The sequence below is a fragment of the Polyodon spathula genome, chromosome 16 (assembly GCF_017654505.1).
Source record: "Polyodon spathula isolate WHYD16114869_AA chromosome 16, ASM1765450v1, whole genome shotgun sequence".
Taxonomy (NCBI): domain Eukaryota; kingdom Metazoa; phylum Chordata; class Actinopteri; order Acipenseriformes; family Polyodontidae; genus Polyodon; species Polyodon spathula.
In genome coordinates this window covers 32172764-32293120 of record NC_054549.1, presented here as the reverse complement: position 1 = coordinate 32293120, position 120357 = coordinate 32172764, and the positions used below count along the sequence as shown (strand labels likewise).

The 120357-nt window shown below is 35.2% G+C and overlaps 1 protein-coding gene across 1 annotated transcript; it reads right to left on the bottom strand.

Annotated features, from left to right (window-relative positions):
* Positions 1-31944: 31944 nt before the first annotated feature.
* Positions 31945-113719, bottom strand: LOC121329082 (succinate--CoA ligase [GDP-forming] subunit beta, mitochondrial-like). The gene is made up of 11 exons (XM_041274400.1): positions 113601-113719; positions 98357-98498; positions 79992-80091; positions 78035-78125; positions 75783-75935; positions 74833-74922; positions 74310-74406; positions 70894-71055; positions 69695-69837; positions 39840-39960; positions 31945-33171 (listed from the first exon to the last, which is right to left on the bottom strand). The coding sequence occupies exons 1-11, from the start codon at positions 113679-113681 to the stop codon at positions 33056-33058; spliced, it is 1296 nt and encodes a 431-aa protein (XP_041130334.1). The 5' UTR covers positions 113682-113719; the 3' UTR covers positions 31945-33055.
* Between the last annotated feature and the right edge of the window lie 6638 nt (positions 113720-120357).

Genomic DNA, 120357 nt, shown 5'->3' with positions numbered 1-120357 from the left:
ATCTGGCATACCGGCAAAGGAATAAGACATGTGCAAGTTAATCAGGGTTCTGCTCATAATGCTGTGCTATTGAGATCAAAGATTACTGACCTGTAGCTCCATACAAACTGGGAATTAATTACTATGGCTTTAATGTAGTACTGTAAGTGCCTTCATACAGAGTGGCCCAAAAGTATTGATACTATCCTGTCTTTTAATGCAAAATGCTCTAATTCATGTTGATTTTATTACAGCTTAGGAAATGTGAACTTTTACAGAATGTTCTTTATCTGAAAATCTATTTTTCAATTTAATTCCAAAGAATGCCAATATTAACACTAATAACTTGTACAACGCGCAAGCACCTTTTTCGAGTGAGAGGTATATACGGCAGAGACGGGTGGCTTTTTGATAGAAGCAGCTTCATTTATTTGAAGCCTTCCCACTAATGGGAATGAGAATATAGAAATGTGAGCCCACCTAACAAGGTTTAAGTTTTTGCAGGTATCAGGCTTTTAAAGACTGTCATCCACACCTGTGGTGGTTTTGACAGACTCACTGAGAGCAGAAACTGACCCAAGACTGTCACAGTTACTGGAAGCAAGCTGATTTGTAGGATACAAACTGAACATTTGTGAAACTGTAACAATTTAAATTAAGAAAACTGAACAAATGTTAATGTTAGAAAAAAAAAACAGAACTGCACACAATATTCAAGATGAGGTCTTACTAGCGCATTGTACAGTTTTAACATTACTTCCCTTGATTTAAATTCAACACTTTTCACAATGTATCCGAGCGTCTTGTTAGCCTTTTTTATAGCTTCCCCACATTGTCTAGATGAAGACATTTCTGAGTCAACAAAAACTCCTAGGTCTTTTTCATAGATTCCTTCTCCAATTTCAGTATCTCCCATATGATATTTATAATGTACATTTTTATTTCCTGCATGCAGTACCTTACACTTTTCTCTATTAAATGTCATTTGCCATGTGTCTGCCCAGTTCTGAATCTTGTCTAGATCATTTTGAATGACCTTTGCTGCTGCAACAGTGTTTGCCACTCCTCCTACTTTTGTGTCGTCTGCAAATTTAACAAGTTTGCTTACTATACCAGAATCTAAATCATTAATGTAGATTAGGAATAGCAGAGGACCTAATACTGATCCCTGTGGTACACCACTGGTTACCACACTCCATTCTGAGGTTTTTCCTCTAATCAGTACTTTCTGTTTTCTACATGTTAACCACTCCCTAATCCATGTACGTGCGTTTCCTTGAATCCCAACTGCGTTCAGTTTGAGAATTAATCTTTTGTGCGGGACTTTGTCAAAAGCTTTCTGGAAATCTAAATAAACCATGTCATATGCTTTGCAATTATCCATTATCCTCAAAAAAATCAAGCAAGTTAGTTAGACACGATCTCCCTTTCCTAAAACCATGTTGACTGTCTCCCAGGACCCTGTTACCATATAGGTAATTTTCCATTTTGGATCTTATTATAGTTTCCATAAGTTTGCATATAATAGAAGTCAGGCTTACTGGTCTGTAGTTACCTGGTTCAGTTTTGTTTCCCTTTTTGTGGATCGGTATTACGTTTGCAATTTTCCAGTCTGTCGGTACCACCCCTGTGTCAAGAGACTGCTGCATGATCTTGGTTAGCGGTTTGTAAATTACTTCTTTCATTTCTTTGAGTACTACTGGGAGGATCTCATCCGGCCCAGGGGATTTGTTTATTTTAAGAGCTCCTAGTCCCTTTAACACTTCTGCCTCAGTTATGCTAAAGTTATTTAAAACTGGATAGGAACTGGATGACATGTGGGGCATGTTGTCAATATCTTCCTTTGTAAAAACTTGTGAAAAGTAATCATTTAATATATTTGCTATTTTTTTTTTCTTCATCTACGATTTTGCCATTTGTATCTCTTAAACATTTAATCTCCTCTTTGAATGTTCTCTTGCTGTTGTAATATTGGAAAAACATTTTGGAATTGGTTTTAGCTCCCTTAGCAATGTTCATTTCTATTTCTCTCTTGGCCTTTCTAACTTCCTTTTTGACTTGCGTTTGCAGTTCCGTGTACTCTTTCTGCGTACTTTCTTTTTGGTCCTTTTTTAATGCTCTGTAAAGTGCCTTTTTTGGCTGAATTTTTTTTTAAATTGATCTATTAAACCATTATGGCAATTTAGTTTTAAATTTAGATTTGTCTACTTTAGGGATGTAATTGTTTTGTGCCTCTAGTACTACATTTTTGAAGAACAACCATCCTTCTTCTGTGGGTGTTTTCTCTATTTTACTCCAGTCTACTTCTGTTAGTCTCTGTTTCATACCTTCATAGTTTGCTTTTCTAAAATTGTAAACCTTAGCTTTAGTCATTACTTTTGGGGTTTTAAAGAACACTTCAAATGAGACCATGTTGTGGTCTGAGTTTGCTAGTGGTTCTCTGACCTCTGTTTTAGTTGTTCTATCTTCGTTATTTGAAAAGACTAAATCAAATCAAGTCCTGTCTTCCCTATACAGTGTACACCCACAAATATTATATTCGTCCCCATCACTCTCAGACAACCAAGTTTCTGTAACACCTATCACATCATAGTTACCTGTTACTGCAGTAGCTTCAAGTTCTAGAATTTAGAATTTAGAATTTTATTTCTGATACTTCTAGCATTTAGATAAATACATTTAATGGTTGTCTTACCTGAGTTGTTGTTCTTGTTTTGATGCGGTCTCCCTTCTGTTTTTTTGTTGATTTCTTCCCCCTTCCTTTCTAGTTTAAATGCTTCTGAACCTGCTCGAGGATCTTTTCTCCAAGTAGACTGGTTCCCTTGTTATTTAAGTGCAGTGATCAATGATCAAGATAGGTGAAGCCTTCCCGTGTGCACCACATCTTCAGCCATGCGTTTTGATTAATTATTTCCAGCTGTCCATATGGTCCTTTGAAAGGTGCTGGTAGTATACCAGAAAATACCACAGTTTTGGTTTTCTCTTTTAATTTCCTTCCTAGCTCTCTGAATTTGTTTTGCAGGGATTTTGGTCTGTCTCTTCCAATGTTGTTTGTACCGATGTGGACGACTACTACCGGGCCGTCTCCTGTTCGTTCTAGGAGCCTGTCCACGTTCTCAGTGATGTGCTTGACCGAGGCTCCCGGAAGGCAGCCTCGGTCTGCTATTGTCTGGATACATTGCAAGCCCATCGCACAAACAGTCCACTACAGGAGTTCAAAACATCTGTGTCCTCCTAAAAACATCTCCCCTGAAGAGTGTGCTCAGAGCAATGAAAGAAGTACGTGCGAAATCTGACACTGTTGTGTGAAATATCTGGATTTGAATAAAGTGAAATATGAATGTCAAAAAAATAAGTTAAATAATATGTTACTTTTGAAACAAAACATTTCTTTATTTTATCGCTGATTTGTATGTTTAGAACTTCAAAACCTTAATTGTAAGGTGAAAAGAAGATTGATATCTTCATTGTTTCACATACATATTTTGATTCATAATTTAATATTCAATGTTTTACACAATAATTCTTTACGTACTTGAAAACTACCAGTGTTGAGAAGATTTTTTTGTTTATAGTAAATAGACATGCACATGTAATAATGGCAATATGAATATATGTATTTTTTATTTTATTTTTAGCTCAGGTATTATGATGTTACAGATATAATTAGTCTACTCTGCAGCTGATGATTGCAAATGTTGCTCTAAGAATTACACAACCTTTACTAATTACAAACCTCATTACTAATTGTTTCAACTCCTTTAAACTGTCTAGGTTGAAATCTGTAGTGGCATCAACTGTTAAAACACATTTCGTTAACCAAAAATGCCACATGTGCATGTGTTAACTAGAGTTTAGCATTGAGTTTTGAAGACATATTTGGCAAAAAGTTACCTGTGAAAAGCTGGGATTTTTGACATTCCCTTAAGGACCTACGATGATAACAAACAGAATGTGACATATACAAAATGAACAGCATATACAGAATAATGTGTTTATTAGTAGACAGAGCACTCTGATTTTTTCCTTACCACTTTGTTCCCAGTTGGTGGCATTGTGTAGTTGTGCATGTTTTGGAAAACCCAAATGCCATGATTATAATGATATGTTCTCAATTAAGCCGAGGTAGATTTTCTGTAGTATGTTGAACACTGTATCTCAGGAAAGGTAGTAAATACAATGTGTGCAGCTACAATGCTTGATATCCATATGTTCTGGATATGATTCAACCTCTGTGTCATCTTGCACAAATTCTATGATCACCTTGCATCTTATTCACAAGCACCACTTGAGTGCTATTTTCACAGTTCAAATGCAAACAACACAAACCCTTACCATTGACACTAATGGATATTTTCAATTTGAGCAAGGCTTACTTTAAGAATATTGAACTTTCTTCTTTTGTTTTCTATTGAGGCTGGAGCTCTTCCTCTTCTCTCTAGGGATCAGAAGGAATGGAAACCAATATCAGGATATAGATGAAGACATCCGGCATACAGTAGTATTGAGTTGTATTGAAAGAGCTTTCAATTTTTGTTGCCACAAACCTCCATTTGCGCTAGGCTTAACCACTTTATATACAAATATAGAGCTGTCTGGAGGTCATTTCAAGGCTCATTTTCATCCAGAGCCTTTTTATATGCAAGACTGTTCATTTGCCAATATTGGCACTACTATTGGCAGCTGCCTGAACCTTTAATATATTTTATTTATTTATTTTTTTTTATTTCAGGAGATTCAGATGTGGTTTAATGGTCTCGTCTAACTGTTTTTTTTTTTTTTTTGATTTGCATATTGATATAATAAGTACCTTAGCAATTGTAGTTGAATGGAATATTAAATATCTCCTGTATTGAAGCAGTAGCCATAATTATAACATACGCCCTGTAACATGCATGAGTGAAAACCTTATTTCAAATCCCTTGTATAACTCTCTTGTACGCTAACCTTACAAAAATAGCATAGCATTCTATATTGAATACTATAACCATGTACTGTACATTTATATTATATATGTACAAATTGTCCGGAACATGTATTATAATAAAAAATAAATACAATAGTGTAGTTGCAAGTAATTACATTACTATTTGGATAAATGTATATTATAATTCCAATTTTCAAGATTAAAACACATATTACTTATCTTGCAGATGGTAACCCTGTGTCCATAGTTATTGAATGAGTGCAACAACAAAAAATAATAAAACATACATCTGTGCATCTTCAAATTAACAGAAAAAATAAATAAATTGACGGTTTAATATTTTGTGTAATTTATTTATTTATGATTTATTGAATTTGCTTTTTTGGTTTTCACCTTATTTGTAAAAGTAACCTAAAAATAACCAGTGGTCTTTAATCAATTCTATAAGAAATTAATAAAATAGAGCAGATGGCTTCAGAACTAGTGATGAGAAACAATAATCATAAAATAATTAAAAACAACCCATTGGATTAATTTGTATGATGCTCAGAGTTAGAATGAAAAAACACCATGATTTTTTATAAGATTGCAACCCCCACCCCCATCCCCTCCTCACGCCTGAAGTCAATTCATCTCTTCCACCATGAGTTTCATAAGGTGATTATTTCCACAGAACTGGTTCCGTCCCAAGATAGTCAGTCATGCATTTCACATAGACCATATGATTCTTATGGTTGTTGCCTACAGGCTTTTTTATTTTAATCCCTTGCTCTTCCAAGTATGATATCAAAGTTTTTTTACACATACAATACGAATCATTGTATTTAGTTGGGCATTGACATCATACGTTATTTTCAGTGAAGTCGTACCATTAAAATGACTTTTAGACTGAGTTTTTTCTTATAAAAATTGGCACTTGAAATGCATAAACCTGACCTAGTTTCCCTGTCATATTTTTTGTATTTAATAATGTTAATAACTGGGTCAAGAATTACATCATTGAGAAAATACATCAGCAGGATTTATATTGACATTATACAGTTCCTGGTAAGATTATTAAAACTATTTCAAGGTTTTAAGCGGCATGAAACTATTTTCTTAAAAATTTGGTGGTTACTCTGGATTTCTCTTGCTTTGTAAATATAGCAAATCTTGTTATCCATCTTACATTTATACATATCCTCTTTTTGAACTTCATTTAAGACAGAAAATCATTTGCCTTCACTTGGATTTCAAATCATGTGGTCATCTCCTGCAAGAGTGAACCTCCTTTATTGATCTCGCAGTGAGATAATGTTAATATGATCAATAACACCCCTGATGAGTATGTATCAAGGAAGTGGAATTCGTCATTTATCTTCAGTCAAGTGCAGCAGGAAGTGTAGACATGATGAGATACTATCTTTATCTTATCAAACTCAGTTTGTTTTAGCTAGAAAAAAGGTCTCTGCTTCTCTGAAAGCATCCTAACATATTTATACTTTTTTGGCAGTTACAGTTGCCCACATTATGTTTCAAGAGGTTAATATACTGTATCATATATTTTGTTATTATTTTAACAAGAAATAAATGTATAATGTAATGTAATTAACACTAGCTGCTATAAATTAAACGTCATCCTTGCTATCTGAAAAAGCTGGAAGCCGAAATATTGTAGCTAATTGCTAAAATAGTGACTTACCGGTTTATCAATTACTCTTCTTTCTACTGATTGATGAGTATCCTGTTTGATCCCAATTCTCTTTCTATACAGTGCTGTTTTTGAATGATCTCTTGTTTAATTTTTTTTTTTTTTGCTTGAAGTATGAAATGTGGGGGTAGAAAAACCAAGAAAGGACAAGGAGGATGGGTCAGGGAAGGGCAGCACTGGTGAAGTAATAATTTAAAAGAACATGCTGCACAGTTGAGGGTGCCTGACAGATCACTGCATTCTTATCCATAAAGAGACAGCTTGCGTGCCAAGGAGGTTGTTTTGGGATGCTGACAAAGTTCCTTTGGGAAAAGCACAATCAAAGGCATGATTAAAAAGGAGCTCACAGGGTCAAACTGGAGTGCAGTCTTCTTTAAAGAAAAGTGTTTCTTCCACTTTATAAAGGCACTTTCGTTACAGACCAGGCATGACTGGTAAAAAAAAAAAACAACAAAAAAAAAACATTACTTTGTAAAAGTAGTCATATAAAATGATTTGATTGTCATACTGAACACCTAGATTGCTTCCCCCCATTTGTAATATAATTATGCAAGTACAAAAATTCTCTTCCTACCAACAAACAAAATTTAAAAACCCTTTATTCTGTACTGATGTGTACATAAAACAGTGTGAAAGTACATATTCACTTTTTTGTTGCTTATATTTATAACAGTATGGAATGAAACAATTGTGTCTAATATGTTTATGCATAACATAAATATGTATTTATGTATTGCTGTACGAACAAATGAAAGAATGAATGAATTTGTAATAGTGCTTTTGCAAATTCTGACCCCTGCTGTTGAGGAGTCTATAGCTGCTTGTGCAAACTAACCTGGCTCTTTTGTGGAATGTTTAAGATGCTTGACAGTATATTTTGCCCCTTATAATGTGCACATATGTTACATTTGTTATTTGAAAAATAATTGAAAAGTGCCCCAAGTGTTGTACATCTTTTCTGAAACTATGAAGTTGATTCTATCACCACCTGGAGGCACAACCTACCATAGGGTGGGGCAGCTCTGCAGTCAGCGAATAGAAATGGACGATGGTGATGATGATGATGATGATGATGATGATGAAGTCCTGCTCACTGAGGGTGGGCCCTGGCTGTGTGATGAAGCAGCAGCTCTGACAGATGGAGGAAAGACTCTGCCAGCTGCCCGGAGCACTCCCAGACAAAGGTGTGGGCTGAAAATACATGAAATACAGAAGCAAGTGTCTAACAGGAGTGTCAGGTTCAGGTAGACCAAGTAAAATATGACTGCTGTCAGTATGGGAAGTCCCTGCTGAACCACCTTTCAAGAACAGAAGCAGATACAGTATGAACCAGGAATAGATTTGTCCCATTATTTAAGGATTATAATTCTTCTGTGAAGCATCAGTGCAGTATGTGTCAAGTCATATCCTGTACAACTTGTTATTCCACTGCATAAGAACAAAGTTATATTTGTTCTAGTTCAGGTTTGATTAATTAAGATAGTGACAGGAGGGATCCAAAGTCTAAGACCACTTATAGATGATTCAGATCTGTAGAAATCTGTATCCCTTGGGAAGCATCACTGTGACAGAAATACAATGATTCTTGGTTGTAAATCTCCTTCCAAAATGTGAGGACACTTAGCAGCGAGAACAGAGTTCTTTGGACGGGCTGGTCTGAAGGTTCTTTCCCAGGGTTCAAGGGAAGTCGGCCAGTCTGGAAGAAGGCGGGACTCTATTGCAAGAATGTATTGACACGGAAGGGAAACGACGTGGCAGCCGTAGTTGCACTCTTTTACCAAGGGGTCATGTGTGACAGCATAAAAGGGGACGGAGAATCGTAATCTATTCCTTCACTTTGGTTTATGCCTATGAACTGAGAAGGATAGTGAGAGACCCCCCTTGTACGTGAAAGCTGTATCGTGAGTGTTTTTTGTTTGTTTGTCTGTGTGTAATCATCTTGTTTGTCACACCACATTAGCTGTCGCCGAGGACCAGCACTAAAGCCAGAATAGCACCACTACTGTCACAGCTTTAACCTGTATCACACACCACGAGCACTACTGCACTCACCCAGGACTGGTGACCATGTGTGTTTAATTGCAGGGTGGATAGATTGTTGGGTTATTATTATTGTTTCGGCCTGCAAACCCACTATTGTTTATTACTGTTATCAGTCACAGGATCTGGATACAAAAACATAACAATAAAAAACATATTTTTCTAACCCGATTAAACCTCTCTGTCTGTTTCATTACTGCACTGCATCACCCCTGCACCACCCGCATCCACTCAGCCACTTTGTCACAATCAGAAACAGACTCAAACCAGCTTGACTGTGTATGCCCAGCTTTCAAAATTACAGTTGACATCATTCTAGCTTGAACTTGAGATGTACTTATCATGTAAAAAAAAGACATACAATATCCAATTTCTGAAATGCTTGGTTGATCTTTGTTCTTTAGCTTTCAATTGTTATAAATTTGGGCATTGCAAACTGGACTAAAGCTCCCTTTAGTCTTACCTGGTTGGAAACTGCACTTAACAACAAGACTATTAACAGGAAGACATTAGCACTGCATGAAAGGCCAAGAAGTGACCTTGATATATTTTTGAACAAGGCTAGAAAATGCAACTCTGACCAACAGGAGTGTGGCCTTTCTAACTAGAGAAAGTGCTGTAAGACTGGGCCCCTACTCGGATTTAAAAGGCTCATTGGTGCTGCAGTGAGCAAATTAAATATTGTGAGAGAGCATGTGCCAGCGAATCAGAGAGACTGGAAGTGGACTGACTATACAGTCTACTATCTTAAACCCTCACCCAAGATCTGTAGCTCTCCAGTGATTGCCTGCTAGCTAAAAGGCTTCCACTTGAGCTGCTCAGATCATGTAAGTTTGTTTAAGATGCATAATTCATGAAGGCTACATAACACCACCCTTGAATAGCTTTTCACTCACAGCCTGCTTGATGGGAGGAGAAGTGACAGCAGAGTGCGACCTCGGAAACCTGACATTATCGCATCGCGTGACCTGCGGAAAGGACACAATTACATTGATCTTCCAACCCTCTGATTTTATTGATCTTTTATGTTCTCACAGAAGTGATCAAAGCCAAATTCCTTTTCTTAAATACACAATTCCAAGTGTACATAGTGTATGTATAATGTTACCACATACACCAAAAATACAACAGCATTCTACTCAAATGTCAATGTTTAGGTAAACTTGTAGGAAACTAAGTCAAGTAAACAAACGTTTTGGCAAGTGCCCTCTTCATTGTCGAGACTTTGTTTGAGCCCTGTGTGCTCAGTAAGCCTGCACTGAGAATGTTTTACTAACCAGCTCAGTACAGAGGCTGGGGTGTCCTCACATGAAGGGGGCTGGGGGGGGGTGAACTTAAGAATAATTACTCATTGGCAGTGATTTTCAAAACCATAATTTAGATTGTGATAATACAGCTTTGTAGCATTTGGCCAACTTGGCGTGCTGGTATGTGGACTTTTTGTCAACAGGTGCCAAGCTAATACTTAATGAATTCAAGTAAGAGGTTTTACATGAACTATTATGCAATATCCATCATTCTTAAAGTGCAACACTAACAATTTCTTCAGCTATTACTAAAGTAAAGTTCTCTCCTTAATGTGCAAGATGGGATACCAGACTTTTCAGGAAATGTGTTGCTATGTAGTTTTGATTTAGGAACATAAATCACCTGTACCAATGCAGAGTATTCAATTCACAGTAATTTAGGGGAGGGGATATGTAAATGCCTGTGTCTGCTTACTAAGTAGGAAAAGAACGACTCTGAATATTGAGAGGAGAGCTTCATGGGTTGCCATGAAAATAAAAGCATTTAACAAGAGAAATTAATTCCTGTGTTGTCGCACACATTCGAATTACGTCGCGTATGAGCTACTTGTTTGTCTGGTTACCACCTTTTTACTATATATATATATATATATATATATATATATATATATATATATATATATATATATATATATATATATATATATACACACACACCTGTTGTTATCTCTATTGGACCTGGCAGCCATCAATTCCTTCATTTTGTACATGGTAGGAGAAATTTAATCTTGAAGCTAGCCACAGCGCTTAAGCAGAAACATTTCAATCAAAAATCTGCAAAGCTGCAGTAGCTCAACCTCGATTCTGTGCTGCAAATGACATACACACAAGACAAATCATATTTACTTTCATTTTAGATTAAAAACTACTTTTGTTTTTATAGTTTTGTATGTGCATATATCTGTTTACACACTTGTTTCTTTTGAAATGTTTATTTTATTATAGTTTTGCATTTTTTAGTTTTCAACGATAGTTTGCAACTACTATCATTATAATAAAAGAAGAACCATTACATTTTAATAGGAGAACTATTCAAATACTGTTCAACCGCAGGATTCAACTCAAGGCTTTACATATTAGGGTACACAGAGAATTCTGCTTGTGGCTGATATTTCAGTGATTTTATCAACGACAGTCTGGACATGAGTATTTCTCAACTAGAGATGGTATTTGTAATGTATATTTATGAAAAATATATGGTATAAACAGATTCCCCTGTTTTGAGATTATTAAGAGAAATCTTGTGAAATCTGTAATCCTTTCCCTGGCTGGCACTCTATTCTATAAATCTTTATTTGGTTACTTCAGTGGATGTCCTATGAAGTTTAGCAGAGAGAGCAGATAATTGGGCTGCTACTACTTCCTTGGGTTGGGTTTTATGCATCTTTTGAGATTATATATATATATATATATATATATATATATATATATATATATATATATATATATATATATATATATATATATATATATATACACACACACACACACACACACACACACACACACACACACGTGTGTGTGTGGCAGGACAATGAGCCCTGCGCACGTAAGATGTATGTTTGTGGCAGGGAAAGGGTTAAAATCTCCTAGCCAAAATAAATTGTTAATTATTCTATTGTTTAATTATCACCTGCACCTGACTGTTATTGTAAATTAGAGCCAGGTGCAGGGTATTAAAGGAAAGTAGTCAGTCTGCTCAGGGCTGCTGCTGTGTGGAGAGCCCCTTTGATAAGTGTGCTCAATCGTATCAAAGGTACTGTGTGTAGTTTTTGTTGTTTGTTTCAAAACTATGTGGGGATGTCTGCCAGTAAATAGCTTAACTATCCGGTGTATAGTCAGGGTGATCTTGAATGTTAGTCAGTGCTCGAAAAGAGCTAGGTGTTTGTTTTGTTTTTGTTTAGTTTTTTGTAAATAAAAGTGCACAACTGTGCTAAAACTGCAAGTTCCTGTGTCGGGTCAGTGGTTTTTAAAGGGGCAAAGAACCCCAGAGCTGCAGATCGGGTTCACAATATTGTATTCATCTCATCAAATGGATTAGACAAATATTTGTCATACGATTAGCATCCTTTGACAGGCTAAGAGCACCGGGTCTCATTTTTGTGCTTTAAATTGGGACCAAACAGCATGTTATTAAATGAAACTAGCTGCATGGAAGTCAGCCAAACATGAAGGCATGGCGGTGGCAAGTATCCCAGCATCAAACTCATCATAGGCAAATAAAATATTCTATTACATTATTCTCCAATTTTTGCAGCATCTTCTGTTGGACCCTGGGGTGGCATATTTTCCAAAGGTTCAGAAACATTTTCCCTATTACCATCTGCCTTGATAGCTGGACATATTGGAAATCAAAGCTAGGACAAAACAACAGTGGCCCAAGGGCAGATTTTGCCACCAGACCAGGTGCAAAGGCAGGCCTCTGGGAGTAATGGCATTAATACAGACAGATACCTAGGGCTCGGAATTTAAAACATACCAGTCATTTACCCTATCTATTCACCTCCACTGGGATATTGATTTTGTGTTAATGAATTGTCAAGTAAAGGACATTTGAAAATGCACAAATGGTATGGACCATCACATATAAATAATCATTTAGTTTAGTGGTATAATGCAATTTGTGTTCCGCTTCACGCATTAAGATGTGTTGTAAACCGTGGATATTGCACAGGGCAAAGCAACCATTAAGAGAAGAAGGGGAGGCTACAGCAAAAAAGCAACAAATCAGTTGCATTTTCTTAAAAATCAGCAAGGCATGTTAGATGTTGAAAACAAAGACGAATGCCAATTTGAAATAAAGACAGGATGTTCACAGTGTCGAGATGTATTTGCGTCAAACTTAAAGAAGTTCAGTTTGAATGAATCTCATATTTCTACATGCGGTGAATGAAGGCGCAATCCTGGACCCAAAAAGTCATGCATTTATCATTCATTTATTTCATTTCTACACAGGGCCATCTTTGATCTGACAACAAGACTATGCTATGGAAATGAAACACTGTAGTGCAATAATACAATATTATTTCTGCATATATGGAACTGGAAGCATGATGAGAACTTGACAAACCACAATTTAACAGATAGCATTCAACTTGCCTAGTCTAAATATCCTACATAATTCTTGCACACACTATATCTTTATTCAATGTACCACAAATACCTATGCACAGCAGACAAAGTTACAGTTTAATAGTTCATTTTTCAGTTTTTATTTCAGACATTAAACTACCTGTACAGGTGCATCACAGAGTGCAAATTAAATCAAACAAGAAGTGACAAATGGTTAATTTTTTGATGCTGTGCCATTCAACCTTGTTAGTTACATGCCCTTGGCTTTACTAACATCAGACTAAACAAAGCAAATGATGTTCAGTGGCTTGACTTACAGGATATTTTTTTGGTACCAACTCACTAAGGACAAATATACTTTATAATGTGATTAATGAGCATACAGAAAGGGATAAATGACACTATTAAAGCAAAGCATGTGTTTTGTGGCATTACATATCCCAACAGCAATGTTTATTATCAATTAATATAATTAAATTCAGACCCACATTTCACTGTATACGTCTGAAAATGTAATGTGTTTAGGATTTAAATGTCATTGTGGAAGGGTAGAGTTGCGGTCAAGGCTAGCGGTAGGAACAGCAGAGGTCAGAGACAGGAGAGTGCAGTTCAGTGCTTCTTGCGTACTTTTATTTAACAAGTCCAAACAAAAGCTATCTCGGTGCAGGCCAGAGACAACCTGCTGCTCTCAGCTCTTTCTCTAAACAAACTCTCCCTACAGCTGTCTCCCAGCTCCTCTTGTACAGCATGTGCCCCAGTGAAACTGATCATCGATTCAAATCAATTAGCACCTGGCCACATTCACACTGTAGCTTCTTCCTCAGCAACATACACAGAATTCACCCCTTCCTCACTAACTACTCCACACAGCTCCTAATTCAGGCCCTGGTCCCGCCTTGACTACTGCAACTCCCTCCTGGCCATCCATCCACTCCAGCTCATCTAAAACTGCTTCTCATCTTGTCTTTTCCCTTCCTCGTTTCTCCCATGATACACTGCTGCTCTGCTGTCTGCACTGGCTCCCTATTGCTGCTCATCTCCTATTCAAAGCTCTTGTACTCACCTATCACTGTCTTGACCTTTTTGTTCACTCTTACCTCCGGACTATTATTTCTCCCTACACCCCTCTCCTGCCCCCTCCACTCCTCCACCACCAGCAGATGATATTTTGTAATGTGATACTTTGTACTGTGATTTTGTAACAATTGTAAGTCGCCCTGGATAAGGGCGACTGCTAAGAAATAAACAAAAACAAACAAACAAATAAATAAATAAATAAATAATAATAATATTATTAATAATATTAATAATAATAATAATAATAATAATAATAATAATAATTCCACACATGTTTTAGCAGGGAGGGGATTCCAACCCCAGTGCTGCCATATTAAATACACTTTTCAAACATGTGCATAACCCCTGCCCTTCCACAGTCATAAAGACCTGTATCACATATTATTGTAACTGGCTTATATTGGTTATCACATTGAAGTCATGATCTTGTTTGACAAAGACCTCAATTGGAGGGGCAAGATTTGTAACTGTCTTCCGACTGCTTTTGCCCACATTCACTCAGTAACACGTTGCCATGAACAATAATCTCTGCACAAACTCTTCAGCTTTAACATGCAAAGGACACACTTGTCATGTTGCTCCTTTCTATTATGCAATTATTTCAATGCACACTTTGAAATGACGGACACTAATTGCCTGTAACTGTAAATAGCTTCATGATGATGGCTGGATGAGGGTCTGGGAGTACACACTACTGAACATCCAACACACTGAACAGCTGTCAGACATGCAGACCTGGACATCCTCCGTGCAAACTCAGAAATCTCTCAGACAGAACTGAAATGCTAGAAGTCAGCTTTGGCACAAATAGCATAGCTCTCCAACAGCCTGAGATGTGACATTATTCAAAGTTAGACAACCAGTCCAGTAGCTCAACTTAAATCAAGCTCAAGAAAAATACATCTATAAATAAATGGAAAAGAAAACTTTTTTTTTTTTTTTTTTTTTTTTTTATGCATGCCTCCATCTGGTACCATCCTTCCCTTGGTACACATGTTTAAGGTCATTCTCTATAGCTGAGGGTCATCCAGGCCATTCACTTTAGGAATCCAACCAAGTTGCCTCAGGTGCATGATTAAATTGCCCTGCACTGCTGTAGTAAATGAGATAGCCTGCCATGGGAATGAGTTTTAAACAGAAGGGAATGAACTGGCACTGGCAAGACTGAATTGGAACATGATGAGTTCTCTTGACATGAAACCTTACAGTTATAATTAAAGCAACATTTACCCACTTTCACTCAATGTGATGGATATTTACAATAAAAGAGACAACAATAAAACATCTTAATACCTTAGCTGACAAACCTTGTGCTGTACTTAGTATAACACTTTACAGTGTTTCTGATTACTGTGTATTTACATAGTAGTTACTTAGTAAATTCATGTGTACAAACACGTAATTACAATATTAGTATGCGTAGTTAATATCATTCTGTAAATGTTTTTACATGACATAACCCTAATCCTAAATCTTTTCTGTTACAATTGTGTACTTACATATATCGTGGCAAAACATTTGGACATTAAGTACATTGTAACTATACATAGTAACATTGTAATTGTGTACGTACATTTGTATTTAATAAGTAACTCCTATATAAATAGACAGTAATTAGAGAAAATGAATGTCAAGTGTTACCGTCTAGCCTTTGTTAATATATAAAAAACAAAGTCAGACACACAATGCCTTAATTCATCCTAATTTATAATTGAGTGGTGAAGACTCTGTGATTAACATGATGTATTTTTCATTCCCTCAATTATAGTATTGTTCATAAGGTCCGATTCAAAGACTCAACCACAGGGGGATTAATTAATTGATGAAAAGATCTGTCTCAAATCCATATTTCCATAACATTCAATATTATACATGTTATTATAGCCCAATAATGAATATATACAAAAATAAAATGTTGTAGTTAGTAAAAAGGATTACAGCACAAACTGTTTTGTTGTAATTAATTAATAAGATTCGGGGAGGTATACCCAAACAAAGGGAGATTTAAAAAAGAAAACTTTTTGCCCAGATAATAGTCAAGGATTGGCAAGATGGCCTGTCAAACAACTTTTCTTGAATCTCAATTTACATAAGATTTGATCTATGAAAATTATAACATTGTAGCAGGATTAGCATCATTTTACCTCTTAGTTGTTAATGTCAGAGTAATTGGTCATACTGCAAAGAAATACTACCCATTTAGTCATAGGAAAACTCCAATAATGATTGATTTAGGACGCAGTAAAAAAACATTTTTTAAAAAGGTCATAAAACATATTGCGGGATCTACCACCAGTTTTTATCTTGCCTTAATGTTCTCTTTACACATGGCAGCAGGTCATCTCATTAGAGGGAATGCAGCCTGTTATAGAGGCAGATAACTGCATCACATTTCACTTCAGTGTCACTAAGTGGTTCATTCTTAAAATAAATAAAACCAACTAATGACAGCCTTAGACTACAGTCCTCATGTTGCCAAGTATTCTACTCACATATATTGTTAACCATTTTCTGTCATGAATGGGAAAATAAACTAGATTTTTGATTCACCTACCAACACCTATAACAAACACTGGGGCATTCTAAATATGTTTATTGCAAATATTTTACAAGATGTGTATCCCATTTCAGCTTCCCAGAGAGTTCTGGCTTGATCATTGATGCTCTCTGAGACACCAAGGATGGATTTCAAACTGAGTAGAACATATACAGCTATCAGATGCAAATTGCTTATTATTCGTGGCTTTTACATATTAGTGCCTCTGAACATTTTGGTTATTTGTTGTTTATGAGGAAATTAGAGACATAGCTTAAAGGTCACTTGAAAGACATGACATCAGTGCTGCAAGTTGTAATAAGCACTATAACTTACTGCAGTCAGTGCACATAGATTTTAGGTTACTTGGCACATAACAACCATGTCCAGATAATAACCTTTTAATAAGTAAGAACATTTATAATGATGTCGTAGATAGATATATGCCAGCTAGGGGCAGACGAGAAGTTGAAGACACACGCTCATGTATAGTTTAAATATTCAGGATACTGGGTTGGCATGATGCTTTCTTGTTTTGTATTTTTTGTCTTATACGTAATGATAATGTAGATAATATACATAACGTAGAAGATTTATAAGATTTCAGCTTGTTACATGTTGCTTTCAAATCCGGTCATTGACCTAATCCAGTAGAAGTGCTGATGTGACATTAAAAATAATCAGAAAGGATAATGTGACCGATAGATAAGTGAACTACATTGGCGAAAGGACATGGGTAACTCTTGTTGTAATCCCACAATACCACATAATGCAATACCTTAAAACCCCATCAATATTCAGCTGGCACCAATACACACAGCTGTTGTGATGATCTACTATTAGCAGAACGCTTTTAGTAGTTTCTAGTGCATTAGAATACATAAAAAGAAAACCTGAGTCAAGATGTTTGACTACAGTACTTGACACAGGGACTGATATACAAAAATGTTATTTTTGACCTTTGTTGAATTGTAGACTTCAACAGGAGTATACTACAGTCCAACCCTAGAAATGGTTTTATTTATCAATATAGCAACTTATCAAAAAGTACAAATACAACAAAGGAAACTAAAACTGGGAGAAAATAAACACTTTCTGAGCTTAATGTGATTTTTAAAATCTAATACAGTATCATAAGGTAAATGCAACATTTCTATTTCTAAAGAAAATGTCTATTTCTTACTATTGTTTCTCTATAGGGTTAAGAAAATAAAAGCTTAAAGAATGGCTTGAATTTAAACTGAAACAACTTTATGACCAACTCCGTAAAGGTATCAGATCAATAGGAAGGCTAAACTCTCATGGATTATAATTTGCGTAATTAACTCCTATGCTCTCCACTCTCTGAAAATTGATGAATTAATACACAACTACAACAATTTTTTCATATTTCTCCCTATAGGCCAGTATGCTATGCAGAGATGACATTTAGAGGAGGGGAGGTCTAATAGAAATGCACTCAGCCTTCACATTCAACACAGTCGTGAGATAGTTCAAAGGCAGGGCAAACCTGGAAGAGCTCTGGAAGCCATCTGACTGAAGATGATTAATGTGACTAATGTACAGTGCAATGTTCCCTGCACATCCTTCCACAGGGACTGGGTTAGATTCACTCTACGGATCGGGTACTACAGAAAAGGTCTAGGATTAGGCTGCCCCCGTGCCTCTCCTGTGGTTACAGAAAGCAGTTTCTTATTTAAAAAACAAAAAAAACAAAACAAAAAAAATCCTGCATGAGCATGAAATTATGTCTCCTCTTGTTAATATGTATGAGGCGGGAATAGTATTTTGCATTCAATGCACACAAGGATTGTTGTTTTTAAAGATTTTAATTCATTACTGCTTTCCACCTAGTGAAATAAGTATGGTAAAGATGCAGAATCAGTGTCAGAGCATAATTAAAACTGACACATGAAGAGGGCTAAAAACATCATTATATTTCCATACTAAAATTGCAAAAAAAAGTACTGTAATGGGGAACCCCCCCCCCCCCACCACACACACACACACACACAATCAACAATGGCTGATATGTAAATGATTAAATGCTGTTTGTACCTTAAGAAATGAGTAACTGATGGAAACTAGGGGCTTCCTCAGCATATTTAGTTGTACTTAGTCCAGCAGTCAAGGTTATAATTTGCTTGGTGTTGATTCAGACAGGTCTTTTTTTTTCTACAGATTATAAACTTTGAGAGTCTATAGATCACCTTGTAACCAGAGGCTTGATTTGATGGCCAGGATCTGCAGTCTCCATTCTTTTGACTCTACATAATTCGACAATATAATATGACCCTTGTGATCTGTCTGCTTCCAGCTTGCTGGACAGGTTAAATGGTTTGAGAGATAAGGCCCAGTTTGGTTTAGAGGCACATTATCAGTTCACAGACTTGAATGGGAATGCATGTTTCAGAGTTTTACTTTTACATCCTGTGTTTCTGGTGATTCAAGGCCAGGACATGTACTATTGAAAGATCACATTGATTTAAGGTATAATTATCTCCTTTTTTTCAAATTTTAAGAGAAAAGTGCCAGAGCATTATATGCAGGCTGTGTGTTATATAGTCGATTAGGTACACAGTTTACAAAGGTTACAGTAATCTATATAATAGAAATGAACAGGGCCTGATTTACATGAACATGGATACTGAATTATTTACAGTAGGCATTACATAACCACTAGTGGTACAGGAATTACTATTATTAACATATTATTAGTAGCAGTAATAGTAGAAAAAGTAGCAGTCTTAAAACCTCACTATTACAGTGAAATTATACATGTAGTTACATAGCAATTACATTGTAAATTTACAATGTCATGTGTTAATATAGTATACATTGTCTATAGAGTTTAACTTTACAATACATATGAAATCCTACTGCTTTTTGTCAGATACAAAAGACAAAATACATGACAGCTGATACGTTTAGTTAGAAACACCACTAGCAATATAATCCCTGCCAACATCAGTAATTACTATCAAACAAGGGATTTGGAAGATAATTCGATTTTTAGGTTTTGACAGTGTTGCTTATGGTAGAAATAATATATCAGCATATTTAACTCCAGATGTGTACACCTATTGTAATAGTTAGCAGCAAATTAGGTGCTTAATGTTGCATATATAAACTTAATTAATTGAAAAATAATGGATATTCTGAATAAGGCAAAAATTGTGAATACCCTCGAGTTTATCTATGCATACAGTGTGTAGTTATTTCCTACTATCGAAAGTATAGGCAACTGTATACAGATTTATAAAATGTGATACAATTACTATTTAATATATACTTTATTTACCCTGCAGGTATCAGGGTCTTAAATGGTCAGCTTTGTTGTGTAGATTCAGCAGACTTGCACACTGACACACTATTTTTAAAATGTTTAAAAGCAAAGATTAAAATAAAAAGGACCATTAACTATCAGTAACTATATATAGGGTTAGTTTGAGAAGTTTAATTGGTGTATTAGATCACAAAGGATTATTGCTTCCAATGGTATGTGCCAAACATCAAAAAGCGACCTTACAGGATATATGATTTAACGATTTAGTCAAAAAAACAGAACAATTGACAATCAATTATTTTTAATAATAATAATAATAATAATAATAATAATAATAATAATGCATTATTCGTCAATGTAGACATGTGACTTTCTTGCAGTCAGAAAGTGGTATTAATGAAGAGCTGGAGTTTACTGCAATTACTGTAGGTAGAACAGGATATACTAACACACAATTTCCTTTTGAATTCCTATTGATGTCACATGAACTGTTTCTTACTTCCATTTTATCATGGGCACCACCCCTATCATTGTGCCTCATATTGTACAGTATAAATGTACCAGGATTGGTATTTTGGCTATTATAAGTGGAACACAAAACAATTGTCTTGATACCATGCAGACTAAGCTTAAAATAAAACCATGAATCATTCAGTAAGATTAAAAACGTATTACATTCTGGCACTAACTAAGGAGCGCTGAGATTGTTTTTGTAAATATTTAATGATGTGTCGTTTGCCTTCCAGAAGTGCAGTTACTCCGAACATGCAATCAATGTTCAGCAGCTGCAGAACGATACACACTGGGCTAATTATGCAAAGATTTTACAAAGTTAGAGCCGAATGCAGTTCAATCTGACTGGGCATGTCAAGGGCTATGAAATCAGGTTAAACGTAAAAAAAATATCGAAGGCTGATTGATATTTTTATTGTTGTCATTATTTTCACAGGAGGGGATGCATTATTCAGTTTACTGTTATTAGGAAGGCTGTATTGAGCACCCTTTCCTCGTTTTGATTGAGAGGAAGCCGGTTTGAGAAAATCATTTAGTGAAATTAGTATGCACCTCAGCCTGTTAAAACAGTATGTAATGGCTTTTTAGAAACTGGAATTATTGTATAATACAGACAAATGACAATGTAATTCAGTTTAATCCAGTTAACTGTAATTGTTATCCATTTTAATGTCTCCACCGAGAAACATGGAAGCAATACAGGTGAACTCACAACAGTTTGATTCCGATATTAAGTTTACAGTCACTAGACTTCTTTATTACCAAGCTTCATTAGGTTTGTCTAATTTCAGATCTCTTTGCGTAGGTGGCAAGAGATTTGTACCTCATAAGCTGTATAACTTTTGACTTCGTTTCAGGGTTTAGAAGTTTCTTCTACTGCAATTCTGAGCACAAGATATGGCATGGCTAAACCTACTTAGACAATTCTATTCAATCTGGTGAAACATGTCAACCAAAATGTTTTCTAATATACATTTATGTACAACAGGGTACATTTAAAGTGCCTCTGAATTATTTTAAATAAATAATGTATTTGGGTTTTCAAACGTAATTGATTACAATGTATTACTGTACTTCAGCATATCTGACTATATCTGTCCCATCTAGGCTACACGTGCATACCACACATTGATTTCTTTCCAGTCATCTTGTGCAATGCCTACCTAGGTACAAAGTATGTTTGTGCATTCCCGTTAATTAATTCTTCTCATATTTATCAGAGAAATGTAAAAGGGGTAATAAAGGGGCTTTCAATTGTCGTGAAGCTCCTGGCAGCAGCAGTACTTTCAAGACAGGGTTGAAACCTTTCCTTAAAAAAAAAAATAAAGATAACATGTTTGCATATTGAATTCATGCATGTCCAGTTTCTTGGAGAATGGGGACAGCTGCATGCATTCACATCCGAATGCATTCAGTTTCCTTTTAGATTTCTATTTTCGTTGAGTCTGTGTTTGAGCAAAGCATAAAAGTCATGACGTTTGGTTACACTATGCTATGTACAATTCATAAGCACATTGGCTTCATTGCATGTAACGGGTGATAGCCACTTTGGTTGAAGGCAAGTGTTTCCAAGTTCACAACTCACTGGTGAACCGAGAGCCATATGGTCACCCTAACTGATTTGTTTGATTTTAACAAGTCAACCGAACAAATTCTTGATTATTAGTCATTTTCAGAATTTCAGTTTGTGTTAACCTAAACAGTTTTACTTTCAAGTCTCCAACAGCAGAATTTTGCTAATTGCCATCAAGTTTTACGATGTTTGCATGGTTCTATGAGATTTTTTTCTTATATATAAATAACGTAGGTTAGAGTGAAAATACTTTACAAAACTCCTGGGAGCCTGGTAAACAGTGGTTCAAGTTTGTCTTCCTTAGGTTATGAATGTTAAAGATGTTTTCATACAGTTCACATGTCTTTTTACCTGGCTGGAATTAGACTCTCCTGTTATCTTTTCAAACTATTAATTTACAGTCAAGCGCCAGATACATTTCTTTTGGAAATCAAAGTGACAATCTCTTAATAGCTGTATTATTCACTGTTGATTTGAAGATTTGTATTTTATCAGAAGTGTGAGCTAATGCCATTAACATACCTATCAGTGTTCAATACCCTGTGGAAGTGCAGTTGCAGTATAAGGAATGATACATGAAGACAGTTTATGTGTTAATTGGTGTTTAAACAGTTGTCAAAAGAATACATGCAGCTTTTGTCTAGAGTGAGAAATTGGTTAAAAAGCTATAATTTCAGACCTCTGGGTGACATAGTGTCTCCAATTTGTTTCTTCAGGACACAATCTACATTGTTTCTTTGAAGCTAATGAGTTGTTTATCAGTTTTGTAAATAGGGTATATTTTTCCCCTTAGTGAAAAGAAGAGCATACATTTTTCACTGGGGCAAAAGAGCATACAGGCCTGTGGAATCAGGAAGGTTTATTCTCTATAAATGTATACATTAGCTTGACCAAGAAAACCACTTTAGATGTGGCACCTTATATTCTGTTGTTTGAAATATATGATATAGGTATTTAAGAAGAATTACAATGCCAGAAACCTACTTCTAAATATCAACACAAAATATAACATAAATTAGTTATAGTTTACTTATTACAGTAATAGTTTTTCTTACCGGCGCATGAATTCAGAATGTCATGTGGTCCATTTACTGTGATAAAGTTGCATTTCAGTTACAGCCACTGTCAAAAATTAAAGTAACATTGGTTGTATAGTTCAGTAGTGGGCATCAGTGAATATTCACTCTTAAACTCATTACTTACACCTAAATATGCATTAGTGTACATTGAGAACAAAGGGTTTGCATCCTAAATGCTAGCGAATATCCTATCCTGGCTTATTTAACTTGTATAGTTTGACAAGGGAGGCTACTCCAGGTGAAATACCTCCAGCTATAAAATTCAAGTACATATTTGCTAAAGTAAGTGTTTCCTTTAAACTTGAGAATGCAAGACCATCGTACTCTACTTTACACAGCCTTTGTGACTAAGGTACATGATTTAAGTAGGTCACCAAAGTAAAATACATTTGCCTGAAGCAATTGATAATATTTACTTTAAATAGTTTATTTCAACTGTGTATGATTTGTTTAGCTTTCAGTCCTTGGCAGATTAAAAACATGGTGGATGATCCAGCTACCTAGGTTTATCTTTGACCTTTGCTGATTACTTGAGACAACTTCAGATTGGAATTTTTAGCAGTTCTTTTTTTGTTGTTAATGGCATATTGCTGAAGGATATACAGATAACCAAGTCACAGTCTGTTTTCTCAGTAGTTGTTTGATGTCTACAGTGTAACTCAACAACAGTCACAGTATGTTGGCATAGAAAAGCACATGTATAGACAACAATGATAACTTACAAGAGAACCATTAAATAGTCATTGTATATAGTGTTTATATGCAAGTGTCAGTCACAGTTTATTTGCAGGGTATTGTTTTGTATATTACTGGTTACACAACATAACTGAAAAATTGTTATCTAAGTGACGGAGAAAGGCATTGAGAAAGACTGCATGTCAAATAACAAGTCTAAATGTTTTATTACCTTTCTTTTTGGTATTACTTTTTAAGCAGCTGTATCACACTATTACAAAATCATGCTGCCCTGACATACGATTGAAATTGAAATAACCGATTCCTATGCAATTTGGAGTTCAGATTTGAACACAGAAAGGGTAGTTAGTTGGTGTCTGATTGCAATTTGCTTCACCTTTTCCTCTGAAAGAAACACCCATCAAAAGAGTTTTAATCTTGTATGAAACTGAAATATGAATCTGTCAGTTTTGCAATGAGCCTCCATAACAGTCTAGCTGACAAAGACAGGGCTGTAAGGCCCACTTCCAATGAGATATATGCCAGGATTGAATTTCTCTTTATAATGCATGTAATTAGAGAGTAGAACAAAATGCTCTCTTCACATTCACGACATGCACAACAAATAAAGTAGAGGATGAGCCTCTAAGCTTTTTCATGCAAATAAATAGCTTCAATAAAAGGAAATATTTCAGAGAAATTAGTTTTTAATCTTGGAAACGTGATGAGATTTTGATCCGAGCTGTTTGGAATCTGATCTACAAGGATATATGAACAAATAAAAGGTGAATTTCCTGCCAGAGACAGACAGTGCCATTTCATTAATCTCAGAATGTCTCGTAGTCAATATGAGCAGAAAATTGTTCCTTTAGAAACCGCACGTTGTGTGAATTTGCTTTATGAAATACAATCACAAGTGTGACAGGTATTTCATCAGGAATGTATTCTTTCTTAAATCTACTCTTTCAATAGGTTAGACACACTGATTTGGCACTTGATTGCCCTTGCCAGACCTGTGTAATACAGAAACAACTGTAGGCACATAGAAATTATAGCAGTAGGATTGCCCTTTACAGCATAACACTTGAACTTGCCCTTTAGATGACAATGAACCAAAAGGACTCTCATACAGTAATATACAGTTATCATCGTCACAGTATCAAGTACGTATTGCCATGATTTCCATTGCTTAAAATATGGTACAGTAAGTAAAGCCTATTAACTTTGAAAGACATATTTTACCACCATCCTCAAATAAACACAGTAATAACATATACAATAATGGAGCGGGCAGGATGACGACTCTTGAGATTTAAAAATAATGTCTTTTTTCTCTTTATTGGATTTTTATTCTAACGAATTAAGTTCTCTAAAAAGGTATAGAATTCGAGACGTGACTGACGAATTATAAGGCCGGCAGAATTTGTGTCAGTGCAGTTTATATATATATATATATATATAATTATATGATATTATAGATATATATATATTAATATATATAAATATATATATATTTATAGATTTTATAAATTATTTAAAAAGCATATATAATATATATATATATATATATAGTATAATATAGATTGATCGTTGTTTCGACTTATATAAAAATGAAATTGTGTGTCTATTTGTATGAACTTAATTAGATAAAGAAATAGATAAACAAGTGTATATATTTATTCTTTATACCCTACTGTAATTATCATGCAAGTTCATGTTTAGATTTAAGCCGCTAGTTGACTAGTTGGGAGCTGGATTCCTGGGTTTCATAGTCTCATTATAACTGGCCTTTATCACATTGAAAAAATCATCTGTGACAAGTCACTTTAATGGGTGAGGAGCTCAAAGATGCTGAGAGGCTTGGTGCTTGATGAAAGGTATTTGATGCCAATAGCATTTGTCATGTGCAGGTTTCATACGTTTGCTGCTTCTAAGTGATGCCAAAATAATGCAGCTTGTGAGAATACAGACAGAAAAAAGGGCACTCATTCACACAATTGCCACTAGCTCTGCAAGGTCACCTTCATTTCCACACAAACTGCCTTTTTAGCTAACCTAGAAAAAGGTAGACAGGTTAGAATGTAATTTGCAAAACAGCACAGCACATGCATTTATATTGTAAACATTTCAGAAGATGATTCCTCCTCAAATGGAAAGCACAAATTAATACTAACATTTCCACTGTAAGACAATACAAAATCCAATCTAATCGTTCTTCTTGAGGTTAAGACTAGTCTTAAAATGTATTTAATTAACCTAAATTATACTACACATTCCATCTTTTAAGAGCACAGGGTTTTTTTTTTTTTTTTTTTTTTTTTTTTTTTTTTTGAGAAAGCTAAACTTTTCTGTCCGTCCGTATGCCAGTGTAAACTTCATTTTAGTAGTTCGAAATTGCTTGGTAAGTTTTAAAGAAACAAAAAACAATGTATCACAACTGCAGTTGAAAGGTTTTATAATCATAATTCAAAAGGCTCTTTAACCCCCTCCTGACCATATTACTACAGTATATTAATATACTGTAGCAATATACAGGCACCATTTTCTCCTTGCTGCGGTAAAATACTCCTCCATTTTTGGAAGGCTGCAGTGGTTTCAGGGCCAGTGCTTGTCTATTTACACCTCATCTCCTGGTTATGATACAAGACAGGGACTGTGAAAGGCTCAGGCATAACTGGACCTCTTGGCTTCTCTCATGATGCTGCCTGACAGACAATGAACCTCTTTATGATCAATCATGAGCTCAATGTTTCCCTGTCATTCTCCCTTCTTTGACCTCCCTTAAATTCTTAAATAAGCTGTAACAATGACTCGGTCCATGTGATATACAGGAAAGATTATAGGTTGTGATTCAAGACTCACACACACAAAACAGAAGCCTGTACACACTGTTGACTATGTGTTTTACAACTCATTCCAAAATGAAACTATCATCACAACCAGCTAATAGATCTAATTCTGTCCCAACAAATTTGTTATTATACACTGTCAATTTGTTTGGAGAGGTGGTGCAGTGTACATTCTAAGTGGTCTATTGAATCACTATTACTCATGATGGTGTTCAGTTTGATATCCCAGTTACCTTCAGGGTCATAAGTATTCCCATAAAGAGTACTTGTAAAAGTATCTCTAGATTTGGTATAATAACCCATATGAAAAAACTACTGACTTATATTCACACAATTTTTATGAAATGCCTTATTCTGTATACATCTTGTTTAAAACTGTTATTTACAACTTTTGTAGCATTATTGAGCTCATATTATCAGGAAGCTATATTCTATTCTCTTTGTTTTATTTTGTATTTTAAATTAATACACCAAGGTCATCAAAAATACATAATGCAAATGTATTATATTAATGAAAGAACAGAGTTCATGTTTAATTAAACAATAACATTTTCCTTTTCAAAATCATTTTCAGTACTAGATTAGTCAATGTATGCATAAGCCCTTTCAATAAATGTTTTTGTGATCAACTGATTGTGCCATTCTCTAAATTAAGGTGAATTTTGTGGCATTGTTGGTGGCAAGTTCTTTCTTCAGAGCTTGCACTTCAGTTTAATGATTCATTATTAACTACTGATAAACTATTACAGCTGTTGGTTATTTTCATGTAGTGTTTTAAATTAATCTGTATTACTACACCATATAGTGTAGCCCAAATACAACATAAACGTGGAGTGCTGTGTTTATTTCACCATAAAAACCCACTCACCTCCCCTTGAACAATCACGTAGTACCCTCTCTTTGTAACATAATTCATATCACCCTCTAAATGGTGTTCATCACACCCTTTATACCACTTTAATAGGTGTATTATTAAATATGTATAAATCAACAACTTAAAGTCTGTATGCTTTCACCAACGTAGTGTTCTATAAATCTAGCACATGGAAATGAACATCATTAGCATACCGTAACGAGCCACTAATTCTGCCGCGAGTGCAAGTTTTGCATTCTCCATCATCTTGTGTGGCTCTCAAATAGAGGCATCTATCGAGGAACGGAATAAAGAACCTCGACGGGAGATACATTTTTTTTTTTCAATGAAATGAATGAAAGCTTTGTTTTAAGAAAGAAAATACAGGGGCAGCATTACTCTAAAAAAATGATGCTCCATTTAATTTGCAAAGCAAAATGTAAGCAACAGTGTATATATGTGTTCACTATAAATCATATTGATTTATGTAATAAAAAAAAACACTTTAAAACCTGCAGTATATATTGATATATCATTAAATGCATTTTTTCTATTATATGGCATTGCATTAGTGCGCAAATATTCAATTCCATTAGAGCAGCATGTATGTTTGTTTTGTTGCTATACATTAAAGAAAAATGAATTTTAGATAGATAGTACCGAGCAGTTTTGACTACATTTTCTTTTTACACATTATTACAGCTACTTCACCACTTTTCTTGTCCCGAGGGGATTTGGCAGATTCTTTTCATGCATTAATTTCACTTTATATTACAGGCAGAATATAGATTAATTCAGATACAGTTCGACGGCTCGCTTAACTGCTTCTTTAAAGATGCACTACACTGTATAACGAGCGAGGAATAACAACATTTTGAATTGCAAAAAAAATAGCCAATCTGGAAAAAAGCTGGCCAATAAGAGAAAAACTGCAAGGCAATGTAAAATACATTGACAAAGCCTTCTCACCGAAATGCATTTGTACATTGCATCTTTTATGTATTAATATTATTCAACTATGTTTCTCTTTTCCACAAATTCACCAAGCTTCCTGAGGTTTCAAATTTGTATTAATGTATTCATAATAAATGCTGAATCAAAACAGATGATGGGGTGAGCTTTGTATCCAACCTCCAATTAATTTTTAAGCTAAAAGTCAGACTATGAATACAAAAGAAAGGCAGAATCATATTTAAAACATTAAGCCACTGTTGGAACACACCATAATTAATTAACAACTATTTTAAGTTGCCTTGGGTTTCCATTTTCACTTGTTTAAATGTACAGACTTCTCTGTAGCCTTTCAAATGAATTTTTCACGCATTAGACAGACAGTGATACACCTTGCAAGTTATATTTTTCACTAGGTGGCATCATCTAATTATCAGCCAACTTTAAACACATTAATGTTTGCTTCTGTTTTTTTTTTTATTTTAATTAGAAAGACTGAAAGGTCACAAGCAACTTTTAATTAGTGTGTCAATCATCAATATGAATGTGTTCTTCTGATCCTTTATACTTCCTCTTTTTATAATTAATTTCTTCAAGAGGCATTTAAACATTACTCGGCAAATGCTAAATTATTAGTGGTAGCTGTTGTAAAATATAACAAATCCATCTTTACAAGTTAACTACATAAATAACATTAATATATTGTAGATCATATCTGAGAGAACATAGCATTGTCTTCCAATTGAAAGGAGGCTTATAGCATACTGCTCTACTGCTTGGTTATTAATTGTCTGATGGACATCTGTAGTCAATCAATGTGTGCTGAATTCCTACCAGTTCACAATTCCTAGTTTAAGGATCTTGGTGTTGTCTATTGAAATGTCCGATTTTATTTTATTTGTTCAGATACAGAGCCAAGTGTCTCTCTGTAAGAGTTTGCAAACTTTGGTAAGATACATCACTAAGGTATCTCCGACCGTGTCTCAGTTCCTTATCTGATTTCTTTTGTCATATAAAATGTTACACAATAGTCTCTTGAAAGACGATCGATGAATAAAAGGAGTAATTGGCTAAAACGTGTGTTCCTAAAATAAGTTTCTTCTTCAAACATCAATTCCAACCAAATTTAAAGAAGAAGAAATCGTTTTTCACATATGTTGTTTTGACAAAAAGTACAGACTGCTGTATTCCCAAACATGTGTCTGTATTTTAAAACTAGACGTGATATAATAGGTTACGTGCTGCAACATTGTTTTGAGACACTTGTTGGGATTACTATTGATTAACAAAGGTTTCTTTTATTACTAACATGGAGCAGCACAAAAAACCTAAAATGTAAGTATGGCGTTGGGTGAACAAATACATTAGCCAAGGAAGCATGTTTAGCGAAGTGTCTACCTTTTCAATTATTAAACGAGTTTCAAGCCAATACTTCTTGGTTCAATTTCTTCTTAAGGATGCATTTAAATAGATTTTTAAGTCTTTCAATGGCAAGCAATCCATTAAAGTAATTAGTAAATGGTTCCAGACCTTGAAATTATATTGAATTTTTACTTCAGTGAAAATGTACAAGCACTTAACCACATCCATGTGTTAAACAGGATTGTAAGAACAGTGAAAACTAGCTCAGTAAATAGTTAATTTACACATAAATAATTTCACTTCAAGCCACTGTGTTTTTACTTCAGTGTGGTTCTACATTTTCTACAATAGACATTGCTGTATTTTACAGCATACCTCATCCTTGGAAACAAATACAATAATACTTCTTAAAATTCAGGTTCAAATGGTCATTTCATGTTTGCATATAGAATATACTGCTGCTCACAGACCATGAAATATCCAATTATCTGGTCATTTGTCTTATTTAAATGGTTATTATGCCGCCAGAGACTGATATAAATATTTATCTGATGTTCTGGTATAAATATCTGATAATGGCTGTGGCTGTGTGTGTGTGTGGTAGATTGTACACTTCATTTGCCTTTTGTTATTTTTGTGTAGAAAAAAGTTGCTTCTGTCAATTTATTAAGGCACTTGTAACAGTAGTTGTAATAACGACCTCATCTCTCAGATACTGTAACACATATTTTATCAAAATGTTAGCTTTCTGACAACAGTCTATTTTTGCATGCAAACTGGCAAAATTCAGGTTGGTTAATGTGTTTTTGAGGGATTGCAGTTCTCCACTGTACACATCTGTGACAGAGTTCCCCGCCCTGTATATGACGTGTGCTATATTGTCTGTATTATTATTGTCAACAAACACATCTACTTTTTATTGTTACTCACAATCCTGGTCAGTCTTTATTCCACCCATCATAAGCAAAACAATTTTAAACATAGACAAAACTAAAGTCCAATACTAAAAGGATTCAAACCTTTTTATTTCCTCACACTGTCGATCCCACAACAAATCCAGATAGTCCCAGAAACTCGAAAGCAGCTGTCAGCGTGCTACCGGCTTCTGCAGGACAAAGGACAGCCCTTTAGTTGTCCGCCTGAACTCACTAGGTTGGCTCTGCTGTTGTTCAATGAGTAGAAACAGTCCCTCACAGTTTTGCCTCCCTAACCTGCAGGAACACCAGAGCCAATGTGATGCCAAGTCCCTGACAAAGACCTGCAACTTTGCACAGCCAGGACGCGAACTTGTGCTCTATGACTTACGCAACAGTGCTTTTACCAGGTCAGCCACGCAATTAAAACTTTTTCAAGTAAATCATTGAGAATCAGCCTTGGGTTGAATTACCATGTGGCAATTATTTTATGATTGCACTCTGCTTTTTTCTGTTAATTGAAATTGATTTACAACATTTTTTTTTGGTTTCCTTTTTTATCTCGCCAGACTGCTATAGCTCAACTCTGCATAACAAATCAATCCTTCAATCAACCCTATACAGAGAAGAGAGTATGGATTTACAAAAAAATAAATCGTGACAGCAAGGTGAAACAACAATGAAAGGAAAACAAATCCAAATTAAATCTGTGACAATAATGGAAAGGTGTGAAATAAGGAAATAATCTGAACACTGCCATCTCTGAAAATAACAGATGGCATTCTTCCATGTATGGGAATTCCCCTGCCCCACACAAGCAAAAATGTACAGGAAGTGACATCACTTACTGTATTTAGTTTACTACAGGTATTGAAGGATCTACACCTAGCCCAAATGGAGACCAAGAATGTCAAATTATTCAAGGTGTTGCACTTTACCCATTTCAAGGGACACTTTCCATCTCTTAAAGAACAGCAGCAGAGCTGACAAAAAAAACAAAACAAAATGTTGAAGTGCAAACTGCTGTTTTTTTTCTTTTTTTTTCCTGAACTGCTCTGACGGATGGCCAGTACACAAGAAACCGATAAATGTCCCTCCTTGAAACAAGCAGACAAATGCATCAAAATGGTTTACCTTCTGATTGACTTGCTAGGAACAGCATGCGGCCTGAGATAAATGTAAAACCAGCCAAGAAAGACCAGTGAAGCATCATTCACGCTACAAATAACAGAACTGGTTTTCATTTAGTTTTCAAAACAGGTTCCTGAAATATTCATTCCTTTATTTTTCTCTTTGAAATATAACAGAAAATAATTAGCTTTTTTACTTAAGTGAAAATTCATGATTAATACAGACAAAGTTGACACCATGGATTAAACGGTTATCGTGGAAAATAAACCCCCCAAAAACATTGTGTAAATACAAATCAAGAATACATACTCCAATGACAATAAAGATGAGACCAGATTAAAATTGGCACCACATCATACATACTTATACAGCATCTGAATAGGAATCTAAATGGAACTTTCTTTTCAATTCTATAGTGTTTTCTTTAATAATAAAAAGGTTGAACTACAGACTGTCAACTGTTTATAATATTAGCTTTGTATTCATAATCAGAGATTTTTTTTCTTCATATACCGTACAAAAAATATGTTTCTTTCTTTTTAAAAATAGTTGGATAAAGGATTGCATTATCCATTTAAGGCAAGAGCATCTTGTTACTTCTATTATTGTTGACCATTTGAAAATAACAGGAAAATTACTTACAAAAGATAAACTTTATATTATAACGTGAAAGGATTTGGATTCAACTTGGCAAAAAATGAATTAGGTCTTGATATAACTGTTCTTCCAATGCAATCATCTATAAGCCCATCAATGAAAATATCAGGCAGATTAGTCACACCGACAAAAAAGAAACATTTATATTAAAACAATAGTTAAAAATTAGGAAAAACAAAACAATAAAAATGTGTATGTATTATTCAGCTCTAACTGCGCTAAATTTACTTCGCCTCACGTGCCCAACAAAGTCATATGTCATTTGACCGATACAGAGTAAGTACAAATATTTGACTAGTAGTATAGTGCGGCATGTGAAATCCTGGTCTGGTTGGTTAAAATATTACAGTACCTTCGGTAAGGAAGTGGTGGTTTAGCTTTTGGGAATTCTTTAATGTTTGCCCTTTTGGTAAAAACAAACCAAAATTAAGGATGCATTAAGCATTAAATGTGCACACTTCTTCTATTAAGTAATATTTGTAGACAAAAAAATAGGGAAGGGGCTATATGATTAGAACTATGATGCTAGTGGGAATTTCCATTTGAGGTACTGAGGGTATCACAGGAAATGTTCTTCTGCACAGCTACTTCCTGGTAAGACTGGCCACTGCCTTCTGTGCAGCATCGTCTAGGTCACTAGCAGCAGTGATCGGCAGTCCACTCTCATTCAAAATGCGCTTGGCTTCCTGGACGTTCGTTCCTACAGAGAAAAAAAAAAAAAAAAATACTGATACTCTAACAAAGGAAATATTAACAATGAATGGAACACAAATCGCAAGATTTATCTTTTTACTCCAGTTTGGCAAAACATAAATTACTCTGTAAGGCAATGTACCCTGCATGACATATTGTAGCTGTATGTATGTATTCCATTATGTGGGTTTGAAGCTGAAATAGTTTGTATTTCTGTCACACAACAATTACCTGTTTAGCAAAACATGTTCTATTTCCAGCAGTAGGCTTCCTAAATTTGGTCAAAAAGGACTTTGCGATCACAAGGATGACTGTAAATCATAAGAGACGTGGCAGAGAGTAAAGAGTTTCACACCATCACACTGATGAGAGGTTCTCATAAAGGAGAAACACACAATAAAATGAGGATAGATTAATTGAAAGAGATGGCCAATTGTCAAATACATTCCCAACCCATCAGTTTGATAGCACTGTAATGAGACAGGTTCACCAAAATGTAATTTTATATTTGTAACCTATAACATACAACGTCAACACGAAACTACAGAACAATACACAGGTATGTAAATAGCGGTTTAACTCCTGTTTCAGGTTGACCCATCCCTCCAACAAAACATCAAAATTATTAATGCCGCTATATACATATTTAAATGACAGATTACAATCAAACAGTTTAGACAGATTAACCCCTTAAAGTACACAAATAATTGATCAGTTGCTCAAATGTTTTTTTCTTAAAATCTATTTGAGTGACTCGAGCATCACAAGGAACCTGTCACTAAACTTTAAACCTGCTTTTTGCACCTCATTGCAAAAGTAAGAAAGTTAGCATCTTTTTTTTTTTTTATTTGTAGGACACATATGACCTTCTATGTACCTTAAAGGGTTAAAAGAATAAGGGGTAGATGTACTAAGAGGGGCCAGTCGCAGCACAAACATACCGCAATTTGCATTTTCGTTGCGACAATTCGCAAAGTATACATTTTGTCGTATGTACTAAGAGTAAATATGTTAATGAAGAGAGCCGCAATATACTAATTTAAATATCTGTTGTGTCTTCTTAGCGAGATCTCTATCATTATACACTGCGAGAGTGCTGCAACATTTTTCATATAAACAGAGGGAGTTGAGTTGTGGTTTGCTGCAGCAGAAGGTACTTGTAGGATAACGTCTATACATGCAAGTGTGCAAGAATCAAAATAACATGGTTAAATGTAAACGTCATCTGTACAATGCATTCTGTTCCGTCTTCATTTCCCCACAAGCGTTTCATAATCATATAGCCCCTCGCTAAACCGGACATGTTTGTCAGACATAAGGACGTGTTGGGTTTAAAAACAATACAGTACAATACAATTGTACACATATAAAGTACATTTAAAATGCTTAATGCATTTTAATTATTTAATTAATTATTGCACTGAAATAACAGTAAAATGTTTTGGGTAGGGTACACATTACATTATGTAAAAATACAAATTTGTACAGTATAAAATCAAATTTCTTTTTACTTTAGCCTACCGGTAACACAAAAGAAATCATGCTACTGCACTGTACACATCGGTTTAGTACATCTACCCCTAAGGGTTTTAATTATTTTCTGAATACAGTCATACATTTTCTTATATACAACTCATTACTGCCAACAAGAGGGTTCAGAAAATAAAACCACATGTGTTTCCCGACTGTACATCAAACAAGTGTTTTCTTTATTATTATTACACACAATTATAATCATTAATGAAGGTTAATGCGGCAACAACAATATATTCATTGTTCTACTATAACCTTTAACTAATACATTGTTGTACATAGTTTTCATTGCAAACACAGCATAATCTATTGAGTTTTAAATAATTAATCTCTCTACTTATGAAACAATGAATAACCACCAGGGCTTTTATTTAATTATCTATGCAGATGAACAATTCTGGAATTATTACTATTATTTTTTTTTTTTTCTTTTCTTTATTCATTCAGTCTCAAGAGCCGGCAGTATTCTCAACACAGGTGAAAGCTATATTTTTGTCTGGCTGTCATCAGGGTGTAATTAACTATGTGAACAATATTTAAACTCTCAAGAGCCCTGGTTCGTTAATCAATAACAGTATTAAATGGGATCAGACTAATGCCAGCACTGAAGGACTGCTAATATATCATATTTTGTTATGCAAGTGGAAAGTAAGGGGGCACTTTAAAACACAATTCTGACATGTGACAGAAACAATAAATTGCCAGTACTTCTTTTTATGATCTACCACGACCATTTATAGAAACTCATCTGAGATCTCAAAATAAAAAAAAAAAATGTCTATACTTTTCTGCCACCTTCGTCAAGATGTTAATTACGTGGCTGGTTCGCCAGCTGTCAGATTTGTACGTTGCCCACTATATACAGTGCTGGTAATGGTAATTACTGTTTTTGCAGACTGGGTGGTGTCCACCCTTGAATGACACAAGTTATAATGCTAAATGCATGATTTATTTCTACAAAGAGGATTACTTTTTATTTAATTTTGCAGAAATCAAAACTATGCTGCCATTCTTTGTTAACAAACAATATATCTGCAACCGTCATGTTCTGTAAGCATAAGCTCTGAATTAATATCATTTGGCACACACCAAATGATTGAAATGAAGCCTTTATGCGATACATACAGTACAAGAAAGAAAAAAAAAAAGATTGACATTCTCGTCAAAATGTCATTTTACATAATTTTAATAAGCAAAGCCTTCCACAAAATGACAACATTAAAAAGCAGATTTTTGAAGCAGGCTGAATTTCCAGGACAAAGATCACAATTTACATGTTAAATGCAGCCTCGGCATAGCAATTTTGCACATTTCAATCGTCAAGGCTTAAGTTAATATATTAGAATTTATTTCAAGCACTGGAGTTCCAAGAGAACATGCAAATTCTGCAGCAATAGACCATTAACCTCCTACCACTGGGTGGTGGCAAATACCTACAGAATATACTGAATACTGTTCTTAAGGATTTGAATGGTTACTTTCAGTTTCAGGATTCAGACCTACCTTATGTACAGGCTGTGTATTTGCCTTCTTTATAAATAGATAGCGTAACTCTACTATTGCTTAAAAAAGGCCAAAATATTACAAATTAACAAATGCTTATGAAGACTTTAAAGGTTTTGACCAACATTTTGTTAACTGCCAAAACTTCAATTGAATAACCAGCAGACGAACAGACCTAGGCAATTCAACCTATCAATTCATAATACATAACTATGTAAATACTGTATAAGCAATATGTGCGTCTCTGGAGCACTTCATCAATAACTGGTTAGAAGTTAAGTAGATTTGAACTTCCTGCTATCACTTACTTGTTTTTACCTTTACAAATCAAAACCAGAATTCTACAGTAGAATACGATTTTAGATTCATCTTTTGGATAAAACGGAAATGTATTCCGTGCAAAGACTTCTCTGACAAAGGGAATCTCTCTACCTGCAAAAGTTTTTCAACTTTCAGCAGCTCGAAGCCCACAGGCAACGTGCCATCACCTTCCCTTTCCCTTGATGTATGGCTTGCAGTTTTAGCCTGAATGAACACCCTCTGTGCTCTTGCCCACAGATAACTCAATTACACCGACAATGATTTAGTCAGCGGGCTGGAAGTCATCATGGATTGACCTCAAGAGTGACACAATTTTAACCATGTTTAAAAACATTGATATCCGGAAAATTTCTCTAGACAAATCACAGAAACTTGAAAAGACAGCACTCCAGCACATGAGTTAATAATTACAAACCAGATGGAAAGCCCATCCTTTAAAATAAAACAAAGTCTCATTTCCATATCCAAGCACTCATCCCTCTTGCAATTTTGCTGACACAGAGCACATAATTTGCAAAGTCTTAAAAGCACACTTCTTATACAATCAGACGTATACATTGACTTGCGTAATGTATTATTTGAATTGCTGGATAAGTCTTTTCCATAAAGATGAGGTATCCCACAATCTTACTCATTTTTATAGTAAAATATGGTTACTTGGCATCTGCTGACATTCTCCACACTCATTGGTTGACTGTCTCTTTTGCTAACATTCAAGAAAGGTACCTTCAGCTGCAGGGACACAAGTTTACTCTGCCCCCCCCCCCCCAAAAAAAAAAAACTTTCTTTCCATGACAGTAGTCGTGCATATAACCATCACACATGTTTTACACTCCATCTGACTTTTTTGTTACAATCAGTAACTACAGTACTGAACAGTGTAAGTTGCCTACTGATATTTTTTCATTTGTTAAGAAACTGAATAAAGTTAAAGGTTTCAGAATTGTATCATTGCTGATACTGCATTTGATAAAGTAAAACATAAAAACATGTACTAGGCACAGTACTGCAGCTATCTTAAGTGGATTTGTTCTTCATATAGTAAGTGTAATACAATCTGTTTTTTATATATATATATATTTTAATTACGGTAGGTTTTAGTGTTGCAAACTGTAGGTTGGCTGTTTTTCACTGCTTACAATGCCATCAAAATACAGCACAACGTAGAACTGGCGTTTTCCAGTATGTCATTCTGTCAGCAAAAAAAAAAAACCCTTCCAGGTTAATACTAGCATTAGCAGATTTTTAATGTTCTGCTAGAACCTAATGGCCAAAATTCTCAAACTATTTACTGAACTTGTTGCTTGCCCAATTGTTTTCAGACTTTTCATTTAGTAGCTTGACTGTAGTGTTACAATTAGTTTTTATTTCACTGATTTGCCTCAAATATTTTGTAATTATTCTTAAAATCGTAAGGGGGCACCTTATCTTAGGGAACAAACGTGACCAGTATAACTGATTTTGTTTTAACTCGGGAGTTTAGGTTTGGGCGTTAATGCTTTGGATACTTGGAAAAAGGGCCGCTCCAAAATTAGTTATTTGTATGAAATTACCATATAACACGAGTTGAATGACATGCTGCAAGGCTAAAATGATTCAAAGCATTCCTAAATAATTTTGCCACAGTAATCTGATTCTTACTAGTGAGGACAAATGAACCAAGTGTCGGTTTGCAATTAATAACAGACAATTTTCACACAGCAGGGTAATCCCTGCTTTATCCTCTTGCAGAACAGCTTGCAATTATTACATCAACTGAACACAGAGACTTGTCTGGAAATCCTTCTTAGGGCCAGGCAGATCTGATTGATTCACAGTGATTTCTGATTCACAAACAGCACACATAATGACTGGGACAAGACCTGTTCCAAATACTGTAGTTGAGGACTGATGAAGTTTGTAACAGACTAAACTCTTCTCACTTGCTGTAATCCCATAAGGCATTGCACTTGTGAAACCTGAAAAGTATTTACAGCATCAGTAAACTCTGATTTTGGCATTACATTTCAGTTTTTATTCACTGTACAGGATGTGTATGGCTATCCTGCCAGTAAAGCCTTCCACCTTGATAAAATCCTCAGCGCTTACGAGCTGCCATTTTGCAGACAGGTTCATGTACCAATCAATATGTAGTGAAGACATTAAACACTTCCAGATGAATAACCTGATAGCCAATATTGCTGTTGTGATTCAGTTGCAAGTGAGGAAAAAAAAATACTTTATTGATTAGCCTCACATATTAACCTTTAAATGTAATACTTTAAGATTGGTAACGGCTTGCAGTTTGCAAATGCTGTTTTTTTTTTTTTTTTAATTCTTTTGGAAAACAAGCCTGTCTTAACAACTGCTTGAAAACCACACAACCTACTTAAAACAAAGACATTTATTAACATCCACACAGCCACTTCCTTCTTCAGACTCCTCCCACTTTTGGACTCCCTGATAGACAGAACAGGATTGTCATTTTAAATTGTTAGTAATCTGGCTCCAGTATACAAGTTTAGTATCTCAGTACCCTAATTTGTAAAGTATACATGGGGCACTTATCTTGGGAATCAAAAGTTTGCTTAAAAAAAAAATAAATAAACTATACAAACACATTTGACTGTTTTAAAGATTAGAAAGTAGTCTGTGCCAATTGCTGAGAAATTATTTGTCCACAAATTAAATGGACATTTATAATGCCAGGTTTCGTATTGACATTTAGGTCAAATCTTTGAAAGTAATTTGTTTTTTTACTATCAAGGAAACATTGTTCATCCGGAAGAGAGATGCTTTGGTGATTAGTACAGTGCTGGAAGGAGCAATTGTTCCAGACAATAGGAAACAGATGCACAGTATAGTATTGTATTAGTATTGACTATATAATGTGCCTGTACTCCTCTATATCTTTGCCAAGCTTTGGCTTTTAAAAGCTCTAGCTCATGACTCATTTGCAGGCAATTTGTCTCTGTATGCCCTCTCATTTGAAATGATATAGGTTTCTATGCTTTAGCAATCGTGAAAGCATGCAGAACCCTTTTCAGATACCGCAAATACAGTTGTAACACCTATCATAACTGGACTTCATCTCTAGATCTGCACTGCAATTTGTGCAAGAAATACTCTTCAATTATAGAGGTAAACGCATATGAATATTTTAAGCTCTGTACATACATAACAAATAAAAAAACTTGGGTAGATGTTTTCAACAGTATCCACATGACAAAGTCTCATCCAAAAACTACAAATAGTTCACCATAATCTACAGGGCCATTAGCCAGAAAACACAAGTTTCATCAACTGCTGGTGAGTGAAAGAGCAGATTCTTGTACTTACCTTCAAGTCTGACAACTAATGGCACCTTCAACCCAAGTTCCCTGCATGCCTTGGTGATACCATTTGCAATGATCGCACAGTTTACTATTCCTCCGAAAATGTTCACAAGGATTGCCTCAACCTAAGAAAAGACAAAGCCGGGTGATTAATTCCACAAGATACGCCAACATGACGAATCACCATGAAGAATCTACCAAGTAAACTTAGTAGGATGTTGGAGGCAATTGGCAGTTAACATTTAAGATGAATCTTCCAGAATAAAGTGATCATGATGAATTAAATATTAGTAAATTAGATTCTGCTTTGGTTTTCCAGATTTATGTGATCAGTGCTTCTGTGTCATTTTCCCAGAGCACTTAGGCATTGCTTTTAACAATTCCTGCAGGGTCAGACACAGATATTACTGTATGTCATATTTCTCGATTCAGAAAATTCCATTTTCAAAATGTTCCTAATAGGAAAGTATATATTTTTTAGATAAGCTTTATTACATAAAGCGTCTGTACAGTTTTAACTACGCAAGAAGTGCAGGGGAATGAGTGCTTGGGAAAGTTCAATTAATTTAGACCATTAATAACACCTGATATTTTCGGGCAAACTGCTATCAGCTTTATTCATACTGCTAATGTAGTGCATAATGTGACCATTCACTTCATGTTTAGTTTTAGAGCTTTTAATTTGCTCTCTTCTGCAGGTGTCAAGAGAGGTATTCTGCACCAATAACACTGCACTGTGCAATCAGGTTTTTATATTCTTAGTTCTTCTAAACTTTGTAAGTATGTCAGCGGATGAAGACAGGAAACTTTGCCCACTGTCCTTGATAGAATGAGAGCAGAACTTTTGGCAGCATATGAAAAGCAGACCCATGTAGGGTAAGCATTCAGCACACATGCAGATTGTGTATCAGGGGAGTGTTGAAGAGCAGTACAAATAAAGTCAAAATCCTCCATGAAGAACTGCAAGACCAGATAAACCGAAAACTTGTATTCTGCTCATATAATCATTCCCTAACCAATATAAAACCGTGACGGCAACAAATACCCAGAGAAACCTTGCACCATTAAATGCTAAAAACAAACAAACAAAATTTATACAAAGAAAAACATATCTTTCCAATGCAGCTAACCGTTCAAATAGCTAACTGTATATTGTAAAATTAGTAAGTTTATGAATTAGCATGTGGTGGAAAAAAAAAAAAAAAAAGTTGATTCCTTAGAGCAGTCCAAATATATTGATGACTGCAGCTGCATTCTCCTCCACCGACATGTCTTCACTCTTGCATGTAACACTGAACAGATGGATAATTAAGTACCGTCAGACTAATTATTGGAAGTGTTAGAACTGCAGAGGCTTATCTGTGGTTAAGCACCTTTAACTTCTGTAATTGTCCATTTCCTATACCTTCATTATATCCCCTGCATTAAGGATCGGTTGTTTCTATAATGCACACTGGTCTCTTCAAAACCACAATAACAAATGCATGCCGTCATTCACCTGTATATAATGTAGAGTGTTAAAGTTCAGGAGGCTATGGGGTCAACAACACACGATGGGGTTCTGGATCCTTTCAGCAGGGGTTAGTATGTATTGCATAGTCTAGGAATCAAAGCTAGCAGGCATCCTTTCGAAGTGGTGTGAGGTGTTCTGGCAGAAGTGGCCAGCTGTCAGGGTTCGGGTGGGGTTAATAGGTATAGTAGGTGTGCAGGTTAAGGATTGGGTTTCTTTACAGTCATGCCCACATTGAAAGTTGAAACAGAGCAGTGACAAACTTTGTCTCGTTCTTGTCTTATACGAATTCACATACCGAAGTGTGGTAGGCTGCTGTTTCTTCCACCTACTACCTTAACATTTGGCATTTAAATGAAGAGTTTGAAAACTGACAGGGGAGAAGAGGATTCTGGACTCCAGGCAAAAAGAAAAGAAAAACTCATCTGTAGTCATGGTATGGCACAAGCTATGCTGCAATACATATATCAAAAGCAACTAGACTGTCTACTGTACAAAAACACTGAATTCTGTTAAAGGTTTAAAACCTAAATATTTTTGTAGTATTGGTGCATTCCTTTACATGCATTTACTCAGTATTGCCAGACTGCACCAAAGAATGGAGATGCGTATTCCAATTTTCCTGGCATTTGGAAGGGATCTTAAGTAATATGTATGAATGCATATCATTTCAAATAATGCTCACGTATTGGTATCACGTCTACATCTCACAAGGCATCTTCAATCGAGTCAATGGCTGTGTTGCAAAATCCTAATATGCTACTATACCTCTGCTTGCTATTTAAAATATACAGCATATTGGCAGTGTCTATAGTTTTGATCCCTGCATTACATTCCCATGTTGAATCCTGCATACTTTACAATGTAAACGCAGTGTATTTAATTTAGTGTTATCAATTTGACATGAAGATATAAAAATAGCTGAGCCACCACGTCCTTTGGCATTTTTTGGACACAAATTATTCTAGGTTGCTGTTCACATCACAGGCCTGTCCATCACATACTGTAACTACTGAGTGCAGTTGTCTACACAGCAAAGATTAATTTCCTATGTTTTTATAATCTCTGATAATCCGGCAGACGCACTACACATGGCCGGACATTTACACATATGCCAGACATTTACCAGTAATTATGTTTACATTCTTAAGGATAAGAGCGTGGATTTTAAGAAAAGCATATGGACATCTTAATTTATTCTCCATATCAATGAAATAGACCATTTCTATTTATCTTTTCAAAGCTACTGTATGCTGTAATATTGAATCAAATCTATTCCTGGCTACTTGGGGAGGAAAAAAAAAAAAAAAAGCACGAGGAAAGTTAAATGTTATGCAGCCAAGTTACTGAGTGTGTAATCTTTAAACTGTAAAGTTTTGTGTGTGACAGAATGGGCTTAAAAATCTGGAGTGCTTCGCCTCACCGCGCTACAGTGCCCCTACTGGCCAGGCACCTGGTGAACTTGAGGGGACACCTACAGGGCTGGTCTTTGTCTCACAGGGGCTGGTAGCTCGCCAACATCTGCTGTTGAGCTCCCAGGTGTAAAGAGCTGAATGACTTGGAGCAGGAATTGGAGGACAACCACTGACCTTCAATTCTCCTGAGCTGATGTGCAGAGTTGCAGCGGTGTGGGAACATACACATCTGAGTTTAAATACTTGAACAATTTAAAAATCCAAAAAAGACAAACTACTTAGGTACAATACCTTGCATTATATTACCAGGTAGTTATTGATATAATTTACTGTCTCATCATTGCTCTTATGCTGTATTCAATGAAGTTTCACAGGGCTCACTATCCATTTATAAAATCGATAAACCAGACGTCAAGCTGTCTACAATCCATATAGAGTGAACTATTGAGTTCTCCCGGGGTGGAAAATACAGAACAAATGCTACTACTTTGAGAAACGTCTACAAAACTTTGATCCGTCTGCACAAGAATCATTCAATTTATAATATACATTACACTGTCCATTTACTATTGTACACAGGATTTATTCAACAAAAAGGTAGAAAAATAGTGCTACTTTTAAATGGCCGAACAATCTTTTATTAATATCATGATTCGAGAGAATATTAAAGGATACAGAAGGACTTTTTTATTTGATTATGTTACAGTTGCTACAACTGTTTACATAAGGTGTGTGTATTGTTTTATTATTATTTATTTATTTATTTTTTTTTTTTTTTACATTTTGACCACTTTTGTTAACTTTTAAATTGCATTCCCTGCCTCAAGATGTACGCCCATGGACCTCTCAGAGCTACATTTCCTCCTGCTCACATATGTAATGGAGATGGATTTGCCAGTGAGCAGGAGGAAGATGGGAAATGTAGTTCTGAGCAGTCCATACAGGTAAGTGGGAAGCCATCTTGAGGCAAAGAATGCAATTTAAAAGTTTGAAAAAGTGGTCCAAAAATAAAAAAAAATAACCCCCCTTACGTAAACAGTTGTAGCAACACATGGGAACATGTAACACAATAAAATAAAAAGGTCCTTATGTACCCTTTAAAGTAACCTGTAAAAGCAAAAAACTAAAAAAACAAACAAAAAAAAAGATTGTGTTGCTACAGTATTCTGGATGAATTTTTTTTTAATTTTTCTGCCCTTTATACAGGACTGGTGCTCAAGAACAAAGTTTGTAGGTTACTTTTTAAACAGCCATGTATTAATCCATTTCATCTGTCAGAACTCAAGACAAATGATAAAGGTTTAAAGAAAGAATCATCTTCATCACTGTCATGAATATCAGCTGCTTTACCTCAGCGACATGTCACAAGTTATATTTACAAGAATCTTTATACAATTAAACAATACTTGCATCCTGTTGTTCATCTTGACCTCACATTTTCAAATATGTCTTTCAGAATATTTATATATATATAATTTTTTTGTTTATCTGTATTTATCACACTCTCCTCTTGTTCTTTACACAAAAGCGTTGACTGTCTTTCTGTTGATTCTTATCTGGAAAGGTACAGTAAAATAATTCAACAAGGTTCAAAATCGTTGTACCTACTGGCTTCTGTCGACTGTTCTATTCCTTTTGTTGTCACTGATTGAGATGAGCACAAGCTTTGATAGATCCTCGTTTAATGATAGTAAAGATTACTTCTGATCTTTATAAAGACACCATCACAATAAGGTTTCTTGGTCCACTATGTTTTATCAATCTTAATGCAAAAAAAATGTGCAGACAAAGCTGTAAAAATGTATTGAATATATATTGATGTTTTTGACAAATTAATTTTTTTTTCAGAACTAAAGAGGCAATGTCACAGTGAACTCTTCACATATCAGTGACTTCACTTTCCTTTTACTGTATTATTTTAACTACTTGCATAAGCATTTGAGCTAGTGAGTGGTTTCAAATTATTTCAGTGACATCAGTACATATTCCACCAAAGACTAAAAACATGAAATATACACTGTTATACATTAGAACCAATGCTATATAACAGTACATAATGAATTCAATTCCATGCATGAAAGGCTTAAAACTGCAAATGTATTTTCAGCTCAAAGCATATGCTTCAGCACATGACAGACGGTAACAGAATCACTTGTTTTAAGAGTCTGACAATCGAAGCTTTTACTAACCCGACTGTAACTAAAAACTTCAAATCCAGCCCAAATTAACATGATCTTATCTCATGGGCAATGGAGAAAGCAATCTGAGGGATTCATGTTCAGGCTGCAATCAGAGTCCCGCAATGGACCATGTTCTTAAAATCACGGATATCAGTGGCTGACCCTGATGTAATCCGCTGCTCCGAGGCCTGATCCATTTATTTTCCAGAAACAAACTCCTCAGTAAACGCTTACAGTGATTAAGATCTGACAAAACCATTACCACAAAGTACCAGAGTGGATTGATTGACCTCATTTTTATAGGAAAGGAAACCTACTTTTGCCATTTCAATCATGTTCAAATTAAAGTGTTGTGCTTTGTAGAACAATTTCAGCATCAAATTAGGAGTCGCTTTGCAAAGTATTTCATTGCCACTAAGTACAAAGGTAAGAAAAGGTGACTTTTTATTAGATTATAAAGTAGAAGGTGCAGATTTTTCTTGGTATATACTGTAATAAACCCTTGACTTAATGGGACTACAATGACAGATCATGTATACGCTTTAGAAATTATATTAAATATTATATTGATAATTCTGTTTAGCTTTAACCTCGGTCAACAATATTCATTTATATCCTCATAACAGGAAAAATAAAACATGGCTTTGCTTTTTCTTACACATTTAAAAATTATACTTAGGATGTAAGTCTTATAGTAATGGTAACCAAAACAAAACACGCTTAATTCACTCCAAAAATAAAACAAAACAAAGAAACAGATTATCAGATATTTGCCCTTAGAAACAAATAATTTTATTGTGTAATTGTTTTAGAATAAGCAGCTTTCATACCGGCTGAAGTTTTTATTTAGCTCCCATACATATCCACTAGAGGGCAGAACAGATCAATATGCTGGAGCGGTGACCAAAGATCCATATTTAAGGGAAACTGTCAACCCTAAATGTCTACTTCTTCAGTCACAAATTTTATTGATTTATATTTTCAGCTTTTACTTTTTTCTGTTTCACAGACCTCGATTACCACCAATCTTGGACAAACTTATCTAAAGTAAAATTAGGTATGAGATGAATGCTAATTGTGGTCTGCGTAACTAGCTGTCAGTATAAGTAATTATGGTTCATTTAATTTGTGATGGTGTGTTTTGTGCAAATATTTGTTGTTTCCAGTTTTACATTCATAAAACTAGAGGGGATATAGTAGGGAATACAAAGGTCATCTATGACAATGTTTTTAAACATCTTTAAATATCCACTAACACTGCAAGCGATTTATGTTCCTGAATATGAAATGTTAGGGGGAAACATATTGATATCCAACATTTAAATTAACTTAACGGAAACTTCAACTGTAATTACAAAGATACAGTGTTATGCACACAATTAATGGGATTGATTTGAAGGAAAAGAATATTGAAATTCCCTAAAATAATTATCAACAACACTCTGTTTAAACTATAATGAAGCATGATCAATGGTAATTACAGAAAACACGGCATGGAGAAATCATTTGTACTTTACCATAAACTTCAGACTAACATATACCTTGTAAATACATCACCCTATCTATAAACAGACCTCTTGACAGGGTAGCCTAAAGTAAAATACTAAAATTGTGCATGTTACACGTATACAAAATAAAGTACAGAATAATTGTTTTGCATCTAGAATGTGTAATTCCTAGTAATTGGTACATTTACTGTAAAAACAGATGACAAAAAAGTTTCAATATTTGAAAGCCTACATCAGATGCAAAGCATGTCCCTGCAGATAACAGTGATTTACCATCCATCCATTATCATTAACCACTTAATCCTTTACAGGGTCACAGTGAGCCTGAGCCTAACCCGGCAGACGCAGGGCGCAAGGCGGGACTACACCCTGGATGGAACGCAAACACAAACACTCACACAGAAGGCAATTTAGAATGACCAATCAACCTAAACAGCATGTCTTTGGACTGTGGGAGGAAACCGGAGTACCCAGAGAAAGCCCATGCAGACTCCACACAGACATACCCCTAGGCTGGAATCGAACCCAGGACCCTGACGCTGTGAGGCAGCCGCGATAACCACCATGCCACCGTGCCGCCCACAGTGATTCACCATCAATCACAAATGCACCTCTACTGTGTATTCTTACTCTTGCTCACATGGTAAAATAACTACATTTAAGTTAACTCTCTCCTCCCCTCCCCACATGTAAGACTACCCGTGAATCAAGTTTTCCCATAAGTAGCATTATTTGTTGCAGATTACCTCAGGAGGAATGATGCCCCACTAAAACAACAGACATTCACCTGTCACCCTGTAAACAGTCTTGGGAGTCCTTCGCTTTTTAATGTGTGAAAACTGACAAGAACTCCCAAGTGCTTCTAAAACAACAATTCTTGTAAAGTCCTGGCTAGATTACTATTTTGTGCCACAGTGTCACTTTTCTGGGTCATACAGACCTGCTGTCAAAAAACAAACAAAAAAACCCCCAAAAAACCTGAAGTGAAGCACCAGAATTATAAACACAAACACAAATAAGGTGAAGGTTACTTTAACATTTGAGCAGATTGAACCCTCCCCCCCCATATCAAGACAAAAACAAAAATAAAAAAAACACTTCTGTATACAATATTCAAATTGTCCTTCAGAAAGAATTGGCTTAACGCTTCTATAAATCACTTTTACAATGGCCAAATTCAAAACTCAGTCATTCCCATTGTCTTATGTATTCCATGTTATTAACCAGTTTCAGGTATTGATATTTGAAATAATGTATGTCTGTTCAGACAGAGAACAATGGCACCAGAAAATACCAGCACAAGCAAATCTGGTATGCAGCTAAGGTTAACCATGGATTTACGAATGTGATGCTTCAGCTGGAAAACCTGTACGCAAATGCCTCTAGTGTGATGAGCATTTTGACAGTGAATATCACAACAGCAATTACACAGCTGCAACCACAAAGTTATTCATACATTCCGACAGTTTCACTGTTATTGGAGACCTGCTTTTAATCTCCAGTAGAAACACTTTAAATCTAAACTGCCTTTGAAATGCGGAGGAACACAACTACAAATCTAACAAGAGAGCTGTTTGGAAAGGGAAGATATTTAGTCTTTAAGGATTTATACTGAAGCAATGTGTGTTTAGAAAAGGACAAAGTTGGAGGTCTGGAATTCAAGTGTTTAAAAATGCAAACACCAAAGGCAACTCAGATTGCAGCATTCATACAATTAAACAATTATAATCTACTACACTGTATAGAAGAAAGCACAATCTGCATAACAATGTGAGTAATGTAATGCAATACATTTTCTTCGTTCAAGAAAAAACAGAGAAGGTTTTAATAGTCAGTAATTTCCAAGCAACCATTCTCAGCACTAAACATGTTTACTGAGAACTTGCCGTGGAACAGCACAGCAATGTAATTAATCATCTCCCTAACTAGTCAAAACAATAGGAAATAAAAATGTGTCTTATTTTACAGTGATGCCAATGAATGACTATCTGAATTATCGTCTAAGTACACATTTAATGCTGCCATTCACTCTTAACAATACCATACCCCTGACGCATGTTTGTAATCTGTCTCTCAAAATGCATGTATCCTTTGTAAGGACTAACACAACTTGCTAAGGCATTAAATGCACACGTTTCATGGCCTATTAAAAGCATTGTTCAAGTTTATCTATTAACTGCAGGCTTCAGTTGAAGTATTCACTTTCTAGAATGCTAATCCTGTATTTACAAGAAATGATTAGAAGAAAGTGATACAGGTCAAGGGTTAAGTTCAGCTCTTAGAAAAAGCAGATGCATGTTTATCACACTCAATTTTATTTTAATTGGATTTTATTTCTGGTAATAACATTACCATTCCAGTCTAATATCCATGCCTCAAACACAGGTTACGAGATGCCCCATGTCTTTATGTATATGTTGTCTGCATCACAAATGTACAGCTAAGGCCAAAAGTGTTGCATTACCCTATAGAATTAACTAACTTTGCTTCAGAAAGTCGAATGAAACCTGATGACGAATTTTACATTAACATATTGCATTGGGTAACGCTTGGTAGTTTGCCATATATTACACGGAAAACTGATAAAAACTGAAAAATGTGACATTTTGAAATCTAACATGAATTACTGTATTACTATTATGGCTTCCGGTAGACACTTGCAATATCATTTTGCAGTTTCATTGATTAAGTTAAATACAATATCTAAATTATGTTCATATATATTTGAACCATATTTTCATTTTTAATCACTTACTAAAATGCACCTTTAATTCATTAAACTGTATACCTTTATAATTGCGTTCAGTTTATTAAAAAGTTTAAACAAAACTACAACATGTACATAATCATGCTCATTAGATTAATAATGCTCAAGTAGTAACTTTAAAAGGATTTTATTTTTTTAGGAATGTGAAAACCGAGACACATTTTTACTCAATAAAAACAGTTCCTAGCTTGCCCCTTTAAACACCCCCCCCCCAAGAATCTTATCACCTCTCTTATGTTTTTTAGAGATATATTTCAAATTCTAACAGCACACATGCTTTTAAAGTGAGGAAAGGCCCCAGCTTTTTGTTGAAATTTTTGATTTGGCCTGGAAGAGGGGATAAGAGAGAAATAATTATCTAGCCTGTTGAAGCATGACAGCTCCTCCTTGCTGAAAGTAAGAAAGATGAAGCATTATGTCACAAATCAGCTGCAACAGAGAAGCCTCAACACAGCGTGGCCTTACATTTCTGCCAATAAACACACACACACAAACTGCAGGCTGCCTTCCTGTTGATAACAATGGCAAGCAAATATGTTAAATGCAGGTGCATCATTTAAAAAAATGGCAGAACCTATGATGGCTCATCTATTTAACTCACAAAACCTGTGACTAAGAAATAACTTTGGACCCCTAAGCTTGTACTATAAGTAATATTTATTTTCCTGAACAAAAACAATTGCAACACCTACATATAGCAAAGAAAACTGGCATCGGGAGGCAGTAGACAACGACCACCAAGATTCCAGTAATGGTCAAAGTGCCTGTAACTGTTATTCCGTTAAATGCCCACCTTTTGTCTCAAGGTGTGCTTCCACCATCTGCAGTCAATCACAAAATAGGTAAAGTGGGTGAGTGCCTTTGTATAACAGTGCATCTAAATGTAAATACTCATCACCCAATGAAGTGACTTTCATTGTAAACACTTTTCATTGCAGACTCACTTAATTCCATTCAAAAGTACAAGTGGATGGAAATCCAGGTTTTTACCATGAGCTTAATTCTTCACAATGCATTGATAAGAAGCTCAGATGGGTCTAATTTAGTACAAAGTAAGACCTGGAAGGGCTCACACTGGTATATAATGGGAGTCTTTCTGTACAGAAGACATGTATTCAAGGTGGCTTTTGAAGACTGCCATGAAATTGCTTGATTACTATCACGCAAGTGTCTGATTTGATGATATTCATTAAGTTAAACCTCCCTTCAAATGTTCCATTCTGGTTATAACTTGTAAATGCATTTTATTTATAGCTGAAGTAAAGCAATTAATCAACTAGAAGCAAAAGCATCCAAAATTTTAAGAAGATGGAGTGCAAGAGTGCATCACAAAACACACCCAACTCAATGAATGGCACTCAAGTGGTTCATGCTGCATCAAGGTCTCTATGTCTTGTAGGTCACCACAAGGTTATGAACTGTGACAGCTGCCTTTACTTGCCCATCAAGGATGAGTAAGGCTCAATTTTCAGCTGGAGAACTATTCATTTCCAGAAATCATGTCAGCAATACAAGAGAGCGTCACAGATATCTAACGAACTACATTCAAAGTCACTGTTTTATATTGCTTTAGACCGAACTAGCACTTTGTCATCTCCATGCCTACTCCACCTACACACCAAGGAAAAAAAAAAAAAAATTAACTGAAATTGTCTTGCATGTTTTTCTTTACTATAAGAACAATGGTTATCTATGTTAAAATAGCAGGCTATTCAAAGATAAAATTTGTATACCGAGGTCAGTATTGAAAGGGACTCCTGGTATGTTGCAGTTCTTACTGTTTTTTATATCATATCCTCATCCAATTCAAGCAAGGCCTTCTAAGGAGCAACTGACTGACAACTCTGCCCTGTAAATTCTCACCAAGGCTTTGGTGCTCAGTTTAAAATGGTTATTTAATAAGTTACATTATTCATGACATGACACTGCATTACCTTCTTCCTTCTGTACTTGCAGTCTTTAATTTTCCATTCAGTTCAGTTTCCAGGATTATTAAATTAAAATATTCAAAGGTAAATTCAGTCGCTACCTCTCATGTGTGTCTCTGAGGATTTAACATTTTGCATAAGGGTTATCTTTCCTTCTGAACAGTTTTTTAAGTTTTCTTTTTTTTTTTTTTAAGATCAAGATAGGCCACAGCAGGCGTAGTTGTGCCTTTCTTTTTCAGGACAGTAAAAAGAGCAGCTTTCACTTTTGGTAAACATGCTCTACTATTAAACCTCAGATGCAAAGCAGAATCTCTTTGCTATTGACTTCAAGTAGGATTAAAATTCCATATCTCCTATCAGTCTATTAAAATGAACTACACTCAACCAGAAGATCGCTTTTTTTAAATGTGTAACACACTTAAACTATTTACTGAGAATAGCAAAAGGTGTCTTTTTTCAGAGTCATTGCTGAAAGAAGTCAAACATTGCCTTGATGTCTTGTGACTCAAACAAAATGGTAGTACCATCTCATATATATATATATATATATATATATATATATATATATATATATATATATATATATATATAGATAGATATATATATAGATAGATATATACACACACACACACACACACACACACACACACACACACACACACACACACAGTATATCTAGATAGCTATTATTCATTCTCACAAAATGTATAACCAATTCACTAAACTGCTACTCAAATAGCATTCCCAAGCACTCAACACTTTTCAATCACCTCCGGAAACGTGCATTCTAAAAATCTGCATTTCTGTTTCTTTACACAGATTAGTTTATTAGATTGTATGAGGACTTTATAAAACACTGAATGGAATTCATAATCACCTCTGAGACTCAACACAACAAACTACAGTTGAATATAAAACACTCCAATTTTACTTTGTTCATAATGTTACATGGCCAATCAAATTTAATTTATTCTAATTTATTCACACAGAAGGTCAATTATCCAAATGATTTTAATTCAGACAGCACCTGATCTTGGAAGCCAATGAGCCATTTAAAGGGCATCTGTTTTTTTTTTTCTTAGGTATCAAATTTTATATTCCTCCCCTCTCTCCTTTTGCACGAACAGACAAAATAAGTAACTAGTAGTGAAAAGATGATACGCAGAGTGCTAATTACTATAAAGAGCAACTTTTTAAATAGACTGTGTTCCACTTAAAACATGAATCAAACCTTACTGTTTTACATAAACAAGTGACGAACAGTCCCAGCTCAAAGTACATGCTAACTCAGCTGTATTTACTCATGTAATACAAGACTGGTACAATTACTCTCCCTGGATTCATTAAACACGTTTTGTTTTTTGTTAAGACAGACAGACACCTGGATGCAACTGTCACAACTCACTAAGGACCTATAAAATAGCTGGGGCAGAAACCTCTCCAGCCATCTGCAAGCATCAACAAATATTGTACAGGGTTCAGATAAACCAGCAATTGGCATCAAATAAAGCTATGCCCCAGTGTAAATGTTTGCAATAATATCATATTCCCGGAACATCTCACTAGACGCAGCAGTCCTAAGAATTAAGTTTGTCTACAAGAGGAAATAGATGATTTTTAACAGTATTGCTTAGTTCTGGTCCTAGGACTCAAACATGACAGTTGTTTAATGTGCACCTCAATACTGATACTATAGTACCAGATAGGTGTATTAAGTGCTGGCCTGGATTTCTGTTGCAAACCTACCAATCTGATCTAAACATAATTTATCTCAAAGCTATTGAAAAACGAATCATTCTACTTTTTTGAAATAGCAGACCACAATGAAAAAAGAAAAACTGTCTTACGGTCAACACTTTGAATTCAATAATGCAAGAGTTTCACATAGCAAGACAATGTTTAAACAAGTAGATGTGTCACCTTTTTTAAACCTCTTGATTGAGACCAAACAGACTAATTGGGGTAACACAAACTGTAACATGTTTACACGACAGCTTTATTGCAGTGAATGTGTTGCAACTTTGAGCTTGCCATTCAAAATAAATTACACCTTTAGAAGTCTGCTAAAACACAATTAAATGGTTCTCTTTTCCCAGGGTAGAAAGAATGACGAGCTCTGTAGTGCTGTGGAACAATTGTCAATTACAGTTACATATAGCGCTAAAATCATTTGATTCTCAAAACTGTGCTGCCACATTGTGTAATATGGGACATGACTTACTGTAGCAGACAACAGAAGAAAAAACCAGGAACAGTTGACAAAAACTATTTCATTTCATTCTTTGTTATTTATAGTCACAGAGGAAAAATAAATGCATAGAATGACTGAAAAATAAATATAAATTTTAGGAGGAAATGTTACAAACCCCCTTCCTAGTGCTTTCTCAGATGCGATTTGGTAACTTTGGTAAAACGTCATTAAACCCTACAGTATATGCCACAGCCCTCCGAATGTATTCGCTTAATTAAGTCACTTACTAAGAGAATCACAAGGACTCGGTAAAGGGTAAATGGGTTAGTAATTTACTGGACTGGAAGCAGTCAGGCCTACTCTTTCACAGCAAGTTTCAAATCATTTTCTTTCCTGCCATTCAATATTTGTCCAGGTGAAAATTTAACCCTCAAGCTTTTGACAGGATGCATTTGGTGTAAGAACCCTTCTTGAACACAAACCCCTGTGATTACAGTGGGACAGTTTTCTAATTATTCTGTCAAACATCAATCTCTGAATGTTTCAGGTCCTTCAGAGCTGTGACTGACAGTGTAATCACTGATATACTTAAAATGTAAGTATCAGTACTCAGTGGCAAACAGGTGGTGACAGGCATTGAAAAAAATTTAATTGTAAAGGCACTATTAACTGACACTCTGAAACTCTGGGTAAGGTTTACAAACCCACAAACTGTGTAAACATTTCGGTTTTACAAGCGTTGGCTTATTAAATTTGCTCAAAACTCTACTATCTCTTAGGTATAACAATAAGGTTCACAGACTCACACAAAACTGTTTATATGTCACAAAATGACAGAGTATATGGTGTCAACAACAAGCATAAAAATAAATTGACTCAAAACTTGACTTAATTCCTTTAACAGCTGTTATTGTATAGTACACTGTGCAGATGTCACCTGTGATACGTAGCACATAATTCTCTAAATGACCATTTGATACATCAGTGATTCATTTATCCTAACAATATTATGTAGAATATAAGTTGCATCTCTGCTACAAGTCAGCAAATCTAATATACTTGCAAAAGAAAGAATGTAGGAGGCAGTAATCATGCAGGGTGTTCTACATCCTAGACTTCACAAATTACTGAGTAGAACACAGCTGCATATTTCCAATCCCAATATCCAAGAATATATTTGTGGCAGTAGTATAAAGCCAAGCAAAAGTGTCCAAGGAAAGAATACACATTCCCTGACTTGATTTGTTCTGTGCATATGGCATTTATTGTATTATTATTATTATTATTATTTAAACTAAAACAAAGAAAAAACATGGTAACAACATTTGTGTTTATTTCATGTTATTCTTTTTCTTCTCCAAATTAATACATCATTCCCTGTGGCTTCTTTTTTTTTCCTGTTATAAGATAAAGAGGTATATGTACATCTGTGAGGCGAGAGTGTATTAAATGGAATGTCCAGACAGTAATTTATGTGTACTTCCGCCCCTCACCAAGGTGCCCCCCCTCAAAAAGATGACTTTTGCCATGGTCACGAGATCTTGGTAAGGGAAGTCCCGAGTTGGTTTGATGCCATCTACTGTCGGGCGGCTGAATCACAGACCGAAATCCCTTTGACTCATCACAACATCATACAAGCGTTTCAGAGCAAATCAGGTTTAGAAAAGCCAATTACAGTTACAGTAATCTCTATGAACAGCAGCCAGTGGGGTTTAGCATACCACGCACATCACTGAAGAGAAATGCACCCACAAGGATGCAAATTATAGAAGCCTGTGACTTTCTGATCTAAAACGTTTTGGTTCTAACACTGCATGTGCGTATATCACCAAAGTTTCAACACTGGTAGGTTACACTGCAAGTCCGAGTAAAGATTCTGGATAGAATCCTGGATGGAAGAGTGTCATAATTCAGTATTCAGTTGCAGATGTCAGATTTGACTTTATCAGACAGGACATCCAGTACCATATCAATGCGATTATGAAAATTTTATCTCAATCACAACAGGAAAAGTAGAAAACAGTTATGCGGCAGAGCAAAGTTTAATACCAGAGGTGGATGATAATCATTTTCATGTACAAGCATGTACTGCAAACACTTTGTGAACTTTCAAAGACTTTAAAAGTCAACAAAAGACAAATTCTAGAATGCCTGAATCTCATTTCTATATGACAGCAGAAAGGAAGAGTATAATAGTCTCAGTCCAGATCCTAGAGGAATGGGTTATAAAGCATGTCAAACAATCAGGATAACAAGTGGAATTCCTACAAAGTCTGAGTTCACAGAGGGCAAAATGTGATGAAAGGGAATCTTGGGTAGCCTATTGGAACTGAAGACTTGGGAAACATGAACAAATTAGTACAAGTTACTTTGACACTAAGCAGGGTTCTATCATTTGACAAAGACAAGCCATGTTGCTGACATGAAAGCACATTTGAAGAGTGCACTAAAAAACGAAGATATGAACTGATGGAAATGATAAATCAATTCAAGATAATATGTGAACTGGATTCTAGTTTAATGAAATAAAGCAAATTGATGTATGCAAATGATTTCCATTCACACGAAACATCTACAGCTAACTATGAATTTTAAAATGCCTATGCTTTTGATTGGAGCAGACTGAAGTTCACTTTTATGCTGTACCACATGTATCGCTAGGATTAGGAAAATGACCATTTTGGAATATGTTGTGTGTGTGTGTGGGGGGGGGGGGGTTATTTGGTGGTGGTGGTTGGCAGGGATGGGGTTAATTCCTTGCCTTGTCAAACACATGTGGAAATGTCGGTTTTGTGCACAGCCACAGGTTTTAATTGGTTGTATTAATTTAATTAGCAACACCTGCTAGTAATTTAGGCAAGCGTGCATAAGCAGGGCAGCACATTGAGAGGCTGTCTACGTTAAGGCTAAGGCCTGAAGGAAGCATGGGTGGTCACACCTGACAAGGTGTAAGTTTTTGGTACTGGTAAACAGCTTAGCTGTCCGGATATAGAAAAAACTTGAAACGTTTAGTAAGTACTCCTGGGTGGAATTAGGTTTTGTTTACTTTTTGCGTAAATAACTAAATATACAAGCCCCACCCTGTTAAAAAACTACCTGTGATTTGAGTGCTGTTCCTTTTATAAGGAGACAGAGTAAAAAGATCACTGTGGCAAACTTACCCCGGTTTGTCACAGTAGTCATATAGAGATAATCTATTCATGTTCCAGAATGACTTTCATAAATAAAAATAAAAATCTACTTTGTGTTACATTTATTTATTTATTAAAGCCAAATCCTTCACAATCCAGAGAGCACATTCTCAATCACAAGTTGAGGAGAAATACCTCCAGAGAGCACAGGAACTAAACCATTCTGATCAGGCTTCTGTGACTTTGAGGCAAAAGGTAATTTGTTCTTTTATAGTCTTCAATGAAGAGTCATGCTTTGTGGTCCCTTTCAATCGAATGATTTGCTGGATAACCAACTTTAAAGATTCATCACATACCTATTAGATATCAGATTGGTCATGGATTTGTAATCGTATTATTTGTTTATTTTCACTCCTGGAAGCTCCTGTGATGACAAATAAAACAATGCCCCATATAAATAAAAAAGAGAGAGACAGACACATTTTATGCCAGTATGGACCATAAAGATGATTCTGCACATCAAATCTGCAAGTTACTACTCTTTAAGACACAAAAAAAAAAAAAAAAAAAAAATGGGGGGGGGGGTTATTGGGTATCATCAGACGTCCCCCTTTATCTTGTAGCAATGCGAGACCTTCAAGATTTGACCAAACTTGTCTTCAGGACTATTTGCATACAAACAAAACATTAAATTGTTCTTTTACAGTGAGGTGGTCAAGGAACATGCTTGTGGCATTAATTAATTTGAAAGGCTGTAGCAGAATTATGATAAACCTAATGAACCTCCACTGGTCAACACTGGTTTCAAGATCACTGCATTTGTGAACCAATTGGGGGAAGCCAAGATTGGTTCATTAGAACAATGAGAAAGCTTAGCATAGAAGCAATCAAGTTTCTATAAGCATATTAAGCATAATATTTCTGAAAGGAAAAACAAACTTAAATGTTACAAATCTAGCAATAAACTATGTAGGTACACTTAAAATCACCAAATTAACATTCAGATATCATTCTTTACAGTCATGTCAAGTCTCACATACTTAGTGTGAGACTCATTCATGTGCATTTTCTCAGCCTTCCTTATCCCACGCACACCCCCCCCAAAATACATCCACACACCATATGCTTTGTTTTTAGGTACAAGTGAAATGTGTCATACAGTACATATCTTTTTGAAGAATATGAATACAACAGAGTGATAGAGGATAACAAAAAAGGTTACCTGTACATTAGTGTTTGATACAAAATCAAATTTTGGTGAGCTACGTGTTCATTTTTTAAATGTAGTGTTCCCGTAAGCTGTGAAAATGCAGCCACCAAGGGAAAAAGACGTGATGATAAAGTTACCTGCTGTTCAACACGCTGGGCTAGTTTCTCAAAGCCATATACTCCAAATTGTCATAGGTATGAATTTTCAAATAGCAGAAATGCATCCACTAAAGTTACCAACTCAGAAATAGACAACTCTGGCATTTAATGGGGGCTTGTAGTTAGTCTGAAATGGGTTATTAATTGTTTTCTTGTTCTGTCAGATAAACAGCTGCGTTATTGAGGATTTGGGCTAAAACGCTATGGGAATGTAACTCTGTGTAGATCACCACAGTTTACGTTTTTACCAACTGAAAGGCCAATCTAGCTGCGTCCAATTTTTAACAAATCCACCACAAAAAAAAAAAAAAAAATAATTCAAAGATAAGGGAGGGGCATTGCAAGACTCATCGATAGACAGTTCAGTACTATTTTTTGGTGGTTGTAGTACTATTGAATACTGACAGATATGCGTTTGGTTGAATGATACTAAAAGCTCAGTTTAAAACTGTTCATCTGGTCAGTCATTCACTCACTGTGAACTGTGGATTAAATTACACCCTCTTGAAAAAAAAAAAGTCTCACACTTTTAGTGGTACCTGTCTTGCAGTTAAATGGAACATATAGAGTACATCTTAAATGTGCAGTTTTGAAAGAAATATGACATAGAAAACAGGTTTTTTTTTTTTTTTTTTTTTATATATATATATAAAAGAAACAGCTGGTACTATGACAGGTAAAAGAAAGTTCTGAGTTTGCTTTCCTTCCCTTCCAGGAAATATGTTAGACTTGCACAACCTGGGTGCACAGCAATGAATATATACTATAAAAAAAAAAAAAAAGATTTATCACAGGCCATAAAATGTAGCTGTAAACCTACTTGTATCAAAGTAATGTTATAAAGGCATGTCACACCAGTGCAACCAATGAGACAAATAGCTCCTCTGGTAGTGTGAGTTACTTTCCAGCAACGTGGTGCCAGAACTCTTGCTAGTTGTCAAAGAAGTCTGAAAGAGCTAAACTTGAAATACAGAGGAAAATGAGTTTGGTGCCCCTGGGTGCCTCTTTTCACTACAAGGAAATATAAAGCATAAATGACATTCCAGAGGCAGTGTATAAGCAGAAAACAACATAGCTCTGAAGCTTTGCTTCATTTATTTGATGGTGATTCCCAGTGTGTGGAAGAAGTACCAGACTGTCTCAAACTATAATCTTATCCACAGATAATATACATAATGGGCATATTATAGTGTGTGTGTGTGTGTGCCACAATTATCCTTCGAAATGAGTTGGTCAGCAACCTAAATCTTAGATAATACATGCTTCATACAAGAACATAAAGCAGGATTACATGCACTACAAAACTAATTATATGTGTGCCCAATTGAAGCTGTTGAAATCAATACACTTTGCTCAACATCAATCAATTCAGTTCAACTTAACTCCTTTTCAGTCATGGATTTTGTACGAACACTGCAAGCATTTGAGACATTTTGAGTTCATTATTAAAACTGTACATCATAAAAATACATCCCTGGTTAAATTTAAACCAGCACTGGAGAGACCACACTCAAGGGTGGTTAATTCTCTATGTAAAACCATTATTAATGGATGCTATTGAACGAATCAAAAGAACGGAAAATTAAGAGGGATTAAAATGATAAGTAACCTAAAATCTCCAAAATGACGATACGGAGACGGTCTGTTGTGATTCTATAGAAATAGATTCAATAGAAAGTATTTGAATATTTGTACTGCATTTAAACACGTTATATATTGCAGGTAGAAGTCATGGACAGAATACCGTAATCAAAACAGATCACTGCTATCAGCCTGCACATGAGAAACACACAAAGCAAACTAGTCTTAGGTATGCAATCATATACAGGTATACAACTTTTGTTTTAGGGGAAAACTTAACTAACTGTTTTAAAATACTTACTTAGTGCTGAAAAGATTACATTCTTAAAACAGCAATTGAACAGCTGATCTTTATTACACCCTCCAGTGTTAATGTATTAAAGAAAAAAAGTGATATTCTGAACTTTAGTTAATTAAGTCTGTGTGTACCTTGTTTTATTTTAGACATTTGTAATTAAAACATAGAGGACATCGGTTTAACAACCCCAATGTGTGATTAATGATGCTTTAAAAAAAAAAAAAAAAAACTATAAAAGGAGAAGACTTGACTAGTGTCCCTGCTAGAAACTTTATGGCACATGTATTACATTTTGGAAAGGCAGTGGAAACTTGTTAATTCTTATTTAACATTTAAAGCTACTTTGTGGGGTTACTGTAGAGTCTACAAATCCAAGCAAATATTAAGTCCCTGTCTAAAATGGTCTATGAAATGTGCAGTTTTGACAGCATTCGTTTATCTTGTATGTTGTAACTAATAACATCATAGTTTTAAGTGATCATTTAACGTTTTAATATTCATGGTACATAAAGTTAATTTTGTAGTCATGTTGTTCAAGCCCTGTCCTCATTTTCTAATCCACTGCACATATTACACATATTAAGTTATCATTTAAAATTGAAAAGATTTACTGTTCTTCTGTAAAGACGGAAGCAAAGGCAATATTGCGTTACAAAAATAATTAGTTTCAGAAATGCTTTTTAGTCTTCGTCATGTACTTAGCAACATTCCATTGTTCCTGTAAGGAAATACAAATGAACCAATCAAGTATAATCATAATAATAAAAGAAAGTCAGTTAATTTAAATTACGAAACTAAATTGGATGGTTAACAGTTCTCACCTAATCTAATTCATTATAATAAAGCCGAACATGATTAAAGACTAAGTACAAGAGAAGATATTTGCCAAGGAATAAAAAAGGACCCCTTAAAATTAAAATGTATTGCCATTTGTTTACCATTGACAGCTGTTGACTCACCAAAATTCTTCTTGGTGAAAAAGTATACAAAGGTAAACATGTTTCTATAATAATACTATTTTCAGCTTAGATATGATTTTGCAATTAGATAAAATAACTCTTTGCCAAAAACAGACACGGGTGAGACAAGGATGTGTTTCCTTTATAGTAGCAAAGGGAATCTTTATCCTGGATTTCTCCTACTCACTGTTTAAATAATTTGGTACTGAACGTTAGTGCTTGTGAAAGGTATGGGGGCTAGGCCATCACTGCATCGCAATTACAAGAATGACAGGAGAAACCACAGTGTGAATCTTCCAATGCACCTCAGCCTTATTATCAATCTCTTTTTAAACCTGAGACAAGGAAAAAAACTTACATTCCAGCATGCTATGTGAAAAACAATGCTATGAGTGCACAGTAGACGGATTCTGTATAGTCCAATATAGACATGACTCTGCTGTATGACTTTTTTTTGTTAGCTTAAGTCAACAACTCATTTTAGTATTTGTAGTTTATTAATGCAGACACTTTTCATGGAACTCACAAGTATCAAGGGTGCATATGCTAATATTACCTACTGTCACTCACAGTGCATACGCCTCAGGAACACAGAACAGGCTAGCAGGCAAAGTACTTTAGGGTTTTTATTCATTCTTTTTTCTTTTTTAAATTACTGTACATCAAAATACCCAAGGGTTGTGAAAAACAGCTTAATGTATCACACCACTTATTTTTTTCCTTCAATAGCAGGACATGAAGAACTGTTGTAACTTTCTGTTTTCACCTCATTTTTACTGTACCACAGCTGGTGGAACTGCGATTCACAATTTATTGTATGTACTGTTTACATATTTAAGGGCACTTTATTTAATATAGACAATCTGACCGGGAAGATAATAAGAGGCTACCGTTTCTATTTGTACACACGTTGTACATTAATGCTAAACAATGATACATATACTATTAATATAATTTAAGTAAGTGATTTAACTGTTCCATCTGAGTCGGTACAAGGGTTTTATTTATATATATATATATATATATATATATATATATATATATATATATATATATATATATATAGACACACACACACATACATACTTCTAGTGCTAATAAACATCAGTGAATATGTGCGGTTAGCTAACTGTTCATAATGTACCATCACAGTTTTTTATTGCCTGTACTTTTTTTGTTATTACATCCCTGCCACCAGATTCACAAAATGTACTGCTGAAAAATGTAATGTATAGCTCATATGTCAAGTAATTAATTCCAGATCACTTAATATTTGTAGGTGTGCCTTTTGTTTGTCAAAAATTCAGATACAGTATTTGGAAGCAATACTAGTTTAATGAAGCTATGTTCCAAATCATAGTTATCATATTATTATCAATATGGCTGAGAGTATGTAGTTGAAAAAATTGATGAATGCTCCTCATTAGCTAGCAGCTTCTGACTCCCACTGTTCTTTATTGGTCAGCATTAATGGAATTCCACCTGTGCTTTGCTTAAAATCCCTTTAGAATCAGCAACATGAAAGGAACATAAAGCACTTTGCCCCTGTGTTTGCACTTTACCATGTTTCACCAAAATTGGGACCACAACCTCTGAATGAGTACGTTTTCAACAAACTTAAACCCTTTCGACAGCCAGAAGTGTGACATACAACATCACAAGAAGGAGGCAGAACCTCAGGCGCTTCCATACTGTGAATTTTCAAAATAGATTTCTGCCAGCTGACACTGATTTCTCCCATCAGTGCTATATTATCTACTTGTCTGTCAAAATGCTGGTCAAAGACCAAGAGAAGCTGTGGTTCAAGTATCCACATCCCTAAGCTGCTTCTGATTACAGGTTTTATACATAATTCACAAACCACTATTATATCTGTAATAACAGTTCCTTGACCTGTAAGTCATATCCACAGAAGCAGTTAGTTTGACAGTATTACACATAAGAGCTTCTTTGAGACACATGGTTTTCCAATATCTGCTACAAATTCAAAGTTTAGTTTACTGTTAACACATTTTTAATCTTTGTTATTTACATTTCCACGGAAGGACATTATTAACCCACTAGTGCCTGTTCTACATAACTTTTTTTTTTTTTTTTAACTGTAATCAACACTGAACCATAAGATAACACAATGTGATGTACAGCAATGTCCTACAGTCTGTACCTTTTTATGACCCCGCACACTGCAAGCGAGCATCTTCACCTCATCTCATCTCACTGACAGGGGACACAATCCGTATCACACAACACTGCCTGTTACACATATTTTTGCCTACCATAGTGTAGTTTTAGATATGTTCACATTAGTAAGCCGAGAACCTTGGGAAGTAAGGGGTATAAATGGAAAATAAGCTAGATATGAATAAAGAGGGTTGTACACAAGACAAAAATGAAGCTGGAACCATGACGGTTATGACTAACAATTTATCTCCCCCAAAAATGTGAAGAATCTCATATAAAACCTTATGGATTTATAGATGCAGTTTGAAGTACCATAAGTACTTGTGAAAGAAAACACTGATCAATGAAAAGTATACATGTACAGTAAGAACAAACCTAAGTCATAGCGTACTACATAGGAGTACTACGATACTATATTTGTACAAAATATATATTTGATTTAGATGTAGACATGTTTGGAAGAAGCCTTTCTTGCTACCATCCACAACGCCCAATCAAAAGATACACTGTGCGGTTAATAAGCAAAACAAAACACATCATCAAAACAAATGTTTCGACAAAAAAACCTTTGGCCATGTCTCTCTTTTCCTCAACACATTTTCTCTAATGCTCCCAAGGATTTTTTAAACAGATCCTGAAAACCACCTTTTGCCTCAGACCTAATCTAGTTCAATGACAAGGTGACCTTTGGAATACTTTTTAGTTAAGATCAGGGAATAAGTGTTCTTATGTTCTCTGTAGGCAATCTCTGCAGTCTATTTGAAGATATACTGTCAGTAAAGATGCATTGAGCCCATACACAAGAAATATGCCTCATTTCTATCTGACAAGTTGGAAGAAACACTTTTCCAGCATCAAGCCATTCTTGACACTGTGTGCCATGAGTGGCCATGACATTAGTCACCACAGAAAACTTCACAGTAATGCACAGCATGTAGACTGAAAGAAAGAGGAACCAGGATATTTTCTACCACCACTGGAGAAGGTGTGTCAAAGCCCAAGGGATGCACATGTCATTGTTACGGTGTTTTTCTGGAACTTTTGGAACAATCCATACATCTGCCACTTAATTTCTGGCACGTGCCCCTCCTAGTCTCTCAAGCAGAGCTTATAGGGGAAGAAGCACATTAATAATCACTGTGCTAATAATGTCTGATGGATTTAGAGGAGTCAGACACCCAGCAGCAGTTCAGCCACTTAGACACAATTGATGAGTTGGATAGTAAAGAAGTGCTAATATTTTTCCCTTAAAAACATTTCACAAGAATGAGCTAAGCTGTAGCGTAGCCTATATTGAGGGCTTCTGTTTTTCGTTTCGTATCAATTTCATTTTCCTGCGCTTTATTTTTTAGCTATTTTCGAGTTATGTAAATAGTTTTTCTGGGGGATTTTGCTTTTTATATACTGTAGGAAATTACTGTTTTCGGTTAGCGTTGAGCATTTTTTTCTGTCACAATATGTATTAACTCGACAGTACTCGCACACTTCATATACCTTAAATTCCTTTGCTGTCTTGCACAATGAAATCCTCATGATCACGTGCATATTGTTCTTGGGTTCCTGTGTGTTTGGGCATTTTTTTACATTTCACCACGATTTGCAATTCTGTTTTAAGTTCTTTAAGTTTGAGGAGATAAGTCTTTTATCTTAAAAAAAAAAAAGGGTCACAGACTTCAGTCCACAAAGTGTTTTATTTTTGTTTGTTTTTTTTACGACTTTTTGTTATTCAATACTGTATGTCATTACATTTCAGAATGCATTTTCATTTTGACTGGCAAATGATTTGCCAAAACTATAGTCATGTAGACAAATGTTTCAGCTAATGCTTTCATCAGTGTTATGAAGTCTGCTTTGTATCAATCCTGCAGGCCTCTGACTTTAGAGACGTGTAGACATTTTGCTGCAGAGCAAAAAGATGCAACAGCACGTGTGTCACGGATTGCTTGTGTGGCGATATCAAACCAGGAACTGAATGACGCACAGTTGTGCAGTGAACGCGCTTGCTTGTGCCAGTTTATTAAATTAACAAACACAATGTTTAAACAAAACACTGAACAACACGTTGGTCAAAATAAATAGACAGAGAAAACAGACGAACCCCAAACAAGTATTGTGCTGGTTTGTTCTCTCTCTCTCGTGAGTGATTCATGCAGCTACACATACAGCTGTGCTGGGATTCATTTGCTAATTTATCATACTACTACATATTTTAATCTGCATGTGAAGTGATTCTGCAATCCCCGTGCCTAAATACAAATCTATAGTTTACATCACTCGTGCCACATATCCTACATTATATCCCGTGCACCAATATGTATACACCAACCATAACACATCACATACAACATAAAACAGAAAATAATCCTCTCCCTACACTGAAACCCTAACCTTAAGGTGGGTACGCTATACTGCAGTCATTACATATCTGAAGTTGTTCATGTTTGGCAGTGAATAAGCGTTTTTGTTACTTTAAAGAAAAGTGACCGGAGGTGCTGACTTCCTCAGTTGTCTTGACAGGAACATTTCCTGGTACCTTTGTAAGCACTGCACTGTACATCTGAAATCAATTATTTTATATACAAAGCTATCCAATTTTTGTAAAGCACTAGTACAGGCACAATTTTATTAAATCGCTGTAAAATTAGCATTCTAATATATGCTGTGGGATTACATAATAAACCCAGTTCTTGATTTATTAAACTGAGCTGACAATATAAGCTGTTCTCAAACACCGCAGAAAAGTAAAATCATATTAAACAGCGATTTTTAATAAATAAGATATATATATCACTTCATTTTGCCATTTCTTTGACATGATTCAGAGCTATAAGCACAGACAAATTGTGGAATGTAGTCTCTCGGGTTAACCAAAAATAAATAAATAAAATAAATAATATATAATATATAATAATAATAATAATACTAATACTAATAATAATAGAATGTTTAAAAGGCCATTTTAGTCTCTTCATTAATTTACACTAAGATGTTTGAAATCATTCTGAGAGATTCTATATTCTTATTTTCCCTATGGCTGTTTGTAACTTATCTAAAGCAACTGCCAGATCCAACCTTTCTCTAGCAATTTTATAGAATAAAATAAGTAGAGCAAACTTAGTTGAAAGGTCATACAGTCACTTGAAATGTCCTTTGACTCACCAAGACCAGACTTGCTTATGAGTTCAGGTCACAGAGAAAACACCCTATATTACACAGGAAATACATTGCTTAAGTTTTATAGCAAGGCCCAACGGGTAAGAAATCAGGTGCAGGTTTATCAGCAGAGCACGACAAAGACAGGAACCACTTTAGAAAGAGTGGCTTTAGACTTCGGCTTCAACCTCCACAGAAATAAAAAAAAAATGGAAAAAAAATGATCCTGCTGCCCAGACAGGGATCAAGGTAATGAGATGTGGAAGGAGTACAGCGTTTCAAATGGATGATGCAGTTTTTGTAATCATGACAAAGAGACGTCAAAAAGTCAAACCCTAAAGACAATTCATGAGCTGCAACCCCTACATCCTCCTCTCATCAATACTTTTTACGGCAATCAAGAATCTTGACAGTGAACGTGGACATGGAGATTTTTGTTAAATCTACTGTACAAGCAGAACTTTAATCTGAGAAGCTTGTTTAGTATCTTCAATAATACTTGTCCTGCACAGAAAAAAAAAAAAAGGCAGAAGAAATACAAGTGACTCAGTAATGTGATCATGTTTACATTATTGTCTTATGCACTTCTCTGTATTTAAGATTTTCTTCTTGTTACTGCATCTTGTAAAGCGCTCTGTGATGGTGGTCCACTATGAAAGGCGCGATTTAAAATAAAGATTGATTGATTGATTGATTGATTGATTGATTAATGGGTGTTTAAAGCAGGCAAGTGACCAGAACCATACGGATAAAAAACAATGTGCATTAAATTGAGCACCATGTGTAAATAATTAAAAGTTAACCTTACTAATATGTAAATACATATGACGCTTATGGGATGCCAAATTCATAAATAAAATGTAAAACCGAACCACACAACAAACATAACGCTGATGGTCAGGCTTTGTTGGTGCCAGACAACTTTTTTTTGAACTGCTCATTATCGAGAAAGCCAGCAATTTAGTCAGTATAATTAATCTACTCCACAATATACTACAACAATTAGAAAGGTCATAAATTGCATTATACTCTCTCCAACGCAGCTGGAATGCAAGTGTCTATTAAAATATCAGTCACATATTATACATTAGTTCGCTTCTCTTGGAAGCTGTATAAAATAAAAATCACACCTGTTTTACACAGGGTTTAATTTCAGAAACCCTTAAATGCTATTATTATGTCTTCCCAATAGTGGACAAGGTAGTATTTGAATAGCAGCTCAAAGGCTACACTCTAAGGATAGGGATCAAATGTTAATCATTAGTCACATAATAATAATATGTGTGTAGCCCAGAGAGATTGCTTTGCACAAGAATATGAGCTGCATGCATTGTTCCATCAGTTTTTGAAGCATGTATGGATGTTACAAGTGATGATGTAGTCTATGTGACTAACATACATGCATTTCAATTAAGCACAATGGCATGTGTTTAACAATTATCAATAAATACATTGCAGGTAATGTATTTTATACAGAGAAACTGAAATTGGATTTATAGATCCTCAGGAAACTAAGTACTGGCACTGGAGCTGCAGATCAGCTGTTTATGTAAACCTCAAAAATCCCCTGTGATATGCAAATTCAGATACAGAGAGGTTTAATGTCAACCCTTACTCTTTTCAAATTAAGAACATTCAAAATGTAAGGGTACAGTTATTGGAAGCAGTACAAGACATGGTTGTTAAGTGGATTTAAAAAAATGAATAATCTAGCAGTGATTGAATGAACATTGTTTGCATCATCTCCGTTTGCGCTACATACACACACACTATATATATATATATATATATATATATATATATATATATATATATATATATATATATATATATATATATATATATATATATATATATATCAGAATCAGTGGTTTGAAATTATGGCCTTTGATTAGTTAAAACCTCATCACAGGAACAAACACAGATTGAACTATTGCCCTGACATCCTTACACCACCAGGCAATAGACTCTGTCTGTCGTGATTGGTTTAAAAAACCATCAGTACCACTGTTTGGGTGATTTGACACTAAATGTGTGTTTTTTCCCTTCTTTTTTTAAGTATAAACTGTTCCTCAAAACCATGTATGTTTCACACATATAGGAAAAGATGATAAAATATCACTAGTAGACCTACTGTTGTGTTAAGAACTAGTACTGTAGTTTTAAAAAAAAAATCAATGTTTTATTAAAATGACCTGGAGATATTGTAACTGTTTAACTAAAAAAATAAAACATTTGAATTTATTTCAAACATAGATGGTTGTGTGTGTATGTTTTTTTTTAGTTTTTTTTTTGTTGACCCTCACCCTTGCTTACTGCCCATTTTTGCCTATGCCTCAGGACCAAAAAAACAAAAAATAATAATTTAAAGATTATGCTGTTATTTTCAAAGGAAATATGTAATACATAAATAAACAAAATAAATAAGTCAGTCCTTTGATTTGTACAGCACAAGGTGCATGGATTTATGTAAGGTCCAACAGAATAAATACAGCACCCAGACAATTACAATTAATCAATATCTAAAAAAACAAGAGAACCAGAAAAGAGAAATTTATCATTGCGTCGTTTGGTATTTGCTCAGTACTTTCTCACAGAAAAAATTATGCAGATTGTACTTACTTGCAGTGTGCTGGGATACTATATATATATATATATATATATATATATATATATATATATATATATATATATATATATATATTGAGTTGTAATATGTAACATTTGCAACACAATATGAACATTGCCAATGATACTGTAACCATTTAACATCCAAGAATGAAATAATCAATAAATGAGCACACTAATTGGTAAATGGCATTCTAAACATTTTAACTTTCTTTTAAGCTTAAATATATGCAAATATAATGTTTGATATTCACTCAGCATATAATCAGAGACATCAGTGACTCTACAATTCTCACCAGTGATGCAAATAATAAGAAACCTCTGCAGTGAGATTTGTAAGGCAGAAGTCCCCCACTCACTGAGATTATATAGAGAGCACAAAATGTGTATGATCCACACGATCCACAGAATCAAGTGCGATGTCTTATTGCTCACAAAAACAAATTATACTGAAACCTTAAACTTTGACAAAACTGATTTAATAGAAACGGACATGGATTCCCTCCCTTTTGCTTTGATTTCAGGACGTGGTGTTTTCTGTATACTGTGTGGAGGTCTCTGAATTTCCCAAGCAGCAACTACAGTATGCCCATCTTCACAATTCATTTTAGAGCTTAACACCGCCCCTTACTGTACTTGCACAAACGCATACATCTGTGTTATGTCATGCGATGTCATATTAATAAAGCACTAAAGAGAACTTGCAATGGAGGTTATTTTTGTTTTGCCAGATCTTTAAATTGAGTATCTTTGGTATACACAGTACAGTACAGCTATGGACAAAGGGTTTGTATCACCTAGAATTTTAGGACAATTAAGTCTACCGGAAGCCACAATAGTAGTACAGTATTTCATATCAGATTTAGAAATGTCAATTTTTTGTTGTGAAGTATACTAAACTACAAAGTGGTATGTAATTCAATATGTTAATGTAACATTCACCAGGTTTCATTCAAATTTATGAAGCAAAATGAGTTCATTCTACAGGGTGATGCAAACGCTTTGGCCATAGCTCTAGTTTTGCTTGAGTTTGCTTGTACATGTCTTATGACTACAAATACCTTGGGGTCAGCAGAAAGGAGTTTAAAAGCCTGATAGACCTGGCTCTCTTGCACACCTCCACCCAGATCCAGGAAGTTGGCTGGCTTTCCACCATGGAGATCAATAATATCACAGGTTGCCATTGCCAGCCCTGCCCCATTTACTAAAAATAAAAAAGGAAACACATTAGAACACTTTCTTCAAGAACAAGCTATATTATTTAAAAAGTACTGAAAAAAAAAAAAAACACATTCAGAAATGGGTGTCATTAAGCTAGTTACCATATTTTAAACCAGATATACCAAGAATATAACCAGTCATGAAAAAATGCACTTATTAATAATAATAATAATAATATAATAATAATAATAATAATAATAATATACATGTTGAATAAGACATTACGACAGTGATCTAATTAATAAAGATGAGGTACGAATTAACTCTCATTAATAAATGCCTGAGTGAAGCCCTGATTGGACAAGTAAATCTATTCCATGATCTCATGCATGTTTAGTATCTGCGGTCATTAGTGCCTCACGAAACAGAAAAACAAAAAGAATGACTTTCACCAAGAATGTTCCGTTTGACCCAGGGAAGCCAAGACAAATAAGTGACCCATTCACTCCCTGCAAGGCCCACAACCCATGTCTAATTACAAACATCTTACTTCATTAACTTTACTGGTGCTGAAACTGCATTATGCAGGTACTGTACATAGTCTTCTGAAGCTTAATAAAAAATAAACTAAGTGTGTTTGCTGAAAATGTATGTTTGTGTTCAATATAATCAAAGTCAATTTGTATATGCTACCATTGACGTGGCTAATTAAATTAAATTCATTAAATGTAAAATAGAATCATGTGTAAGCAGTACATGTGCATATCTTTTTTTAGGGGAAACAACTGTATTATACTAAAATCTTAAATTGTAAAGTTTGAACATGTTTCTTTTTTTTTGTAATTTACTCAGTGGGAGAAATCAGAAAGGATTGAGTAAAAAATATATTATAAATGTACATCAGTATCTATGGTTTTGTGGCAAATGAATTAATGTTGATTTCACAAGCCTAAAGCAAGACATTTTTTCCAAGAATTGATTTAGGCCAACAATGTTTATCATATTACTCCATGCTGTATGTGATTATACTGTACATTTACATACATGTTTACATGAATGACTTATTACACATTTGAAAAATAGGTTTGACTGTAGTTACCAAAGCAAGCGATATTCCCATCCAATCCAATGTACTTGAGGTCATATTTGGCTGCTTCTGTTTCAATTGGATCCCCCTCAGATGTATTGTCCATCGCAAAGATTTCTTTTTGTCTGAACTCTGCATTGTCATCAAAGTTGATTTTTGCATCAAAGCACACAACTGAAAGAACAGCAAGTTAAATCAGTCAAAATACAACAGGTGTTCAAGAGAGAAAACATCTGTGCACATCAGGCTGGGTTCTCTATTCCCTCCTAGGATATATTGGGGTTACAGAAATAATTCAACAACAAATAATAATAATAATAATAGCAGCATCATTAAATTGCACCACGTGGACTCAAAAGTTGTGTTAAATTTGAACTACAGGAACTTTACATGTTATTTACAATATTTGTAACATTAACTGGCATGGCAGGCGATTTATGTGCACCTTATTTGGTGTTTTACTCAAAACATATCACTAAACATACTCATTGTCATTGAAAAAAAAGAATTTAAATCCACCCTCGTCAAAATGAAACAAGCACTTCTTTACCTTGACGTGCTGCTGTTATTTTTGATAGTAAGCTGTCCTTAGAGAACAGAAACAGCATCATAAGTAACACATATGGGAAGTAAAAGAGAAACATAAATGTACAGTTCTTTATTACTTTAAACCTTTTCAGACCTGCATGTTTCTCTTGTTATTTTGACTTGCTAATGTGTAATGTGATGTAATTTTGTACCAATATTATTTTTTTTTTCTTAAAAATAGTTTGTAAAGAACAATCATTCTTTCTCTACCAAAGGTTATATCATCATGGCATTGATTGATGCAATGTAAAAATCATATCTTTCCTTTTGAACAAATATCAAAAGACAGCTCGTCATATTCACAGAGATTTAATTTTGTAGCTGCTGTCGGTCTAAGGATCTGTGAACTGTTATTTTAGCATAAAAGAGAGAGTGCATTCTGACAGTTTTAAGCTTTGATTTTGTTGGTTTAACAAAGAACTCTTCAACAAAAAAGGTGCAAGAGACAACATAACCCCTTAATGGGGTTACATACATGACACTGAATCTCAATGAGATAAACCAGGAGATGCACCATTATCAGAATTATTAATGTTACAGTCACTCAGCTGAAAAAAATAAAAGTACATTATATTACCTTACTTCTGACAACTATGTTAATTAAATTATTGTAATACAAGACCATAGCTACAGAACACCATCTGAATTAAAAACATGATTATTACTATTATTATTATTATTATTATTATTATTATTATTATTATTATTATTATTATTTAGTATTTAATATTTGTTTAGTCATAGAACATCCAACACTGGGTTCTAATTCTGCCTCACAGACTCTGAAAATCATCGAAAGGCTTGCTTAGGAGGTGTTCCTTCATTGGTTACTGGATGAACAGTAGTATGACACGACACCAGTACTTGACCATTCAAGAAACACAAACCATTGAGCACTGAGGTTTATCAACATATGCATAATCATTGTAACAGAATGCACTGAGCCATGTACACCACACAAGCAGACTGCATTTAGTTTAACCTTTGCCTACTGCAAGTTTTACATATAACATGTATAAACCATTGTGCGTTTTTCACTGCACTGTACCTACAATGTTGCACTGACTTAAAAGTCAGAAGCCGCATCTTGAAGAAAAATAATAGTTCCTTTATCTCAGAAGCCTTCAGGCTGCTTTGCCTTCTTGCAGCACGTTTTTAAAAGAGCATTTACAGTACTGCAAATGAAAGCAAGCTTTTCTGCTTCAATTTCATTTGACTACTTCATATGTATGCTGCCAATCAATCTAGCCCAAAGGCACACTGATTATATGTGCATCTGCAGATGTTTTTGAATACATTGTTACTTTTGATTGCCATTCAAGAATGTTTGAGGCTAACACCAATGTTTTGCTTTCTTCTGATATAGCCGGTGTACTGAAGGTAATGTACCTGGGTTTAAAATATAAGCTTAGCAATTTAGAAGCAGTCAAAAACCATTTAAGACGTACATATGTTTTTTATTTTCAAAATACCAAGCTTATTAATCTAGTAAAACGGAAGTTCTAATTACTATCAGTGAAACTGGAAATGAGCAAGTCTATATATGTGAATACTACTTCAGCAAAGACTATCAACTCAGAACTTCCTTCCACAAGTATTAATATCACTTCCTAGAGCCACTTTTGCCCCTACACTTACACATTCTAATTTTGGTTGACTCCCAAAAGGTACAATAAATTATGAATATTTCCAACAGAACAAAACAACAACAAACCAAACAGCTGGACATTTCCAAAGAAATATATAGACTAGGTTCAACGAATATATCGCTCCTCCATAACCCTAACAGAAGATCTACTGTACAGGAATTCTTGGAGGAGTTCCTGTTGAGAACTTCTCTCCCTCTTCTGTGCACTACATTCATTTCTAAACGTTATCTTTTCGTGATTGAATTGACAGTTGGGATGCCTAGAAAAGTGTTATTTTCAAGCAATTTCATTCTTATAGATTTTGAGGTGTCCAAATGACAATTTTTCCTTTACCCCATAACAACGTTTTATAAGTCCAGCGGTCTATAAATTCACCGTTACAATATATCGTTCTGTCCCGGCCATTTCAAACAAAACATTAGCTTTTAATGATGAGAAAGTACACAGTGTAATGTCTGCCAGTGATCTGTAGGCAACATAGGCTTCAGTATTACTAAGCATAGATGCTAATTACTATTTGTTACTTCCATTTGTTATTATTTGTTGTAGTGGTCAGTTTTTATTGTTATTTTTGTTATAAAAATACATCCATATTTCCCAATATTGAGGTTCTATACATTGTCAGAGAAAACTATTTCAATTTTGTTTGTTTTTTTTGTGGCTGCTCTGCTAGTGTATGCCTAGTTTTCCTAGAATTATCGTCAGTGATAATTTGTATAGATAATTACAGTTTCTTACGCTGCTGACACACAGGCATATTATTTCTTTTATTTGTGTGTTTTAGATCATTTTGTGGTGTATCTGGTCAGTTTTACCCCGCATGCACTGTAATACATGGCTATATTGCAGTAAATGTATGTATATACTGTACTGCAGCATACACTGTATACAACATCTGTTAAGCCTGCTGCTTATCTAAGTTACAACATTTTAAATGACTGCTGTCCTTGTTGCAGCAAAGGCTTTGTTTTTCCAACTGAGATCAATCAGTCAATCCATCTTTATTTTATATAGCGCCTTTCATAGTGAACCACCACCACAAAGCTTTACAAGATGCAATAACAACAAGAAAATCCATAATACTTTAAATAGAGAAATGTAGAACACATGATATACAGTAAAAAAAAAAAAAAACATGCATAATAAACGAAATACAGTAAGATCATTCAATTACTTTCTTTCATGTCTTACCTTGTCCTTCAGGAGTTTCTCCAAGGGGATTCACTTCCACCTGAGTTGCATCAACTTTCAAAAACAGATCATAAAGCTTCTTAATTTGATCCGCCGCCTACATTTTACAAGGAAAATATAATTAGCAGACAAAAAGGTAACATTAAATCAAAAAAAGAACATCCAGGTTCAACGGTATTGTTCTTAATGTTTTCGACTCCAGACAGACTGGTTTAGGAAAATGTTTAATAACTGTTAAATAGCTCTGAAGTAACGGCTAGCAAAGAACCATTGTGCGACCTTTATAAATAGTCATAAATGAATGTATGATGAATGTTGATAAAAAAAATATTGGTTACAGCACAGCATTTTAAGATAGTACGCAGCACGCACGCACACACACACACACACACACACACACACAAAAAGAAGTCACTGCAGGGGCCCACAATTGACTGACACCAAACAAAAAAAAAAAAAAAACTTTGAATTTACATCCTAAAATATAGCCTGCATTGATATCTGCAAGAAGAGTATTTATTACCTGTCGTTCTAAAGATCCTTTGAATCCTAGATTAGCTGCCATGCAAAGTGCCTGCTCATCTGTAACCCCTTGGAAAATATCTATTACTTCCTGTTCAATCACAAAAGCAAAGACAATTTGATATTGAGTTTAATTTGACAGTTTTAAATGAAAAGGCTATTCACATTAATTCAAAAAGCAGTAATTAACTGGTGCCAGGCTGGCAGTTACAGTTTTCAATCTCAAACCAGTGCCTTAAGGATAGTTTGAGAAAATCGGTAACTTATAATTGCCGAAGCTTTTGTAAAGATAAAGTATTACTAGCTAGCATACAGCGCTGTATTTGGAAATTAAGATTTTACCATGAAGTTGTACCAGTAACAAAAAATAAAAAAATTAAATACTGCCTGGCCCTTTATCCGAATTTTTCTCCTGCGTGTCCGAGTTCTAGCAACATACTGAGTTTCAGAGAACTTATCATGGATGTGTTTTATTGAGGAATTTACAGATTGTTACTTTGATATTTTTACTCTCAGGGTACACTGGGAGACCTCATAGTCTTATGAAAAATGACCAACACACCAGACAGAAAAATCCATGCGCCCCCCCCCCCCCAATAAGATTTTGGCCTTGGTTCGCCTATGCGTATAAGCAAAGGGGTTTGTGAATTGCTAGTTTTTTTTTTTTTTTTTTTTTTTCTGCATAGCTTACAAATTTGGATTGCCAGCCGAATTATACATTCTTAGTGTATGTTCAGGTCTTACAACAGCGCAGATAATAGGCAATTACAGGGAGTCTTGCAGATGTAGGAAACCCTCTCTTCCAGCAGGGGCCTCTGGAGAGTATCAAAAGTACACATAAAACGGTGTAATCGGGTGGTATCCTAGTTTTTCAAAGAATAGGGATATATGTTTTTAAGACATACACTCTTTAAAAAGGTAGCTGTCCCACACCATGGTCAATGATCACACCTTAAAAATCTTCTCTGGGCTTGAAGCTGCCACTTCTTCAATGTCAACTCCTCCTTGGGGGCTTCCAACCATAACAGGTCCATTACAGGCTCTGTCCATCAGTATGGCAAAGTATGTTTCCCGTGAAATATCCAAGGCTTCTGCCACCATCACCTGCATGTTGAACAGCAGACAACTTCTATTAAGAACTCCTCTGCTAAAACCACTGTAATATACACGATGCAAAATGCCATTTAAACAAAACCCTGCTATGGTATTCTCAGCTCACAAAAACTGCATCCTATATTTTAATTTATTAAATGACTGGGTACAACTGCATAAAGTTATGCTTGTGAATCACATTTAAATTCCCCACAGACAATAATTAAGTGTAAAAACTGATTCATTTCCACTGGTTATGTGAGCTTATCAGATATTTCCTTTGTTCGTGCATCAAACCTTCTTGGATCAAAATGTGCAATGTCTGGAAGGCAATTAACACTGCATAAATTAATAATGGGTAAAACTGGAAATACTGTAGCTGAAAATAAAGAAACCATGCCATTTTTTTGATAAATGGTATAAAACTACTTTTCTCCAAATTAATAATGTCACAAATTCTTGCATTTCCATCGTATTATAAATGCCCTTGGTGCGGCATTACTTGAATCATTTCAAATTCAGAATACAGAGCAACATGCTATCAGAGGAAAGGTTTTCCACGATGTTCCAATATGAGCCACTTTACCAAACTGATTTTTAAATTAATTTCTGTGGGCTACAATGTGACTTGTCGAGATAAAATGCTGGTGCAAACTGAGAAAATAAACTTGCCTCGAACAGTTAAAAAAAAAACAAAAAAACAAAAAAAATACAGGTCACAGCAATAAAGGCAATTCTAATTTTCCAGAGGATTCTAAAGGCTTAAGGCAGTGACGGCAGTGGGAATCATGGCGCTTGCACATTTTAACTAAACAGCTGTGTCAAGCAAGTTTTTGCAGAGGAAAAAATATATATAAAGACTTTAAAATCAGCCCATCGTTTAGGAAGTATACAGTATTTTTTTTTTTTTTTTTTTTTTACAAAGACCATTACCAATTTCACTCTAGAAAATTGTTCTGTGAAATAATATTTCAACGACTGACAGGAACAAATGTGTAGAGTGAGGCAAAATTAAACAGTGGGAATGAACATCAGCTAGTCTTAACAGAAAGCTCCAGGCCATTTTACACTAATAAGAAAACTACTGAGTGCTAAGTTTCGGGGGACTTCTTTTATTTAAAACACATGGATTTCATGGCCAGAAGATCTTTAGAAACCAGCAGCACACTTTCAACGTTTCATCAATGGCATTCCTACAATCTTGACCACTATTAATTTGTGTTGAGTTTAATAGGAGCTTATGAGGCACCAGTGTGCATAACTACAGTAAATGATGTCCATTTGTGTGCCACACATGCTTACAATCCAGATTCAAAAGTCAACATTTCATATGCATGCTGTGTTGCTGGTCAGATCTTTATGTTTGGTAAATCTATTGGCTTTTCTACTTGGTCAATAAAGCTAAAAAAAAAAAACAACAACAACAATATAGTTATCTATAGCACTGAAACAAGTGTAAGATGAAATCCTTAATGGCATAACTGTTTCATATTTATTATACTCATATCTTTGACTTCTTGGTTAGCTTTTCATGTTACAATAATAATAATTCATTAGTAGTAGTAGTAGTAGTAGTATAATTTATTTAGCAGGCGTCTTTATCCAAGGCGACATACAGAGACTAGGGTGTGTCACTTACAACAACGTCTCACCTGAAACACTGAGCAAGAGGTGGTTAAGTGACTTGCTCAGGGTCACACAGTGAGACAGTGAGCCAAGATCTGAACCGGGGACCTCCTGGTTATAAACCCTTTTCTTTAACCACTGGACCACACAGCCTCTTTAACTAATGCTTATAATCATACTTTTTATTTTAAGAGCAATTATAGACATGCACATTTTTTTTTCTTCTTTACATACATATGTAATATAGGCTTCATCATCCAAGGGGTCCTTACACTATTTAGAACCATTTCCAACTTTTGCATTGCATTACAAATGTAAGCTGGTCGCTAGATGGCACTAGTTCTTACTACACTGCATAATGCATGTTATTCAAGCTACTTACTCCTATATAAATCAAGACCCTTAAGAAAATCAAAAGCATTATTAAATGGTGATCCACATTTAATGATGGTGGCTAACGTTGCTGCACACAACCCCCTCTTTACCGTGTTCACTTTAACGCCTTCCTTCGGGGTCTGCTTGGTGGTGAGGTTAAACCCAAGCATCTGTTTTGCCAGCTGGCCAACAGCAGCAGGGCTGAAAGACAGAAACACAAATATACATATTTATTCTTGATTCTGTTTTACTTGGATATTTTTTTTTTTTTTTTTTTTTTTTAAGGCATTTTTCTTAAAGAGAATCTGCCTTTTTGCGTCTCTTGCCCTTTTTACTATTTATAATAAGGGTAATGCAGTATGAAACCAATTAAAGTTACAGGATATACTGCGGATCCTGTATCCTGTTGTTCCAGAGGTGTCTAGTTCCCCCCCGCCCCCAGGTTGAAAACCACCTGTATGTTTTGCTTTTGTTTTCTCTGTGAGCCCACTTTGCATTACAACATGTATCTGAATTCAAGATGGCAAATCCTGCCTTAAGGTGACGATTTAATAGAGTGACGTGGGCATACTGTACATTTGTCTTCATCAAAAGAACAAAAGTGCCCTCTGCTACTAAATTAAGCTCCAGGAATTACCGATTTTGAAATCTTATACAGATTGTTATAAGGGTCACTATCGATGAAACTAAATAATTTTGACCTAAATAAATAAATAAATAAACACACAAACAAACAAACAAACAAACTGCAGCACAGCATTTCATCACAGTAAACCAGCCAGTCACACTCCAGTTTCACTAAAACCTTTATCCTTTTTTTCATATTTGTCATATTAAGCTGAAATTTTCAGTTTATCCATCAAAAGAGCAGGTCTTAAACTGACAACGTTTCTGGAAGATATGAGCATTTCAACCTGGAATACTTTGGTACGAGATGGAATTGCTCCAAATACAGCCTTAAATTGGAAGCAATGCTTTTCAATTATACGTTCAGAGAAGCGTATTTCAACATGGCCTTTCTTAACCACTAAAAATACAACACTTATCCTTTATAATTTGGTGGCTTTGGTTTGATTCCTGGAATTTAAATGAGATTTAATGTTACTATTCAAGAAATTCATTCTTGGTTCAACAATGAGTCTATCATTTTTTCTATTTGTTAAAAGTGCTGTAGGCTGAATTATTATATACAGATCAATCAGAAAAAACATTTTTACATTCAACAGTAGCATTGAAGAAAATAGCTCTTAAATAGGACAAAGTGATTTCAATACGGATTTCTGTAATAATTGAAATCTTTGAGAATAAATGTAGCATAATTTGCCAAATTGAGGTGTGAGATCCGAAAAACAAGTCGAAAGGTTTTACAAACAAGGCTAACATTATTATCAGAACAATTTTGTAAGTAAGATTATACAGTGTGGTTCTGAAAAAAATTCAATAGAATGCTGCTAGCGGGGATCCAAAAAATATAGAGTTACAAGTCCCCACGTGTTACTACACCTGTTTAAATAACGTACCTATACGTTTTCTTTTCATTGTTAACATCTTGACAACATTAAATCCTGTTTCAAAGCTCTTTTCAAAATTTCCACTCTAGTGCACCGATAGTGTAAGAATTATTGTCCACGCTGTCAAACAGCTAACACAGAAATAACGATCCATGAGCCAGAGCACATGTTATGTTTGTTTTTTTTATTATTATTTTGTTTTTTAAATTGCTTCCTGCAGTGATTTAGAGGACAGCTCTCAAACCCCAGTGCACTAGAACTGAGATTTTGGAACAGACTTTAAAGTTCTAAGTGTATAAAGTTGTCAAAATGACAGATATGTTATTTAAACATGTTAGGACCTAAACTATATTTTTCGGAACCCCGCTACTTACTCTAAGAGAAATTGGTCTGTTGACAACGATGCAAAATATCTTATCTTGCTATTAGTCCTAAACTGTAAAGACATCTAACATACTGAACCATCATCCACATCAAAGACCAACCTTATCAATATGCGTCTCATGTTCTGCTTTTTTTCCTCTGAGACTTTGTTGAAATGAATAAAAACACGTACTCTTTAGTTAAATGTACACCTCCTTTGAGTCCACTGGTGAAGACACCCTTCCCTCTTCCACCAGCAAGGATCTGTGCCTTTAAAACAATTTCTTTGGCTTCTGTAAGAAAAAAAGGGGTTACCAGCTAATTCCTAAGAAGAATACACTTTACACAGAAAACAGCATGCAAGACAAGTTTTAGGTATAGGCTTGCAGCAAAAACAGAAACTGAGAATAACGTTGGAGGCAATAGGAAGATGTATCAAACTATAAAACTATCAAATGGGCAAATAATGGTGATGAAATCTGCATTTACTGTATGTTGATGGACTAGCAGAAAATAGCTACCCATGATCAATATGGATTAGAAAGTGTGGCACCTGGTTGTAAATCATCAATTTTAAACCTGGAAAGAAAATAATTTCCAATACAGTATTGAATACAGTGCTTAGAACCAACTTTTCAACAGTAGCTGTCTTGAAGCATGGTGATTAGACAGTGTAGTAGAAATGAACTGCTAAACACTGGAACTTTAGCAGACAGTACTTTAGCAGAAAGACCAATATATTATACTAGAAAACACAGAAGAAGAAAATAATGTTATACTGATAACTACAAACACACACAACACCGTGAACAGGAAAAAGAGCAACCAATGCTCATTATTAACCCTGCAAATACCAGCACAGAAAGCAGTAGGAACCTATCAAATACTAAGACTGCCACTGCATTTACCTCAGTGCTAAGTTTACACCAGTAAATAACTCAGAAGGTTAATTAAAATGATTTTGTACAATGAAAAGTCCAGGGTATGAATAAATTTGAACCATGATTTAAAAAAAAGACAAGAAATAGTCTCAAGCGAACTATTTGCGGATCACTTTCAGGTGAATGGATCTATGCTCAACAGAGCGTAATCAAACATTGTGGCAACTAACGTATGGCAAAGGGCCTAAAGGTATTGAGAATGTTGGTGTGTATGGAATGCACCACTGAGTGCCAGAAGGGAGAATCCGGACTGAGCAAATAGTAACAGCTGTCTGCAAAGTTCAGGCAGTTGACAAGCACCACCACCTTTGATTCCATCTACAGTCGCAGCTGAAGAAGACGCCGCATGGAAGTTCAATGTTAAAAAGCAAGTCGAGACTATCTATTTAAGAAAGGCATTTACTGATAATATGAATGAGACAAAATCATTAGTAACCAAGGTAGCAAACGTATGTGCAAAATCAGGATTCTTTCAACTGGCCAGGAAATCAAGTGTTTTTTTTTTACAAAAATACTAACATACCAGATAACACCTGATAAAAAGAAAACCCACTTTTAAACCAACATTGTACACCATAGAAGTGCACTACACCATCTTATTGATCTGACCATTTAAATTATTACCATGAATGGACCCCACTAAGATTAAAACTTCAAGGTTCTGATTTTAAAAAAGGCAACGTTTTCCTCCAAATCAAATAAATTCAGAAAAAAATGGGGGGAAACTTTGCATCCACAACACAACACACATAGTTAATAGGAACATCCATTTTCACATTTCACACACTGCTATCATTTTTGATATATATACACATACATACCATTGCAACGGAGTGAAAAGTGCTTACTTGCTAGAACACCAATCTGGAGACTACATGAGTTAAAAACCATTGAATTTTCATGTGTTTTCATCTAGCAGCTGGAAAGAAATTGTACATTTAAATGCACCTCTGCAAACAACTCGTTTTTCTAACAATTACTCAATTAGTAATTCATACAAACATACATTTAGCTGTCTTATAAATGGCAAGTGTAGTTAGAATGTAAGGTTTGTATGCTTTTATAGTCAGAAGTAACCTTGCCAAGGGTTACAGATGATCGAGTTCATGTCGTCTGATATTTAATTAAGCAATAAACCATCGGACTGTGGGAGTATATAAAGGAACAAGGTAGGCTCCAAGCAAATCAAGTACATCTTGGCTATGAGGGGAGTACATTTCCCTTGTGCCATGTGAGTGCTAACTTATAAATTCAATAATAGACAGCTAAATAAAATAAGAAAAAAAAAAGATAGTTAATGAAGGAAACATTTTCTGTACCTTAAAAATCTTTACAAAATGCATTTTAAAAATGTAATTACTCTATCTAAGTGAGACTCATCATGGTACTAGTATATCAGCAAGATTTTGCAATACTTGTTTTATTTTTATAGTGAATAGATAAATAGAACAAGGGTGTCCCTACACAAAAAATGGTAAAGTAAGTTGCATTCAAATAACCTTGAAAATAACCCTGTTAAACTGTGTTTATAACAATATGATTAGATGACTACACAGAAAGCATTAAAACATTAACAAGAATATTCCATTGTTAAAACGTCCAGACATTATATTTGAATATCGGGTTTTATGCAATGGATAGATCTTACAATTTAGATGTATTTTTTTTTTTTTTTTTTTTTTTTTTTTTATCAAGTGTGTCTAAGTAAACACTGAAATATATACAAAAAAAATAAATAAACTTTTATTAAGCAGCCTAAATCAGTTTGAAAAGTATTAATTTACACTATGTACTGAAACGTCTTTTTATACAGTGTTTTAGAGCTTTGTTGCAAATTATGTGACTTATCTTAAAGTTTTGAGAATACTTCAAAATTGTCCATTATCTTTACCACAGTTGTGTATCCCTCTGCATCAGGAATGGTCAAATTCCAGTACTGCAAGTTAGCCTCTATAAAACCACTTCAACTACTGTAATACAAACTTGTGTTGAGTGAGGAGCAAATAAAGTATCTAAAACCCTGACAAATAACAAAAGTACCTGAACAAACAGACAAATGTCATTGCTATTTCAGAAGAACTAGTTTGCTGTACAATATATTTCTTAATAGATCCAAATATTTTTAAAAAAGATAAACATGTGTTCCTGAGTTACTGTAGACAAGGATTCTTCCAAACAAAGTCTTACACCCCTTTCACACAGACAAGTTATGATGGCTCAGAACTGGCACTGCTGCAGCATTTTGGTCTGTGTGAGTTGTCTATACCATCACACAGCCGTCATATCGCGAGGTGGTTCAGAGACGGCACGCAAGCATCTCAACTCCTGTGTGAAAGGCAATGCCGGCACTGAAGCGCTATAGTGGGAGTGGATTGAAAGTCAACATCACGTGACTGCATACCTAATGTGTTGGGTACTTTTGCTATCGGTGTGACACGCTTTCATTTTTTTTAAATACAATGGCTGATCAAGAAAGAGGCAGTAATTGGAGACTGAAAGTAGTTAAGGAATTGTTAACTTTACAAATCCAGGAGTAGCAGCCACTAAACAGATGCGGCACTTTGAACTGTGCAGTAAAATTTGGGAGCACAGACCCTGTGCAAATCCAATTAATGTGAACGGGGGACATATCGAGAATGCAGAGGAAACACAAAGCAAGCAACAGACACAACAGGTTGTTAAAAAAAATATACTGTATATAAAAAGCAACGCATCTGCAATTTTTTGTAGCTGTTGACAGTATATGCAATAGGTAGAACTTTTATTTTTTCTTTTTGATGGGCGACAAGCCTACAGCTTTTAATACACTGCAGTTGGTATCAGGTGGCTGAATGAAAATAATATTAACAATGTGTCACCACTTAAATACTTTTTATTAAAGTTCTCCACATATATATAAGCACAGGAAAGTACACTACAGTATACCAGCGCCATTCATTAAAAGACTGGAAACTGATGACGTATATATATATATATATATATATATATATATATATATATATATATATATATATATAATTCTTTAAAACATTCTTTTTTAAAAAATGTAGCTTACCCACGTTATTCTGCTTATTTATTTATTTGTTTTACTTTGTGTCCGTTGCCATAAAAATGATCTGTTGACTGAGAAGCTTGAACATTGTACTCGCATGATCCCTTTGGCTGTGTGAAATGGTTTGGATGGTATTATACCGGCACAGATTGCACAATTTTTAATTTATTAGTCACCAATAATTTTTTTTATTATTTTCTCCCAATTTAGAATATCCAATTATTTGTAGGCTTAGCTCACTGCTACCGCCCCCGCACTGACTCGGGAGGGCGAAGACTAACACACGCTGTCCTCCGAAGCGTGTGCCGTCAGCCTACCGCTTATTTTCACACTGCAGACCCACCATGCAGCCACCTCAGAGCTACAGCATCGGAGCACAACGTAGTTCTGGACGGCATTTGTGTGTGAAAGTGGTATCAGTCAATATAATTCTGATGTTACAAGAAATCCATTTGGCTTCATACTGTGATACTGCTCAGTATCACAGGATGCAGCATCCTCTGGATTTCATTTAAAATAGCTTGCTGTGATTTAAATCAGACATAACTGGTACAAGCATACTGTTTTGTTGCTCAGCGTGGATCTGGATTGAAATGTATTTCACAACTACCAGCTGATTAAAACATCATTAAAAAGAACATATACTGGTCTGTACCCCAGGTCGTCAGTAATGCTAATGATATGTTTGAGGATATCAGTAAACAAGCAGTGAGATACTCATGGGCTGTGATAGCGCACACTTGAGGTGCCAACACTTGTGGGTATTTCAGGTTCACTTATATTAATTAGCATTTTATTTTAATCAACAGGTTGTTTTTCTAGTGGATTTGTCAATTACAGCGTTCAGTTTTATAACTGTCTCATGCTGTGTATTGGGTAACCTCTCAATCTGTCAACGTACTGTAGTTAAAAATACTGCCTATAATTAACAAACATGAACTCTCCAGGATCTAGAGACTGTTTCATTAAAAAAACATACATATCCCAGAAGGTTATAGTTTGATCACTGATTAAAAAAAAAAACATCACTGTGAGGCATACACTGTATGATGTACGTATTTGGTAGGACACTAAAATATGTTGGAGTATGCAGTATATAATTTATACTGACGGGCATATGAGTAATACAACAGTTATATGACATATTCTGGTCACTATATGAAACAGTAGTAATATCTAGATTACAAAAAAATGTCAAAGCAGTGACAACTTCTTGGAAGTGAAACAAAATGTGCGTTATCTAGTCCATGTCTGGAAGATAGAAATTAAAAAACTGAAGTTCTTTCATTGAATGCTGAAATAGTACACTGACGGGATGTGTTCTTGTCCAGTGGTCACCGCCCAGATTCATTAAATTGAAACAGGTTTTAGGCAACGAGCAAAAAAAAAAAAAAACCATTACAATACAACAGAACAGCTTCTACAGCACCTGGAACATAACACATCCCAGCTCTTGTTGAATCAAACTAACATTTTTCGGTTAAAAATCAACAATTCAAAGATAGACTGGACAGCTGCATGACAAAGCACAAGAGCAGCAGTGAGGAAGGGTAATGGGCCTGTGCAAGCTTGGGGCTGCGTCTCCTATAATGGGTGTACAATAAGTCATTTGGTGAAAACTGAAGGTTCCTGACAGCTGACAAGAAAAAACATCACATACTGATCAACCACAAAATTCCAACAGTTATGCATCTCAGAGGACAACTGCTGTGGAACACAGCCCTCAAACATGCCAATATTACAGTAGCAGTAGTACTAGTAATACCAAGCATCAGCAGTAAATTGATTATCTAAAATCGAATACATTTTTTAATTCTGTTAAGAAAAAAATATTATTTATCCTGAGGTATCTTTTAAGCGGTGCGTTATGAAACTTGCATATCAAACAGACAAGTAAAGGTAAATTGTACACCATACTGAAAATCAGAGAAGAAGCAGGGTTTGCAGCAGTCACATTCACTCCTGCTTTAAAGCTACCTGCAAAATGTTGAGTGCTAACCAAACTCTTAGCACAGAATAAAACTTTTTCTTATTACAGCATGCACACTGTCAAGGTACCTTACCTTGTCTTTTGATTGAACAGAATATGTAAATAAACAGTCAAGATATCGGTACATATCTGGCATAAATTCACCCACTAAAATTGACCCTTTCCTCATATGGTAACTATGCATCTGGTCAATTCAATACTGCTATGCTTACCTGTTCATGACTCCTTTGCAACACATCTTCTGAGCACCTTTACAAAGTATGATATAGTAAAATGGCCTTTTGAAAAAAAAAATGAAGTATTCCATTCAATTAACTATATAATAAAAAGCAACATATGGAATCATAAATCTAACTGGACAACAGCTTAAATTTTGCTAACAGACTAATGCACTTTTAATAACAAAAAAAACAGGTGCATGTTTTTAAACAGTAAGAATCAAATACAAATTGCTTCACTGCTGTTGGTCTTGTACTTTTTAAATTATTTACAACAGCATTGTGTCAGGAAAAAGTTCCAACTGCTGGAAAAGGCAAGAGGTTATTGCTCTGTGCCAAAGCCCCCATAACATTAAATGTAATTGAAACATTTTAGAACGATGGTTGCTCCTGTAATTCAATCAAATGAAAGGCATGCCATAACCCCGATTCCATCAAGCCTAACCTAGGTTACAATTAAAGTTTATTAAAACACATGAAAGGTCATTTTATTATCCAGACAAGAAATACATTATGAGTTTGTCCTTGAAAGGTACAGAAATACTGGGGGAATACCAGCCTTCACTGACAAAATATTTTAAAGTATTCTGCAACAAAACATGTTCCTTTTGGGTTACCCAAGCTTTTTTTTTTTTTTTTTTGGTCCTGTGCTAAATTAAGCAAGCATCTAAATTACTAGACTGTACATCATTCCCCAAATCTAGCCTCAAGCATACTTGTTGTGGCAGGTAAAGACACCAAGAAGCCACAAAAAGCCATCAGTCATTCAATGTGACAGTTTTCAGACCAGATTTTTCATAGAGGGATGGCTTTCTTGCCCTTCTCAAACAGACAAGCTGTGAGTAAAAGTATGCAAGGGACACCTGCAGCTCCCAGGGCAAAACATGAACCTTGTATTATTATTTTTTTTCCCTAAATAAAATCAGCACTCTAATTTTAAATGTAATGTTGCATGAAAGTGAACATATACACTTTGTGCGGTATCAACTTTCTTTTGGCTTGTTGCTGTCTGTCCAAAATCATCCTCAAACTGTGGTGCTATATCTATATATTAGTTCAATTTCAATATTGCTGGGTATCGCTCTGTATTGCATGAACTACTGTTTTGTCAAAGAAAAAGCATGTGGTACTTTACAAACATCAAAGGCTACATTTCAACCATTTAACAGCAGGGATTTCCCCATTATGTAACCTTGATGCAGCATATCATTCTATGCAATACATGGTTATGAGGCCATAAAATAAAATAAAAACATTATATCGATGCTGTCAGACTGCATTCATACTTCTTTTCATTTTATTTTAATATTAAATATTAATCTCTAATGATGCATTTCTGTCTAATGACGTTGTTTTAGTATCATATTCTGTGTCCTTAAAACAGAGATTGTTTTCAAAGTAATTCCACTGACCAGCTGAAAACTTATTAATGTTTGCCATCTTTAACATAATAAAGTGCCAACCATCCACTTCTATTGTAGACACAGAGAAAACAGCAAGACAGTTGACGAAGACCTTTATTTACACAGAAGCATGCTGCAATATGGCATTCAGATGGAAAAATGAAGGAGACAGTTTTAGAGGAGGGCAGATAAATTACTCCCAGTTCATTAATGATCCTGGACATGTGTATAAAAATACCACAAATGTGTTTAAAACAATGCTTGAATGTCAAGGGTGTTCTCTAATGCTTCAAGACAATCCTATTTTAAGGGAACTCAAAGTCTGCTTTTGGAACTTCTTTTGAAATGTTTTCATTACAGTGTACAATATCCCAAGGGTACAGTCTCCTCATTACTAATACACAGTGACAATAACTGCTATAGATGCTAATCTAACACCAATATTAAAAATGTAAGGAGACACAGCTGCATTCAAACCTGACCTTTGTTCCTTCAAGCATGGAAACTTCTTTCTCATTCAGTCATAAAACAGCTCATTTTACAAGCAAAAAAGCAGCGCTGTATAAAATGAATACTGTACTTACTCATGTCACTCTCAGTTATTTCCTTTTCCCAATAGTTATAGTGGTGAAAAAGACCTGAGTTAACAAGAGCCAGGAAAGTAAGAGTGCACAACACGAGTCTTCAAGGGCAGGGAATGGTCAGGTGCTGTCTGTTTCTGAACCAGAAAAGGAACCTCCACCAGATATGACCTATAGTCTGTGCTGCACACTGCCCTATATCCCTGCAACATATTCCTGTCAAAATGAATACACTCGTTCCTTACCCAAATTACTTTCTGACAGACACTTAGCCTTCGTACAGTTTTACCATTATTTTTTCATGCTGTTGAAGTTTATGAAAAAAAAAGGAGATGACACTCTGAACCAGCAGGGTATTGCACTGTACAAGAGATTTCCTTGTCTTTACTGTGACACAGTTCATTATAAGGCATGAAGCAAACACGTTATTGATATTTCACTAGCACAATGACACATTATTTTAATAACATTTGGAAGTCTAGATGACTGAACACTTCTCGGAATCTTAAATGCAATAGTTCAAATTCATAGTGATGGCCGCAGACTTCAGAGAGCCGATGTCGAGCTCTTCCAATTGAGGGCACCTTGTCCTTTGCAGCTTTTACAGAAAACAGGAATACAACCAATCAATAAACAAAGAGGAGGAATATGTTCTCTACACCCAGTCAGTTCACATCTAGGCTTAGGAGACAAACAGCAAAGGTAACCAGTGACAGAAGAAGATTGCAAGTTCAGTAAAGGTTATTTTTAGAGGTTTCACTTTGGATAGCCGGTGTGTTTACTGCTCAACAGGACAGGGTTAGAAAATGACTGCCCAGCGATACAGACTGTGCTTCGAATAAATTATTCTCTGTCGTCCTAATCTCTGAAATATCCTTTTCAACATAATCAAGTTTGTGTTGCTATATTTACTTATATGCTCAGTGTCAATCAATCAGCCGAGGCTAAAGACATGCAAAGTACTGCAATTCTTTTTTTTTTTTTTTAAATGATAATAAAAAAAGATGATGTTGAAGGGCTAAGTGCATGAGGCAGCAACGGTAAATCATTTGCTTGTTTTCTTTTTAATTTATTTTATTGAAACGTGAGGAGGCTTATTAGATTTTGTGAAGATCTAGTATACTTTCAGATGTCTGCATTTACAGACTGAAGTATACTTTAAACCCCCTGTCTCAGTGACAGACACAGATTTTTCAATAGCTATTTGGTGAAAAGCCTTCTCAACCCATGGTGCAACATGTGTCATAGTGTCCTATGTTCCACAATCAAGGTCAATTAACAACTATACTGTATTTGTCTCTGACACTTAACTACATTTGGCAAATCTTACACAACCGTGTTGCCGTACCAGTTTATTTGTTTGTATACATTTCCTTTAAGTAGGGAGACAGGGGAACCTCCTAATGCATGTATTAAAACGGTACTGTAACATTTTACAGAAATCTCCTAAAATGCTGGTATTGTCAGAATAGGTTTACAAGGCAAATACCTTCTTAACGTAAATATGTGATACATATTTTATAACCATAGGGAGCTCTACCCTATTATGTTTAAAAAACAAACAAACCAACACACAGAATGATGTATTAATATTTTGGAAATAATTAAATTACATTCTATACTGTAACAGTGGGAGGAAATGAGGAAAGGCAATCTACATATCACAAAAATAAAGTGGAGAGATTACCAGAATCCTTTTTAAACCCCAAAACAAATCATTAACATGACTACAGGAGCAAGTCAAAATAAAAAGTAATGAAATTAAAGTCAACCATGTACTGTAGAATGTATGCGATAAAGTAACTAAGCCAAGAAGCTTAAACTGGGGCTAACAACAACAAGGAAAACCATAGGAAGACTTGTGCAGTATTCGTTTGTTGAACAGACTGGATTTTATGAAGCTGTTACAATGTCCAAGGGAGGCTACTACCACACAAAAGTAATTATCATCTGAATTTTCTGCTCTAGTTGAAAAATAAAATTATATACAGTACACAGCACTCATGTAACCTTTGAGTTGCACTGTCATATGCATAAAATAAGACACATACACATTCTGTATGAAATCACAAGATGTAAACTGTATTCCATAAATATATATATATATATATATATATATATATATATATATATATATATATATAAAATAACAGTCATACATTGTCAAATGTATGCCCATGATACTACCCTCATCTGAATGGTCTACAGTCGCTACCTGCTAAGTACCATATACAGTATATTCGAAGACATACAGTATATGTCATAATAAACATTAACAGAACTCTAAATAGACACATTTTCCCTTTAAAACAAAGCAGGGATATATATCTTGATCTCTTTATTTATTATATATATATATATATATATATATATATATATATATATATATATATATATATATATATATATGTGTGTGTGTGTGTGTGTGTGTGTGTGTGTGTGTGTGTGTGTATATATATATATATATAATATATATATATATATATATATATATATATATATATATATATATATATATATATATAAAGAATTAAATATTAAATACAGGAATTGTCTCCTGCTACTTTCTTCACAAGCTCGTCACGTCGGTGCAGCACAGTGGTGTTTGTCTGGATAACACTGATTATTCTAGAAACACTGCCTATCAATCTTAACACTACATGAATGTTTATGAGACAAATACCAGAGAGAATATCTGTGGGCTATTTCTCCAATCTCACTTTACTTTTTAATAATATAATAATAATAATAATAAATGAACCCAGAGGATTAACTAAAGAATAGCTGCATGTATTACAGTTAGGGTTTGTGTGTGCATCGTTTGTGTGTGCCAGAATGCAATTTTACAACAATAGCGCTGGCATACCAAATGGTGGGTTTCCTGTGCAGAAAACTCAAAGCACTTACTATGAAGTTAAAGCAGGGCTGAGATAACCATTTTAGCAAGGTCACCTGACATGTCATTAGGGTTTCCGTGCCATGCCTGGGTGAGAGCTGGCTCAAGTTTATTCACTTTGGTTGCCTACTACACAGTTTGAACATGCTTCCAAGCCCATCGCATCCTGCATGTTTCAGAACCAAATTGCAGTGACGGAATGGAAGGAAAGCATTGGTCAAGAAAGGATCAGCATTTCGTAATGCTGAAGAAATCCAAAGGCAACCCAGAACGTCTGAGGATGGGCCCTGTCCTTATTAAATGTCTCATCAGCATTGGATAGTTAGCAACAAAGGGTAGAGAGAATACCTGCAAAAAACACGATTCAGCTACCCCCGAATCTTTGTTATTTATATCCATGCCTGTTCTGTGCTCTCTGCTGACACCCCTCCTCTACAACTGGCCTACAGAGCAATAACCTGCCAACATGTTGCGACTTTCATCTGAGAACACATCACTGCTGTAGACAAGCACACTCCCTGTGAAATTGTTAACAGTGAAGCATCTGCTGCTTGACTGTCTGGCTGGAGATGGGTCCACCATAACAATGTGTGCTTGAAACCCTGCATCAAGCAAACAGCAGCGTATGATCTGAATGCAGCAATTCTGGCCTGGAGTCATTAACCCTGGAGAACAAGGGTATGCTTGATCCCTTACTGTGCCAGTCACTTGCAATCATTAGTTGAGCCTAGATTTGTTGAAAAATGACAAAACGTCTGGCTATCTGATTTACTGGCAGGCTTTTAACACTCCAGGTGCTCTTATGCATTCCAGACAGAGGAAACTGCCCTACCTGTGACAAGCTTATACACAGATACAAAAATAAGAAAACCTAATGGAAAGAAAACAAGGAAAGACTGGAAATTAGGCTTTTTTTTATAACCAGTCTATTATAGTATTACTCAGACAAAAGAGAAATGATTCCATTTGCCTTCTAATATGCATACAAAGAAACATGTCACCCAACAACACACAAGTAATGTAAATAACCTACACAAATGCTGCTCCAAATAAGTAAAATATTCTATGAATAAAAATAAAATCATAATTTGTAACATGGCTATTACTCTATGTACTAAAAGTACATAATAAAGCAGAAAAAGGTGGGATAAAAAAAAAACGTTGCACCCATGTAACCATTCAGAGAAATGTTAGGTTTGCAGCTTAACCACTACCATGAACAAGTAATATATAACATAATACATCAGTACTGCATTACTGTCAAGCACTTGAAATTAGATTCTGATTTGTTAGGGTCCTGACTCTAACTACTATTTCTTTAAATATACTTACAGAAATCAACTACAAGACCAGTCAGTTGTTCCAAACATAGTCTTTCATTCACAGCCCCTTATGACCCATACACTGCAAGAAACTATTATATTTAAGCACAGACTTCAACAGTGATAAAACAGCTCTCAGATTACAAACATGCTCCTGAAAGAGACCTTTGGTCTTTGACAAAGTGTGGTGAGGGCTGATTTTCTTTGGCTAAAACAGAACATAAAAGTTATACTTAGCAAAGTCACTACAACTCATCAGGTAAGTATGAAAAATATATAGATACCAACGGTTAACGACAGACAGCAATAACCTAGATTTACTAAAAGTCTTTAAGCTGCTGAAACAATGCTATAGACGAAAAGCCAAAGCTTTGAAACAATGCAAACATGAAGATGATGCTCACATACTGAGCCTAGCCTAAGTTGAAAATAACAACTTTGTATTACAAAATGGATGGTGGCACAACCATGACAGTATGGACGGAAGAAACAATCACACGATTATACAAATAGGATTAGTGGAGTTCAAGTAGTCTAGAGAATTCGACCCTGACGGTACTAAAATGATGTAATGGGAACAGCACAACAGCATGATTTGGAGAATAATGCTTACCATCATCACCACCACAAGAGACCAATTGAAAAACTAAATCAAATATAAAACTAAAAATATAGATATTGTGGGGAAAAAACAATCTAAAGCAGCATATGACACTGAGTAGGACATCATACATAACAGAAAAAGCTTTTAACAGAATAAGGACTTTGAATGAAATCAGAGACAACCAAAACTATATATGGTACAGTAAAGCTAACCTTTGTTTGCAGGACCAATATGCACCAAAAAGGCACTTTCATATAATTTTACAAACATGCAACACACAAGCAAAACTACAGTCTAAAGTGTTATTGTCGTTCAAAAAGCATCACTATTTCCATGCTCTTTTCTTTAACCTTGAACTAGTTATTTAAATGAAAAAGGTCCACCAATAGGAAGAAACAAAACCCATCCATCCATGCAAATGAAGAGGATGTTGTTCCATCAATTTAAAACAACATACATTATCTTTCTGTATCATTAGTTACACACAGGTGAACCAGAAAAAAAACCAGCTGCCTGTGTTCTTCTGAGACATCAGAGGACTTGGAGTTGAACTCATCTTGAGAGAATCATCCAATCCTAAAGGGGGAGTGCAAGCAACTTCACTAGAAATCAAAAAACAAATTACACAGCAGAAAGGAATGTCAGTACATGTAAAGACGATTCAGTGAGATGAATATACATTTTTGTTTTATTCTACGTGGTACTGTTTTGGTTATCTACACTGCTTTAGTTGATAACAAAAACTGTATACACTGTAAGGGTGTCACAACATGCTGTAAAATATAATGCATATGTTTCAAACATTATATTTTACACAACGTGGGAGGCATATTTCGGCCAAGCAAGACAATGAAATCATGCCCATGCCTTCTAGTTTTTCCCAATGCTCACCTCCCAGAATGACTCAATACTGCTTTTAAACTGCATCTCTAACACAATGGATTTGGCCTATGAAGTCTTAATGCTACAAGAAGTTTACCTGAAATATACAGACTGATAATGAAATGCTTAATTCTCATTCTGCCTCTGCTTCTAAAATAAATATAATTGAAAAAAAATGTCTGGAGGCACAATGATATGATCAATTGCTTCATTTAATAAACTGCGGAAGTGCCACATTATCCCTGTTATTCCTGTTCTCATTCAAGGCTTATTAAGAAATATAAAAGATTACCTACTTCAGAAATATGACCCAAAAGTCCAATTTATTAGCATCTTAGCTGCAAAAGGTGATTTAGTTTTATTCAATTTTTTAAATGTACATAATACAATCAACATGATCAAATGTACAGGTTGCATACTTAAAAAGTATTAAAGAATAGAAAATCTGACAAATCATCCCTTGCTTACTAATCTGGCAGAATTTTGGCCAAAAAGTTCATGCAGCTTCTGATCTCTAAAGGACTGGCCAGTTATCTATGTGTGTCTCTTTTTGACCATGATCCCGACAGATCCAGCAAGATCAAAAACCCTTATCTATAATAAATAATATGTCTCTTACAGTAGATTATCCTAAAATTAAACTCTATCCCCTCATGAAGAGGCTCATATTCACAGCTGATTTGTTATCAGTTGGTTTATGATGGTACTGCAATTTAACATGATGCTGTTTCTGACTCATTGTGCATGATTTTTCTCTAATAAGTACACAGGAGATTTAACCATCAAGCTTACAGCAGAACACTGTATTCTGAATATTCATACTACTGCAATGTGAACGAATTGATTAATTCCCCTCACTAATTGCTCTCCTGCAGCAACGACAATGCAAACCTTAAAAACCCTTACCTCTCTTCTCTTAAACCAGATGTCCACTACTGAAATTTAAGAAAACCGTGGTTGTAGAAATGAGACTACACTGCCTACAAGAGCTGATATAATTCAGGTTTATGAGTGCGGCTTGCTCTTTGACTTTGGTGTACATCAGAATTTGAAGTAAAGAGTTTAGGGGTTTTTAAGCATAGATATGGGAATATCAAAAGGTAACTAATAAGGTGCAAACACAAAGAATTACAAATCACAATAGATAAAATGGTAAAGAATCAGAACCTTTTTTTGCTGACAACAGTAAGCTCAATGATGGAAAATGTCACTCTTTTCAGCTTAATAATTTAAATCATGGTAATACATCATTACCTTTGGGCAGTGAATTTAAAAACAGAAAGACAGTACTAAAGAGTACAGCTTACCTAAAGTCCATTTTAGATATTTCCTTGAAATGCAAGGATTCGTTTTAGATACAATGTTGTACTTTTACATCACATCCAATCATTATTCATAATGCAAAAAACATGTCAAATAAAGCCGTGACTTCTGGCCATAGGGGGGTGACATTTAACAGATTATTTTTTGTGACTGCATGTCAATGCATTCCTTATAAGACATTCATGTGTTACGAAACATATGTTTCCATTTGTACAGGTTATATAGTATCCCTTTGCTTAAACATAATTTCCATAGAAGGCACATTTAAAAGGATTTATGATACTTTTAGAACACAAAGACAAATCTGCTGAAGGCTATGAACAATATTATTTAAATAGACAACGTGACTGAACATAAAACTGAACAGACTTCCTGTGCATTTCTGAGAAATAAATGTTATAATACTTCCTTGAATCTGGATGGCTTTAGGGTTTTTAAATTTGGAAACAAAGTTTTAAATTAAATACATGAGCACTTCTTTTCTAAAATTCAGTTTTAAAATAACATTAGTCTATTGAAATCATGAAATTCATTAGTTTGATTTAACGCTGGGACCAAATGTATTTCAACTAATGTGTTTGCAATCCGTAGACCCACTGTATCAAACAGGATTTAACAGATGTATGTTAGACTGAAGCCTAAAATGCCAAATACAGGATAAGGGAAAAAAAAAAATCTGTTATGAGGTTTCCAACCAAAAATGTTTTTATGGGTTTTAATCAAAGAGATTTTGAGCAAACAGAAAAGGAATGTCATCATTTATAGTCATTACTGAGGGTTGCATTGTCTACAAATATATATTTCAAAAGGTGGACATGCACACTAGATTGGACGCCACATTATTTAAAAAAAAATAAATTAAAAAAAATATATATTTTTTTTAAATATAAAGCACCACTTCATAAATAGCTCTATCATTAGAAAGAGGCACCCTTTTGTAAGCATCTTTCAAACTCTGTTTTAATATCCTACAGACACCCCCTTTATAACCTTGTCTATCCTATTCTTCCCTCTCCAATACTACAGTAGTTAGTTTTCATACACCTACCACTACAGTTACATATGAAATACGATATACAAAAAAGATATGTTTTTTACAGGCCAATTCAAAGACTTGAGAAAGAACTGAGCAAAACACATACAGTATTGCAGTCTTTCACATACCACCAAACTTTTTGTGCCTAATGACAAGAACAGTTAAGTACTAAAGCACCCCCCACCCCCCCATAGAATAAATTGACAACAGGGCAATTCATGCTAATTCTGCATACACAATACCTCTTACCTTTAAATTTTAATGAATGGCCTTTTTAGGTCAGAGATACCGATATGTGGCTCTGGGAGCATGACGTGATCGACACACAGACCAGTTATTGAGATGGAACCCCTATGATGTAATGTATTTGCCTCTGGGAATGAGAGAGCTATAGCCACAACCCAATATGCTGTTTATGGTTAAAAATATCTAACTGCTTGAAAGGTAGTTTTACCACAAATGTTGCATTCCCTCAGCATGAAATGCTTAATTAGATTTATTACAGCTCCTGGTAAATACAATAAAAAACAAACACAAAAAAAATGCATTAACCAAACCCCAAAGCTGCTTCCAATCAGAACATGGAAACAGCTTATTTTTATCTTCTTGTACTCCTATGCTTACATTTAGAGTAGTGCAGAATAGCTGCATAATCAGATCCCTTAACACAGCTGGTAAAGCCTTGCTTTAGACTTAGCGCGCTGCTAAAGTAATTAGCATGCTTGACAACAAGGAAAATAATTTCAAACCTTCTATTCTCCCTAGGCAGAATTAACCCATGCTTGGATTTTATTTAAGGATTGTGTGTGGAAAAAGAACAAGTTGTGCTGTTATGATAATACAAGCAGACTTATCTTTGGCTGATGTACAGCATGTGCTTACTCATGCCAGGCGTGTTCAATTGTTTAAAGCAGATGAAAATAGGGCAGGGCAGCACACTGGTGTTTCTCTGTTACAGGACAATCCTGTAATTCATAGTCAGCATATAAACATTCATTATGTGGTTGCAAAGCGGTGACGATATTATGCATCATTAAAAATGGCTCAATGGATTAAAAAGGTTTAACCAGTAATGTTTGAATAACTCATCTTGTCACAGCACTCTTGTTATTAACCCTACTTGGTTTGCATTGGTATGTTAATACCATGAAGCAGTGAACTGGGATAAAAATAATAATTGGGCATTCCAAATTGGGGAGAAAACCGGTGTAAAAACCATTGCCAATGACAACATTTAAAAAAAAAAAAATCTCTCTCGCATAACTGATACCTAAGATGGTTGTCTCATGTTGTATTTGTCACGTAGAGGGTAACCTCCTTAAAAGTACTTTGAGGAGAAAAGAAAACGGCACAAGACAAGACTATTCTAGTTTAGTTTTTTTCATACATCTATCATTTTATCATTATGTGCATTAATTTCAAACCTAGGTTTAGCAAAGCCAAGTGACAAACATGAACCATAGCCCACTATACAGATGCTTAAATCCACTAACTTGCCCTCAGAAGTGGACAATGAAGCCGCCTGAGTCAGGGTTACCCAGCAAAGAATAGACGCTTCACTTATTGTGTTTTGCTTGAGGACTTCAGCTTTCTCTTTCCTCTTGGCATTCTCCTCAGGAGAGCTCAGATCATTAGGTTTCACTAGTATTCAGCATATACTGAGAGCTGAGGATGGAGACCTATAGGATGAGTCATTTTTTCACTTGAAAAAGTGAATGATGTACGAGGGGCTTTTGGAAACTTTTGGTTGTGTGTATTGTGCGTTGTTCACCTTATACATTTTCATTACCTTCATAGCAGCTGTGCTTTGTGATCAGAAAAAAATGCCAATTTAACAAAAAAATGCATTTGCACGGAATTGCATGTATGTATGTATGTATATATAAATGAACAGTTATGTGCTTTATTGTGAATTTATAGAAAATACTAACACCTATATATGTTCATTAGTAAAGAAAAAATAGTAACTAATACAGATTTGTTGGTAAAAACACATGGCTTAATGAGAACGCTGTTGAGTATAGACATTTCAAAAAAATATCTGTTGAAGGTCCTGAACAGTAATGTTGTACAAAACTGCCTCTTACTTTAATGATTTTTTTTTTTTTTTTTAAGCAACAGGCCTAACAGTTTTTAATAATTCAATCATATTCATTAAACCTACTTAATGTAACACACTGGTAATTTCCATTAGGAAATATTTCTTCATGAAATACATAATAACTCATAATAATTGAGTTCATATGTATTTCTGCCACTTACTGTGTTAACAACATTTGCAATGCTTTACAAACACATCACAGGACTTACTCAATCTTTTAGCTGCTTCCAAGGCATCCATGGCAGTACCAGCAACAAAGAACCTCTGGACCGCCACCCCACTGCTTTGCATCAGTTCCTTGCTCTGGTATTCCTGCAAGTTCAGCCATCTTTGGGGGTTTATTCGAACAGACTATAGAGGGGGAGAAAAGGCTCTATTTCAGATTCAATTTGTATGAATGGAAAAATGTACTAAGTTACTGAGCCCCTATTGTGCTCCTCCTAAGAACATACTCCCATGTTATGTAGCTACATAACTACTGTAAAAACCAGTGTATAAGTCGCATTGGTGTATAAGTTGCACTGGTGTAGAAGTCGTCATCATCGTCGTTCCCCCTCCCTCTTTTTGAGACAACAGTTTCAGGAAAAAGCCTATAGACCCTTTTTAGGACCCCCTAAAATACCTAGAAAATAGACTTAGACAAAGGTTTTTACAGTATATGTGTTTAAGGATAAGGTATTCACTATGGCTAAGGATACAATAAAATCACGGTCATGGTCATGACCACGACCTTTCACATAGCCTGTGTATTTTGCCATTTGTTTCCATTCAGCTCGAAAATTGTAAGTGAGGAATACACGTTGTTTAATTGGCGGTAGTGTACAGTTATCAAGGAGGTTAGCAAACGTCAATTAATGGTAAATACTAACACAGAACTAGAAAAAAATTGGAGAAATTATGTTCTAAGCAACGAGCAAAGCAAAACATCCTAAATAATTTCATGAAAGCAGAGCGAGCAGAATTAAAGGAAAAACAAAACTTTTCAAATTAACAGAAGCTTTCTGTGCAGAAAATATACGTCTGCATAGCCTTGATAATCCAAAACCTAAAGGGAGGACAGTTTACAGTTTTGGAGAAGCATGAAACTCTCATTTGCAGCTCTTGAAGTGCCTGCCCCGCGGTGCTTAACAATACCTGTCAGCAGTGTAGATGCAGAACAATTCCTCTAATCTTTTAATAATGTGCTCGGGGATGACAGATGTCGCATCAAAACTGAATTGTTAAGGTTCATCTTGTAATAACAAAACCACAGCTGTGTTTAACTTTTAATAGACATCAGCGAAAAGGATATCGTTATGAAATTCTCAATTTACAACCAGACCATTTACTTTAAAAATGTAATTTCACTTTTCAGATTTTTTTTTTTTACCTCATACAAGGAACACAATAAAGATTAAAGATTGATTAAATATATTAAATAGATGTTTGTTTAGCACAAATATTACAATATATCACATTCATATTATATATTTTTTCAGTTATAGCCATGATTATTCTGTGAAATTGTCGTTAATAATCAGCAGTGACTGTGCTATGATTTTGACAGTTTTACTGTGACAAAATTATGCTTAATCACGGCTGCCAATGTGCAGAAGGATTTTATTCACTATCATTATTAATATTATTATTATTTTTTTTTTTTTTTTTTAAATATGACATATACCTTCTAAAGCTTGGAGGGCAACAGGATTCTTATTTCCAGCCCTGCTGGCAGTGCAGTTAGCTAATGCAACCGAAAGGCATTCCCTGGAAAATGACAGAGACGCTAAGCTGATCATGTTAGGGTATTATGTTCTGGACTGACAATATAACCTTACTCTAACTGCACAAGGTTAAGGGCTTCAAATGCATCTTTCATTTCTTAGGTGATTGTAGCTAAACATTAACCTTTGGTCACTCACACGCAATGATGAGTACACCGTTTCTTGGATGCTATTGTGTGGTGAATTCTAATCAACCCATTAGAACCTGCTGTTCTCAAATGGAAATACATTTTGGTAATGCATATAGCTAATATGAAGAAATATATGGATACAGAAGAAAACAGCTACAGTAGAGCTCTATTAATAACTGTTGTTATGAGAAGTGTTAAAATGAAGTTACTGCATGCTAACAGGCAATTGAACCAGAGAAATGACCTTATCACTGTTCCCTTTGATGCTTTATGTGCAGGGCTCTATAGTAATATACAGTAATAACACATTTATCACTGCAGTGCAAAGTGGTTTCCTACACATTCTATTCCATGTCCAGCACTGATTAACAGATCAAAAACAGAAGCTTGTGTATCCACAGATGGACATGCAGTACGGCAAACCACTCTTTTTGAACCATATTAGTACTGTATATCAAATAGCATGCTGTACCACAGTGCTGCAGACAAAAGGCAAAGCATTTCTAAATTCCGATTAGAAAAAATTTGCAGAAAAAAAAAGACAAAAATGGAGTAAAACTGTACAGTACATAGCCTAAATAATGGACTGCCACAGGACTGTGTTTAATTAATTGTGTTGGGTCATGTCCCATTGTTGTGTGTGTTATCCTCAGGCTATTATAGAGAAATCCATTTTCATTTGGGACTCCCAAAAGCACAACACACTTTAGCCATATCTTATCTGCCAAACTGATTTAATTATCAGAACTGCACAGCTTCGAGAATTACTAACTCTTTCAACAGCACAGCTAGATACTAAGACAAGATGTTAATAAAACAACCCTGGAAGCAATTGGAACAAGGTTGTCCTGTTTAACTGTTGTCAGTGAAGGTTGCAGTAGCTGTACATTGGTTATTGCTTCCAATGACCTTTATAGACACTCAATTCCCTAAACAATGAATAGTGCAGGTAGTATCCTCATATGGGAAAACTCCAGAATTCTTAGAAACCTTTTATCAGAAACAGACACAGTGTTCATTTTGTTCTTTATCGGGGTCAACCATAAATAAATAAATAAAATGACAAACACAAAATTAAAAATTAAAAATGATATAAAATGTATGGGAACGAGCAAAATGTTAATCCATAATGTTATTAAAATGAAGGAGCAATACATTTTTTTAAAAACAAAATAACAAAATGAGATTTATCTTAAATCAAAAGTACCCTATCTTGTCAATACATTTGCTTAATTTTTGTATTTTTGTATCTATCTATCTTATCTATACATATATATATCTATATATATATATATATATATATATATATATATATATATATATATATAATATATAATATAAAATTTTTTTTTGCGTTTTAAAAAAAATTTTTTACTCCGAGGGTGTCCTCTATCCCTGAAAGAACTAATGTTTTGATTTTTTGAATTGAGGTATCCCACTGTAGGTGGATTCACTGAAAGAACTAATGTAACATTCTATTAAGCATAGACACGGATTGTGTTATCAATCTCCTGCCGCCAGATTGATGTCCGACATCCAACCCCAATAACACACATGCAGAACAGCTTTTGAGAGAAAAAAATTAATTAAAAAAAAAAATCGAGGATAATCATCCCTGCAACTTCACTGGAGAGAAGTGCACCATAACAAAGCAGTCTTTATTCCTCTGGATGAATGTTTTCAAATTTGCCAGTCTATGCCTCTGTTCCATAGGTCAACTGATAGAAAGAGAGATTAAAAAAAAAAAAAAAAAAAAAAAAAAAACATCATCAGATCCCTGATTGGTTGTCTTTAGAGACAATGTGTCCTTCTGATCATGATCACACTCTGATCACCAAGGGATTTGTTCAGGACCAGGTTGTGAGGATGCTTCCTTAGCCACCATTTCTGCAAGGCTTCAATCCAATCACACTTCAAACATGAGACGGGTCGGAAGGTGGCCCACTGAGAGGCAACGGCAAGACGTGCTTGCTGGGTCTTATCTACCTCATTCACACCAGATAAGGTCAAAGATACTGCATTTTAAAGCCTGCAACATCATGCTGTCTTTGGAGTGTGTGTTGACCACTATGCTGTAAATGCAGGGACATTGCTGTTTTGGGTCTATATGGCCCCAAACCATTTAGGCAATTCGTTATTAGTAGAAAAAAAAAAAAACATTTTCCTGTTGTATATGCGGTAACATTCAGTAAAATAAAATAAAAAATTAAAATAGAAAAGTTATGCACGACTGAACAACTATTTTCTTTACATTTTCTCTCTTAGCATCCTGCCAAGACAGCAGCGTGAAACTTCAACAAAGATTAAAATCTCAATGGATGAATTCTGAATCCTTGTCAGACCTGAAGGGCTTAACCTAAGAGTGATTAACCAGAAGTAGAATCATTCATTATTCACCCCAGTGCAAATGACATATTAGGGAATATTAAATGATTTTACCCTCTAGGCTTCTTTCAACTACAGCAAACCCTGTCTTTATTATAACTAAAAAAAAAAAAGGATATCACTGCAATGATATCACTGCAATCTAAAACAGTCCAATCACTGTTTTGCCAGAACTTGCAAAAATCCTTAATCAAATTACCTTTTGATTAATGTTGCAATCTTATTATTTTTATGTAACAAAAGGGGTAGATTGTATTTTTACTTGATCCTTGTGGACCTTTTTGCAATAATAATACAACAGGTTATTGTTTCAGGTCTGATTTGGATACAAAAGGGGAAAACAAAATCAAATTACCTCCTGTTGTTTCCATCTCTTTCAAACCCTACAACAGTCTTTTATGAATCTTGCTTTTTCTTATGTGAAGACCTGATTCTATTCCAGCTTTCTTTTTTAAATAAAAAAAAAAAAAATATTGCTATTATGTCCAAATAAACCTGTAACTCCCTAAAGAGCACAAGCAAGAACACAGCTCAGATGGTTTTAAGGTAGCATAGCAATGTGGCGTACCTATTTAACCTGGCATTACAATCCTGTCTTAGGCAAACTGCCTGTTTTAAAATACAAGTTCTGGTGGTAATATTCAAGTCACTTACGAACAGCAAACATCTGATTCTTTAAACTTTTTTTTTTTTTTTTTTTTAACCTTCAGTAATGTTACAAATATTAATTTGTTTGCATGTAATTACACATATTCTCTAAACCAATCACTGCAAGGATGTCATAAATAAAATACCTACAAACACAAAACACGAAGAAAAAAGCTTTGGTAATCTCAAGATTATTAAAACACATCAATTAAAAATAATAACTAATCAGAAACCTATTCATTACCATCAGCTCTAGCAGGCTTTTATCAGACAGTAGATACCCACTGGAACATCACAGCATCAACTGTTAGTCAAACTTAAAACCAATCTGCACACATGCTGGCTTTTTCATTTTGACTTGCCTCAATGAAAGCTCAGTTCACAAATTGTGGACAGCAAATACTAAACAAACACAACTGGTCTCAATTTATTTCATTATCCACCAAAATTTGCCAATCAATACTTTGCACCAGCAAAAGTAACCAGTACTGTACCTGCAACTGCTGAATCAACCAATCACACTCTGTCAGCTCGAAACAACAAACCTAGACACTGGCGATTCAGTAATATTGCTCCATTCAGATATCTGCCACTGTCCAGATAAACTATAAGCAGCTCTGACAAGCAAAAACGTATTTGTTTAATAGTCTTTTTTTTTTTTTTTTCTCCGACTATGTATGTGAGTCTTTATGAACATTTTCAGGATTATTTTCCTAAACCTTTTTTCAGCGGAAGGGCACCTGACATATCATTACAAGTTCAAGGTAAATCTAGGTTTTAAAGTGTTGTTTTAAGGAAAATAAAGAAAAAATGTGTTTTCTAATAACAATAGTTCCCTCTCGATGACAGCTCTACCATGTGCTAGTTAACTTTCATTAGCACCCTTGCTTTCGTTTCGGGAAACAACTCCAGTCGTGGTCAACTACCACATGGTAGAGCCGTCATCGACGGGCACTATCGAGCAAATCCTGTTGAGGTATAAGTGTGTTAAAAAGTTGTTTAAGTATAAAACTCAATGAAAGCCTTTCCTACTGGGTGAAATATTATACCAATTTTTACAATCTTGTTGATACTTAACCTTGAAAAGTTTGGCAGTACAAGCATGGTGGTGTGTGTGTGTGTGTGTCCCTCTCCTAACGATAGCGATATATAGTAACTAAATGTGTGGCTTTAAATAACTTATGAATTAGAGTTTAATAACTAGGCTTTAAATCCTCCTAAGCTAAAAATGTATGGACAGTGATCTGCACTCACCGATATGTGGTCACTAGTGCTTTCTGAAAAAGCACAGCAGTTCCATGTCAAATGCAAAGAGTTATAGCAAAACATCTGTGATAGGGTACCCTCTGCAGTCTTGCCCCAGGGAAATTCAACACCACAAGCCAGAAGGCTTGCAAATGCTTTTGACAAGTCCATGTGGCAGGACCAAAAAAAAAAAAAACCCTTTCTACAATACATGACAAAATACTTTGTCTTTTTTCTGGTCAAGCATAGTAATGTCATAAAATGTATTACATCTGGGGGGTTGGCTTCAGTAGCAGTTTAGTCTTCATCTTAAAAATCCATCTCCGCCAAACTGTTTTCAGAGGAAGAATATACAAACCCTGTCAGCATAACTAAAAGAAAAAATGTAAAAGGATATGCTTCGCAAAATTCTACAAAAGACAGAATTCACAGATTAGGTTCACGGTGCATTTTCCTTTTCATTCTGCCTCTGTAAAATAATTGAGTATCATCTATAGCTTTAACAGTCTGCTGTGGAACCTACTTTTCTTCTGTGAACTCCTGCCCCAGAACAGTAGGGCTACATTACATTAGGAGGGAAGGAATATCCCGAATGGAGCAGGAAGCTTAATCAGTTAAATTCAAGCCCTACTGTTGGTAAATATTGGTCCTACAGGCACTTTCTGATGTGCATTTTTCTGGCTGGGAAAATGCAATAAAGGGCACTGGGGAATGCAAATTACTTTTACAAGCAGAAAATGTACAGTCAGCCTCCAGCTCTGCATTTATATATATATATATATATATATATATATATATATATATATATATATATATACACACAGAGAGAGAGAGCCAGGAGAATGTTGTCATATTGTTTACTATTGGGGATTAAATTCATCACTAGATGCTAATCTAGGCCCCTATGAAATCCGCGTTGCAGAAAACACGGACGGAATTCAGAGAAAAACTATGGAATTAGGCACCCGAGGACATTACCACAAAATCGGTTTAAACAAACTATATATATATATATTTACCGTATATATCGTATATATTTATACGATTTACCCTCCCTTTCAAGTCGTACCATGTTTTGGCCTCACACTTCCTATGCGAGGCATGTGTGTCATGATTGTGCTACGTCACATTCTCCCAACAATAGGGAGAGAATTCTGAGTTTCTAAACTGCACATAAACCATGCCACTGTCACATGATTAAAAAAGGAATGGGAAAGGCAGTTCAGTGCAGGTAAATAGGAGCTCCAGGGAAGTTCAAAGCAAGCTCCAAGCCAGATCCAGAGAAAAATAATAATTAAACATTGGAGCAACAGAACTCTGAACCACTCTGAATAAATAGTAAGGGAAATTAACATATTACTCATGAAGGACTGTTGAGAAAACACTGCAGAATTGCTCCACCTTAGATCTTCAAAAACAAATATCACAAATACATCAATACACAGGTTTTGCAAAAAATTCGATTTTTTTTTTTGTTCTGCCCACTGTAACAATTTTTCCTTTAATCCTCTGTGCTAATGTTTGCCACACATGCTTTGGAGCTGTGTTGAAATATGCTGCCAGTTTCCTTGTTAATCAAACTTCAACACAACAGAACAGTACGCAGCACATGATATCAGCAAGACCTGAATTAAACCAGATACAGTAGCACCTCTCTATAACACATTGAGTGTTAATATAAAAGAGAAATAACGCATGGCACAGCTGTTTTTTTTTTGTTTGTTTTTTTAATAATAATCTTGTTATTCAATCCACCCTAAAATTATTTTACGACAACTTCAAAACAACGAACAGGCACTTGAATAAAACAGAAATATTTATCTCCAATTTGTATACAATGACAATATACTGTAGTTGTACAGGAGTTGAAACAAGTTAGGACCATTCTGAACATGCTAGTTTGCAAATTAGCCAATGATTACAGTACCTTGATGAAAAACACATGCGTTTACTATTTTCTGGTTGCACCATTATTTGAAAATAAAAATAAATTGGCAAAGATTAATCACTTACCACTAATCAAGTTCTGTTTTCAGTTAATTGGTTCAAAAGTTACAAAAACATTGCTTAAACTAATTTGTGTACGATATGCACCCCATTGAGGCATCCCAGGTTCCTTATAAAAGGTACTACATGGAAGAACTAATGAAGTGATATCATTAAAATGCCTAAAGGGCTGACCACTAACAGCTCAGAGTCAGCTCAATTAAAACCTGAAAGAAAGCATACTTCAGCCATCAATATTCATTGATTAGCAAAGCGGCTTTTAAGAAAATCCATGCTAGTACCTTTGCCATCATTATAAAGCAACCAATTTCCCTAGCATATTCAAGAAGGACAATCTGCAAATTTCTATTGCCCTGAACCTACTTTGTAGAGCAAATGTATAGCTGATGAACTGCCAATCAGCAGTTTAAAAAATATGAATAATGCATTAGTTTTATATAATAATAATAATATGACATCTTAGCAGCTATAGAGTAGCTCTTGACCATTTGTGTTCAGTCAGCCTAATTAGTGATGAGTCAATGGAGGATGACACACTGATTTACATGAAATTATAAGACATTTTAAAACTACAGGTATGTGGGAAACCTAACCTAATTCACATGAAGATTTTGAAGCTACAAAAACTAGCAATCTACCATATAGTGTGCTGTGTTGATAAGACCATAATACTATACAACAGTTTGGGCATTTTAAAATAAAAAAAGATGCAATAGGTGTCATGGTCAATTATAGCATTTGGCAGCCTACAATCTGGTATGTATGTACAGTGTATTTGCTTTTTTGCATACGTACATGTCAATATATATATATATATATATATATATATATATATATATATATATATATATATATATATATATATATATATAATATCACCTACAATGTTTAAGGTTTTCCAAAAAGGACATTACTTTGTTTCGTCCAATTTACTCTTCAGTAACCGTGTTATTGTTTACAGTAAGACTGTCGATGTTGTACGAAGTTCATGTTTAGTCCAACGTTGTGGTGTCAACATTTCACTGTCATGCTAAGTTGAAGTCTTTTTTTGCTAATTCAAACTATATAAGTTTGACTAAACGTTAAGTTTTCTAAATTAGGTGTGAATTCACTACACACACAAAACAGTCGCTCTGTTTGCAGGTGCCAAACCGTCTGAAAGACCAGTAATTGTCTATTCTGTGGAAACAAAGTCCAGTCGCATGTGAACAGGGTTTACAATGTTTTCATGAAAAGGGCTATTGACACTGACACGTTGCACCGGCCAAAAACTGTTTGTCGTGTGTTCATATTATTAAACTCCACAGTCCGGCAGGACTAAAGTGCCTGGTACTGAGGGAAGTCCTTTATCAATTCAATCAACACCAGACAGCCATTAATACAAAATAATGAACAAAACAAACAGGCACAAGGGCCAAAACAAACAGTTTAACAAAACCCAAAAAACTGTTCAGGCTGGCTGAGGAGCAAGTGAGCCTTATCTAGCATGTGGGTGAGGGAAAGTCATTAATCATTCAATCAACACCACCCAGCCACATGCTCACATTGAGTTGGCAAGGATGGGTTTTAAAACCATCCCTGCCAATCTTAAATTAAAAAAAAAAAAAGTTAACCCTCCCCCCACTAAAACGCATTTACCTCAACCCTGCCACCAGATGTTAACAAACTAATGTGTACATTTCTTGTTGTCCAAAGTGAACAGTGCATGTTATAATTAGACCACAATCACAGGCGTTGCCTTGACAAAGGCACAAGAGCACCAAAACTGAATTAAACTGATTAGCAGATATTTCTTCTAAAACATTAAAAACATTTACAAGCAATTTGTTATTTTGTCAATACAGAGGGAACTAGTGAAACGCTGACACTTTTTGTAAAAGTTAATATTTTCCAAATAAAAAAATAAGGTCAATTAAAAAGTCTCTCATAATTTCGAGGTTACAGAACACGAACAACGTACCTAGTAGAAGCTGAGGATATGTCTGATCCATCGAAATCTGATTTGCACCGTTTCACACAATACATAAACATTGCTATCTTTCCATTGCTGTTGCTGAACTTCTTTTCAAAGTAGAGTTTCTCGTCTGGAAGCGAGAATCAATTAACTTTCACAGTGTACTGAATAAACTACTCCTCTTTTGAAACCATTGATGGAATACTTTTCATTGCCGGACGAAATATTCATTGTAGGTACTGCTCTTAGTGTTCTTGGTTATGTGAGTGTGAAAATTACAGGACAAAACATTTTAAATTTACAATCATGACACTCGTAGCAAAAGATATTTTCTAATTTACTATAAATCTGGCAAGAGGGGTGCTGGTTATTTGGGTATCTCTGCTCCTGGTACATTCAAGTCATGATCTGTGCTTTAGCTGTCCAGAAACAAAAAATACATTTTATGTGGGCACACAAAGTTGCAAAGCCTTTGACAAATTGTTGCACAATAAACCTGATGATGATTAAAAAAATAACCTGAGCCTTCTCAAAGCGAATATGTTGGTCAAGAGGAGTGCTGTATTACAGATCAGTGTGTTTCTCAAAAATAAATAGTGAAAATGAAAAACCAGTCATAGGGTGTTACAATAAATACAGTACTCAATTATCATCATAATGCTTTATAATCCACCACTCTCAACATTGGCTTTACCAACTCTGCCTTTAAAACTGTTCTGCACTGTCACTAATTAAGTTAAGATCTAGCACAGTTTATTGAATAAGTATATATTTCATTCATTAAATCAGACTTTGAAAATACATTCTTTAAATAACTCATGAGTTTAAGCTGGGTGAATAGGGCTATTAATAGGAAATAGCCAATATGCTTTTACAGTAGCTTCCTATTATCAACAGTATGAAGTAAATTGTTGAGAAACCTTTACCTCACATTACCCATGATTATAAGGAATAAAGTGATAATTTGTTAGAATGAAAGATTAAAGCAGACAGGCTGTGTCATTGTTCATGGCTTTTACAATTTTTATGTAACCTTATTAAATATGTTGTGATCATTTAATGTTGCAGTAAAAGTTTCATCACACTTGACGCAATTCTCTACAGTATGTAACAACGCAAGTAAGAAATCCTGTACAGTCAGTCGGACAAACACACATCCCCGATGGTAAAATTGGTCCTTAAGCAAGTACACACCTGCACTACATGTTTATACTGCCATGCGTAAAATACCTGCATGAGATTAACCTCAAGCTTTTTACAGTTCTTAATTGCATTTCCCCCAAATCTGCTAACGGTTTCTTCCTTGGCTACCTCCCAAAAATTAAACAACAATCTTGAATAAGGGTGTCAACAGTGGGGTGTATATATGATGGCCAAGACCTTAACCACTCAAGGCTATTCTTCAGCCAAAACCAAATAGTTACAAAAAAAATACTGAATATCAACCTTACTGGAGGTGAGTGGTCATGCTGGCAATTTCTATTAGCATAATGTACACTGCATGATAATCTTTACTAAAGTAAGCAGTTGACAGGAAGGCTACGTAATGTAATATGTATCCTTTTTAACATTTGATACCAGCTGGCAATGTTTAATTGCTCAGCAGTTCCTATACATTTTGCATAGAATGACTGCACTTAAAACGTATTTCCCACTGTGTGTATATTGAATGTAATTTATTTTTCGTATTTAATAATTCACAATGGTGCTCACTTTTACTAGTGTTCTTAAGTCATAAGCCCCCCCCCCTTTGTACATCAGTTCATTAATACAGTTTTTAACATATATTGGCAGCGGATCTTGTCAGGCCACAGAACCCTGTGGCAAGGCCCATTATGGATAGTTTCTGCTTACAGTAGCCACATCACACACATGACCTGTAAGGGTTGCTAGAGCACAATTAACTATGTCAAGAAGATTTTCTCCCTAGCCCACATCAATCAAAAGGCTAATGTGGCACTCTCTGTGGGCTACCCGCCAAAATCAGCAACTCCAAATAATCAGGATTCAAATCAGCCACCTCCTGATTGCATGACACCCTCCACTCCATCTGCATTTACTTGATAGTGCATTGGGGATCTCTATACCTCATTCTAACTTACCTCAAGCAGACAGTGTGTTACCTTACTTAAATATCATTAATAAAAAATGCACATTTTGTAAAACAGAAAATTGTATAAAAATGTAGTTTGGCTCTTTATTGTGTTTTAAGCAAAAAAAACATCCATAAATGGCGAGTAATGGCTATCAACTTTTACATTACAGTAATCCGTCGTGTATGCGCCCGCCACATATCCGCCCTACCTGTTTATCCGCCACGATCAAGCTCATCAGCAATGTCCCCCACGTGTACCTCATTAATGCAAAATGCCTACAGGAAAGCGAAATCGAGTTGTGTTTACAACTGAAAGTTTTTTTTCGTAACGCTATGCATTTTGCTACTGTGTAAATCCCCCTATGCTAATGTAAGTGTACAGTACAGCACTGTGGCAGGGCAGGAGCCCTGCACATGCAGAGGGTTTTCTGTGTAAATGTACATCATATAGAGTGTGTATTTATTGTAATTAATTAATAAGTTCCTGATGCTCCTGGGAGATCCTGCCTGTTGTGATTGCCAGGTGTGGAATATAAATCAGCTGGTAGGTGTGTTCCAGTTGGGTGTCACGTATATAAGGTTCCATTTATTAACCTTAAGGCTGGACAATGAAGGGTGAGTAATATAATATCATTGAGTTCACCTGTTTATGCAGTCCTTACAAAACTGGCATGCAAGTGTGTGTTTTAATTGCATTTCATTGAGAGTTACACATTGTGTTCCATATACAATGGCATGCTGTCTGCACAGAAACTCCAAACACTTTTCTTCCAGTTTAATGTAATGGCCTTTTCAATCCAAATCTCACCACTAAATGTAAATGTCTGCCACAACATCCTGGTAGCAAAGCTTTAAAAATCCCAGTGCTGCAAAATAACATTCAAGCTTTTTTTCAAGCTGCCAAATGTTACACGGGTTCATTAAGATCAGCCTTCGTCCATTTCACATAGGCACTTATTCAGAGGAGGTGTACAGTAGAAAGCTACATTTAGAAAATGTGCCAACATGGTCTTTCAACACACAGAGATAAAAACATTTGTATTACTTTTTCCCATAAGCACAATTTAGAAAACCAATACATTAAACAACCTTTGTATTTAACAATTTAATCAGATTCAAATCGATTTTACAGGAGACATGGCTGGCATTTGTGGAAATTAGTTGCAATTAACCCTTTGTAACGTAATCATTAATCAACTTCAACAATTTCCTTTCTCCTTCTCATTGACACAAAACACAATACAAAAGCATTACTTAAAGTACCCCGCCCCTTTCCCTTTTGATCATTCATGATTTAGAAACCCTCCAAATAAACACGTCAGTCAGTTTGACAGCCAAGTCTGAAGTGCAGACTTCTCATGACTTATTGATGCAAAGTATTGACACAGCAATGCAATACTGTGATCAGCCACCTACAGTACAGTATTTATTTGATTCAAAACAATTAAATGAACCTATTAAAAAATCCATAAACATAAATAGCCACAGCTACCAGACAAAGCTTCCCTTCTTCAAAACCAAGTCATCTATTCAGGATCAGTCAAGACCAAACAGTATGTAGTGTCTGCCTCTGCACAATGGTCTAATCCAGCCAAGTATAAAGACCCATGAAATCAATCAGATTTCAAAAATCACACATCTTCCATGCTTTGTTCACTCCTGTCATGCTGTTGGCAATTTCATTAACAGTACTACAGTGGGCAGATCAGTATTTGCCAGACCACTGAATTCAGTCATGACAATAATCAATTATTAAGCAATCAATTACTCCTCACATCCCCCAGACTACAAGTCTCGTAAACCAGAGAAAGTCAACCAGCCCTAAGCCTGGTACACACTGCCCGATGCGACCAATTGCAACACATTTTTTTCAGCCACATCAGGCAGTGTCTTATGCTTTGCAAAACAATTTTACAGGTTTGGTCGGTTAATTCCAGTCGGCTCACAAAGTTTAAACATTGCATCAGCTAGTGTCTTAGGCGCTGATCGCATTGAGCAGTGTTTACTGGGCTCAGAGTAGGTTTAGTATTTACACATAGCAGTAAAATCCATATGTGTTTCTATGGTCACCACGGTTGGATTTTATCAGAGAATTTTACAAAACTGGAAAATCAGCCTGAAATCCATCAGCCACCTATCTGTGGGAATCCTGAGATTGCCCCTAAACAAATCTACCCTGACTGCAGTACACTAGTCAAGAAGATGCTATAAAGTTTTAACAAATACATGATAATTAGGATATTTTAATAAAGAAGCCAAATGTGTACTTTAAAATGTTGTTACAAAATAAACAAGGCTTACAGTCATAGAACGTGTATGTGTGTACTCTCTCTCTCTCTCTATTGAAGAGTTATATAAATAACTCTTCAATAGCAGTATTAACCTTTACTCTCTTACTTCAGCAGTGCAGTTATAGGTTGTCAGCAAATTATTAACCAACTAACAAGTATAATACAGGGCTTTCGTAAGGGGCAAAGGTTTGCAAAAATAATGTGTTGCATAACTTCCTTTTTCATGGTAACATAAAAATAATTATAGAATTATCCATTATATAAGGTTATAATTTAACAGTTAACACCATGTGTAGGTTTATTATTCTAAAGCTACTGCTATGCATAATACATTTAAAGATTAATTTACCCTGCACTCCTGGGCTTAAAGACATTAAAAAGTTCCAAAATTATGGTGACTGGTTTCGATTGCAAACTTATACAACTATTGCTTTATATCACTACATACCAATCTGATATAACTAACTGATTAACAGTGTAAAGTGTTGAATCTAGTTGTTAGTGTTACATTAATAATTCAGTAACTATATTACAAAACTAACACAAGTGGGCTAAGTGTGCACGTGTGCTCACTACAGGTTGTATTGACACCCAAAAGTGAATGACTAATAAAAAAACGGTATCGTTTTATTAAGGACAGATGTCAAGGGCACACATTAGTTTACACTAAACGTGTGTTTAAGCTGCAGCAATAAACACGTACAACACAGCTATCAATAGATAACTGTTTCAATCAAATTCACACATAACACTTCCAAAAGTTTAGCTTTAAAAAAATAAATAAATAAAATGTCACAGACGAAAAATAAAACTTTCTCAATGTTGTATTCTGCAGGGTACTGAGGGTTTGCATAACAGTGCCAATTAAATGATGACAGCTCGCTTTCATAATATTCATGCAACTCTTGGCTTGGAGTTTGCTTAGGGTCAGTACCTTGCTTTTGTCGAGGAATACGTATCTAGCTGCCGTTCCACGAAGACTTTTCCCTGCTTGAGCTGCCATGGACGCCGCCATCTTGAATCGGAAGTATGAACTGAAATGAACACGTGAGCAGCAGTTGACTTTATCAACTCTGTGCGGAGAGAGGCGGGGATAGTGTGAGAGAAGGACTTTGAATATCTGGAGTGGGGCTTCTCAAACTCGGTCTTGGGGACCCCCTGTGTTCACGTTAATTATCAAATGTTATAGCTAACTTGAAATATGCAATTGTTCAAGAGCTGAAAACAAGTAAAAAGGTCTAATGAAGCAAGTTATCAGTTCAATTAAGGGTATCGTTACATAATTGAGAGCTGGGTTTGATCGGGGATTTGAAAGACACCAGATGCTGACACACAGGGTCCTGGCGATGCTTGGGAAACCCGATGGCTCGAGTTAAACTTTAAAGGAGTGGAGGTGAGGTTAGCAAAAAAAAAACAAAAAAAAAAAACGTCTGTCATGTGTAAAGCAATACATACTATAGCCACCAGGTACTGTAGTTATAAAGCTGGGAGTGTTTATATGTTAACAGTACAAATGATACTCTTTTTTGTGAAAATATTAGTTTTTATTTTATTTTCTAATTTAATTAAATGACGGAGAGTTTTATTTTATTTATTTATTTAATGATACAAGAAAATGTGAAATACAGAACCAATGCTATTGCCATACTTGATTCAATAAATAAGTTTACTAAAATAAAGGACAACCAGATCGGTTAGGTGCTGAGAAGGATTAGACTGTTAACACATTCAAAGGGCCTTCGCTGCTGAAGCGTATGGCATTCAAAAACATGCAGAGGCTAATACACAGGAGCCAGTATGAGTCATGTCATGTCCTGTCCTCCACATTATCAGTCTAAGGTAGAAGCAGGTGAGTCTGTATATGATACGGTTCAACACTTTGTAAATGAAAACGTAACCTTAATTTAAAAAATATAGTGCAACGGAAAGAACCATAATAAACCCTGCAAATCATTTTAGCCACAAGGATACATGTTCATCGGGTCAAATATTTAAAATTGTAGAGTATGAAATACACAAGGCAAATGTGTAAATGGTTAGTGGAAAAAATAATCCCTTCTCAGTAGTTATGTGATCTTGAAAACATCCCTACGTGTAATATTAGGCATCAGCAAAACCTACTAAAATAGCATGTGCTACCCCGAGCATGTAAATAATTTAGCATGTTCATTAGTCCAACATCTTTAATGTATTACAGGGCAAAGAATCATATGACTGACATTTGTGACAGCAGGGTGAAATTTGCCTATACCTATGTTGAGTCAATGCCAGCAGCACTGCACGGAAAGCGAATGTGATGAATAATTTACCAGTAATTACAGAATGCCTGTGTCAATAATTGGTGTGTTTTCGCCACCTAGGCAGTGGCTTTCAGACCCTTGAGCCATGGTTGTTTGTTCCTTGACCTAACTGCTACCCAGTAGTTTTGCGTCCACCAAACTGTACTGATAAATGACCAGAAGTGGCTGGTTTGTATATTTTTTGTACCCCCACTAAATCAGTGTATGTGGTGCTTCCAGGAATTTCTTAAAAAGATCAACCAAATCCCCAAACAAGACGTAGAGAAGATTGGAATATTTAATGCCTCAAAACTGTTTATTGAAAGTTCTCCCAACCCAGTGACCAATGTAAAATGGTTGTGTGTATCTATACAAGTATTTATTTATTTATCTGTTTATTAGCAAAAGGCAAAGAGCAACCCTTAATGCACGCATCTAAAATCCTGTCACACCCCACCAGTTATGTAGTGCATATCTATTTCTAAATCAATTACATTTTCATTTTAAAATTATTGAATATGTGATTGCACCAGGCTTTCTCAGGCTTATACAGTGAGACTTAAATCAGCAGGGTTTTAAATAAGGGGTAGGGTAGGTAAATATCACAATCCCCTAGCTTGCCAAATGTGGCCACAAATGAGCATGAACAGCCCTATGCCTGCATATGGGGGATCCAATATATGGGGGGTTCCTTTAATTTAAAATTCTACCTGTTTGTGGTCATTCTTCAACATTTGCTAATTTAAATCTCAAAGTTAAAATAAGATGTATGTTTCCTACTGAGAGATTTGCAGCATCCTTTAACAGATGTTTGGGGACTCCAGGTGTCAAGATACTTGTCAAGTAATAATGACACTATGGATTGACTTTGTCCCTGATCACGGTCTTCTTTCTCAAATACTTAATTCTGTGTTCCTATAAAATATACACTACTACCCTTGAATGTTTTCCATGCAGTGAGAGACAACAATGGGTACATAAACTAGCTGCTTTCTAGTAACAGTATGGGCTAAGGTAGTGCATTATCCTTATTCATTTTCAATTTATAATACTATGTAATTCTAATATATTTATAATAAGTCCTTCAGTTCCATTGCTTCCTTGTTTGTCCCAAAAGGCATACAATGCATTTTATTACATGTTTACTTACAGCTTTACCATGCATTTGATGGGCACTTTAGGAGTGCTGAAGGATTCATGTACTTGGCTAAGACTCTTCTAGTAATTGTAATTTGTAGTTGGATATCTGGTAACTAGGTAGCTGAAACATTGCTATTGACGCAATAAATACAGAGCTTATAAAGTTATAGAATTGATGCAAGAAAGTATTTGCTTCAAAGTAGTCATTTAGAACTAGTGTAGGAGTTCAGCGTCTGTCAATGGATGGGTAGTAGGACACGTTCACTTTAAGTTACAACAGAAGAGAACAAATGTGTTTTTAATACGGGTATGTTTCTGTAGAATAGAAATCTCAGGTAGGATAAAGGCAACTGGACAGTTAATGGAACAGAAAAGAGTCCAAGTGACTTTCAACAGATTCCAGTATAGAGTAAAAAAGGAGCTCAGCCTGTTCAATTTTAAGAACTATATATATAGAGGTGGACCATCTTTCCACTGGCAACTGCACAATGATTAAAACATCTTCTTGAATATTTAAAACAAGAGATTAGTGTTGCAAGGACCCCAGAGCTGAAATAGCAGCTGTATAAATTACAAATTAGTGTGCTAGTGATTTATGCAGCTATCCTTATATAGCAACCTGGAGATGCATTCTCATGTCAACCTCCAGCTCCACCTAAAAATATTCGTGACCATAAAATAAAAGAGCTGTGTACAGAACACACCAAAACCCTTTTAGAACTAGCTTTACAAATACAGAAGTACCTTTTGAAAGAAACTATAGGGTTCTGTTCCTATCTTTGTACTGACATGTGATCTCCAACCCACAGGTGTAGAACATTTTTAAAAGGTGTTAAAACCCTATTTTGGGAAGTATTAACAATCCCCCAAAATCTTTTTGGTAACCTTTATCATTGCACAGCTCTGTAGGTGAAAGATTCAAATTCTGCAATAAAGCTATTGTATATGAGCTACAAAATATTTTCAGGAGACATCTATTAAATATCCTAAGCAAGAATCATACAACCCGCTAGGGAACTCAGCCTAATTAAGCTTGTGAATATATTTTCTAAAGCAAGAGCTTGGGAAAAGGGCTCCTCAGCTTATTGTAGTTTGCTTTGACCCTGTGGAAAACATAAAAGACGACAGCAACAGGATTAACATAACATTCTATTAGCACGTCTGACATAAAACTAATATTTGTTGCAAACTTCAAATTATAAAATAAAAGGGCTTTACTCATCATGATGTAAGACTAATGACACCTATAAGCTGTGGTAAATATTGGGACCTTCCCCACCCCTCATCCCTTTCATGTATAAACTTTTAGCAAAGAGCACTGTAGCTAGACTAAATGTGTTATTGATACATAATATATATGTTGTTGAGTGTTGGGAAATTGATTGAATAATCACATTTAAAGACAACTGACTAATTTGAATTTACCTTATGTTTTTTTTTTTTTTTGTTTGTTTTGTTGTTTTTTTTTTTTTTTTTAAAGATATCACAGAACCCTACTTACGCACTGAAATGTAGGTACCGGTACTGTAAAACAAGTGAGCAATTGAGCGATTTTAACAAGCTGGATTTAAAAAAAAAAGGATTCTTCACTTGTTCTGTGCCTAATCTGTGATTACCAGTATGTCAAGCCTCAACAATATGATATGATCAGGATGTGTACTAATGTGTGTGCCTGTCAAGTTGTTTTGACAGCATTTCCCACCAGCCCCACTATCAGAGATTTTTTTTCCCCCTCCTACTGAAGCAACACTCTTGCAGTGCTTTTACATTTAGTCTTGTTAAAGCAGAATTGCTACACTGTTACGGCATTCATGAATAAAATGTTTGTGGTAGGGTTTCCCATCCCAACCACCCTCACATGGTCATACTTTTTGATAAATATACAGGATAGTTAAAAAGTCGATTGGCCACTGTGGTGTGTTGCTGCTTTGAAAATAAATGTGCCCTTGACAGCAGGACACACGAAACCACAGACAGAAATATATATTTGTTATAAGTGTGGGTGGTGAGTGGAAATCAAAATGTATTATTACCCCATGCACAATGTATCTGACTACGTTTTACATAACAGTTGCAGAAACGACATGTACAATTAGAGCAGCCGCACAATCCCTAGCTATTTAATGTAAAACCACCGGCTCCCTGTTGCTGTAAATGAATCATTTCAGTACATATCCACTTGATGTAGTCTACATGTCAGTGCCCAAACCCTGCCCAGAGTATCCTTATAAAGCATTCTCTTCTGACCAGCTTATCAGCCAGCTGTCTTTCTTCATAACATGCCACAATGGATTCCCTAAATGTATATAATAAGAAGGAACATGTAGTTAACTCAAACACATTTAGCTGCAAATTCCGAATCAATCAAAAGGATAACAGATATTTTTTCTTAATAGTTGATGCAGTGCATCAAATAGAATAAAATTGTAACGTGTTTGTACTGCTGTGTTAAACTGTGTAAATAAGGTTGAGATTTGGAGCAGTATCATTAGTCATCATTTTCAACTTAATAGTGCATGCAAACTTGTGGCTGTGTTGTACATGTTTAATATTTTCTCTGTCATTTACAGCCAGTTGGGTTTTTTTTTTGATTGCATGAACATAAAAGTAAAGATCTGAAGTGATCGAAACACTGACTATTTAAAAAAAAAAAACTCCACCACATGTACACTATGCATTCTTTTTGTTTATAATTCATGCATTAACAATTACTTTTATTATGTTAAAGGAAAAAAAAAGCTTCTTGATGCTGACGTGACATGTGACATGCCATCCTGCAAGAGAGTGGCAGTGCCGAGCGGTCGTTGTTCCTGCTTCTGATGTATAATTCTCTTTGTATTCTGTTGAGAGATACTGACAATAAACACAATGAGGGTGAAATATTCTGAAGTTAGTGTTGATTGCTGTATAGTGTGATTTACATGAAGGTTTCACTGGATCACCAGTTTCTTATTTGAAGTCCTGAAGCAGGACTTATTTCCCAAACCAGTGCCCTTTCAGGACATTGATCACTTTCCTTTTCCATTCTACATTCCTCTTCCTTTTTGTTGCTGTGTTTTGAAATAGCAAGACATTTTATAAAGGATGAGTTGCTTTGTTTATAATAAACCCCAAAAATCTACTTCCTGATGGTATGAATGCATTTCTGGTTTCTAAGGAACATGTCTGTAAACTTGATAACACACATTTTCATTTTCTTTACAGAATTGGTCCTTGCATCCTAATACCAACAGAATACAATTTTCTAAAAACTGAAACAGTGCTTGCATATTGAAATCTTGGCACAGTAGCTAAGCGATGCAATATACATACATTTGATTTCAGCTTGATATGTCTCTTCTAACATTAGCTGCACCATTTTACACTTAGGAATAGGAGGTCAACCTTGTTAGAAAATTGCTATTCTTCTGCTAAAGGAAATATTGTATGACTTTTCAGATACATTTACTGTATACAGTAGTATGTCAGGTAACGAAAACACTCATCACAGTTAAACTAATGTCACATGATCTAAGCCAGATTCAACCCCGGGCCTTGAGAAATGAAAGGAATGAAAGCCACAATGAAGGCCACTGCACCACCTAGCCTACGTCCAAACTGTTAAATAACAGTCTGGTTTGCTTCAATATTGCAGTTCATTAGCTCCACAATGCATTTACTTGTTCTATTAACTAATGTAATTGTATTTTGGAGTCATCTGGAAAAAGCATATTGACTTTAGCCAGATTTGTGCCAGTGGCACAAAAAGCATGTGCTTTGATAATTTCGGTATGGCAAGTCATGGCGTTTTTTTGTTTTGTTTTGTTTTATAGATGCTTTGTGATTCCATACATAATTTGTTAGTAGTAGTTCAGATAACATTTCAATTGTTAAATTCAGTTTTCACCACTTGTGAGAAAGATACTCAGTCTTATCATTTATTCAAAATATAACCAATGTTAGGTGTATTCAATGGTCAACATTTCTATAAATGACATTGAACCACTGTTGGAGTAACTGTTAAGTGAGATTTAAAACCATCCTGTACTTCAATGCTACCGCTTGTATAGCCGTGCTAATACTGTTTTTTTTTTTTAAATCTAATCCACCCTTTAATTGCAATCTTTATATTCTAAATACATGCATGTAAACTACAATGTTAAAGGCTACTGTATGTCAAGACAAATAAGATGAATATTACGTGCAAAACTGAATAACTAAAACCAAGTTTGCATTAAAGGGCTCAAGCATCACAAATCCATAAATGCATGCTTTTGGTTAAATATGAAAACA

Coding starts and splice junctions, on each gene's coding strand:
- LOC121329082 (XM_041274400.1), bottom strand. CDS start 113,681: ATGGCGGCGTCCATGGCAGCTCAAGCAGGGAAAAGTCTTCGTGGAACG. Junction 98,499..113,600: donor TATTCCTCGACAAAAGCAAG/GTACTGACCCTA, acceptor CCCCCTCTATAG/TCTGTTCGAATAAACCCCCA. Junction 71,056..74,309: donor AGAAACTCCTGAAGGACAAG/GTAAGACATGAA, acceptor CTGTTCTTTCAG/TTGTGTGCTTTGATGCAAAA.